The sequence below is a fragment of the Cetorhinus maximus genome, chromosome 19 (genome assembly GCF_964194155.1).
Source record: "Cetorhinus maximus chromosome 19, sCetMax3.hap1.1, whole genome shotgun sequence".
In the NCBI taxonomy this organism is placed as follows: domain Eukaryota; kingdom Metazoa; phylum Chordata; class Chondrichthyes; order Lamniformes; family Cetorhinidae; genus Cetorhinus; species Cetorhinus maximus.
In genome coordinates, this window is record NC_135897.1 from 12,819,537 (window position 1) to 12,963,715 (window position 144,179).

General features: G+C 43.7%; 2 protein-coding genes across 2 annotated transcripts in view; both read left to right on the forward strand.

Moving 5' to 3' along the window:
* The first annotated feature begins 28,369 nt into the window (after positions 1–28,369).
* LOC144693662 (lactosylceramide 4-alpha-galactosyltransferase-like) lies at positions 28,370–105,022 on the forward strand. The gene is made up of 3 exons (XM_078563527.1): positions 28,370–28,792; positions 85,486–85,928; positions 103,315–105,022. The coding sequence occupies exons 1-3, from the start codon at positions 28,771–28,773 to the stop codon at positions 103,897–103,899; spliced, it is 1,050 nt and encodes a 349-aa protein (XP_078419653.1). The 5' UTR covers positions 28,370–28,770; the 3' UTR covers positions 103,900–105,022.
* Positions 105,023–139,476: 34,454 nt separating this feature from the next.
* LOC144693663 (lactosylceramide 4-alpha-galactosyltransferase-like) overlaps positions 139,477–144,179 on the forward strand; it is a 278,016-nt gene continuing 273,313 nt past the window's right edge. Inside the window, exon 1 of the mRNA XM_078563528.1 lies at positions 139,477–139,555. The gene's annotated coding sequence lies outside the window, so the exon portion shown is untranslated. The remainder of the gene's footprint in view (positions 139,556–144,179) is intronic.

Consider the following 144,179-nt stretch of genomic DNA (forward strand, 5'->3'; position numbering starts at 1 on the left):
TCTCCATTGCACTGTCCCTGCACTCTCCATTGCTCTGAACATGCACTCTCTATCGCTCTGATGCTCCACACTCCATCGCTCTGACACTCCACTCTCCATCGCTCTGACACTGCACTCTCCATCGCTCCGATGCTCCACTCTCCATCGCTCTGACACTGCACTCTCCATCGCTCTAACACTCCACTCCCCATCGCTCTGACACTGCACTCTCCATTGCTCTGACACTGCACTCTCCATCGCTCTGACACTGCACTCTCCAACGCTCCGACACTCCACTCCCCATCGCTCTGACACTGCACTCTCCATTGCTCTGACACTCCACTCCCCATCGCTCTGACACTGCACTCTCCATTGCTCTGACACTCCACTCTCCATCACTCTGACACTGCACTCTCCATCATTCTGACACTGTACGCTCCATCGCTCTGACACTGCACTCTCCATCGCTCTGACACTGCACTCTCCATCGCTCTGACACTGCACTCTCCATTGCTCTGACACTCCAGTCTCCATCGCTCTGACACTCCCCTCCCCATAGCTCTGACACTCCACTCCCCATCGCTCTGACACTCCGCTCTCCATCGCTCCGACCCTGCACTCTCCATCGCTCCGACACTGCACTCTCCATCGCTCTGACACTCCACTCCCCATCGTTCTGACACTGAACTCCCTATCGCTCTGTCACTCCACTCTCCTTCGTTCTGACACTCCACTCTCCATCGCTCCGACCCTGCACTCTCCATCGCTCCGACACTGCACTCTCCATCGCTCTGACACTCCACTCTCCATCACTCTGACACTCCACTTTCCCTCGCTCTGAAACTGCACTCTCCATCGCACTGACACTCCACTCTCCATCGCTATGATTCTCCACTCCCAATTGCTCTGAAACCCCTCTCTCCATCACTCTGACGCTCCAGTCTCCATCGCACGGACACTCCACTGTCCATCGCTCTGACACTCCACTCTCCATCGCTCTGACACTCCGTTCTCCATCGCTCTGACACTCACTCTCCATCGCTCCCATACTCCACTCTCCATCGCTCTGACACGCCGCTCTGTCTCAGTCTGGCACTCCACTATGTGTCGCTGTGACGCTCCACTCAGTCTGGCTCTGACACTCCACTCTGTGTCGCTCTGACACTCCACTCTGTGTCGCTCTGACACTGCAGTCTGTGTCGCTCTGACACTCCACTCTGTGTCGCTCTCACACTCTACTCTGTGTCGCTCTGACACTCCACTCTGTGTCGCTCTGACACTCCACTCTTTGTCATTCTGAAACTATGCTCACTGTTGCTTCAATACCCTGCTCATATGACGTGGTCATTAAATATTCTAGTCATACCAGGGGCTCTCTCCATATATTATCCTCTTTTTCCCTAAGATCATAAGACATAGGAGCAGAAGTAGGCCATTTGGCCCATCGAGTTTTCTCCGCCATTCAATGAGATCATGGCTGATCTGATAATCCTCAACTCCACTTTCCTGCCTCTTCCCCATAACCCTTGATTACCTTACTGATTAAAAATCTGTCTATCTCAGCCTTGAATATACTTAACGACCCAGCCTCTACAGCCCTCTGCGGTAAAGAATTCCACAGATTCACTACCCTCAGAGAAGAAATTATTCCTCATCTCTGTTTTAAGTGGGCGACCCCTTACTCTGAGATTATGCCCTCTGATCCTAGACTGTCCCACAAGGAGAAACAACCTTTCAGCATCTACCCTGTCAAGCCCCCTAAGAATCTTATATGTTCCAATAAGGTCGCCTCTCATTCTTCTAAACTCCAATGAGTACAGGCCCAACTGACTCAACCTCTCCTCATATGAAAATCCCTCCATCCCTAGGATCAACCTAGTGACCTTCTCTAGGCTGCCTCCAATGCCAGTATATCTTTCCTTAGGTAAGGTGACCAAAATTATTCACAGTATTCTAGATGCGGTCTAAATAGTGCCTTGTATAGTTTTAGCAAGACTTCCCTATTTTTATACCCCATTCCCTTTGAAATAAAGGCCAACATTCCATTTGCCCTCCTTATTACCTGCTGTACTTGTATGTTAGCTTTTTGGGATTCATGCACAAGGACTCCCAAATCCCACTGTGCTGCAGCTTTCTGCAGTGTTTCTCCATTTAAATAATATTCAGCTCCTCTATTCTTCCTGCCAAAGTGCATAACCTCACATTTTTCCACATTATATTCCATCCGCCAAGTTTTTGCCCACTCACTTAACCTGTCTATATCCCTCTGTAGACTCTTTGTGTCATCCTCACCACTTGCCTTCCCACCTATTTTTGTGTCATCCGCAAACTTGGTGATAGTACATTCACTTCCCTCATCTAAGTCATTAATATATATTGTAAATAATTGTGGCCCCAGCACTGATCCCTGTGGTACTCCACTAGTTACAGATTGCCATCCTGTAAATGCCCCCCGTATCCCAACTCTGTCTTCCATTAGTTAGCCAGTCCTCTATCCATGCTAATATACTACCCCCATCACCATGGGCTCTTGTCTTATTAAGTAGCCTTATGTGCGGTACCTTATTGAATGCCTTTTGGAAATCAAAATATATTACACCTACTGGTTCCCCTTTACCTATCTTGTTTGTTACCTCCTCAAAGAATTCTAATAAATTTGTCAGGCATGATTTCCCCTTCATGAAGTCATGTTGACTCTGCTTGATTAGATTATGTATTTCTAAATGCTCTGCTATTACATCCTTTATAATAGACTCCAGCATTTTCCCGATGACAGACATTAAGCTAACTGGCCTATAATTGCCTGTTTTTTGTCTCCCTCTCTTTTTGAATAAGGGTGTTACATTGGCAGTTTTCCAATTCTCTAGGAATTTTCCAGAATCTAAGGACTTTTGGGAGATTGCTATCAGTGCACCCACTATCTCTGTAGCTATTTCCTTTAATATCCTCGGATGCAACCCATCAGGTCCAGGTGACTTATCGGCCTTTAGCCCCATTAGTTTCCCTAGTATTTTTTCTCTAGTGATAGTTATTGTATTTATTTCCTCCCCCGCTTTTGCCCCTTGGTTATTTAGTATTTTTGGTGTGCTGTTCGTGTCTTCCACTGTGAAGACTGATGCAAAGTATTTATTCAACTCCTTTGCCATTTCCTGGTTACGCATTATTATTTCCTCAGCCTCATTCTCTAAGGGGCCTATGTTGACTTTGGCCTCTCTCTTCCTTTTTATATATTTAAAGAAGCTCTTAATGTCCGTTTTTATATGACTTGCTAGTTTATACTCAAAGTTTATTTTCTCCCTCTTTATTATTTTTTTGGTCATCTTCTGTTGGTTTTTAAAACTTTCCCAATCCTTTGGCTTACTACTAATCTTTGCCACATTGTATGTCTTTTCTTTCACTTTGACACTATCCTTAACTTCCTTGGTTAACCATGGCTGGTTTATCCCCTTCCTACAATCCTTCTTCCTCACTGGGATATATCTTTGTTGTGAGTCATGAACTATTTTCTTAAACGTCTGCCATTGTTCATCAACCGTCTTTTCTGCTAAACTCCTTTCCCAGTCCACTCCAGCCAACTCTGCCCTCATTCCTTTGTAATTACCTTTATTTAAGTTTAGCACAGATGTTTCTGAACTAAGTTTCTCACTCTCAAACTGAATGCTAAATTCTACCATGTTATGGTCACTGTTTCTTAGGGGATCCTTTACTATAAGATCATTTATTAAACCTGTCTCATTACACATTACCAGATCCAAAATAGCCTGAACCCTGGTTGGATCCACAACATATTGTTCTCGGAAACTGTCCCGAATACACTCTACAAATTCTTGCTCATGGCTACCTCTGTCAATTTGATTTTCCCAATCTACATGGAGATTAAAATTACCCATGATTAATATACTGCCTTTTTCACATGCCTTCATTATTTCATGATTTATTCTCCGTCCAATAGCATAGTAACTGTTAGGGGGCCTATAGTCTACTTACACCAGTGTCTTCTTCCGCTTGTTATTTCTTAACTCCACCCATATGGATTCCACATCTTCCGATCCAAGAACATTTCTTGCTATCATACTTCTTCCATCCTGTCCTTCCTGCCTGTCCTTTCAAAAAGTCACATACCCCTGGATATTTAGTTCCCAGCTTTGATCTCCTTGTAACCGTCTCCATAATGGCTATAAAATTATACCCATTAATCTCTATTTGTGCAGTTAATTCATTTATCTTGTTCCGAGTACTACATGTATTTAAGTAAAGAGCCATTAATTTTACCTTTTTACCATTTTTTCCCCCTTTGAACCTATTTGCTGCTTTTTTTTATGTTTGTACACTCTGCCCCTTCCTGTCACACTCTGGGTATCATTACTTAAATAGCTGCCCTGCAAGGCCATCATATCCTTTTGCTTTGTAAGCCTACGTATCCCCTTTCCAGAACCCTCCCCCCCTCTATTTAGTTTGAAGCCCTCTATGCAGTCCTAGTTATTTGATTCGCCAGGACATTGGTCCCAGCACTGTTCAAGTGAAGACTGTCCCGCCAGAACAGTTCCCTTCTACCCCATTACTGATGCCAGTGCCCTGTTAACTGAAACCCATTCCTCCCACACCAATCTTTGAGCCACACATTTAACTCCTTGACTTTATTTACCCTATGCCAGTTTGCCCGTGGCTCAGGTAGTAATCCTGAGATTATTGCCTTGGAGATTCTGCTTTTTAATTGAGCTCCTAACTGTTCAAATTCTTTCAGCAGAATCTCCTTTCTAGTCCCATCAATATCATTGGTACCAACGTGGACGACGACAACGGGATCCCTCCCCTCCCACTCCAAGTTCCTCTCCAGCCCTGAGGAGATGTCCTTAACCCTGGCACTGGGCAGGCAACGCAGCCTTCAGGACTCACGTTCACGGCTGCAGGGAACACTATCTATCCTCCTAATTATACTGTTCTCCTCTGCAACTACTACGTTCCTATTTCCTCCCCCGACTTGAATGGCTCTCTGTACCACAGTGCTGTGGTCAGATCGTTCACCCTCTCTGCAGTCACCGCTCTTGTCCACACAGCTTGTAAGAACTTCATAACTCTTGGACAATTTTGGGGGCTGAGGCTCCTTGAACGCTACCCCCTGGGCCCCCACACCTGCCTCACCTGCAGTCACATCCTCCAACCCTGATCACAGACCAAATTTGAATTACCTAACCTGTGGGGTGTGACCGCCTCCTGGAGCAAAGTGTCCAGGTAACTTTCCCCCTCCCTGATGTGGCACAATGCCTGCAGCTCGGACTCCAGATCCTTAACTCGGATCTAAAGTTCCTCGAGCTGCAAACACTTACTACAGATGTGTTTGCTCTGGATCACCTTGGTATCCAGCAGCTCCCTCAGGCTCCAGCAGCAACACATCGCCCATCCTGCCATCGCTATCTTATTTTATTTAATTTATTAATTACTCTAGTATCCCTGCTCTTTACAATTCATTGAAATTAATTATTTACAGCCTATCGATCTTATACTTAACAAGCTATTTTTAAGAAAGAGAAAATCTAAACACTAACTACAGACCTTAATTTTAGTCTAAAGAGTAGAAATACTCACTAATCTAACTCACCAATCAGCTGCTCTCTGCACTCTTTTTAATTGAAGTCTGCCCGCTCTGCACTAAGTGCAATTCTGGCATGATCCCACCCATAGGCAAATTAGCAGAATGAGTAGACAAGTAGCAGATGAAATTTAATGCAGAGATGTTTGAAGTGCTTCATTTTGGTAGGAAGAATGTGGAGAGACAATGTAAACTAAATAAGACAATTCTAAAGGGTGTGCAGGAGCAGAAGGTCCTGGGTGTTTCTGTGCGTAAAATATTGAAGGTGGCAGGACAGGTTGAGAGACCAGTTAATAAAGTAGACAGGATCCTAGGCTTTGTTAATAGGGGCATAGAATACAAGAGCAAGGAGGTTACGTTAAACTTGTTTTAAATTAAGTCCACACGCTCACCCACTCTCTGTTTTATATAAAGTCCACACAATCACCCACTCTCTGTTTTAAATAGAGTCCACACACTCACCCACTCTCTGTTTTATATAAAGTCCACACTCACTCACTCTCTGTTTTAAATAAAGTCCACACTCATCCACTCTCTGTTTTATATAAAGTCCACACTCAGCCACTCTCTGTTTTAAATAAAGTCCACACTCACCCATTCTGTTTTATATAAAGTCCAGACTCACTCACTCTCTGTTTTAAAAAAAGTCCACACTCAGCCACTCTCTGTTTTGTATAAAGTCCACACACTCACCCACTCCCAGTTTTAAATAAAGTCCACACTCACCCACTCTCTGTTTTATATAAAGTCCACACACTCACCCACTCCCTGTTTTAAATAAAGTCCACACTCACCCACTCTCCGTTTTAAATAAAGTCCACACACTCACCCACTCTCTGTTTTATATAAAGTCCACACTCACCCACTCTCTGTTTTATAGAAAGTCCACACACTCACCCACTCTCTGTTTTATATAAAGTCCACACACTCACCCACTCTCTGTTTTAAATAAACTCCACACGCTCACCCACTCTCTGTTTTATATAAAGTCCACGCTCACCCACTCTCTGTTTTATATAAAGTCCACACTCACCCAATATCATTTTATATAAAGTCCACAAACTCACCCACTCTCTGTTTTATATAAAGTCCACACACTCACCCACTCTCTGTTTTAAATAAAGTCCACACTCACCCACTCTCTGTTTTAAAGTCCACACTCACCCACTCTCTGTTTTATATAAAGTCCACACACTCACCCACTCTCTGTTTTATATAAAGTCCACACACTCACCCACTCTCTGTTTTAAATAAACTCCACACTCACCCACTCTCTGTTTTGTATAAAGTCCACACTCACCCACTCTCTGTTTTATATAAAGTTCACCCACTCACCCACTCTCTGTTTTATATAAAGTTCACCCACTCACCCACTCTCTGTTTTATATAAAGTCCACACTCACCCACTCTCTGTTTTATATAAAGTCCACACTCACCCACTCTCTGTTTTATATAAAGTCCACACACTCACCCACTCTCTGTTTTATATAAAGTCCACACACTCACCCGCTCTCTGTTTTAAATAAAGTCCACACACTCACCCACTCTCTGTTTTAAATTAAGTCCACACTCACCCACTCTCTGTTTTAAATAAAGTCCACACTCACCCACTCTCTGTTTTATATAAAGTCCATACTCACCCACTCTCTGTTTTAAATTAAGCCCACACTCACCAACTCTCTGTTTTATATAAAGTCCTCACTCACCCACTCTCTGTTTTATATAAAGTCCACACACTCACCCACTCTCTGTTTTCTATAAAGTCCACACAATCACCCACTCTCTGTTTTATATAAAGTCCACACACTCACCCACTCTCTGTTTTAAATTAAGTCCACACTCACCCACTCTCTGTTTTATATAAAGTCCACACTCACCCACTCTCTGTTTTATATAAAGTCCACACTCACCCACTCTCTGCTTTACATAAAGTCCACACTCACCCACTCTCTGTTTTAAATAAAGTCCACACACTCACCCACTCTCTGTTTTATATAAAGTCCACACTCACCCACTCTCTGTTTTATATAAAGTCCACACACTCACCCACTCTCTGTTTTAAATAAAGTCCACACACTCACCCACTCTATGTTTTATATAAAGTCCACACTCACCCACTCTCTGTTTTATATAAAGTCCACACACTCACCCACTCTCTGTTTTAAATAAATTCCACACACTCACCCACTCTCTGTTTTACATAAAGTCCACACTCACCCACTCTCTGTTTTAAATAAAGTCCACACACTCACCCACTCTCTGTTTTATATAAAGTCCACACTCACCCACTCTCTGTTTTATATAAAGTCCACACACTCACCCACTCTCTGTTTTAAATAAAGTCCACACACTCACCCACTCTCTGTTTTATATAAAGTCCACACTCACCCACTCTCTGTTTTATATAAAGTCCACACACTCACCCACTCTCTGTTTTAAATAAATTCCACACACTCACCCACTCTCTGTTTTGTATAAAGTCCACACTCACCCACTCTCTGTTTTATATAAAGTCCACACTCACCCACTCTCTGTTTTATATAAAGTCCACAATCACCCACTCCCTGTTTTATATAAAGTCCACACTCACCCACTCTCTGTTTTATAGAAAGTCCACGCTCACCCACTCCCTGTTTTATATAAAGTCCACACTCACCCACTCTCTGTTTTATATAAAGTCCACACTCACCCACGCTCTGTTTTATATAAAGTCCACACTCACCCAGTCTCTGTTTGATATAAAGTCCACAGTCACCCACTCTCTGTTTTATATAAAGTCCACACTCACCCACTCTCTGTTTTAAATAAAGTCCACACACTCACCCACACTCTGTTTTATATAAAGTCCACACACTCACCCACTCTCTGTTTTATATAAAGTCCACACTCACCCACTCTCTGTTTTAAATTAAGCCCACACTCACCCACTCTCTGTTTTATATAAAGTCCACACTCACCCACTCTCTGTTTTATATAAAGTCCACACACTCACCCACTCTCTGTTTTATATAAAGTCCACACAATCACCCACTCTCTGTTTTATATAAAGTCCACACACTCACCCACTCTCTGTTTTAAATTAAGTCCACACTCACCCACTCTCTGTTTTTGATAAAGTCCACACTCACCCACTCTCTGTTTTATATAAAGTCCACACTCACCCACTCTGTGCTTTACATAAAGTCCACACTCACCCACTCTCTGTTTTAAATAAAGTCCACACACTCACCCACTCTCTGTTTTATATAAAGTCCACACTCACCCACTCTCTGTTTTATATAAAGTCCACACACTCACCCACTCTCTGTTTTAAATTAAGTCCACACTCACCCACTCTCTGTTTTATATAAAGTCCACACTCACCCACTCTCTGTTTTATATAAAGTCCACACACTCACCCACTCTCTGTTTTAAATAAATTCCACACACTCACCCACTCTCTGTTTTGTATAATGTCCACACTCACCCACTCTCTGTTTTATATAAAGTCCACACTCACCCACTCTCTGTTTTGTATAAAGTCCACACACTCACCCACTCTCTGTTTTATATAAAGTCCACACACTCACCCGCTCTCTGTTTTAAATAAAGTCCACACACTCACCCACTCTCTGTTTTAAATTAAGTCCACACTCACCCACTCTCTGTTTTAAATAAAGTCCACACTCACCCACTCTCTGTTTTATATAAAGTCCACACTCACCCACTCTCTGTTTTAAATTAAGCCCACACTCACCAACTCTCTGTTTTATATAAAGTCCTCACTCACCCACTCTCTGTTTTATATAAAGTCCACACACTCACCCACTCTCTGTTTTCTATAAAGTCCACACAATCACCCACTCTCTGTTTTATATAAAGTCCACACACTCACCCACTCTCTGTTTTAAATTAAGTCCACACTCACCCACTCTCTGTTTTATATAAAGTCCACACTCACCCACTCTCTGTTTTATATAAAGTCCACACTCACCCACTCTCTGCTTTACATAAAGTCCACACTCACCCACTCTCTGTTTTAAATAAAGTCCACACACTCACCCACTCTCTGTTTTATATAAAGTCCACACTCACCCACTCTCTGTTTTATATAAAGTCCACACACTCACCCACTCTCTGTTTTAAATAAAGTCCACACACTCACCCACTCTATGTTTTATATAAAGTCCACACTCACCCACTCTCTGTTTTATATAAAGTCCACACACTCACCCACTCTCTGTTTTAAATAAATTCCACACACTCACCCACTCTCTGTTTTGTATAAAGTCCACACTCACCCACTCTCTGTTTTATATAAAGTCCACACACTCACCCACTCTCTGTTTTAAATTAAGTCCACACTCACCCACTCTCTGTTTTATATAAAGTCCACACTCACCCACTCTCTGTTTTATATAAAGTCCACACACTCACCCACTCTCTGTTTTAAATAAAGTCCACACACTCACCCACTCTCTGTTTTATATAAAGTCCACACTCACCCACTCTCTGTTTTATATAAAGTCCACACACTCACCCACTCTCTGTTTTAAATAAAGTCCACACACTCACCCACTCTATGTTTTATATAAAGTCCACACTCACCCACTCTCTGTTTTATATAAAGTCCACACACTCACCCACTCTCTGTTTTAAATAAATTCCACACACTCACCCACTCTCTGTTTTGTATAAAGTCCACACTCACCCACTCTCTGTTTTATATAAAGTCCTCACTCACCCACTCTCTGTTTTATATAAAGTCCACACACTCACCCACTCTCTGTTTTATATAAAGTCCACACACTCACCCACTCTCTGTTTTATATAAAGTCCACACACTCACCCACTCTCTGTTTTAAATTAAGTCCACACTCACCCACTCTCTGTTTTATATAAAGTCCACACTCACCCACTCTCTGTTTTATATAAAGTCCACACTCACCCACTCTCTGTTTTACATAAAGTCCACACTCACCCACTCTCTGTTTTAAATAAAGTCCACACACTCACCCACTCTCTGTTTTATATAAAGTCCACACTCACCCACTCTCTGTTTTATATAAAGTCCACACACTCACCCACTCTCTGTTTTAAATAAAGTCCACACACTCACCCACTCTCTGTTTTATATAAAGTCCACACTCACCCACTCTCTGTTTTATATAAAGTCCACACACTCACCCACTCTCTGTTTTAAATAAATTCCACACACTCACCCACTCTCTGTTTTGTATAAAGTCCACACTCACCCACTCTCTGTTTTATATAAAGTCCACACTCACCCACTCTCTGTTTTATATAAAGTCCACAATCACCCACTCCCTGTTTTATATAAAGTCCACACTCACCCACTCTCTGTTTTATAGAAAGTCCACGCTCACCCACTCCCTTTTTTATATAAAGTCCACACTCACCCACTCTCTGTTTTATATAAAGTCCACACTCACCCACGCTCTGTTTTATATAAAGTCCACACTCACCCAGTCTCTGTTTGATATAAAGTCCACAGTCACCCACTCTCTGTTTTATATAAAGTCCACACTCACCCACTCTCTGTTTTAAATAAAGTCCACACACTCACCCACACTCTGTTTTATATAAAGTCCACACACTCACCCACTCTCTGTTTTATATAAAGTCCACACTCACCCACTCTCTGTTTTAAATTAAGCCCACACTCACCCACTCTCTGTTTTATATAAAGTCCACACTCACCCACTCTCTGTTTTATATAAAGTCCACACACTCACCCACTCTCTGTTTTATATAAAGTCCACACAATCACCCACTCTCTGTTTTATATAAAGTCCACACACTCACCCACTCTCTGTTTTAAATTAAGTCCACACTCACCCACTCTCTGTTTTTGATAAAGTCCACACTCACGCACTCTCTGTTTTATATAAAGTCCACACTCACCCACTCTGTGCTTTACATAAGGTCCACACTCACCCACTCTCTGTTTTAAATAAAGTCCACACACTCACCCACTCTCTGTTTTATATAAAGTCCACACTCACCCACTCTCTGTTTTATATAAAGTCCACACACTCACCCACTCTCTGTTTTAAATTAAGTCCACACTCACCCACTCTCTGTTTTATATAAAGTCCACACTCACCCACTCTCTGTTTTATATAAAGTCCACACACTCACCCACTCTCTGTTTTAAATAAATTCCACACACTCACCCACTCTCTGTTTTGTATAATGTCCACACTCACCCACTCTCTGTTTTATATAAAGTCCACACTCACCCACTCTCTGTTTTGTATTAAGTCCACACTCACCCACTCTCTGTTTTATATAAAGTCCTCACTCACCCACTCTCTGTTTTATATAAAGTCCACACACTCACCCACTCTCTGTTTTATATAAAGTCCACACAATCACCCACTCTCTGTTTTAAATTAAGTCCACACTCACCCACTCTCTGTTTTATATAAAGTCCACACTCACCCACTCTCTCTTTTAAATAAAGTCCACACTCACCCACTCTCTGTTTTATATAAAGTCCACACTCACCCACTCTCTGTTTTGTATAAAGTCCACACACTCACCCACTCTCTGTTTTATATAAAGTCCACACTCACCCACTTTCTGTTTTATTTAAACTCCACACTCACCCACTCTCTGCTTTATATAAAGTCCACACTCACCCACTCTCTGTTTTATATAAAGTCCACACACTCACCCACTCTCTGTTTTGTATAAAGTCCACACTCACCCACTCTCTGTTTTATATAAAGTCCACACTCACCCACTCTCTGTTTTGTATAAAGTCCACACTCACCCACTCTCTGTTTTATATAAAGTCCTCACTCACCCACTCTCTGTTTTATATAAAGTCCACACACTCACCCACTCTCTGTTTTATATAAAGTCCACACACTCACCCACTTCCTGTTTTAAATTAAGTCCACACTCACCCACTCTCTGTTTTATATAAAGTCCACACTCACCCACTCTCTGTTTTATATAAAGTCCACACTCACCCACTCTCTGTTTTACATAAAGTCCACACTCACCCACTCTCTGTTTTAAATAAAGTCCACACACTCACCCACTCTCTGTTTTATATAAAGTCCACACACTCTCCCACTCTCTGTTTTATATAAAGTCCACACACTCACCCACTCTCTGTTTTAAATTAAGCCCACGCTCACCCACTCTCTGTTTTATATAAAGTCCACACTCACCCACTCTCTGTTTTATATAAAGTCCACACACTCACCCACTCTCTGTTTTATATAAAGTCCACACACTCACCCACTCTCTGTTTTATATAAAGTCCACACAATCACCCACTCTCTGTTTTAAATTAAGTCCACACTCACCCACTCTCTGTTTTATATAAAGTCCACACTCACCCACTCTCTGTTTTAAATAAAGTCCACACTCACCCACTCTCTGTTTTATATAAAGTCCACACTCACCCACTCTCTGTTTTATATAAAGTCCACACACTCACCCACTCTATGTTTTATATAAAGTCCACACTCACCCACTTTCTGTTTTATTTAAACTCCACACTCACCCACTCTCTGCTTTATATAAAGTCCACACTCACCCACTCTCTGTTTTATATAATGTCCACACACTCACCCACTCTCTGTTTTATATAAAGTCCACACTCACCCACTCTCTATTTTATATAAAGTCCACACACTCACCCACTCTCTGTTTTAAATAAAGTCCACACACTCACCCACTCTCTGTCTTAAATTAAGTCCACACTCACCCACTCTCTGTTTTATATAAATTCCACACACTCACCCACTCTCTGTTTTATATAAAGTCCACGCTCACCCACTCTCTGTTTTATATAAATTCCACACTCTCACCCACTCTCTGTTTTATATAAAGTCCACACTCACCCACTCTCTGTTTTATATAAAGTCCACACACTCACCCACTCTCTGTTTTATATAAAGTCCACACTCACCCACTCTCTGTTTTATATAAAGTCCACACTCACCCACTCTCTGTTTTATATAAAGTCCACGCTCACCCACTCCCTGTTTTATATAAAGTCCACACGCTCATCCACTCTCTGTTTTATATACAGTCCACACACTCACCCACTCTCTGTTTTATATAAAGTCCACACTCACCCACTCACTGTTTTATATAAAGTCCACACTCACCCACTCCCTGTTTTATATAAAGTCCACACTCACCCACTCTCTGTTTTATATGAAGTCCACACTCACCCTCTCTCTGTTTTATATGAACTCCGCACACTCACCGACTCTCTGTTTTATATAAAGTCCACACACTCACCCACTCTCTGTTTTATATAAAGTCCACGCTCACCCACTCTCTGTTTTATATAAAGTCCACACTCTCACCCACTCTCTGTTTTATATAAAGTCCACACTCACCCACTCTCTGTTTTATAAAAAGTCCACACACTCACCCACTCTCTGTTTTATATAAAGTCCACACTCACCCACTCTCTGTTTTATATAAAGTCCACACACTCACCCACACTCTGTTTTATATAAAGTCCACACACTCACCCACTCTCTGTTTTATATAAAGTCCACTCTCACCCACTCTCTGTTTTAAATAATGTCCACACTCACCCACTCTCTGTTTTATATAAAGTCCACACTCACCCACTCTCTGTTTCATATAAAGTCCACACTCACCCACTCTCTGTTTTAAATAAACCCACTCTCTGTTTTAAATAAACCCACTCTATGTTTTAAATAAAGTCCACACGCTCACCGATATCCCAGTAACAATCACCAGCTCCTCTCCAGCTCAATTCCTCCCACTGATGGGACCCAGCTATGTTCTTACTACCCATTTACAATTTACATGCTTTTCAAAGACTTTTGGGTTCCCTTTTATGTTAACTGCCATTCTATTCCCATATTCTCTCTTTGCCAGTCTTATTTTTCCCTTCCCTTCCCCTCACAGCCTCTTGCATTTAGCTAGGTTTGAAGAATTTAGCTGACATCCATCACACACTTTCTTTTTGTTTCATCATTTTCTCTATCTCTGTCATCATCCAAGAAGCCCTGGCTTTAGTTCCCTTACTTTTCACATTTGTTGCACTGTACAGAGCCTGTACCTGAAACATACATTGATTACTATTACCCAAGATTTCCCCGATAGACAACTTGGTCCACTGGTCCCATCTAATTCCTCAGCACTGGATTAAGTAATGCCTCCTTCTTAGTTAGCTGAGAACATTTTGGTCAAGCAAGTTCTCCTGAACACAGTTCATCAATTCCTCCCCCTCTTTCTATTTACTTTAACATTAATTGTCCAAATACCAATTGGGGTAAAGTTCCTATATCACCACTCTATAGTTCTTGCACATCTTTGAGATTTCCCTGCAGATTTGCTCCTCTATCTCTCTCTTTTTCTGTCTCATTATTTGGAGGCCAGTTGAATACCCCCAATTGCCTGATCACAACCCTTGGAGTGAAGAATTTTCTCCTTATTTCAGTTCTCAATTCTTTTTATTCTTTATTGGGATGCGGGTGTCGGAGACAAGACCAGCATTTGTTGTCCATTCCTAACAGATCTTAAGAAGGTGGTGGTGAGCTGCCTTCTTGAACTGCTGCAGTCCATGTGGTTTGAGCACACCCACAGTGCTGTTAGGGAGGGAGTTCCAGGATTTTGACTTAGTGACAGTGAAGAAATGGTGATATATTTCCAAGTCAGGACAGTGTGTGACTTGAAGGAGGACCTGCAGGTGGTGGTGTTCCGATGTACCTGCTGCCCTTGTCCTTCTAGATGGTAGTGGTCACAGGTTTGGAAGGTGATGTAGTAAGAAGCTTGACGAATTATTGCAGTGCATCTTGTGTGCCAGTAGTGGAGGGAATGACTTTTAAGATGATGGGTGGGTTGCCGATCAAGCGGGCTGCTTTGTGCTGGATGGTGTTGGGCTTCTTGAGTGTTATGGGAGCTGCACTCATCCAGGCAAGCGGAGAGTATTCCATCACACTTGTGCCTTGTGCCTTCTACATGGTGGATGGGTTTGAGAAGTCAGGTGCTGAATTTCTTGCCTCCGGCCTGCTCTTGTAACCATAGTAATTTTATGTCTACCTCTTATCCTGATACTGTGCTCTTGAGTTCTAAATTCCTCAGCCAAGAGAAACAACCTTTCAGTGTCTACCTTGTCAAGCTCCTTCTAAATCTTGTACGTTTCAATGAGATCACCTCTCATTCTCCTAAACTCCAGAGAGTGTAGGCCCAGTTTACTCAGTCCCTTAACATAAGACCATTCTCTCATCCCATGAACCAATCTTGTGAACCTTTGCTGCACTCCCTCCAATGCAAGAGTATCCTTACTTAAAAATGGAGACCAAAACTGTGCATAGTATTCCAGATGTGATCTCACCAAAGCCCTACACAATTGTAGCAAGGATACTTCCTTATTCTTGTTGTTCAATCCCTTTGTAGTAAAGGCCAACATGCAATTTGCCCTGCTATTTGCTTGCTGTACCTGCACGCTAACTTTGTGTTCCTTGAATGAGCATACCCAAGTGTCTCTAAACATCAATATTTAAAATTTTCATGTCTTTTTTCTGCTTTTGTATTCTTACGACCACATTATACAAAATTTGCCACATTGTTGCCCACATACTTAACCTATCTATATCTCTTTGCAGTCACTTTGTGTCCTCCTAACAGCTTGCATTCCCACCTAGCTTTGTTTCATCAGCAAACCTAGATACATTGCTCTCTGTCTAATTCATTAATATAGATTGTAAATAGCTGAGGCTCTTTAAGGCACTCCACTAGATACAGCCTGCCAATTTGAAACTGAGTATTGCTGAAAAAAAGAGACATGTCAAAGTGTTTCGACTTGCACTTATCAGGACACTTCACAAGAATACCAATATAAGGGGAAAACAACAATTTATACTGTATGTGAAGAGGGTGCTGATTGATTGGCTAATTTGTAGAGGTGTTGCCATGGAGAATGCACCAGTGATGGTGACTGACAGTTAACTGCCGAGCATTGTTTGAAATTTTAACCGGGCAGTTTGACCCTGGTTGGTCAAGGCATTGCCCTGAGGAATGAGTCAGTGAATGGCTGTCACTTGTTTTGTTTGGCTGATACAGGTACAATGTATGTACACATGTACTGGAAGCTACATATATTAATACACAAGGCCCTGTTCTTTGTAAACAGAAAGAATCACAGAATTGTTATGGTGCAGGAGGAGGTAATTTGGCCCATTGTGTCTGCACCAGCTCTCCGAATGAAAATTATGACTTAGTGCCATTCTCCTGCTTTTTTCCCGTACCCTTACACATTGTTTCTATTCAAATTATCATCTAATGCCCTCTTGAATGCCTCGATTGAACCTGTCTCTACCACACTTCCACACTGTGCATTCCAACCCGAACCACTCATTGTGTGAAAAAGCTTTTTCCGTACATCACATTTGCTTCTTTTGCAAATCACTTTAAATCTGTGGCCTCTCGTTCTCGATCCTTTTATGAGCGGGAACAGCTTCTCCCTATCTACTCTGTCCAGCCCCTCATGATTTTGAACACCTTTATCAATCTCTTCTTAGCCGCCTTCCCTCCAAGGAGAACAATCCCAATCTCTCCAATCTATCTTCATAACTGAAGTTTCTCATCCCTAGAATCATTCTCGTAAACCTCTTCTGCACTCTTTCCAATGCGTTTACATCCTTCCTATAGTGTGGCACCCAGAACTGTACACAATACTCTAGCTGAAGTCTAACTAGTGTCATATATAAGCACAGCATAACCTCCCTGCTCTTGTATTCTATGCTCCTATTAATAAAGCCCAGGATACTATATGCTTTATTAGCTGCTCTCTCCAACTGTCTGGCCGCCTCCAATGATCTATGCACCCCCTTAAGATTTGTGTGCCTTACTTTATATTGCCTCTCCATGTTCTTCCTACCAAAATGCATCACCTCTTACTTCTCCGCATTGAACTTCAACTGCCACCTATCTTCCCACTCCAACTTGTTTATGTCCTTTTGAAGTTCTATACTGTCCCCCTCACAGTTTACAATGCTTCCATGTTTCGTATCATCCGCAAACTTTGAAATTGTTCCCTGCACACCGAGATCTAGATCATTAATATATATCAGGAAAAGCAAGGTTCCCAATACTGACCCATGGGGAACTCCACTACAAACCTTCCTTCAGCCTGAAAAATACCCATTGACCATTACCCCCAGTTTCCTATTACTCAGCCAATTTTGTATCTACGTTGCTACTGCCCCTTATATACCATGAGCTATAAATTTTCTCATAGGTACACACATTGCGCCTGTTTCAGCTAAACAAAACAAGGGACAGCCATTCGCTGACTCATTTCTCAGGGCAATGCCTCGACCAATCAAGCTGTCTGGTTTAAAGTTTAAACAATGCTTGACAGTTAACTGTCAGTCACCATCACCGTGCATTAACAACCCTCTGAGAGAAGACATTCCTCCTCATCTCCATCTTAAATGGGAGACCCCATTTTCTGAAACACTGCCTTCTAGTTCTAGATGTCCCCATGAAGGGAGCCATCCTCTCAGCATCCACCCTGTCAAACCCCCTTCGAATCTTATATGTTTCAATTGGGGGAAAAACAGTTCGGACCAGATCAAGCCTGAACTAGCATGAACTGGTTTTGGACAGGTCTCAGCTGGATTTTATTGGAAGTGACCAATGAACTGGTAATTCTACTGGGCTCATCCGAGTCATCAGTCGGCAGCAGTACTTCTCAGCTGACTTGCGCTAGAATCATTTGGTACCTGCTGCCAATTTTACTAAACCAAACACCAGTGAATCTCTCTCTCGCTCAACCCTCTCTGATTGCGTCATGATCTCAATCACTGACTTTGTTAAACATTTTAATTCCATTCGTCTTCAGGTCTAGCTTTACCCTTGCAGCCACCAGGCATTTTGCGTATATCTCTGGGGTTGTATAACTTGGCCATCCTAATTAACACATTTCTCGCCCGTGGTTATAAGTTTTAAATGGTAGCCCCCACAGTGCAGAGCAACTAGGCCTCAGTTCCCAAATGTTCAAATGAGCAAAGGTTTAGTTCAGAGCCATGTAGTTTAGAAAATATGCAAAATAGCATATAGTCACTGAACTCCATTTTAGCACAGGTGATCACTGTTTCTTCAGCCGCACTCCATTGAGGTTGAGCTGTTCCTTCACCCACCAATTGCATGCCTTGAAGGGGAAGCATGAACGAGTCCATGAGGGGCCCCACAACTGTATACTTTTTGGAAGACGTGTCAACAAGTGCACATTGAAGGTCATGGTGCCACCACCGCACAGAATTTACAACCTGCTGATAAATGGATACATCAATGCATCACATTGATTACCTCATCGAGGGAGAGAGCGATTTTTGTAACAGAAGGAGAGAAACCTGCATGAGCACAACCCAGTGATTTAAGTAAAAATCTGAAAGTATCTTGCTTAAACATGGCAGGCCATAGAACAATAGCCACATGTACCATTCAGAGGCCTTGCAGTATTTCCCTTCAGCTAATGTTCTCGGGGACCTTGCAACAAAACTTGGCGGCCTAATGGAATGCAGACACTCATCCAGCACAGCCACACCTTGTGGAGACCCATGACAAATTCCTCATTTGCTGGTGAGGAGAGTCGCAATTCAGTTAACTGTCTGGCAATTCCCAATAGAAACAGTGAATGAAGCCTGGGAGAAATCCTGAAGATAATGCAAAATGTGACAAGTTCACAAAATTGTCCATTCCTCTTCCAGTGTCCTTGACATGTCAAAGTATTTCATTATCCGTCCTGTCCTCATTCTCACAGACTACTGGGTATTTCATAACTGGCTCTACTGCCTTCCCAGGGTGGTAGCACAAGCCACATCCAATGATATCCATTAAATTTGACTGTATTTTATATTGCAGCACGTGCAAGAGAATCCACACAGCAGCAAAGTGGTAACAATCTGCTGGTTATCACATCCCCCCCTTTACTCCATTTGACTGCTTCTGATAGTCTCCTCGCTTCATTGACAACTTTATCCAGGAATAATTCCATTTTGGGTTTGCATTTTCCAAGCTAGAATAAGATTACTCATTCTGAGTTTTGGGGAAGCTCGTTGATCATTAAATATCCAGGCCTTAACGAGCATTTGGAAGAGCTAAATACTCAAGCCCATCTGACTTGATTAGGTATGAGAAGTTATTTCAATCACTAAGTGGTTGGCCTTCCTCAGACATGTTTCTGTAATACACTCCATCATATATGTCCTCAATATTTCCCTCTACCAAATTTCTACAGTTTTCTCTGTACATCAAATTTTCCCTTATTTCCTTTCTCTGGAAGAGTGCCTTCACTTGTGACTTGAGATCTGAAGTGGTGAAAATGTTGCCACTGGTTAGGTTTTTAATGACACATGGCTGTTCACAATAGGGGCATGGTACCTCTTCTTCAAGAGTTCTGAAAGAGCTGACATAACTATAGCAATGCAGGCAATAGATATAGAATTGACTTTGTGGACTTAAATATCAACCTCTCACATAACGTATTCACAAGTTCCAGGAGATACATCACCAAGCAGACAATAAACAGTGTCTCATCCGAATGTTAAGCAACCAACAACATTGGTTCTGCCTTCGTGCATTGACATCCTGGAAACAGCAGCTCATTGAATGATTCATAGAATAAATGCCCTGCCAGCCCCTCACTGCCCTCATCTTGTTGACTCTCTTCGGCTTCACGGTCGTGTGCATGTTCAGCATCTGCATAAGAAAAGAGTGACTGAAGGTGAAACAGCGGGGCTGGAGGAGATTTCATGAGTACAGGAAAGCGCTGCTGCCTTAGTTTCTCATAAAGGCTAATTGCCACCACATTTTGCAGTTCCAGTCCCTTTTAAAACTTTCTTGGAAGCTATGTCTAAGAAGAGGAATTTACCATTCAGAGAAACATGAAGCTTCAGGCTTCTCGATGCAGGATACATTCACAAATTCAGGAGCTTTAATGGAGATTTTGTTGCAGAAAGTTGGAAGATGGAATCTCTTGCACACTATTCCGGGCATATTTTAGCCACAATGTCATGAATGGTGAGATCAGGCGGTTTTGTCAACAGCATGCATCATTGCTAACAGTGGGGTTATGTTTAGACTTTAATTGCTCCCCACTTCTTGAGATTCAATTACATTAGAAGTCATATAGTTGTACCTGGATCCTCTGTGATTGATCCTTCAAAAGCCTTGTGGTTGTCAACAGCGTCTTTCTCTGGAATCCTATTCAAGAGAACAATTAGCATGGGACAGTGAAACAAAAGCAAAAATTGCTGGAAAAACTCAGCAGGTCTGATAGCATCTGTGGAGAGAAAGACAGAGTTAACATTTTGAGCCCGTATGACTCTTCTTCAGAGAGTCATACTGACTCTAAACATTAACTCTAACTTTCTCTCCACAGATGCTGTCAGACCTGCTGAGTTTTTCCAGCAATTTTTGTTTTTGAATCAGATTTCCAGCATCTGCAGTATTTTGCTTTTATCTTAGCATAGGATAGTGATGGATAACTTAGCTTCCAAGGTTAATATGTTGGTCATTCTTGGTGTCAGAGATTCAAACCTGACTACATCAATGGAGACTGTCTCTGAAGCTCCATGCACCCAGGCTGATGTATTGCCATCCAGAACCTTATCCTGCTGTCACTCTGATTATATCCCCATGGCTTTAGGAGAGGATATCACTGAGGCACAAGGCACGCTGTCTGATACATTGTCAAACAGAATCCCATCCCTCTCCTACTGCGATAGGATGTCCATCACTTTAGGTTCCTGCTGTGCCACATCATTTTGCTGTTCAGGCTGGACATGACCATCATTCACATTTGCAAGTGAATGCTCTTCTGTCAAGACTTTCTACCTGTAGAGATTCGATTCTGGAATTATGTGATTGTCACCTGGCTTGAGATAAAGTTTGTACTTCTCACTGGCTCCATGGATGGTCAAATTCAATCTTGCTGGAACTGGGGCATGGTGGGGGTGGGGGTGGGGGAGGGTGGTGGGTTTGAGGGAGAGACAGTGTAACGCTTCTGAGTTTGACAAACGTCTCCGGGTTCAGACATCAAAGTTTCTGTTGAGCGGATTCAGAGCCTGGCTGAAATTTCCTACTTACTTGATGGTGGCCTGCTCATGGCAGCATGGGGTGGGGGTCTTCGGAGCCAGAAGCTCCAGCTCATAAAGAGGGGCCCACCAACTCCTAATACTGCCACTTGATCAGCAGGACCTGCCTCCTTGGTCCCTCCAAACAATTAAATTTTTATATTGCCTCAAAGAACACCTCTGCCACAAACAGTGCCCACCTCACTCGGTGGGGCTGCTGATGCCCGGTGTCTAGAGGCACCAGCTAAGTCTCAGTGGCTTTGGGAGCCTGTCCGCTGTCCTTAGTTGGAGGTGCCCATTTGGGTGCCATCTCGTGGGAAAAAGCTGGATTGGCTTCCAGCAAGTGCAGGTTTTGGGGCCTCACTTTTGTTTCTGATGCTGATGTCTGTGTGGAAAGCCAGCCTTAATGCTTGTTTTCTGTGATAAACCCAAGTTAAAATACATGTCATAAAATACATATACAATGATGTAAGTTATTGTAATACTTTATAATTCATTGTACATCTATGTAAAATACATATACTCACTATAAGACATACAGAAACTTGAAGTGGGATAAGGAAAATTATGCACATCAGCATAATTTCCATTCCATTGTTAATCCACCTTTAATCTCACTGTAATGACAATTCCATTGTGGTGGCTCCCTGGAATGGAACCCCCGAGCACCGAGGTTGGTGGAATCAGCCAAGTGAGAAGCTGTGGTTGGCAGGGAAGCCCTCCGCTGCGTTCCCTGCTGGGGGACCCCTGTGTCAAGGAAGCTCCTGCTGCACTCTCCACTGGGGCATCCCCACGCCAGGCCTTGTCAGGAAGTGGGAACTCATGGGATGAAGTCAGGGAAAAAAGTTTAAATTTAAGTAAATTTAAAAAGTTTACATTTAATGAATGTCCTCAGTATCAACAGCAGTGCTAAATTTAATTGCAGCACGATGAAAGTTTTACTCGTGTTGAGCTCATGGATTTACAAAGATGAGTTCTAAGCCAGCACTGGTTGGTTAATTGCTTTTCTTGTTTGGCATGGATTTCAGGGTCTCCCATCATCCTGTCATGTGTAAAACAGAAGTTTTGCCCTACTCAGAAGCCGATTGGCTGGTAGCTGCCCCAGTGCCGCTCGCTGGGTGGTTACTGTGCATTTCTGTCACCAGGATTTAAAAATGAGGCTGCCAGCAAGGGTGATCACATTTGCAGTTACTCCCTTGTGCGCAAAGGTATGGAGTGGCACAGGTAAATGCATCTTGGTGCCAAAAACCAATCCAGGGGAGAGGAGGAGATGTTTTAAAAGGGTCACAAGGAAGGAAGGAGGTGGGGGGATGGTGGTGGAAGAGTGAATTTAACAATGACCTGGTTGTTGAATTTTCAACGTGGGGTGCAATTTTAAAAGCTGGGGGATGACTTGTGAGGGATGATGGTTGAGGGGAAATAGAGAGTGGGGATAATGGAGACGTGTTTTTTACAACTGGGGGAAAGAGAGTTGTTTTTTGATACTGATTCCTGAAATCAATCCAATCAGTTTCTCTAGAATCCGAAATGGCTGGTTTTGCAAAGTTTGCTTACGTCTGACTCCTGGATGACTAAACATTGGCAGGATTGTATTGGTTGCAGGAGATATTTAAAAATTTGATCCCCAGGCCCAGCGTAAGTCCAAGGTGTACAAGGTTTGGTGGCTCCAGGCAGGCGTAGGTGGCTCCATCGACTATGAGTTGAGGAAGGAGAACTGGAAAAAGTAGGGTGTATTTTTTAAAGCTGGTCTTTCAGGTCAGTTTCACAGAGTTGCTTACACTGCTATTCCTCAACTTTGGGCAGCTTCATGATTCCGTTGGTTTTTTTTTAAAAGTCCACCAGAAAAGTCAGCCACATTGCAAGCTTGACTGACCATCTTAAATTGGTTTTTGATGTAATTCCTAGCACAATCAAGATTGTTTAGCAGGTGTTGTCCCTTCAGCTGTTCGCAACAGGCAAAGTACTGACTGTACCCAACCAGCCTGTGCTTGCAAAACCAAAACATAGTGCCCAACATTAGATGTGATTCTGCGATTAAACAACACTTGCTAAACAATCCTGATTGTGCTAAGACTTACACTGAAAACCAATAAAAGATTGTCAGTTGGGCTTGGAGCATGGCTCACTTACACATGCTAGAAGCCACACACATTCACATACAGGGCCCTGTCCTTTGCAGACAGAAGGAACATGTGCAACATTTCACACTTTTCAACTAAACAAAAGCTTGGGGAACAGTAATTCTCCAGGGCAATGCCTCTACCAATGAGAGTCGACCTGCCCAGTTTGAACTTGAACAAAGCTGGGCAGTTATCTGCTCCATGCTACATTCTCATGGCAATGCCTCTACCAATTACAGTCCACTTGCCAACCAATCAGCACTCTCTTCTCATGCAGTATAAATTGTTTTCCCCCTTAACTATTTATAAATTTCTTGTGAGTTGTCATGATGAGTGCAAGACAAAAAGCCTTGATAGCATGTCCCTTTTTTCAGCAATACTAAAGCCTACACTACATCAGCCTAAGTGCTAAAAAATAAGTTTGTGTTGGATGCTGGAAGCAAAAAGCAATACAAGTTCATAGCTTTTCTTCAATTCGTTCATGGTATGTGTGCATCATTGGCAAGAATAGCATTTATTGACCATCCCTAATTTCCCTTGAGAATGACAAATTGGTAGTTTGATGGTCACCATTACCGATACTAGCGTTGTATTCCAGATTTATTTAACTGATTGAATTTAAATACGCCAGCTGCCATTTGATGTCAAGTTTCCAAATGATTAGTTTAAGCCCCTGGATTGTGCGTCCAGTCATATAACCACTATGCTACTATACCCTGCTAGATTGTTAGATTTATATTGTTAGAGTTAAATTGGGAAAAGTATAAAGCAGCATGAGTCTTTAGATGGAAAACATGAGGAATACTGAAACATATATCCACAGTTGGATGAGGCAAAGCATAGAGCAACAGACACGTCTAATTAGATGGGATGAAGCATACCAGAACGTGAATCCATATTTGAATGGAGAAGCATGCAGCAATATGCATCCAAAATTACAAACAGCAAATGCTGAAAATAGTCAGCAGGTTGGGCAGCATCCATACAGAGAAAAAGAGTTAACTTTCCAGGTCTGTCTCCGTTCATCATTTCTAACAGACTTGAGATGCTAACTCTGTTTCTTACTCCAGAGGTGCTGCCTCATCTGCTGATTATTTCCAGCATTTAGTTTTAATTTGAGATTTCCAGCATCTGCAGTATTTTGCCTTTGTAATATGCATCCAAATTTGGATGAAGTGAAGCATTCTGTAATCTGAGAGTCTAGTTGGATGCTGGAAGCATAAAGCAACATGAGCATATAGTTAGGCTGGGTAAAGCTTACAGCAGCATGAAGTTATGGTTGGAAATCATGAAGCATACTGCAATATGAATCCTTAGCAGGATGGCGTGTAGCATGCTGAAAAATAGACCCATATTTCAATGGGGAGAACCATATTACAACATGAGTTCCTCATTGGATGGGGTGAAGAATGAAGCAGCGTAATGAATGGTTGGATGTGGTGATTTGTACAGTAACATGAGTCACTAGTTGGACGGGTTGAAGAATACAGCAACATGAGAGTCTAAATGGTTGGTGGAACATAAAGCAACACAAGACTATAGTTGATTGGATGAAGCAAACAGCAACATGAGTCTATTGATGGAAGAGGTGAAGCAGGCTGTAATGTGAGTCCATAGTTGGATGAGGCAAAACGTACAACAACATGAGAGTGTGTTTTGATGGGTTAAAGCAAACTGCAAAATGGGTGCATAGTTGAATGTTGTATAGCACAAAGCGACATGTACCCCTAATTGGAAGATGTGGGGCAGAATTTTCTGTTTACGGGGCGGGCGGTCCCGACCCAATCTCCGGTGGGTGGGAAGCCAATCCCCGCAGGAGAAGCGGGCCCCGCCGCCATTTTACGTGGGCGGGCCAATTAAGGCCCGTCCAGCATGACGTCCGGCGGGAAGCGCTATGCACTTCCTGTGCGGGTGGGGGGGGAATTCCCCAAATGCGAGAGTGCGCTCTTTCACACATGCGCATGAAAGAGCATACATCTCCCTGGGGCTAAGTGCAGCCTCAGGGAGATTGCTGACAGTTGTATAAACATTAAAAATAGAAAAAAAAACCCTCAACATGTCCCCCTCATGTGACAATGTCACACGAGATGGGACGTGTTAATAAATTTCACTAAAACTTTATTCAACTTTTAAAATCCTAACATGAAACCTCATCCCGCTGGAGGATGAGGTTTCATGTTTTTTCGATTCCCCACCGGGGCTCCTGGCCTGTCTGCCAACCTTAAGGTTGGACGGGCAGGTCTTTAATTGTTTTAATGATCCTGTTAATGGCTTCAATTGGCCATTGACAGGTTGGCGGGCCCGCAGCTGATTTTGCTGCGGGCCCACCTTCCTGAAGATTTAAATGGGGCGGGATGATGTTGGGGGTTCCTCCTGACATCATCCTGCGTAATTTTGCATGTCGGCGAGTGAGCCCCGCCCCCTGCTCGCCGACGGCAAAATTCAGCCTGTGAATTATGTTACATTGGAAGTTCCACTAGCATGTTGTCATAAACAAAATCATGGAAAATGGGTCATCTTCAAGGACTAAGAACATTCTGGAAGAATTTGTGTTTTTTTTAAAGAAGCTATCCCGTAAAGGGTTAGTGCAAGGACTGGTTGCTGCTGTTCATGGAAAAGACAGCATTTTACAAGAAAAGGTAATTAAGCAGTCTTAAAGAAGCTGGAAACATCTTGACCCTGGTGGACTGTTTACAAAAGGGTCACATGGTGGTTTACGGCTTTGAAAAAACCCATGCCTGGGAAACGGTGTTTAAAAGCTGGCAGGCTGGTTTTTGCTTTGGGGAAGAAACAAGGAGGATCAACTGCTTAGGTAAAGAGGACAACAGCTCCTGAAGCTCCAGACCCAGTCCAAAGCAAAAAGTTAATGAAAGTTGCTCTCCATTCTGAAATTGACTGACTGCAAGTTTTCCCTGAAGTCCGTCTGAAACGTAGTGCAAGAGTCATTGGTTGTTTTGCAGACCAATGCTGAGAGACAAGCCATATAAGATGGACACCATTTCAAGGACTCCCTCATCTATCCTTCTCCCTTGAACCATTGACTTTTAACCTCTTGGCAGAATTCCTCTATTTTATATTTTGGAGGGTGTGTGTGTGCGTCTGTGTTAGGGTATTTAGAAAGAGGAATTATTATACTTTCAGATTTCATACTGTATGTTAATAAGCTTTGCCTTCTACTTGACAAGTCTGGTTTTATAATAAACTGATAATTTTGTTGTTTATTGAAGAAACCTGAGCATTGAGTGGTCATTCTGAGTTTCATTGGTAAAGCACATATTTTAGGCAGTATAGCTAGCTGGAAAAATCATTTAAATGTATATTGTGATCTGTGGAATAGCGGAACTAGAGACAGACAGTGCAGTCCTCCCATCCCGGTCATAGCAACGTGGTAATGTATAGTGTGAAGTTATTCCGTACCCATATGGAGTGAGGCGTGCTGCAGCACAAGCTGGATGGGGTGAAGCAGACTGCAACACATGTTCTTTGTTGAATGGAGTGATGTGTATTGCAGTATGATTCCCTAGCTAGATAGGTTGTACTGGAACATGAATCCATAGTTGTTACAGGCCAACTGGACTGCGAATTGAGTCCAAAAGCTGGAATGAGTGAAGCATATTGCATTGTGAGCAGCGAATACAGAATACTAACTTGAAAAAAAGTACAAATAAATAATGTTTCACCAAGGAGTGGTGTTTGGTGCCCTGAGAGTGGCAGGGAGGGGGTGAAAGGGCAAATGCTGCATCTCATGCACTTGCATGAGAGGTGTGTGGAAAAGGGAAGGGGGTGTTCTGACAGGCAGCATTGACGTGCTTTCCTGAGTCATTCTATATTCCAACAGATGGACCGGGACGTGAATCGACATCAAACTTGCCTCGGTAGTGAAAAGTTAAGCAACCAAATCAAGCTGTGACTAGAACTGTGCAGCAACACAACCAGTTTAGCAATGTGCCTTTGTCTTTTTAATCCTTCCCCCCATATCCGGAGCTTTCAGCTGTTATTAACCTTCGTTTATTTATTTGGTTCCAATACACCAGTGACTGAGATAAAAAAAATAAGCAAAATTAATTTGTTGGGTTCTCAAAATGCTGCACCGTGTGGTTAAGTGTGACTCTCAGTTACCGTGACCGCAATCAGGAGAAACAACATAAACTACATTAAATTCAGTCTTTAATCTTTATTGCAGGATTTTAAATCAGTAGCTGCAGCGTCTGACCAGTGTTCAACTTGTTCAGTTGCAGGTTCCTTAGTTAATCGGTGCAGTCAGCTTTAAACTGAGAATTATTGACCACTTTTCACAGTGCTAACTGGACTGGTCATCCGGTGCTTCTCATTTGGTTCTGAAAGATGCTAATACAGCTGTCTCTATGGTGAGTCATCTGCTGCTGGGATACAATGAGTTACAGCAAAATGCCTGGATACCTTTCGTGTAACACTAATAGGCAGCAGGAACTGTGAAAAGTGAATAGAGTGAAGGACTTACTACTCGGAGAGAGGATCAGAATGAAACAGTCCACAGCTACGAATAGAGACACAAGTTGAGATGTACAGGGAAAAGATAAAGATTAAAGAGTGAGTGATTCTGTAACAGACAAAACTCTTTGGGAAGCTTTCAGCCGGTTTCTGAATATAAGGGCCCTCAGTGGAAACCGAATTGTGCAGTTTTTCCAGCTATTTTCATTTTTGTTTTGGATTTCCAGCATCCGCAGTTTTTTTTTGCTTTTACCTCAGTGCGGCACCGAGTTCAGACTTGCACAATGCAGTTGGTGTCACCCACAGGCCAGCTCTTTCAGCGAGTGGGTTAATGGTGTCAAAGAGGAAACTGCAGTAACTAACGGCAGGGGGCTGTGTGGCGGAGAGAGGCTTAGTGACACCGCCCAGTGAATGAGAAAGCCGATGCCTCGCTTCTGACTAGAGGCTGTTAGCAAAACTGGACATTATATTGCTAACGGTGCAAGTACATACTCGTGTATCCCTAACGTCGGCAGCAACCATGGGTTCCGCTGGTCACAAAGGTAAGTGACTGATTTGAATCATGAATGTATCAGCCTTCCACTTGCTCTAACTTCCCCACCCCCCCATCTCTGTCTTTGTTTATTTCAAAGTTGGCGTTTGCGAAGTTTAAGACCCAAATGCGTTGTCTTTTTCTGTTGCCATTTTTCTCAACTTTAACCAACAAGAAATGCTCCGAGAGCCGGAGAAAGGTTTCCACTCCCGCGGCCAACATTGCTTTTCCCCACTTTCAGCGCGTTCGCCCAGCTGGCCGTGTGAATCCTGACTGAGAATCTCCTGCGAGACTCCGGAGCAGCGATCAGCTGCTGACTCAGGCTGCGTGTGTGTCTGTGTGTCTGTGTGTGTGAGGCTGGAGAAATGTCCCATTAAATCTCTCTTTTGTTTACTGAGTTTAGTTTCTATCTACAAATCGAAGCTGACGATTTTCTGATCCTTACGCAGACCCTCCAACACTTCCCTTTAATGCAGAAAAACATCCCAAAGTGCTTTGCAGACGAGATTTTTAGGTTCTCCAATTTTGGCCTTCCTCAGTCAGCGGAAACCGCGAATTGGAGCAATTGTCGTTGCCTAAGAAATAGAAGCAGAAGTAGGCCATTCAGCCCCTCGAGCCTGCTCTGCTACACAGTAAGATCCTGGCTTCAACTCTGCTCTCCTGCCTGGTCCCCATCGAGAGGGAGCAGAGAGGGAGGGAGGGAGGGAGGGAGGGGGAAGAGAGGGCAGGGGAACAAAGTGAAATCCTCCCGAGGTGGACTATTCTTTGGTTCTGAAGGGCTGAGAAATTGCTGTAGTGAACAAGGTCACCACTTCCACTGATGCAAACCCTGATCATCCAGTGGGGAATTTACACAAAAAATTGCTGGAGAACTGATGAGAATAGCCCAAAATTTTGCTGGGCTAGAGCCACCTTACACATTAATGTGTTGATTTCTGTTGAGGAAAATATTGCGTTCTGAGCTGTGAATCACTACAATACTTGCAAAAATGGCCACTTGTCTCCCCCCACTGAGTTTCAAGGCATGCTGCATTTCATGTTAAAGTCATCACAGAAAGTTAGGGCTGGTACTTGATGAGGTAAGGACCTTTTTAATACAGTAATTTCCTGTAATGTTACACAACCTCTCCAGGCCCTGAAATCAAATTACTGCACAGTCTCATTCCTGCAGGTAGTAAATTGTTTCCAGAGGATTTTTACATTTCAGATTTTTTTTTAACTTTTCTAATTCACCTGATTTCCTTCTCCATCATTCTTCTGACCCTTTCTCAATCTTTCAATCTCATTGATTAAGGAGATTGACTGCTGGTTCATTGGTCACTGAGGTCCTAGATAACACATTGTCCTTGATAAGGCCTCACCAACAGCTTGCAGCACTAAATGATCTTAGTCCTTCAGCTCAGGCACAATCTTACTCTCAGCTGGGATGCCCCCTCCAGTAAACTGTGGGTTAATTTATATCTCAGCAATTACAGCAGTGAGTCAGAAACTGGTCAGTGGTACGATGTTAATGGATTCATTGGTAAGGCCACTGCATGTCAAAGGAAGATGGTTAGATTCTCTCTTGTTGGCACTTGTATGGCACAAATGTTACTTGCCACTTACCAGCCCAAGCTTGCACATTGTCTAGCCCTCACAGCATGCAGGCACGGAATGCTTCAGTACCTGAGTTGTTGTGAGTGGAATTGAACACTCTCTACAATCATCAGCGAACATCCCCACTTCAGATCTCATGATGGAGGGGAGGTTATTGATGAAGCAGCTGAAGATGGTGGGGCCTAGGACACAACCCTGAGGAACCCCTGCAGTGATGCCCTGGAGCTGAGATGATTGACCTCCAATAACCACAGCCATCTTCCTTTGTGCAAGGTATGATTCCAACCAGTGGAAAGTTTTCCCCCTGCTTCCCATTGACTCCAGTTTTGCCAGGGCTCCTTGACGCCACACTCTGTCAAATGCTGCCTTGATATGAAGGGCAGTCACTCTGACTTCTCACACTACTTCATAATATTATTCATTCATTTTGGGAAACAGGTGGGAGGCTATTTAGCCCCAAGAGCCGTTTCCACCATTTAATGAGATCATAGCCAGGAGTATTACAGGTAAAACGGATGAGTTAAGGGTGAGGATTGACACATGGAATTGTGATATAGTAGCCATCACTGAGACATGGTTGAGGGAAGGGCAGGATTGGCAGCTCAACATTCTGGGATATAGAATCTTCAGGGGAGGGGGTAGAAGAGGAGGAGGCGTTGCATTATTAGTTAAGGAATCAGTTACTGCAGTAAGGAGAGATGATATCTTGGAGGGGGCATCGAATGAAGCTTTGTGGGTAGAGCTTAGGAATAAAAAAGGCGCAACCACATTATTAGGTGTTTATTATTGACTCCCAGATAGTCAGCGGGAAATTGAGGAGCAAATATGTGGAGGTGTGTAAAAACAATAACAATAGGGTAATTAAATTAGGTGATTTCAACTTTCCCAACATTAATTGGGATAGACATCGTGTTAAGGGCTTGGATGGAGTGGATTTCTTGAAATGTATACAGGAGAACTTTTTAGGTCAATATGTAGAGGGTCCAACAAGGGATGGTGCTTTGCTGGGGAATAAAGCCGGACAGGTGGCTGAGGTGGTGGTGGGGGAGCATTTTAGCGATAGCGACCACCACATGGCACAGTTTAAGTTTGTTATGGACAAAAAAATCGACAAGTTGCAAATAAATGTTTTGGATTAGGGGAGAGTGGATTTTAGTAAAATAAGGCAGGATCTGGCCAAGGTAGACTGGGAACAGTTACTTGTAGGGAAATCTACAGAGGAACAGTGGGGGGTGTTCAAAAAGGAAATGGGGAGGGTACAGACTCAACATGTTCCCTCTAGGGTGATAGGAAGCAGTAACAAGCCCAGAGAACCATGGATGACCAGAGATATTCAGGAGATGATGAGAAGGAAAAGAGAGGCTTTTAGCAGGTACAAGGGAAGCAAATCAGTGGAAGCATTAATGGAGTACAGACAGCGCAGGGTGGAGCTTGAGAAAGCAATTAGGAGAGCAAAGAGGGGATATGAGAAAGCTCTGGCTGGTAAAAGTAGGGAAAATCCCAAGATATTCTATAAGTATATCAATGGGAAGAGGATAACCAGGGAAAGAGTAGGGCCCATTAGGGACCAAGGGGGCAATCTATGGTTGGAGCCAGAGGACATTGCTAGAGTGTTGAATGAATACTTCACGTCCGTCTTCACCCAAGAGAATGAGGGTGAAGGTATCGAACTCAGGGAGAGAGACTGCAAGGTTCTAAGCACATTGAAATAGGGAGTGACAAGGTATTGGAGGTGTTGGCAGGTTTAAAAATGGACAAATCTCCAAGTCCAGATGATTTGTGTCCCAGACTGCTGACGGTGGCAAGGGAGGAGATCGCAGGGGCTCTGACCCGAATTTTCGCTTCCTCTCTGGCCACGGGGGAGGTGCCAGAGGACTGGAGAACAGCTAATGTGGTTCCGTTATTTAAGAAGGGTTGTAGAGATTAGCCAGGGAACTACAGGCCAGTGAGTCTCACGTCAGTGGTAGAGAAACTATTGGAGAAAGTTCTGAAGGAGAGTATCTATCTCCACTTGGAGAGGCAAGGTTTGATCAGGGATAGTCAGCATGGCTTTGTCAGAGGGAGGTGATGCTTAACAAATTTGATTGAATTTTTTGAGGAGGTGACCAGGTGTGTAGATGAGGGTAGTGTAGTTGATGTAGTTTATATGGATTTCAGTAAAGCCTTTGACAAGGTCCCACATGGGAGACTTATAAAGAAGGCAAACGCATATGGGATAGAGGGTAATTTGATAAGGTGGATTCAACATTGGCTTAGTTGTAGGAGGCAGAGGGTGATGACAGAAGGATGCTTTAGTGACTGGAAGCCAGTGTCCAGTGGCGTACCACAGGGATCTGTGCTGGGTCCCCTGTTATTTGTCATTTATATAAACGACATAGCTGACTATGTGGGGGGTAGGATTAGTAAGTTTGCGGATGACACAAAGATTGGCCAGGTGGTTAACAGTGAGGTTGAGTGTCTTGGGCTACAGGAAGATATAGACGGGATGGTCAAATGGGCAGATAAGTGGCAGATGGAATTTAACCCTGAAAAGTGTGAGGTGATACACTTTGGAAGGAGTAATTTGACAAGGAAGTATTCAATGAACGGCATGGCACTAGGAAGTTCTGAGGACCAAAGGGACCTTGGAGTGTGTGTCCATCGATCTCTGAAGGCAGAGGGGCATGTTAGTGGGGTGGTGAAAAAGGCATATGGCATATGCCTTTATCAATCGAGGCATAGATTACAAAAGTAGGGAGGTCATGTTGGAGTTGTATAGAACCTTGGTGAGACCACAGCTGGAGTACTGTGTGTAGTTCTGGCCGCCACATTATAGGAAGAATATGATTGCGTTGGAGGGGGTGCAGAGGAGATTCACCAGGATGTTGCCTGGGATGAAACATTTAAATTATGAAGAGAGTTTGGATAGACTTGGGTTGTTTTCGTTGGAGCAGAGAAGACTGAGGGGTGACCTGATTGAGGTATACAAGATTAGGAGAATGGGCAAAGAAGTGGCAGATGGAATACAACATGGGGAAGTGCGAGGTCATGCAATTTGGTAGGAAGAATAGAGGCATAGGCTATTTTTTAAATGGGGAGAGAATTCAGAAATCGGGAGTGCAAAGGGACTTGGGAGTCCTAGTCCGCTAGTCCAGGATTCTCTTAAGGTTAACTTGCAGGTTGAGTCGGTAGTTAGGAAGGCAAATGCAATGTTGGCATTTATTTCGAGAGGACTAGAATATAAAAGCAGGGATGTGCTGCTGAGGCTTTATAAGGCTCTGGTCAGACCACATTTAGAATATTGTGAGCAATTTTGGGCCCCGTATCTCAGGAAGGATGTTCTGGCCTTGAAGGGGGTCCAGAGGAGGTTAACGAGAACGATCCCAGGAATGAAAGGCTTAACGTATAAGGAACGTTTGAGGACTCTGGGTCTATACTCAATGGAGTTTAGAAGGATGAGGCGGGATCTGATTGAAACTTACAGAATACTGAAAGGCCTGGATAGAGTGGACGTGGGGAAGATGTTTCCATTAGTAGGAGAGACTGGGACCTGAGGGCACAGCCTCAGAGTAAAGGGAAGACCTTTTAGAACAGAGATGAGGAGAAACTTCTTTAGCCAGAGAGTGGTGAATCTATGGAATTCATTGCCACAGAAGGCTGTGGAGGCCCGGTCATTGATTGTATTTAAGACCAAGATAGATAGGTTCTTGATTGGTAAGGGGATCAAAGGTTGCGGGGAGAAGGCAGGAGAATGGGGTTGAGAAACTTATCAGCCATGATTGAATGGCGGAGCAGACTCGATGGGCCGAATGGCCTAATTTCTGCTCCTATGTGTTATGGTCTTATTATGAGGGGCATGGACAGGGTGGACAGGGAGCAGCTGTTCCCCTTATTTGATGGGTCAGTCACAAGGGGGCATAAGTTCAAGGTGAGGGGCAGGAGGTTTAGGGGGGATGTGAGGAAAAACTTTTTTACCCAGAGGGTGGTGACAGTCTGGAATGCACTGCCTGGGAGGGTGGTGGAGGCAGGTTGCCTCACATCCTTTAAAAAGTACTCGATGAGCACTTGGCACATCATAACATTCAAGGCTATGGGCCAAGCGCTGGTTAATGGGATTAGGTAAGTAGGTCAGGTGTTTCTCACGTGTCAGTGCAGACTCGATGGGCCGAAGGGCCTCTTCTGCACTGTGATTCTGTGATAGCCAACCTGTGACCTAACACTAAATACCCACCTTTGTCCCACATCTCTTACTATCTTTGGTTAACAAAAATCTAGCAATCTCAGATTGAAATAACAATTTACCTAGCATTAATTTCCACTTGTGCAGGAGAATTTCAAACTTCTATCACCCTCGCATGTAAATGTGTTTCCTAATTTCACCCCTGAAACTTTTAGGCTATGTTCCCTAGTCCTAAACTTCCCAGCTACCAGAAATAGTTTATTTCTACTTTATTGAGACAAATTGATATAGAACAAATGGTAACGAACACATTACAAAATATGCATCAGGCGGTGTGTTACTGTGAGAATTAGTAATTTCCCTCTCAATTGAAATTTTACGAGTGCTAGAAAAACACTTTAGCAATCTTGTCTTTTTAAAATTCATTTACAAGGTGTGGGCATTGCTGGCTAGACCGATATTTATTGCCCATCCCTAGTTGCCCTTGAGAAGGTGGTGGTGAGCTGCTGCCTTAAACTGCTGCAGTCCATGTGGTGTAGATATACCCACAGTGGTGTTGCGGAGGGGGTTTCAGGATTTTGACCCAGTACTGAGAAATAGTTTTAAGTTGATTATTCACAGTGACAAGAGCTAAAGTACTTTTCGTTTCTAAGACTGCAAATATTCAGTAATCAAGTAGTTTTCCATTTTCAATATCGTCCATTAATAGTGAGGTGATCACCTCCTCTATAAAATAGGTCCAGAGTGCTGATACTGAGATAGATATAGTGTAGAGGGCTCTGCCAAAGACATGGCCAATGAGGTGGTTGCTGGGATACTGGATGAGATAAAAATAGATAAATAGGAGAAACTAGAAAGGCTGACAGTACTGAAAGTGAATAAATCATCCAGTCGAGATGGAATGAATCCTAGGTTTCTGAGGGAGGGAATGATAAAAGATAAGAGCTTCTGGCCACAATCTTCCAGCCCTACCTAGATACAGGAGTGGTGCCAGAGAATTGTAAATGTTACACCACTTAATAAGCATTGATCAACACAGGCACACAGCCTGGATTTGTAAAGGGAAAATTGTTTTTTGATGAGGTAATGGGGAATGCGTCTGCGAGCACTAGAGTGCATGTGAATTTCCAAAAGGCATTTGATAAAGTACCACAGATTAAACTTGTTAGCAAAATTGAAGCTCATAGGATGAAAGCAGATATAAGCAACAATGGTTAAGGATAAATCACAGGCAAGTTGTGTTAAATGACTCTTTTTCAGAAAGGTGGGGTTGGGTTATACAGTGGAGTTCCCTAGGGTTCAGTAATAGGATCACTGCTATTTTTGATATATAATGATGAGTGTTGTAAAGATGGCTGCGTTGCTACTATTGATAATATAGTTGAATGGCAAACACTTCTTAGGTGAAAACATTATATTTATTTACAATTTGTTCAGCAGCTGCACATGTGTTTTCAACTGCAACTCTATCTTTGGACTGACTGTTGAGGTTGACCATGCTACTCTCCTATTGGTTACTGCACATCATGTGATCTTTCCTAACCAGCATTATTCTTAAAGGTACATTACACACAAAATAAAACCATAATTACTACATTCTGCCCCCTTTAACTCGGCTATACGTATTATATTTACAAGTACATATTTTTCAAAACAACAAAATATTTACATCGGGTAAGGAATTTACAAGTTTAGTCTTTCAGATGGTTTCCTGATACATGTGGAACATGTAAAGGGAAACTACTAACTGCATCTGTACTTGTGATTTGATTTCCAGATTGATGTACGAAAGTGTATTCGTATGCTGCCAGAATTAAAGTCTTATTAGTATTTCTGTACCTTCTTCCTACACGCCACCTTTTTTCTAGTACAGACTTAAATCTCGGCCTTCTTTTCGACTTCACCAATGGCCCGATTTCTCTCAGATGAAAGCTCAACTTGTCTGAGCTCAGTGGCTGCGTCTCTCAAAATTTCATCATCTGTCTGCTTCTTGGAAAATTTTGCTTCCAAAGCCTCTTTGGTTTCCTGTAGCTGGTTCTTCAGCTCTTCCGTCTCTTTTTTGTATTTGTTTGCTGCCTCCTGGAAAATTGGACATTGTTGTGTCTTCTCTGCCAACTCATTCTTCAGTTTGTTTCGAGAGGTGCTGAATTCTTTCTGTTTCTCTTCGGACTTTTCCAGATGTACAAACTTTGACCTGAGGGAATCTTGTAGTATGTGAAGGTCTTTCAGCAGGTTTTCTTTTTCCCTGCGAAGGTCGCTCACCTCATCTCCAACTCTGTCATCAAGCAGGTCTCTTTGAGTTTCTTCTGCTGTTCTTCCAGGTTTTGGCTTAAGACAGTCTGCATTTCTTCAGGTTGTTCAGTTCTTCCACACTCCTTGTTCAAAACAGGAATGCTTCCAGCTTCCTCTTGGAATCTCAGTGGCCAATCAAGGTTGATTTCCCTTAGCCAATTTCACCCTAGAAGGTTTGGTCTTCTGCCTCTCAATACTAACACTGGTAGCTTTGCCATTTGGCTTCCATAATGGACAGCTACTCTGCTTATGCCTTTTACTTGAATATCTTCACCCATGTATGTTTTTAATTGGGCAGTTGTTTCTTCTAAATTTAATTGATGTTCACCATTATTCAAATATCTGAAGGTATGTTCCCCAATTACTGTAGTGGAAGTTCCCGTGTCCACTTCCATTCTAACAGGTTTACCATTTACTTTCACTGTGACAAATATTGGTTCTGTCTTTCCAACTTTCAGATTAAACAACAAGTAAATGTCTAAATTTGTTGCTTCAGGCTCTTCTACATTGTAAACCAGCTTATATTTCACCTCTCTTCTATTTTTACTTAGTTCTGTTGAAGAGTCTTACGGACTTGAAACATTAACTGTGTTCCTCTCTGCAGATGCTGCCAGACCTGCTGAGTTTTTCCAGGTATTTTTATTTTTGTTTTAAATATCTGCTTGCCCTGTTGACTAATGTTCACCGTGAAAAAAAAGGTACACCTTACCTGATTTTAGAGTGCACTCTGCTGTAAACAACCATTTCTTCAACGAAACAATGAGTTTTTATTTCTTGTTACTGGCAGTGAGGTATGAAGGGTACAAGATGGGGTGAACTGAAAATCAGGAGGTCGAAATATTGAGTGAAATGTATTTGCAGATTATTGATCAATGTCCTGTGTGGTGTGACAGATTGTTAATCGTGCCTAGGTACCCTCAACACAAGTGGTTGCATGATTAAATGTGTTATGGGCATTAGTGCTTAGATACGCTCAGTGAGAAAATTCAGTCATCCTTGACCCCTTACAACTTGGTGCCGATTCCCCACCTGTTTCCTTTTGCGTGAGCCTGAAACACTTGGGCCTAGATTTTCACGGAGTAATGGAGATGCACACCACTGCTTCACATGCCTATAGTAAAGAGTTACAGACCTTCAGCTGTCTCTTTTGATCTTAGGGCTGCTCACTCTTCACTTCACTTAACAGGACCTTTTCCAGGTTCCTGTCCTTTTCCTTTGACTTAACTGTCCTCGTGGGACCTTTCCTGTTCCAGTCCCCTGGATTTGGGGACTTTCTTCTTTAGGTTCTGTAATCTGCTTCTGCAGTTTCCTCTCCTGCCCAGCTTTCCCTGGCAGCTGGTTTCAACTTCAGCTTGGGACCTGCTGTCTGTCCCTCTGCTGTCCAGCCAGTCTCACTGGCAGCTGCTTCCAACTGAACTCTGAACTCTGAACTCCAACTGGTTTTTTAAAGTTTTTTCTGCGTGTTGTGTGTGTGTCCTCCCTCTCTGGACCCTTGTTGCTCTGCAGCAGCATGTTTTTTTTACCCTTGTTTGTTTCAACTTCTCAAGAGTTGTAAAAATTTCATTAGAAATGCAGGCATCTTTTAAAGTGAAACTTAAACTCGACTTCTCCTTTGCTTAACAGACAAATTCAGAAATACAAATCAAACTTAAACACTAAAGATATACCTTATTCTTAACACACTCAAATACACATATAACTTACTTAAACTATCTCTATTTCCAAACACTGGTGCAATGGAGACTGAAAATGGGAGCACAAAAGGGAAATGCAGGTAGTTATTGGAAGACTTGTTTAAAAGAAAGAACTCGTATTTATATCGTGACTTTGACAACCGTCAACTGTGCTGTAATTTCCATGTTAAAAGCAGAGTGTGACTCAGAATTCTATCATACAGCGGGAGGGTATAGGGATAGACTTGACCAGACAACATATTCTGAAAAAGACAAAAAAAAAGTGTCCTGAGGGAATAGAGAAGAGAACAAAGCTGCTGCCAATATTGTTTGCTGTTTATAAACTTTGTCCATTTGTTTATTCTGCTCTCATGCTGGATGATTAATGACAAGTCTGCTTCAGCGACTCCCTCCGTTTTTAATAGACCAAGTGCCTCCAGTCTGATGGAACAGCAACATCCATGAACCACTCTTGAATTTGGAGAAATAATGAAGTTCCTAATTAGTCTTGGGTGGGGATAGGTCTGGAGGGTAGTTAGCAGGATGAAGCTTCTCCCTCTATCTTTCTATCTCTATGGTGAGCTATGTCCCAAGAGATCTGGATTTCTGCAGTGTTCACCCAGGTCATCGCTGATTAATCATTGAAATCTGGACATGGGTTAGACCTGTTCCTCAACTTTAAAAGTAGTTTGTGATTGAAACGCCAAGAACTATGTTAGCCCCTGCTGGCCACTATAGCTCAGAGATTTGTACCCTCCTATCCTCAATACCACTGCTCTCTGCAGTTACTTTGTTTCACACATGGGCTAACTTCTGTAAAGAGAAATAATCCTTAAGGCATAGACTGCAGCTTATGTGTGTATGTATATATCTTTTAATTGGGTATTATTTGAAAAAGAGGTATGTAAATATATGAGGAAAGAGCAAAGGAATGAAATTGACCTTATAGCTTCAACTGAACAGCTTAGTGCTTCTAAAATGGTTAAACGTGTCTTGTATTTAAAACTGATTTGCAAACCTCTCTAGTCTACCTTTAAACCTTATTCCCCTTTCTTTCTCAGTATTCATGGATCTATAATATACTCCCAAAGCGGTAACAGGACTCTTTTTAATTACGGTAATCAGGTTGACACCATCAATAAAACCTTTCTAGCCTCTGGTTTGTTAATAACATTAAGCCTTTCTCCTTTTCTCACCCTCTGCCTCCTGACAGATTTACAACTGGGAATATTTAGCTTCCATGTTTGTCCTGTGTGCTGCTAAGTTTCTGTTATGCATTAAGTATTGCATCCCATGTCTGCAGTTATTGCCTCTAAATGTTCCAGATTTATGTCTATCATTCCTTTTTCCATGTACTGCAGAGAAATGTTGCTGGCCTAAAATAAACTCCAGTTCATTTGTCGCCTTAAGTTTTACTATTTAATGACAAATAATAAAAGTATTGTATAAAAATGAGGACTGGATGTATGACTTCAAAAGGGGGGCTGCGTTTTTCTGCATGTCTGACCAGAATAAATGCAGTGAGCATTACTCCGAGTTGGAGTGATGCACCCAATGGTCTACCTATTGAAATAAAGACAAAATACTGGGATGCTGGAGATCTGCATGAAAAACAGAAAGTTCTGGTAAAACTCAGCAGATCTGGTTGCATCTGTGGCGAGAGGAACAGATTTAACCTTTTGAGTTCTTTGGAGCTGAAGAGAGGCAGCAACATGATGGGTTTTATGTTGTTGAGAAAGTGGGGAAGGTAAGGTGGAGCAAAAAGGGAAGGTCAGGGATAGGTTAGAGATCAGGGAAGATTAAATGTCAAAGATGTCATGGAATAAAAGGCAAAGAGAGTGGGAATGGTGGCCTACCTACTGATCTTGCCTCATGTAGTGTGTAGTGCAATTTCTTTGTTATGCAGGTAATTGAAGCACTGAATACAACAGCGATGTTACGTTACTGCCAAATGGTCGTGACTGCGATTCTTAAGTAAACTATGGCCCATAACTTTGGGCTCTGGGATGTTATAACTGGAGGACCCCAGGTAAGGATTGCACGGCAATTGCCCAGGAAGTTCAAACTTTCGTTGAGCAATTGCCCTGCACTGGGAACCATCCAATACTCTGATTTAAATTGCCAACTTTGGGTAGTTCTGACTGCAGGAATAGTTACCCAGGAAAAGTTAGAAGAATTAAAACCTCTTCTGACTTCTGGGTAACTATAGTACCGATTCACCTCCAGCCTGCTGACGGGACCCCTGATTGCCCTCCCCTCCCTCCGACTACACCATTCCCCAAGGGGCCACACTGACTGCCCTCCCTACCCCTGGCTACCCTCCCCACATCCCCTACTACCCTCCTCACACCCCCACTGACTAGCCACACCCCCCCCTCCCCCTCCACTGACCACCCAGACCCTGACCACCCTAACCATCCCCACTGGTTCCCCCACCCCCACACTCACCACCCAACCCCCCCTGACCACCCTAACTGCTCTGACTACCTGACCCACCCTCCCACCCTGCCAAATCCTGCCCAGTTATCTTACGCATTGACCTTCTCCCTGGCTCCTCAAAGTGGCTGGACCTTTAAACCTACCCTGCTTTGCCAGCAGCTAATGCCATTTTAAAAAAAAAAGGGAGCTGGTTGGTCTTCCCTCCGACCCAGTTGCCCTCGCCACAAGGCCTTAGGAACCCACTGTGCTGCACTGTTCTCACCCGAGTCTGAAGGTTGGATGAGAAAGGAGAAGCTTCATTTCCAGGTAAGTCATTAGGAGCGGAGTGGCAATTTGATCCTGACTGACCCACCACCCAGGTGATTCGGGCCAACGTCACTGTACATAAAATTGCAAATAAGTTCAGTTCATTGTCCTGCTGGGTGAGTGGACTTTTCCTGAATAGTGATAGGGTTGCTGCTCCTTCACCATTGCACGATTCCTGATGCCAGCATTAAAACTCCCTGGCGTATCAGTTACCATTTCCCCAAATTCAGATATTTTCCCAGATCTCTGCACCCAATAAAAATTTCCAGGCATAGGGGTTCCCATTCAACGTGAACAATCAGACATGCTAAAGGTTTCTCAAAAACCAACTCGCTAAGGACTCACTTTCATCACAGAGTTAAAGTTGAACCTGGCCATCAGCACTGGGAGCACATTTGATTGTATTTTACTGTTTGGTGAATTCGTGCAGCGCCTTAAACATTGTCAGATGTCCCAGGACGCTTTGCAGGAGCGATTATGGAACAAAATTTGACACCGAGCCACTTGATTAGGTCAGATGACCAAAAGCTTGGTAAAAGAGGTCGTTTTTAAGGAGAGTCTTAAAGGTGGGAAGCAAGGTAGAGAGGCAGAGTGGTGTATGGAAGGAATTCCAGAGATTAGGGCTCAGGCAGCTGAAGTCATGGCCACCAATGTTGGAGCGAACAAAATCAGGGATGCTCAATAGGCCACAATTAGAGTGCAGATACCTCAGAGGGTTTTAGAGCTGGAAGAGCTTACAGATTTGGGGAGGAGTGAGGCCATTGGGGGATTTGAAAGGTGGGCATTGGAATAGTTAAACCAAGGGGAAATGGATGCATGGATGAGGGTTTCAACAACTGATGATCTGAGGCAGAAGAAAAACCCAGCGACGTTATGGAGGTGGATATACACGGTCTTAGAGATGGAAATAATCTATGGCCAGAAGCTCATCTCGGTCACTCACGTTTATGACACCAAGTTTGTGCACAGTCAGCTTCAGTCTCTGGTAGTTGCCTAGGTGACTCGGGGTGGAGTTAGTAGCTCAGTAATGGATTGCTAGTATTAGGCACTGAAGACCCTGGCTTTGGTCTTCCAAGTACTTAGAGGAAATTTCTGCTCATCAAGTGCAGGAGGATGTCAGACAAGCAGTTTGATAACTTAGAGACAATGGAAGGGATTGAAAGAGATGGCGGTGAGATAGGGCTTAGTATTGACGGTGCACATATTGAATCTGAAGCTGTGTTCTAAGAAAATGTTGTCGAGGGTCAGCATGTAGATAGGAAATAGGAAGGGACCAAGGGTAGATCCTTGGGGGACACCAGAGGTAATGTTGCGGGAGTGAGAAGAGAAGCCATTGCAAGTGATTCTCTGACTCTGCTTAGATAATAATGGAACCGGGTGAGATCAATCTTTGTGATTTTGATAAGAGCTGAGTAGGGTTAGAAACTTGATTGGAGGGATTTGATCATGGGGTTGTAGGGAAAGATGGGCACAGATTTGGGAAGCAACAATGTATCCAAGGACTTTGGAGCAGAAAAGGAGGTTGGGGATGGGATTATGTGACAGAAGAGTTAAAGTTGAGAACTTTGAGGAGGGGCTGATAAGGCACAGGCATGATGGGCAGAATGGCCTTCAGTACTATTCAGTTATTTAATGACAGATTTGAAAGGGAAGGGGACAGCACTAGAAGAAAGGGAACTGTTAACAATATCAGTTAACATCAGAGCCAAGAAGGGAAGTTATGTGGTCAGCGGTTTATTGAAAATAGGGTAGAAGGAACTGGAGGTTGATCTCATGGGCAAGGTAAGCTTGGAAAGGGCATGAGGGGCTATGAGATACACTGGAGAAAGATGAGTTCAGGGCTAGGATGGGGGCAACTTTTGGGGAAATCTGGCAGGGGTGGGTTAGTGGAAGAGAGGGAAGCAGCAGATAGGAAGAAGATCATAAGCTCCTTGTACTTTTTGTTAAGAGGTCAGGGTGGAGGAGATGGGGGTGAAGGACTTAGAGCATTGTGAAGAGAAGCTGGGGTTTCTCTTTGTATTCCAGAAGGAAATTTGGCTCCAGGTTATGAAAGCAGTAAGATTTCAGAGGAGAGCGGGGTTATCTATTACACAGTCTGTAGATTCAGAGCCAGCATTCAGAAACAAACATTAAGGTGTGACATCACAGGGAAGCAGGTATGTGATTGGCTGGTGAGTATTTCCTATTCATCTTACCTAAACTAAGGAATTTCAATCCAGGGAGTGGAACATAATTTGAAATAATAAGTATATAAACACAGCAAATGTAGAGGCATTAATTAAAGATAATGGAAAAAAATAATAAAATGATAAAGATGGCAGTGCAAGTGATGCATTGCAGCTGCAGTATGTGTGAGCTGATGGACACCAGTGTGATCCACAGCAGCCATATCTGCAGTTAAGTGTCTATGGCTTAGAGTCAATGAGCTGGAGGCCAAGCTGCCGACTCTGTGATGCATCATGGAGAGGGTAGGTTAGCTGGACATATTTTTCCAGAAGGCAGTCACTCCCCTTAGGCTAGGATCTTCTGGATTGGTCCATGGCCAGGGATAGGAGGGTGTGACTGCAAGTAAGGCAGGCATGGGGATTGAGAAGGTAGAAGTGGAGGAGCCTCGGCCTTTGCAATTGTCCAACAGGTTTGTGGGTCTTGCAGATTGTATGGATGAGAGTGGGGGCTGCAGGATGGATAAGCAAACTGACCAAGAAGCCATTCCAACAGGGGGAGAATAGGAATGTCGTGGTAGTAGGATATTGGTGTCATGCCAGTACAGGCATGAAGATATTAAATTTTTTTAAAAAAACCTTTTCAAAAATAAGCTACACTGGTTACAGTCGGAAGGGAAAGGGAATTGGGGATTTTAGTTTATCTTTCCCTGCTCTGTAATGATGGTCGGGGCATAGACATAGTCGTGAGTGAGAGCCTAGATGATTGTGTTGCCTGCCCGGTGCTAGAGTTTGGGACATATGCTTGGGGCTGAAGAGGAACTTGCAGTGGGACTGGGAGGGTCTATTGGTTGGGGACTACATAGGTACTAATGACATAGACAGGACTAGGAAGGATGTTCTGCTTTGGGAGTATGAGCAGCTATGGGCTAAATTAAAATGCAGGGCCACAAAGGTAATAAATCTCTGGATTACTACTTCAGCCATGAGCAAGTTGGTGTAGAGTAAATAAGATTAGAAAGTTAAACACTTGGCTCAAAGATCAGTGTATGACGAGTGGATTTTGATTCATGGGGCACTGCCACCAGAATGGGGGAAAGAGGGAGCTGTTCTGTTGGGACGGTCTTCACCTGAACTGTGCTGGGACCAGTGTTCCAGCGAGTTGTATAACTAGGGAGGTAGAGAGGGCTTTAAACTAAATAGTGGGGGTGAGGGATCATGTGAGGGAAGATGTGATAAATTAAAGGGAAAGGACAAGGCTAGAGAGCAAAGTAGCAATAAAGGTAATGATGATCAGAGTGTGGCAGGAAGGGACAGAGCATATAAACTAAGGAGTGCTCCAGCCAATAAGACCAGAGTTTGCAAAAATAGTAAAAAGGCAGAACGAAAGGCTCAGTACATTAATGGCTGCAGCATTCATAACAAAATGGATGAATTGTCAGAGCAAATAAAAATAAATGGCCCAGAAGCTCCGATCTCCAGATGGCCACACCATGGAGGTACCCCCCAAGATACGCTAGGGGATCCCTCGGAAGTCCGGATGCACTGACTGTGCAGGGATTGCCCAGGAGGGCAATTTCCGTGTCTGGAATCCTCAAAATGTCTCTTCTGAGTTTGAGCTGGAGACTTCAGATGGCCATGACTCACTTACCTGGATAGTTACCCAGGAAATGTTAGACAGGAAAAAACAGTCCTATCTCCTGGGTGATTACTCAGCTGACGTCTTCAATCACTCACGCTGATCCCTGCTGCCCTGACCTGATTAACTACTCTGCCATCTGACCCACTCTGCACCTTACCCACTTATGTCACTCACACTCATTCACTAACACAGTAAAAAGCCTTTTAAATGTCTCAAAGCTTTTCTGTGTGTCAATGAATGAAGCCTTACCAAAATACGGCAGGCAGTGTTGTAAAAAGGAGGCGCGGCTGGGATACTCCCACTGACATTCCTGCACTACGAAGAAGGACTCTTGGAACAGTTACGCTCTGCATTTCTGAGATGCCTGATTCAGAAGTTCAGGCCAGAAATATAGAGCTCTGGTGCAATAAAAGGAAATGGGAGTGGAATGGCAATCTGACAGTGACTGCCACCTCTCAGAAGTTTCAGCCCAACATGTGTGATCTGACAGTCATGGCTACAAGATGACAAAGGCTGGGATCTGAACATTCAAGGGTACATGACGTTTCGGAAGGACAGGAAGCCAGCAAAAGGTGGAGGGGTAGCTCTGTTAATTAAGGATGACATTAGTGAGAGACGAACTTAGCTCGGAAGATCAGGATGTAGAATCAGAAAATACTGGAAAAACTCAGCAGCTCTGGCAGCATCTGTGGAGAGAGAAACATAGTTAATGTTTCGAGTCCATATAACTTCTTCAGAGCTCTGAAGAGAGGTAGAAATGTGATGGATTTTATACTATTGAAGAGGGGGTGGAGCACGTCGAGCAAAATAGAAGATCAGGGATCGGTGGGAATGCACGAGAGATGTGACAAAGATGTCATGTGCACAAGACAAAGGGAGTGTTAATTGTGGTGTTAAAGACTAAAGAAGGTGCTACATTTAATTGGAGGAAGAGGTGGAGCCATCTGCCTCAGATAAAGATGTAACCGAGGAGGATGAGGGAGACAATGGGATGATGAGAGGTGTGCCTTGGTACCTAGAACTGGCTCAGTTGATGATGCCATAGTCAATAGGAGGACCCAATATGAGCTGCTTCTACTAAGCCACATTGAGGATATAGATGCACCCTAGGAAACAAGTGGCTATCCAGCCATCACTAGATGAGTGTCTTTGATACTATTGCCACTTCAAGTCTTCTAGGAGATGCCCATTCTGTCACAAGAGATGAAATCTCAAAGTGCCCTTGAGATTCTTTGGCAGCACAATGGCTAAAGTCTTCACCTTCACAAGTCGGCATCCAGCCATCTGGAGGGACTGACCATGAGATCCCCTGTGACAGAGGGGTTGGTAAGTGTTTCTTGGAGGCTGTCAAGTAGACAGTGAAGAAGTCACCGAGTCACTCACCAAGGCCTGGCTCCTATGTCGAGAGTGCACCTGTGCAGTGTTATTTGCAAATCTGGACATGCAAATATCATAGAAGCACCAACAGAAATGCTGCACCTTGAAGCTTGGCAGCACAAAGTAACCTTATTGTCACACATGTGCCAGGCAATGACCATCTCTAACATGAGAGAATCTAAACATCTCCACTTGGCATTCAGTGCCATTACCATTGCTGAATCCTCCTCTATCAACTGGGGGCTGATGAGAAACAGAACTTGACCGACCATATAAATACTGTGGCTACAAGAGCAGGTCAGAGGCTGGGAATTCTGTGGCGAGTAACTTACCCCTTGACTCCCCAAAGCCTGTCCGCCGTCTGAGGATGTCAGGAGTTTAACGCAATACTCTCTCCACTTGCCTGGATGAGTGCAGCTCCATGTCAGGAAGATGCAATAAATTCCAATAACATTGTGAATTATTATAAAATAGTGGTGTCTGTGTGTGTGAGAGAAATTTAATTGGATTAAAGGCAGCTGGTCTGACGGCTTTGATGTAAACAGGGGGGAAGTTTAGAATGTAAGGTATGAAAGGACATTTACATTTTTAAATAAACGGTACTAGATTGTTTTCGAAGGAGGGGTGAAATGTATCCCTAGCCAGGTGAAGTTTAGCATCAGTATGTTTATTTTTTCCAAAGATTACTGGTAAAACTTAGTACTATGAGAGATTTTTATTATCAGAAAGGTAAAGTCCAAAGACATAGTGAAACAATGGAAATTTGCATTCAAAGGGGAAAATATGTATAAAGGAACGAAGGCTGCGTGTAAGGGTAGGTATTTTTAAGATCTAAAGTGTGAAAAGCCTTCAGCATCTATGTCTCAAGCTGCTGTTTTCAAAGAACTGAAGCTGAGAAAACTTGCTTTGAATTCGACTGGTTCAGGGTATTGTGTTTCTTTGCCTGGGTCTTTTAAAACCTGTGTTTTACTGTTGCCTTAACGGAGGTGTAACTGGGAGGTCAGATTAATTAAGGGAACTAGGAGTTATCATGGTAGTAATTTGTAGATCTATGTATGCGTTTTAAAATCATTTCTCTTATTAATAAATGTTTAATCTAGTTTTGTAAAACCCTATAAGACTTGGTGGTCTTATTACTACTGAATTCAAGGCATGCATCTCGAAATTTATACAAATTGCAAAACAAGCTCTGGCAGTTGTTTCAAGTTTCCCTTTTTTGGATTTGAACAACTCAGCATTTATTATTGGCTATGCCACAATACTCAAGAAGCTCAACACCATCCAGGACAAAGCAGCTTGCTTGATTGGCACTCCATTTTGCACCCTAAATATTCACTCTCTTCCCTACTGGCACACATTGGCAGCAGTGTGTACCATCTACAAGATGCACTGCAGAAACTCACCAGGGTTCCTTCAACAGCACCTTCCAAGCCTGTGGCCTCTACCACCTGGAAGGCCGTGGCAGCACGTGCATGGAGCACCAGAATTTTCAAGTTCCCCTCCAAGCCACTCACCATCCTGATCTGGAAATATATCACTGTTCTTTCACTGTCACTGGGTCAAAATCCTGGATCTCCCTCCCTAACAGCACTGTGGGTGTACCTACACCACATGGACTGCAGCGATTCAAGAAGGGGGCTCACCACCACCACCTTGGGGGTAAATAGGGGTGGACAATAAATGCTGACTGATCCATCGATGCCCACATCCCATGGTTGACTGCTATCAGCTGTGGATATCTCACTGAGCACCCAACTTGACTATGATGAACATGCATTGCTTCACTCTTCACAACTGCTAGGTGACTTGGGGATGGACTTCTGGCTGCAATCTTCAGTGCCACTGTTAAGATTGTGCATTTGTATGTTTACCTGGTTATTGTATGCACCACTAAGCAAGTATAGACCAATACACCCATCCTTTGATTTATGTAGTGTATTTATAGAAAATAGAAAAGTAATACTTAACAATGTGAGATATAACGCCCCATGTGAACCCATTAGTGATCGAAACGCTGGGGTGCCTTTCGAGCTCGAACACTCCTACATGATGCCTCGGAGGAGGGGGAGACAGTCTGTTCACCTCCCAGGGTGTAAGGCATTAAGAAATGTTGTGGCTGGCCTCTTTGTGCAGCTACCCATTGGGGACCTACCTAAGTCTGTGGGACCTGGAATTCTGCAGGGGGATCCGTGGTCACTATAGCATGTACCACAGATGAGTGCCCTAGCAAAGGTGCCAGGGAGCTGTGGAAGATCAGTGTGCAGAACTGTTCATAACAGACTCCTGCTCCTCTGCAACCTCCTCAGCCCTAAGTTGGCTTTCTGGAGGGTTGGATGTGGTGGGCTGCTGGGGCACAGCTGTCTTCCATTCCAGCATCTATTGTGTCACCAGCGAGAACATCCTGTTATGTGTACGCAGCTCTGTTGTGTTCTTATTAATGATACAAGTACTTAAGCTTGCTTATTGTCTAAGATACAAGGCACCAATCACTCATAAGGGATTGGTAAACACATTGTGAGTTAATTTGCTAAGACTAGGCACGTGAGAGCAGTCTTACATAGTTGAATAGCTTGGAGACGTTAGGAGCTGTGTGTGTGCTCTGCTCAAAGCAGAAACAAAACTAAGATTGGATCACATGAGGACTGTTACTTGTAATGATCTCTAGGCACACCAAAAACTGAAAATAACACTTAGAGTGTGCATGACAGTTGGGCTTGACATTTGTGCAATTGTTGAGTAACGGTGCACCTGGTAAAGTAGTTGATGATGACGATGAGTCAGCGCCATGAACATGAAAGAGGACGGATGCGATTTTAGACCAAGGATGGGTAGGAACTTCATGTGGAATCAATGGTTCTTTGTGCTGACTTAGCCTATGCTCTTGACATGCCTCTCACTTCTTGATGATGACTTCTGTGTCATTGTTCTACATTGGAAAGACCAAACACAGACTGAGTGACTGCTTTGCAGAACACCTTTGGTTTGTCCACAAGCATGACCCAGACCTTCCTGTCGTTTGCCATTTTAACACTCCACCCTGCTCTCATGCCCATATGTCCGTCCTTGGCCTGCTGCAATGTTCTACTGAAGCTCAACGCAAACTGGAGGAACAGCACCTCATCTTCCGACTAGGCACTTTACAGCCTTCCGGACTGAACATTGAGTTCAACAATTTTAGATCATGAACTCTCTCCTCCATCCCCAACGCCTTTCCAATCCCCTCTTTTTTTTCAATAATTTATATAGATTTTTCTTTTCCCACCTATTTCCATTATTTTTAAGTGTATTTCCATCCATTGTTTTATCTCTACCTTTTAGCCTTTTTCGATTCCTTCACCCCACCCCACCCCCACCAGGGCTATCTGTACCTCGCTCGTCCTGCTTTCTAACCTTAATTAGCACATTCCTTAGATAATATCACCACCTTCAACACCTCTTTGACCTTTTGTCTGTGACATATTTTGGTTATCTCCACCTATCACTGGCCCTCTATCCAGCTCTACTTGTCCCATCCACCCCCCTGCCCCACCCCTTAAACCAGCTTATATTTCACCTCTTTTCTATTTTTACTTAGTTCTGTTGAACTCGAAATATTAACTGTGTTCCACTCCGCAGATGTTGCCAGACCTGTGAGTTTTTCCAGGTGTTTTTATTTTTGTTTTATATTATTTGTTTGGAATGAGATTGTGGAACTCAGAGGGATGTGGGTATCCTTGTTCATGAATCACAAACATTGGTAAGCAGGTGCAGAAAATGTTTAGAAAGGCAAATGGAAAGTTGTTTTTATTGCAATAGGAATCAATTATAAGGGCAAGGAAGTTTTTTGCTGCAGTTGCACAGGGTATTGGTGAGACCACAATAGGATTACTCTGTCAGTTTTGGTCTCCTTACTTAAGAAAGGATAAAATTGTGTTAGAAGCAGTTCAGAGAATGTTCACTTGACTGATCCTTAGGATAAGGGGGTTATCTTATGAGGAAAGTTTGAGCAGGCTAGGCCTATATTCATTGAAGTTTAGAAGAATGAGAGGTGATCTTGTTGAAACACATAAGATCCTGAGGGGACTTGGCAGAGTAGATGCTGAAAGGATGTTTCCCTTTCCGGGGGAGTCTACAACCAAGGGACACAGTTTAAAAATTAACGGTTTCCATTTAAAATTGAGGGAAGGAAATGTTTTTTCTCTGAGTGGTGCTAGTCTATGGCTTCTCTTCCCCAGAATGAAGTGGAATCTGGGACACTGGATATGTTCAAAGCCAAGTTAGGTAGATTTTTGATCAAAAAGGGAGTCAAGGGCTATGGGGTGGGGGGGCAGACAGGAAAGTGGAGTTGAGGCCACAGTCAGATCAGCCGTGATCTTATTGAATGGGTGAGCAGGCTTGAAGGGCTGAATGTCCTACTCCTGCTCTTAGTTCTTGTGGTTCTAGGATAGTCAGCTGCTTTGGGAGAGGAGGACAGGACCCGATGGTACTTTGTGGTCCAGCCCCATGTGATGATAAATGGCGAAACTAGTTCGCTACCATAACATTTAAGTTTGCGTTCCTTAGGCTTGAAGGGAATGGAGGTGGGAGCTGCACCAGGAGCAATGACCAGATATGGAGAGAGTAACTGCTTAAAGTGGGGACCACAGCATCAGGAACTGAACTGGACTAGCTATATAAATACTGTGGCTACAAGAGCGGCTCAGAAGCTGGGAATACTGTAGCGAGTAACTCACCTCCTATTTCCCTAAAGCCTGTCCAGCATCTACAAGGCACAAGTCAGGAGTGTGATGGAATACTCTCCACTTGCCTGGATGAGTGCAGCTCCAATAACACTCGAGAAGCTCGACACCATCCAGAACAAAGCAGCCCGCTTGATTGGCACCACATCCACAAACATTCACTCCATCCACCATCGATGCACAGTAGCAACAGGAACTTGTCAAGGCTCATATAACAGCACCTTCCAAAACCGCAACCTCTGCCACCTAGAATAAGAAGGACAGCATGGCGCATGACAGGGTGCAACTGAGCACCAACACACCTGTCCCCTCAACTCCTCAACAACACCATCTCCCGAGAGGCAAAAAGCCTCAGAATAAAAATCAGGACATACCTCTCCAAGCCTCTCCAAGCCTGACTTGGCAATATGTTGCCATTCCTTTACAGTCACTGTGTCAAAATCCTGCAACTCCCGGCCTAATAGCATAGTGTATTGCAGCGGTTCTAGAAGGTAGCTCACCATTACCTTCTCGAGGAAAATAAGGGATGGGTAATAAATGCTGTCCTTGTCACATGAATGAATATAAAAAAAAATGGTAAGGGCAAGGGTGTGATTGAGCGGGAGAAATACAGGGGTGAAAGGAGCCCTGCTTTTCCAGTGCAGGTTCAGAAAGAAGTGGGTTTGGAAAGGGGTTATGAGGAATACATGGAAGAATATAAGAAAGTTGGAAAAGTTACATATTGAACCTACTCAACAGTTAAGTTTTGACGCCAGGATCAACTTGCTCATTAATAAACCAAGACTTGAAATTATTAATGAAGACAGAAGTAGAGAACGCCTGGGGTTGTAACATGCATCCTGTAGCTGCTCAGAAACAACCAGGAGCCATCGGCAAGTATGTTTAATGTGTTGTTTAGAAGCAGTTCTGCAAATGTATTCAAAAGCCAATCAATCACATCATTTCCAGGTCACCAGCCTCATTATGTTTCAATCCAAACTGCAGCTGAGCAAGCAGTGGCTCAAACGCAGGAAAATTGGGATCACATTGATTTTTACAGGAGGTGGAGCAGTGATAATTACCTTCTGGCTGTTTATATTGGAGACTGCAGGAGCAGAATAACAATCCTAGGAAAACATGGAGCATTAATGACTCCAGAATTTCCTCTTTCACGCCGTTTAAGGGTCCCTAAACTGTACTTGCACTATTACAACATTTAAGTTTGCGTTCCTTAGACTTGAAGGGAATGGAGGTGGGAGCTGCACCAGGAGCAATGACCAGATTTGGAGAGAGTAACTGCTTAAAGTGGGGACCACAGCATCAGGAACTGAACTGGACTAGCTATATAAATACTGTGGCTACAAGAGCGGCTCAGAAGCTGGGAATACTGTAGCGAGTAACTCACCTCCTATTTCCCTAAAGCCTGTCCAGCATCTACAAGGTAAAAGTTAGGAGTGTGATGGCATACTCCCACATGCCAGATGTGCGCAGTTCCAACAACACTCGAGAAGTTCAACACCATCCAGGACAAAGCATGAGAGTCCCTGTGGTCCCCTGGAGTTTGCTTTGGCTTGGAGAGGTATGTCCTGATTTTTATTCTGAGGCTTTTTGCCTCTCGGGAGATGGTGTTGTTGAGGAGTTGAGGGGACAGGTGTGTTGGTGCTCAGTTGCACCCTGTAAAAATGGAAAATGCTTGGCTAATGAGCTAATCTGTTCCTGATATTTTATCTGATTGTTTAAATCCTTGCCCACTTGCTCCTCACTGCCAGGACGTTGGGACTGGTTCAGTTGCGGTGAAGCCCATTATATCTAAAATTTATTTGCCCCCAGAACTCATCCCGGTGTCCGTGAATGTGGAAACCCTTCCAACTACATTTAGGATCAGCAAGCTCCAGGATTGTCCTGGAGTTTCTGGGAATTGATGGATTAATCCCCTGCACGTTGCTATGAGCCAAACAGGAGAAAAACCATAAGGCATTAAAAAATTGCGTTGGTGTTTGTTTTCTTTGAACACTTCATTTTATTTATACAAAAAATCATAGCCGGGGAAAGGCTGAATCCAATTGACTCACAAAAACATGACTCCTTTTCCAATTGGCGAGAGAAAGCAAGACACTGAGGGGTGGACCAATGATGGAAGAGTTGTCTTGGTAGATCATGTTATAAAACCTCCAGGATTACACTCAACCAGAGTTGGCAATCCCAGACATCACAGGTGTGCATATCCACTCTGCTTCCTTTACACTACTGCTCTTCAATTGCTGATTTTAAAAATATTTTTAAAGCTGACTCATGAAAGGATCGAGAGCGAGACGGCACAGTTTTAAAGTAAATGGCTAAAGTGATATGAGGGAAAACTTTTCCACGCAGTGAGCGATTAGGGCCTGGAATGCATTACCCAACGATGTAGAGCCTGGGTCAATCAAGGCATTCAAGAGGGAATGAAACTTTTTAAAAATTCATTCACAGGATGTGGGCTTCGCTGACTGGGCCAGCATTTATTGCCCATCCCTAGTTGCCCTTGAGAAGGTGGTGATGAGCTGCCTTCTTGAACCGCTGCAGCCCATGTGGTGTAGGTGTACACACAGTGATGTTAGGAAGGGAGTTCCAGGATTTGGACTCAGCGACAGTGAAGGAACGGCAATATATTTCCAAATCAGGATGGTGAGTGTTTGGAGGGGAACTTCCAGGTGGTGGTGTTCCTGTCTATCTGCTGCCCTTGTCCTTCTAGATGATAGTGATCGTGGGTTTGGAAGGTGCTGTCTAAGGAGCCTTGGTGAATTCCTGCATTGCATCTTGTAGATAGTACACACTGCTGCTACTGTGTGTCGGTGGTGGAGGGAGTGAATGTTTGTGGATGTGGTGCCAATCAAGCAGGCTGCTTTGTCCTGGACCGTGTCAAGATTCTTGAGTGTTGCACTCATCCAGGCAAGTTGGGAATATTCCATCACACTCCCGACTTGTACTTTGTAGAAGGTGGACAGACTCTGGGGAGTCGGGAGGTGGATTACACGTCGCACGATTCCTAGCCTCTGACCTGCTCTTGTAGCCACAGTATTTATATGGCTAGTCCTGTTCAGCTTCTGGTCAATGGTAACCCCCAGGATGTTGATAGTGGGGGATTCAGTGATGATAATGCCATTGATCATCAAGGGGCGATGGTTAGATTCTCTCTTGTTGGATATGGTCATTGCCTGACACTTGTGTGGTGCGAATGTTACTTGCCACTTGTCAGCCGAAGCCTAGATATTGTCCAGGTCTTGCTGTATTTGGACATAGACTGCTTCAGTATCTGAGGAGTCGTGAATGATGCTGAACACTGTGCAATCATCAACGAACATCTCCACTTCTGACCTTATGATGGAAGGAAGGTCATTGATGAAGCAGCTGAAGATGGTTGGGCCAAGAACACTACCTTGAGGAACTCCTGCAGTGATGTCCTGGAGCTGAGATGACTGACCTCCAACAACCACAGCCATCTTCCTTTGTGCTAGGTATGACTCCAACCAGTGGAGAGTTTTCCCCTGATTCCCATTGACTCCAGTTTTGCTAGGGTTCCTTGATGCCACATTGGGTCAAATGCAGCCTTGATGTCAAGGGCAGTCATCCTCACCTCACCTCAGGAGTTCAGCTCTTTTGTCCATGTTTGAACCAAGGCTGTAATGAGGTCAGGAGCTGAGTGGCCCTGGCAGAACCCAAACTTGGCATCAGTGAGCAGGTTATTTCTAAGCAAGTGCTCCTTGACAGCACTGTCGATGGCTCCTTCCATTACTTTACTGATGTTGGAGAGTAGACTGATGGGGTGGTAATTGGCCAGGTTGGATTTGTCTTGCTTTTTGTGTACAGGACATACCTGGGCAATTTTTCACAAAGCCGGGTAGATGCCAGTGTTGTAGCTGTACTGGAACAGTTTAGCTAGGGGCGCGGCAAGTTCTGGAGCACAAGTCTTCAGTACAATTCAGTACTATTCTGAAAAGGAAGAACATATAGTGTTATGGGGCGATGGCAGGGGAATGGCACTAGGTGAATTGCTCAAGCAGAGAGCCGGTGGAGACATAATGGGCAAAATGGCCTCCTTTTGTGCTGTAATGACTCTGTGATTCTGTGAACTCCTCAAGCCCCTTTTGCAAGACCTCCAACCTACACCTCCCTGTGGTCATAAACAGTTCATGCTGACAATTTTTCAAAATCTTCTACCTCTCCTCCTGCCTCTCACTCCCTCACTACCTGGGCGGTCACCAGCCACTTGGGCTTCCTCTTCAATTGGTGGTGGTTTAAATGGGCATGCTGGCTGGGGGCAGGAAAGGGAAGGGAATCGGTCTGGTCTCTGATTCTTGCCTACCATACATGTGTTGAGAATAGATGAGTCAGGCTGTGAGGTACCTCTTTTGGGTCCTGCTGAGGTTAACAGCAAGTAACACATATCAGCTGGAAATTTGTGGAGAATTGGAAAATATGGAGTACCTCTGTCACATATTGATGGATTATTTTGTGAATTAATAATGGCCAGAGCCATGAATTCGTTACAGTTCTCGCAATTCCTGGGCCAGTGTATCACCATTCCTTCTCCGTAATTTCTCTAAATCAAAGTGTGGAGTAGGGGACTGTATGGTATCTTTATTAGTGGCTTGTTAAAAGTCTTCGTGCCTCCTTCAGTCATGATGATAAGTGGAAGGAGCAGACTTCTGGTGCCCTGTTTACATTTGCACTGCTTCATAAACACTGATCACCAGTTTGAGACTCCATTCTTCTCAAGTTACTTCCTTATTTTTATTTTTAACCCTCTGTTGCCTGCACTGTTGCTTTAACAAGAACACAAGGACTGTCATTACTGACATACCAGAGACTCCGGAGTGAAGTAGGCAGATATTGGCCCACCTAGCAACATGTCGGGCCTGCCACGGCTCAATTGGTAGGACTGTTGTCTTTGACTCGAAGGGTTTGGGTCCCACTCGGGCTTGAGCCCATAACCCAGGCTGTCACTCCAGTGCAGTGCTGAGGAAATACTGTTTTTCAGATGAGAGGTTAAACCAAGGTCCTGTCTGCCCCCTCAGGTGGATATAAGGTCCCATGGCACCATTTGAGGAAGGATAGAAAGTTCTTCCATGTTCCGGCCACTGTTTTACCCCTTGCCCAACATTACTAAAAGAGATGTTCTAGTAATTTATCTCATTAGTATTTTTGGGAGCTTGCTGTGCGCAAATTGGTTGCCAAATCTCCCTAAATTACAACAGGGACTGCAAAAGTGCTGCATTGACAGTAAAGAGCTTTGAGACGTCCCGAGGCTATGAGAGGTGTTGTATAAATGCAGTTTCTTTTCTCCTTTTTCCTTCGTTTTGCAAACGAGAGAAGTGAGAATTGACCTGAGTTGAAACAAAGTGCTGTATGTGGAAGGGCTGTGGTTGCGTGGGAGTGGCCTGTTCCAGTATTGTGCACAGGGTGTCTTTCTACGGTTTACGCTGCACTTTGATCCTTTTGGAGGATTCGTGTCAAACAACTGTGGTACTGAGCCACTGAAACATGATACATAAAGGCAGGATCAGAAAGTGACACCTGCTCCTCTTTCTGTCAGCGATGATGTCTGAGATGCAGCAAATGTGGGTTAATGAGGTTTAGTCCTTGAATTTGTCTGGCTGGACATTCGTGAGGAGACCAGTATCAAAACCAAGTTATGTATTTATTTAAAATAAAAACAGAAAATGCTGGACAAACTCAGTAGGTCTGACAGCATCTGTGGAGTGAGAAACAGAGTTAATGTTTTGAGTCTGTATGACCCTTCTTCAGAGCTAAAGAGAAGTAGAAATGTGTTGAAATTTATAATGTTTAAGGGGGGATGGAGCAGGTGGAGCTGGCATTTAAGCTGTGTGTTTATTTGTTCATGGGATGTGCATGTCACTGGCTAGACCAGCATTTATTGCCCATCCCTAATTGCCCATGGGACTCTTGCTCAAAACAGGACATTAATTTTTTCCTCATCTCTGTCTTAAATGAGGGAGTCCTTGTTTATAAACAGCGACTCCTAGATCTAGATACTCCCACAAGATGAAGCATCCTCTCCGCATCCACCCTGTCAAGTCCCCTCAGGATTTTATATGTTTCAATCAAGTCGCCTCTTACTCTTCTAAACTCCAGCGGATACAAGCCTAACCTGTCCAGCCTCTCCTCATAAAACAGCCTGCCCATCCCTGGTATTAGCCTCATAAACCTTCTCTGAATTGCTTCCAACTTCCAATTTAATAAATGTTCACTGGGTTTTATGTTTTAATCCATGGATTTGAAAAGCAGAATGAGGGGTGATGTTAAACTCTGAGCAGTTAGATGGTGGTAGGTCTGCCAGTTGGTCAAGGGTCCTGTTTATCTAAGGGAAGAAAATGATCCAGAATTGCTGCAGTGCAAGTTGTGAAATGTATGAACAGCAGAAACATAATGGAGTAGAATTTGACTAGTTTACCCCATCTCAGTGCTGGAAAATGGAAACACGTGGTACAGTGGGATCACCAAAACACGTGTAATCATTCCGGCACCCCATGTACCAAAAGCCTAATTGGACTTCCTCCATCAGTGGACCTGTGTATATTTGACCCTGTTTCGTGTATTTACTGTATTCAATGTGTATGAAGTTGTGTGCATTCATTGCTCTTGTTTCCAGCTTGTTTCAAATCATTTGGGAGAAACTATTACAGGAAGAGAACATTTATAGTGAGAAGAAATTAATGACTTCTGATTCCATATATAAATAAATGGATATACAGAGTAGTGTAATAGCTCTGTCAGCCCCCTATACCATGCTTACTTAATCACTTCACCCAAGCGATTAATATATGATGTAAAGCTGAGGTGTCAGTACAGGCCCTTGGGGAATGCCACTTGCCACCTCCTGTTAATGAGAGAAAATTCCCTTTATCCTGTCTCCAAATTAATTACCAACCCATGTCCCAAGGTTAGCTCTAGTGCCATGCACTGTTATTTTTGTTAATAATCTCTTGTAGTGAACCTCATCTGTTCTGGAAGTCCAGAGAGGCATCATCATAGACACTACCCTATCCACCATGTAAATGACCTCAATGTGTAAATGATTTAGTCCAGCATGACCAACCCTTCACTAATCCATGCTGATTCTGGGTCAGTTTGACTCACTCAGAAACTCAGCTGCTCTGTTCCTGATGATAAATTGCAGTAATCTGTTTTTGCGTCGACGGCTGTCACTTGATTCAAGGATGACGTCTACGCAGAGTTACGAGTTTCTGCCATGGGTCTTCGTGTGACTGAACAGGCCGATTCTCGTCCCATAGATCTTTGGGGGCATGGGGCAGGATGTCCCGTGAGGTAGTGGGATCCGGAGCACAGGATTGGCTTCCTTTTCTTTCCTTCTCTGCCGCATCATTAAGATGTCGTGACTCAAAGCACGATACAGCTTGATGGACAAGTTGTCGCCATTTTGAACAGATGGCAGTGAGCTCCTCCCAGTCATTAATGTTAATGCTGCCTTGCTTCAAGGAGAGCTTCAGAGTGCCTGTGAAGCGTTTTCTTTGTCCTCGCCTGGAACTTTGGTCATTTGAAAGTTGAGAAAACAGGACCTGGCGGGGAGACGCTTTTCAGCCACCCAGAGCGTGTCCAGTCCATGTTAGCTGATTTTGCAGGAGTTTTGCCTGAATGCATGTGGAGCTGGCTTCAAGAGGGACACTAATGTTTATTCAAAGGTCCTCCCATTGAATCCGGAAGATGCGTTGGAGGTATTGAGAAATTCCATCAGCTAGTGCTCTTGTGTGCTGCTGATGCACATTCCTGGTCTCACTGCAGTACATAGGGCAACAACTGCTCTGTACACTAGGACTTTTGTTGACTTGCGGAGGTTTTGTTGTCAAAAACTCACTGCTGTAATTTGTAGAAGGCTGAGCTGGCGCAGCTGATCCGGTGTTGGATCCCCTTGTGAAAATGATGCTTGGCTGAGAGCCCAGACATCCATTACTCTGTGCCCCAGAGAAAACATTGCTTGATTGACTTCACAATGTTTATTTACACTAGGTTAAGTGGTTCAAGGGTTTGTGGTTTCTGTTATTGATACTTTAAAGGATGATATTTTTATTGCCTTGTACTTGATATTTTTCTTGACTTTTTAACATAATGGGAATAAATGACTTTTTTAAAAATGTTTTTTTTACACATCCTACTGTCACTATAGGGTTCATTGGTTCTCTACAGTGTATAGTGGGTCAATGAGCATGGAAGTGCCATAGATTGCATAGGGGGTATGAAGAGTCATGGGGATGGGTGGAGTACCATAGACTGGCATAGGGGGCATGAGGTGGCCTGGATAGGGCACGAGGAGTGTGTAAGGGGTGAGGGTTGGAGGGCCTTTGTGTTTTTATTTTAACTGTGATAAAGTCCCACAGCATTGAGGCTGGTCTTTTAAACAGCCCGCCTTCTTCCCTCCGAACTTCTTCCCCCTAATGTTCCCCCTAAACCTTTCCCCTTTCACCCTAAAGCCATGTCCTCTCGTGTTTATCTCTCCTAATCTAAGTGGAAAGAGCCTATTCGCATTTACTCTGTCTATACCCCTCATAATTTTGTAAATACATGTATAATGAAATTACTCTTATAATCTCTAACCATTGAATTACTACTATAATCTCTAACCATTGAAAATGCCTAATGTCTGTCACGTACTTTTTTGCTATAACTATGTGTGTACTCCAATGCTTCTCAGAGTGCCGGATCGCTCCATTGGATGCGACTGGGCTCTCCGTGATATCATGATTTAATAAAGACTTCCGAGACAAACCTCCTGGGTCCGAGTGTTCACTCCGTTTTCCGCGACATCCTAGGATGAAGTCCATCAGGACCTGGGAAGTTGTCAGCTTTTAACTCTAATAATTCTCTCCGTACCTTTTCCCTGGCGATTGTAATTGTTTTAAGCTCCTCCCTCCCTTTCACCTCCTGATTCACAATTATTCCCGGGATGTTCTTGCATCCTCTACAGTGAAGGCAGACTCAAAATATCTGTACAATTCATCCGCCACTTCCTTATTTGTCATTATTAATTCCCCATTCTCACTCTCTAGAGGACCAACACCCACTTTACTTACTCTTCTTTTTAAGTACCTGTAGAAACTCTTTGCGTTTTAGTATTTCAAGCCAATTCTCTCTCGTATTCTGATTTTCCCCCTCCATATTAATCTTTTGTTATTCTTTATATTCTGTCTAATGTTCTGACCTGCCTCTCATCTTTGCAAAATTGTACCTTTTTTCTTTTAGTTTGATACTATCTTGAACTTCCCTAGTTAGCCTCGGATGGTGTGTCCTTCCCTAAGAGTCTCTCTTTCTCACTGGAATGTATCTTTTCTGAGTATTCTGAAATATCTCATTAAAGGTTTGCCACTGCATCCCTACTGATCTATCCCTTAACATAATTTCCCAGTCCACTTTAGCCAGCTCTGTCTTCATGCCCTCATAATTGCCCTTATTTAAATTTAAAAGATGTCTTAGATCCACTCCTCTGCCCCTCAAACTGAATGTGAAATTCAATCATATTATGATCACTCTTTCACTATGATGTCATTAGTTAATCCTGTCTCATTGCACATTACCAGGTCTAGTATATTCTGCTCTCTGGTTGGTGCTAAAACATGCTGCTCTAAGGGTGGGATTTTACAGGCCCTCCTGCTGGCGGGGTTTTCCAGTCCAACCAAAGTCAATGGACTTTTGAACGCTCGCTGCATTTTACGGTGCCGCCCCCACTGCAACAGAGCCGGAAAATTCCACCCTAAGAAACAGTCCCGAAAACACTCTGAGCTCATCATCCAGGCGACCTTTGTCAATCCGATTCGTCCAATCTACATGCAGATAAAAATCACCCATGATTATTGCAATACTTTTCTCTCAAGCCCCCATTATTTCTTCCTGTATACCTTGCCCTACAGTGTGGTTACTATTGGGCCTTTAAACCACTCCCACATGTGACTTCTTACTGTTACCATTTCTCATCTCTACCAAAACTGATTCTACACCTTGATCTCCAGCACTAAGGTCTTCTCTCTCTATTGTATCAATGTCATCCTTAATTAACAGAGCTACCCCTCCACCTTTCCCTAGCTTCCTGTCCTTCCTAAATGTCATGTACCCTTGAATATTCATGTCCCAGTCTTTATCATCCTGCAGCTATGACTCTATAATGGCTATCAGATCACGTACTTGGCATCAGTTGATGCGTTTAATGTTTTGGTGTTGGCTAAAGGGGCCGGCGCAAATCTTCTGTCTCTGAATTGTCAGAAACCGGATCTATGACAGTACATCCACCTGTGGATGTCCTGATGCACAAACCCATGTGGGAATTGCCCCAGGAAGTTTAAATTTCAGCTGCCTGGGAATCCCCGGCAAACGTCACCGACTCTGAACTAGACCCGGATCCTTGGGAGAGATTCCTAGCACTTACCAGGATAGTTACTCAGGTAATTTTGGACAGGTTAAAACACAGTCTAATTCCTAGGTAACTCCACAACCAACCTGATCCCAATAACACACCCATGACCACCTGACTATCCCCTCCAACCTGACTCGAGGAGCCTCCCCAACCTGACTGCACACCTGACCTAATGAGCACCCACCCCTCCCCCTGACCTATGCACCCCATTCATTTCCTAACATTCATTAAAAGATTGTCTGTGAAATACTTATCAAAATAAGGCAGCTAGTGCCATAAAAATGGGGCATATCCTCTCCTCCTGACTGGAGCTTTGCTCCATTGAAGATCCCCAGGACATGCTGCCTCGTGCATTTCTCTGACAGCCAAGATCAGAAAATCCTGGGAGAAATGTACAGTAGTGTCAGGTCAGGAAAATCTTTGAGAGCATTGGCAATGCCCACTGCATTGTCACTGTTTGGAAGATTCAGGGCACCATTCTCTTGGTATCTAAGTTGGCACACTCTGAAAACATTTAACATATAAATATAACATACTATTGTAGTGGGGAGGCGGTGGCATTGTGGTAATGTCACTGGACTAGTAATCCAGAGGCCTGGTCTATTTTGGCATGGGTTCAAATCCTGCAGCTGGTGGAATTCTAATTCAATGAATAAATCTGGAATATAAATAGCTAGTCTCAGTTATGGTGACCATGAAACCATTATCGATTGTTGTAAAGACCCATCTGGTTCGCTAATGTCCTTTAGGGAGGGAAATCTACTGTCCTTACCTGATCTGGCCTACATGCGACTCCAGACCCTGTGGTTGACTCCTAAATAGCCTCTGAAGAAAGAAACAAGACAACTCAACAAAACAAAAACAAAAGAGGGACAAAAAAACACATAGAACAAAATGGAGACAGAGGTTATGATTTAAATGTTGAACTCGATATTGAGGCCTAAAGGCTGTAGAGTGCCGAGTCGAAAGATGAGGTGCTGTTCCTCGAGCTTGCGTTGAGCTTGACTGAAACACTGCAGCAGACCAAGGACAGGGAGGTCAGAGTGGGCGTGAGGTGGAGAATTAAAATGATAAGCAAACGTAAGTTCGGGGTTGTGCTTGCTGACTGAAGGAAGGCATTTCTCAAAGCGGTTACCCAGTCTGTGCTTGGTCTCCCTGATGTAGAGGAGACCACATCATGAACAGCGAATACAGTAAACTAAATTGAATGAAGTACAAGTAAATCGTGGCTTTACTTGGAAGGAGTGCTTGGATGGTGAGAAGCTGTGCCGTATTTGTTCTGATGGTGCCACATCAGCGCTTCCAACGTCTTCCATTTTTCTCAGTCGAGGATTCCCACCCAGCATAGCTGATGGGCCCCTCCACTGTGTCTGATCGATTTCACATACCCCTGCTCTCACTCCTTCCCCTCCCTCCCAGAACCATGACAGGGTTCCCCTTGCGCTCGCCTTCCACCCCACCAGCCTCCGTATTTAACAGATCATCCTCCGCCACCTCCAGTGTGATGCAACCTCCAAACACATCTTTCAACTGAAGTCCATCACCCCTGGTACCATTCCAGTAAATCTTTTCAGCCCCTCTCCAAAGCCTTGACACCCTGGAGAATTCAACATAATACTCCAACTGGAGGGTTGAAACAGTGATTTATTAAGGTTTAGCATATCTCCCGTGCTTTTGTACTTCACAGCCTGAATTTTCATCCTTGCAGCAGGGAGCGGGAGTCGGGAAAATTCCCGGCACGTCCCACCCATCTCGGGAGAAAATGCCTGCAAAGGTGGGATCTTCATTGTCAGGTGTGGGATGGGAGGGAGCTGGAGCCAGACTAGCCAATCCAGGAACAAGTTGGAAGGCACCCATAGGGCCTGCTGGGTACCAAGGCGGGCTGTTTAAAAGACCAGCCTCAATGCTGTGGGACTTTATCACAGTTAAAATAAAAACACAAAGGCCCTCCAACCCTCACCCCTTACACACTCCTCGTGCCCTATCCAGGCCACCTCATGCCCCCTATGCCAGTCTATGGTACTCCACCCATCCCCATGACTCTTCATACCCCCTATGCAATCTATGGCACTTCCATGCTCATTGACCCACTATACACTGTAGAGAACCAATGAACCCTATAGTGACAGTAGGATGTGTAAAAAAAACATTTTTAAAAAAGTCATTTATTCCCATTATGTTAAAAAGTCAAGAAAAATATCAAGTACAAGGCAATAAAAATATCATCCTTTAAAGTATCAATAACAGAAACCACAAACCCTTGAACCACTTAACCTAGTGTAAATAAACATTGTGAAGTCAATCAAGCAATGTTTTCTCTCGGGCACAGCTGTTTCAACAAGAGTAATGGATGTCTGGGCTCTCAGCCAAGCATCATTTTTACAAGGGGATCCAACACCGGATCAGCTGCGCCAGCTCAGCCTTCTACAAATTACAGCAGTGAGTTTTTGACAACAAAACCTCCGCAAGTCAACAGAAGTCCTAGTGTACAGAGCAGTTGTTGCCCTATGTACTGCAGTGAGACCAGGAATGTGCATCAGCAGCACACAAGAGCACTAGCTGATGGAATTTCTCAATACCTCCAACGCATCTTCCGGATTCAATGGGAGGACCTTTGAATAAACATTAGTGTCCTGCTTGAAGCCAGCTCCACATGCATTCAGGCAAAACTCCTGCAAAATCAGCTAACATGGACTGGACACGCTCTGGGTGGCTGAAAAGCGTCTCCCCGCCAGATCTTGTTTTCTCAACTTTCAACCTGTACTCGATCAGGTCCTATTTGCCGAGTTCCGGCCTTCAAGGTGAATCCCAGGTACTGGACTTGCAACTGGCAGAACTGTAGTTTAGATCTCGATACCCTGTGGCCTCTTGTAGCTAAGAATTGGAGCAAAGTCACTGAGTCCTCTACACAGTCCACCAGGGTAGGTGAGGCCACTAAAAGATCATCGGCATACTGTATTAATGTAGAGTTTCCGTTCAGACAGCATTCGTCCAGGTCATGTTTCACAGCGGCTGCATATACGGCCGGGCTCTCTGTGTAGCCTTGGGGAAGCCGCGTCCAGGTATACTGTCGTCCTTTATATGTAAAAGCAAACAAATACTGGCTATCGGGATGAAGGGGGATAGAGAAGAATGCAGAGCACAAATCAACCACAGTGTAGACCGCGGCATCAGACGGGATAGAGGAAAGGATCACATTTACATCCGGCACCACCAGGGCTATGGGAATGACAATGTTGTTTACAGCCCTTAAGTCCTGCACAAAGCGCCATTCGTTTGGCTGTTCGACCTTGGGTATAGGCAGTATTGGTGTGTTGCAGGGACTAACAGTAGGCTTAAGAACCCCTTGTTGGAGCAGGGAATCTATGACTGTGGCGATGCCCGCCTCAGCTTCAGGGGTCAGTCGGTACTGTCGAAAGTAAGGCAGCACAACGTCCTTTCGTAGTATGATACGGTGGAACAGGGCGGTAAGCACTCGGCCTACATGAGTCTTGTGCAGGGCCCACAAATCGCCATTGACTATTTCCAACACTAAAGGGCCAATAGAGTCGGGCTGCTCAGGTGGCTGTTGCCGCTGAAATTCAGCAAGAGGGTCGATTAATTGACAGGAAATCCCCGGGAGGTATATTCTACCCTCAGCAGGTCCAAACCACTCGACAGATCCAATGCATTCAGAGGTAGGAGCTGACTGTAACCGCTTAAGCATGGGACCTATTTGTTTGGTATGGAAGGGGGGGCCGAACAGCAAGGGTTAAGTGGGGCTCAGAGTCAAGGTCCATACAGAACAGGGGGCTGCTGTTCCGTGGTCAAGTGCACCAGTGCCTAGTGCCTAGGCCCGCTTCCCCGAAATAAAGGTAGGGGTCGAGGCAAATGGAGGTTAATTGCCCTGCAAGAGCATTGGCCCTTTGGCGATACTCAGGGTCATCTTTCATTGTAATCCACGCAGTACAGTGTAAGCGAGAGTAATATTGTATCACCTGTAACAGACTCTTCAGAGTCCGAACAGGAGTCAAAAATGGCAGCTTATTGATTTCCCACCACAAGCGGCCCATCTTTGCCGCATAAGGGTTACCCTCAAGTTGCCAGCAGTATAAGGTCGGTTCGGGCTTAGCTTCGGGGGTAAGGAGTAGGGATGCTAACTGATGGGTCTGGGGCGAGGGTACCTCCATATACATGCCCTGAGGGGTACAGTAGATAGTGGCTCCTAATTTGCACGGTGTCTGGCGTCCTAGCAGGGGTAAGGGAGTGGTTGCTGATATTATCAGTGTCTCCTCTATACGGTTGTCTTTCAATGACAGAGCAACCCGTTTCAATAGGGGCTCTGATAAGGGAACACCAGACACTCCCACAGTCACTACCCTGTTCTGGCTAAGGGGTAATCCCAGGGAGGGGGGTACAGAGGACAGGGTAGCACCAGTGTCCACCAAGGCTCGCAAATGAGTATCTCCTATTCTAAGGGTTACCATAGGTTGTGCTTCAGAGTCTTGGGAAAGTGATATAACCGCTCCCTGTACCATAACCTCCTCTGGGCCCCGCTAATCCTGCGGAAAAGGGTTATTATAAGTAAAGGAGGGAACCGCAGCTATCTGCTGCCCGTGTGACATATCAGGCTCCTTGGGGGGGAGTAGATTGGCAGTCCCTGGCCCAGTGCCCTTTCTTCCCGCACTTACGGCAAATGTCTTGGGAATTGTCCCGTCTCGGACCCTTTGCCTGTCCCTTATGTCTGCCCTGTTCCTGACGATAGAATTGGGTCTTTTGTTGTTTGGGGTCCTCCCGGGGGCTGACGAACAGTCCCTCACGGTCCATATTGACCAAAGTAGTGGTAATTTCTGACCAGCGCATAGTTTGCCAATTCAGATTTCGCATCTTAAAAGCCTGGGCTTGTTGGGGCAGCATACAGTTCAGCAGCGTCTGAATGGCCAAGGGCCCGTTGCCCTCCAAGGGAACACCTGCATACTCTTCCCAGGTATTACGGAATCTGGCTATAAAATCAGGGGTACCCTCATCTTTCCTCTGCAAACACCGAGTTACTTCCCCCAGGTCCCCATGTCCCTGTGCTGCCCCCATAATGGCAACCTGGCCTCTTCCTTGGAACCAATGTCCTAAACTTTCATTGCCAGTTTCCACTTGTTCATCATCTTCGCCAATCCCCATTTTCCCCAGGCGGCACCGGAATGGTATCCCTCAGTGTGGCCCAGGAGCTCCCATAAGCAAATTTTAACAAGGCTGGCAAGTCACCCGGAAGGGGTCGATAAATTGCACACATTTGCTCCAACCAATTGAGGAAGGCTGCGGGACGCTTAATGGGGTTGGGCGCCTCGGCTACCATGGCGTGAGCCTCAGCTGGGGTCCATGGTTTAAGTATGGCCGTTTCTCCAATCATTATTTTATGGGCCTGAAGTGCATGAGAGGTGGAGTCAGCTGCTACCTTTTTAGACTGACTTCGCGTGGTGGCTCCACTTTGCCGCGTCGCTTCCTTACTTCCACTATCAGATTCCGACTCCCTGGATCGGGAAGGGCGATCGCGCTGTCCGTCAGTCGGGACGGGATTTGATGGTCCCGGACCTGCTTCCGCCTCTGCTCCAGCTCCCGCACCTGGTCTTGCCACTCTATTAGACTGTCTCCAAGCCGCTACCATCTCTATTAGTTCGTCTGTCAGGGTATCAGGGAGGGGAGGCCGACAAGGGCTGCCAGAAGCGGGCGACATGAGTCTAGGGAACTGGGAATAAGGCCCCAGTAGACCGGGGTTAATGAGATAAGGCGGAAGGGCAGAGGGGTTTTCATTATCAGGAGCCAAACCCTCCCATTTATTCTTTTGTTTGGGGGGGTTGATGTCGCTTGGCCACCTCCATTCATTTTTCAAAACAACCCATCATATAATCAAAATCCCAAGTAGGATCTCCGGCCCCATTAGCCACTCCATCCCACCAGGCCTGGATGAGGGGTATTTTAAAACTGCCACCATATGGCCATTCCCCTTGCGTCCAGCCATATAAGTCACTGCTAAAAGGCACCGCATACCTGTCATCACCCGTCTCTTTTACAACAATGTCGGCTGGCGACCCTGGAGGGACCAGTGGGTCTCCTACCTTTTATCGAGCCCTGGTTACTATTTTCATACGTTTTTCCGTTTTCTTGCCCATCTTCAATGTTCCTGATTTGGGCTTTGGTTTTGATTTGTTTTTGGAACCCCGTGGAACCGGGGAGGCGGCAGATACCGCTCTGCTGCTACGACTTCCCATTATATCTAGAAAAGAAACACAATTAACAGCGCAGTGCATTTTCCTGCCCTATGCGCTCACCGGTGTTTAAGAGTTCCTTAACAAGTCCTCCGATTCTTTGGGTCTCTTAAGTCTCTTTGGTCGGTAGCTACCCTTTTACTCACAGTCTCCCTTTCAGCTGGGACGCTAATTCACTGCAATCCCCCTTTCAGCTAGGATGCAGTTCGTACTCTCCCTAATTTAGGAGAGTTGTTCCTCCCTTTCTCCGCAAGGGTTCTTTTTCGGGGATCCGACGGTCCAGGATTTCAGTCACCTCTCCAATTTAAGAGGCTACTGGACTTCAGTTGGATCCCACCTTCGTCGCCAATTTGTCGTGGAAAACGGAGTAAACACTTGGACCCAGGAGGTTTGTCTTGGAAGTCTTTATTAAATCGTGATATCACGGAGAGCCCAGTCGCATAAAATGGAGCGATCCGGCACTCTGAGAAGCATTAGAGTACACACATAGTTATGGCAAAATGGTATGTGACAGAGATTAGGCAGTTTCAAAGGTTAGAGATTAGGCAGTTTCAAAGGTTAGAGATTAGGCAGTTTCAACGCTTAGAGATTAGGCAGTTTCAATGCTTAGAGATTAGGCAGTTTCAAAGGTTAGAGATTAGGCAGTTTCAAAGGTTAGAGATTAGGCAGTTTCAAAGGTTAGAGATTAGGCAGTTTCAAAGGTTAGAGATTAGGCAGTTTCAATGGTTAGAGATTAGGCAGTTTCAATGGTTGCTTAACCCTCACTAATTATTAACATGGTATGGTGACATATCTTGGGCATGCACACAATAGTTCTTTCTTAGTTTACAACCATATCTGACATCTGGCGCCCATTAGTCTGGGAAAGTAGCTGATAGCGCGACTAGTCTATTAGTTTATGTGCTGGTTGCGTGACTGCTCAAGGATACTCTGTAGTAAGTTCATTATACATGTATTTTATTCTTCTACATAGGGTCTTAAAAGAAGTGCCTGCTGAAATAAGAGATGCATTGGTTGTAGTTCTCCAAAATTCTTCAGATTTTGGAAAAGTTCTATCAGATTGGAAAATAGCAAATGTGATTCCTCCATTCAAGAAACAGGGGAGGCAGAAGGCTGGAAAGTACAGGCCAGTTAGTTTAAGATTTGAATCTATTATTAAGGTAGTTAAAGCGGGGCACTTAGAAAACCTCAATGCAATCAGGCAGAGTCAACATGGTTTTGTGAAAGAGAAATCATGTTTGACTAATTTGTTGGTGTTCTTTGAAGAAGGGAACCTGTGGATGTGCTTTACTGTGATTTCCAGAAGGTGCCATATCAAAGGTTACAACACAAAATAAGAATTCGTGCTGTAGGGCGTAACATATTAGCAAGAACAGAGGATTGGCTAGCTAACAGGAAACAAAGTAGGCATAAATGGGTCAATTTCAGGTTGGCAAGATGTGACGAGTGGCTAGTCACGACACAGGGAACAGTGCTGAGGTCTCCACTTTTTACAAACTATATCAATGACCTGGATGGAGGGACCAAATATATGGTTGCTGAGTTTGCTGATGAGACAAAGATAGGTAGGGAAGTAAGTTGTGAAGAGGACATAAGGAGCCTGCAAAGGGATATGGATAGCTTAGTGAGTGGGCAAAAATTTGGCAGATGCAATATAATGTGAGAAAATGTGAACTTGTCCACTTTGGCAGGAAGAATAGAAAAGCAGCAAATTATTTAAATGAGGACAGATTGCAGAACTCTGAGGCACGGAGGGATCTGGGTGACTTGGTACATGAATCAGGAAAAGTTAGTATGCAGGTACAACAAATGAATAGGAAGGCAAATGGAATGTTATCATTTATTGCAAGGGGAATGGAATATAAAAATAGGGATGTTTTGCTCCAGTTGTACAGGGCATTGGTGAGACCACATCTGGAGTACTGTGTACAGTTTTAGTCTCCTTATTTAGTAATGGATATTAATGTGTTAGAAGCAGTTCAGAGAAGGTTCACTTGACTGATTCCTGGGATGAGGAGTTATCTTACGAGGAAAGGTTGGACAGACTGGGCCTGTACCCATTGGAGTTTAGAAGAAAGAGAAGTGATCTTTTTGAAACATATAAGATCCTGAGGTGACTTGACAAGGTGGATGCTGAAAGGATATTTTCCCTTGTGAGGGAGACTAGAACTAAGGGACACAGCTTTAAAGTAAGGGGCCTCCCATTTAAGACGGAAATGAGAAGAATTGTTTTCTCTCTGAGGCTTGTGAATCTTTGGAATTCTCTTCCCCGAAGAGTGGTGAAGGCAGGATCTTTGAGTATCTTAAGGCAGAGGCAGATTGATATTTGACTAACAAAAGAGTCCAAGCTTATCAGGGGGATAGACAGAGATGTGGTGTTGAGGCCACAATCAGATCAGTCATGATCTTATTGAATGGTGGAGCAGGCTTGATGGGCTGAATGGCTGCCTTCTACTCCTAATTGATATGTTTGTATTTAACCCTTGTAACCCTGGTATCCAGGCCAGGGAGAGAAATCATGGACCCCTGTGATTCTCCTTTTCCCAGGCATCTTATTCTCCCATTTATTCCCTTTCTGCTCAATCATGCAGGGTATATTTTTCCCCTATCAAGATTCACTAATAATTCACCAAACAATCGTAGAAAGGTCCTAGTAAAATGATAACTCCCATTGTTGGCACCTAGTTACAAATATTGGCCAGTATAAAGCAGCATAGATCATTAATATTAAGAGCAGCAATGATGTAATGCAGTGTTAGTTTGTGTGTGCCCTACAGGTGATCCGACTGCAACTTAAACAAACACAGAGAATACAAATTTTACTTTAACAAAAGTGCATGATGCTCTTAATTTGACAGGAAAATATCCTGATAAAAACAAAAAGCTAAAAGCTACTGCGGATGCTGGAAATCCAAAACAAAAACAGAATTACCTGGAAAAACTCAGCAGGTCTCAGCATCGGTGGAGAAGAAATCAGTCAATGTTTCGAGTCTTCATGACCCTTCGGCAGAACTGAAGCATAGTTAGGAGAAAGATGAAATATAAGCTGGTTTAAGGTGAGGGGGTGGGGGGAGAGAGAAATTGAGGGTGGGGTGGTTGTGGGGATAAGCAAGCAGTGATAGGAGCAGATAATCAAAAGATGTTACAGACAAAAGGATCAAAGAGGTGTTGAAGGTGGTGATATTGTCTAAGAAAGGTGCTAATTAAGAATGGAAGACAGGACACTCAAGGTACAGCTCTAGTGGGGGTGGGGTGGAAAGACTAACAAAGTTTTAGTTTTAGATTTAAAAATAATGGAAATAGGTGGGAAAAGAAGAATCTATATAAATTATTGGAAAAAAAAAGCCCAACGCAAACTGGAGGAACAGCACCTCATCTTCCGACTAGGCACTTTACAGCCTTCCGGGCTGAATATTGAATTATTGAATTCAACAACTTTAGATCTTAAACTCCACCCCCCCCCCCCATCCCCACCCCGTTTCTCCCCCCTCCCTTTATTTTTCCAATAATTTATATAGATTCTTCTTTTCCCACCTATTTCCATTATTTTTAAATCTAAAACTAAAACTTAGTTAGTCTTTCCACCCCACCCCCACTAGAGCTGTACCTTGAGTGTCCTGTCTTCCATTCTTAATTAGCACCTTTCTTAGACAATATCACCACCTTCAACACCTCTTTGATCCTTTTGTCTGTAACATCTTTTGATTATCTGCTCCTATCACTGCTTGCTTATCTCCACAATCACCACACCCTCAACTTCTCTCTCTCCCCCCGCCCCCCCACCTTAAACCAGCTTATATTTCATCTTTCTCCTAACTATGCTTCAGTTCTGCCGAAGGGTCATGAAGACTCGAAACGTTGACAGGAAAATACCCTGTTAGTTATTTATAACACTGCCGACGATAACACTGATTTTGGCGACTGTCTCAGCTCTCATTAACATGTTCTGCACATTGCACCATACGGACATGGTGACAGTAAATTCATATTTAGAGGAAAGATTCAATACTTGCAACCCAGGTGAACTGCACAAGATCTTTTCCATTCTGTAGAAATAGAAGAAGACTTTCTTCTGCCTGGGTGCATGATATTATTCAACATAATTATTTCATACAAGGGGATTCTATTTTATCCACAGGGTAGAGAGATCAAATTACCCCTGAGCCACAAAGTGAAGCGATTGAACAACATGGGTTAACACTGACCGTGAGAAGCATTAAGGAGGAGCCCTCGGGTGTCTCTGTGCCGCACAACTTTTAAGCGGCCAGAGGACAAAGGACAATTGTATTTGTGTTTTCTTGATCAGCAAGTCTAAAGACTGCTGCTTCTCGCTACAATATATTTTCAATTTCTACTATGCAATACAACTTTATCATGATATTTCAATACCTCAAAAGGCACCAAGAGAGAGTGGGATAATAGGTTAGACAAAGGAGAAGACTGAAGTCAATGGCAAAGATTCTTGAGAATCATGCAGTAACCAGTAAAACAGGTTACTGATTCACAATGAGCCTGTTATCTGTCTTGGCGATTTCACCCCAAAAAGTCTACTTACAGTAAACTTCCATTAGCAACAAAATAAACAGGACCCCAGCTATGATTCCATACTCCGTTCACAAAATAATTATAGATGACAAAGGCCATCTAGTCCAGTTCATCTCATCCATCCCAAATAGCTTTTAGAACAGGAGCCTGCTACGCCATTTGATAACATTGCCTCTATTATACCAGTGACTACAACTCAAAAGTATTTCATTGTCTGTAAAGTGATTTGGGACATTGTGAAAAGTGCTGTATAAATGTAGGTTTTGTCTTTCTTTCATTATATCTTCTTGCAGTAGGCAGAGTGACTGTAACAATGGTGAAATTGGAGGCCCAATGCTGATTCTGTAAGGATAATTAATCACACAGCAATCAGCTGATGTCAGGAAAGTGGCAACACAGAAATCACCACATTTCCAAAACAATTCAGCTCTGTAGCTAATCTCCACTCCTCCAACTAGCCCATCCAACTCCTCCCCACCGCAAACTCCCTCCATCCACCCAAACCCTAACCATCTGCAACCTCCCCCACAACCCCCCATCCAACCACACCCCAACCCCCCCATCCAACCACACCCTGACCACCCCCTCCAACCACACCCCGACCCCGCCATCCAACCACACCCCGACCCCGCAATCCAACCACACCCCGACCCCGCCATCCAACCACACCCCGACCACACCATCCAACCACACGCCAACCCCGCCATCCAACCACACCCCAACCCCACCATCCAACCACACAATGACTGCCCCATCCAACCACACCCCAAAACCCCTATTCAACCACACCCCGACCCACCCCTCCAACCACAACCCGACCCCCACATCCAACCACACCGCGATCCACCCCTCCAACCACACCCCGACCCCCCCATCCAACCATACCCCGACCCACCCCTGCAACCACACCACGAACCCCCATCCAACCACAACCCGACCCCCCCATCCAACCGCACCCCGACCCCCCCATCCAACCACACCCTGACCACCACCTCCAACCACACCCCGACCCCCCCCCATCCAACCACTCCTCGACCCCCCCATCCAACCTCCCCCACAACCCCCCATCCAACCACACCCCGACCCCCCCATCCAATCACAACCCGACCCCCCCATCCAGCCACAACCCGATCCCCCCATCCAGCCACAACCCGATCCCCCCATCCAACCACACCCCGACCGCCCCATCCAACCACACCCCGACCGCCCCATCCAACCACACCCCGACACCGCCATCCGACCACACGCCAACCCCACATCCAACCACACCACGACCCTGCCATCCAACCACACCCCGACCCCGCCATCCAACCATACCCCGACCGTGCCATCCAACCACACCCCGACCCTGCCATCCAACCACACCCCGGCCCTCCATCCAACCACACCCCGACCCCGCCATCCAACCATACCCCGACCGTGCCATCCAACCACACCCCGACCCTGCCATCCAACCACACCCCGACCCGCCATCCAACCACACCCCGACCCCGCCATCCAACTACACCCCGACCCCCCCATCCAACCACACCCCGACCCCCCCATCCAACTACACCCCGACCCCCCCATCCAACTACACCCCGACCCCCCCCATCCAACTACACCATGACCCCCCCATCCAACTACACCATGACCCCCCCATCCAACCACAGCCCGACCCCGCCATCCAACCACAGCCCGACCCCGCCATCCAACCACAGCCCGACCCCGCCATCCAACCACACCCTGACCCCCCGATCCAACCACACCCCTACCCCCCCATCCAACCACACCCCTACCCCCCCATCCAACCACACCCCGACCCCCCCCTCAACCACACCCTGACCCCCCGATCCAAACTCCCCCACAACCCCCGCCTCAACCACACCCCGACCCCCCTTCCAACCACACCCTGACCCCCCGATCCAACCTCCCCCACAACCCCCCATCCAATCACACCCCTACCCCCCCCATCCAACCACATCCCTACCCCCCCCATCCAACCACACCCCGACCCCCCCCATCCAATCACACCCCGAACCCCCCCCCCCCCATCCAACCACACCCCGGCCCCCCGATCCAACCTCCCCCACAACCCCCCATCCAATCACACCCCGACCCCCCCCCATCCAACCACACCCCGACCCCCCCCATCTAACCACACCCCAAGCCCCCCCATCCAGCCAACCCCGGCCCCCCCATCCAACCACATCCCGACCCCCTCCCATCCAACCACACCCTGACCCCCCCATCCAACCACACCCCAACTCCCCATCCAACCTCCCCCCCAACCTACCACACCCCAACTCTCCCTCCTAACACATCCTAAACCCCCCTCCAACCACACTCCAACCCCTCTAACCTCCCACCACCCGCCAACCCCCTACAATCTCCCCCTCCAGCTTCACCCGAACACCCCCAACCCCCTATAAATTCCGCCATCCAACCTTCCTCCAATGCCCCGCTAAACCAGCTAACCTCCACCAACCTCCCCCAACCCCCTTCCAACTCCCTCAACACCCCCTGCAATCCCCCTCTAACCGCCCTCTAATCCATCAACCCCCCTTCAAACCCCTCTAACCTCCTCCTAACCTGCCCTCCGACTCCCTCCCAACCACCCCATTAACCCCCCCTTCCAACCTCCCCCTAAGCCCCCCATTAAACTTCCCCAACTCCCTGTCTAATCTTTCCCCAGCCTCCCCTAACCTCCTCCAAACCCATTAATATATATGGTTTTATGATCCCATAGACACTGATTACCTTACACACACACACCTCTCTCTCCCTTACTCTCACTCTCACTCGCTCGCTCACTTACTCGCACACTTTCTCTCTCTCACAGACACGTACACTCTCATACTCACGCACACACTCATGCTCCCTCTCACTCACGTACACACTCACTGTCACTCTCTCACACTCTCACATTCTCGCGTGCTCACTCATACGCGCACACTCTCTCTCTTTCACACACACACTCACTCTCTCTCTCTCTCTCACACACACTCTCTCTCTCTCTCTCACACACACATGCCCTCTCGCGCTCTCTCTCTCCATGTGCGCTATCTCTCTCCCTCTCTCCGCGCATGTGCGCTCTCACTCTCCGCGCTCGCTCACTCTCTTTCTCTGCGTGCGCATGTCTGACAGTCTGCATAGTGGCCCGTGGGCCGCTTGTGGGACAAGTCTGCTCTACAGCACTTTTTCTCATCTGCATCTACTATCGTAACCATCTATTCCCTTCTCCCTCATGTACTTGGCTGGATTCCCCTTAAACACATCTATGCTATTATAAAAGCAAAAAACTGCAGATGCTGGAAATCCAAAACAAAAACAAAAATACTTGGAAAAACTCAGCAGGTCTGGCAGCATCTGCGGAGAGGAACACAGTTAACATTTCGAGACTGAATGACCCTTCAACAGAACTAAGTAAAAATAGAAAAGAGGTGAAATATAAGCTGGTTTAAGGTGGGGTGGGACAAGTAGATCTAGATAAAGGGCCAGTGATAGGTGGAGATAACCAAAAGATGTCACAGACAAATGGACAAAGAGGTGTTGAAGGTGGTGATATTATCTAAGGAATGTGCTAAGTAAGGGTAGAAAGCAGGACGAGCAAGGTACAGATAGCACTAGTGGGGGTGGGGTGAAGGAATCGAAAAAGGCTAAAAGGTAGAGATAAAACAATGGATGGAAATACATTTAAAAATAATGGAAATAGGTGGGAAAAGAAAAATCTATATAAATCATTGGAAAAAAAAGGGGGAGGGGGGAAATCGGAAAGGGGGTGGGGATGGAGGAGAGAGTTCATGATCTAAAATTGTTGAACTCTATTCAGTCCGGAAGGCTATAAAATGCCTAGTTGGAAGATGAGGTACTGTTCCTCCAGTTTGTGTTGAGCTTCACTGGAACAATGCAGCAAGCCAAGGACGGACATGTGGGCATGAGAGCAGGGTGGAGTGTTGAAATGGCAAGCGACAGGGAGGTCTGGGTAATACTTGCGGACAGACCGAAGGTGTTCTGCAAAGCGGTCACCCAGTCTGCGTTTGGTGTCTCCAATGTAGAGGAAACCGCATTGGGAGCAACGAATGCAGTAGACTAAATTGAGGGAAATGCAAGTGAAATGCTGCTTCACTTGAAAGGAGTGTTTGGGCCCTTGGACGGTATGGCGAGGGGAAGTAAAGGGGCAGGTGTTGCACCTTCTGCGGTTGCATGGGAAGGTGCCGTGGGAGGGGGTTGAGGTGTAGGGGGTGATGGAGGAGTGGACCAGGGTGTCCCAGAGGGTACGATCCCTGCAGAATGCCGCCAGGGCGGGTGGTGAAGGGAAGATGTGTTTGGTGGTGGCATCATGCTGGAGTAGGCGGAAATGGCAGAGGATGATCCTTTGAATGCGGAGGCTGGTGGGGTGATAAGTGAGGACAAGGGGGACCCTATCATGTTTCTGGGAGGGAGGAGAAGGTGTGAGGGCGGACGCGCGGGAGATGTGCCGGACACGGTTAAGGGCCTTGTCAACCACCGTGGGTGGAAAACCTCGGTTAAGGAAGAAGGAGGACATGTCAGAGGAACTGTTTTTGAAAGTGGCATCATCACATCTATGCTATTCACCTGTCAATCCTTTCCTGATATGTATACCCATGCATTTCTTGTATCATCCTTGTAAACCTTCACTGCACCCTCTCCAGTGCCTCGATATCCTTTTTATAATACGGTGACTAGAATTGTGCACAGTATTTTAAAATGGCTTGACACATGTTTAGCATAACTTCTCTACTTCTTAACTCTGTCTCTCTAGAAATAAAGCCTAGTGCTTGGTATGCTTTATTTGTGACCTTATTAACTTGTGTAATGTTTAGTGTATTTGCACTCGGAGATTCCTTTGTTCCTCTGCCACATCTAGACCTTCACCTTTCAATTAACAAGTGACCTCCTACTCTTCCTATCAAAATGTACTACCTCTCATTTATCTGTGTTGAACTTATTTGCCAAATATTTACCAATTCTGTAAGTTTATTAATATCCCCCTGTAATTTGCAGTCCTCCTCACCATTGACTATCCACCTAAAGTCCAAATTGTTAACATAAATTGTGAACGTCAGTGGCCACAATACTGATCCATGTGGAACAACACTCCCCACCTTCTAACACTCTGAATAACCACCCTTACTCCACTCTCTGCTCTCTGTCTTGAAGGCAGCTAGCAATACATTCTTTAGGAAGTGTTCATTATTCGTTGAACAAAGTTTGATCCCCAAATGGAATGCTTCATCCTGATAAAAGCAAAAAACTGCGGATGCTTGAAATCCAAAACAAAAACAAAAATACCTGGAAAAACTCAGCAGGTCTGGCAGCATCTGCGGAGAGGAACACAGTTAACGTTTCGAGCCCGAATGACCCTTCAACAGAACTAAGTAAAAATAGAAGAGGGGTGAAATCTAAGCTGGTTTAAGGTGGGGGGGGGGTGGGACAAGTAGATCTAGATAAAGGGCCAGTGATAGGTGGAGATAACCAAAAGATGTCACAGACAAATGGACAAAGAGGTGTTGAAGGTGGTGATATTATCTAAGGAATGTGCTAATTAAGGGTAGAAAGCAGGACGAGCAAGGTACAGATAGCCCTAATGGGGGTGGAGTGGGGTGAAGGAATCGAAAAAGGCCAAAAGGTAGAGATAAAACAATGGATGGAAATACATTTAAAAATAATGGAAATAGGTGGGAAAAGAAAAATCTATATAAATCATTGGAAAAAAAAGGTGGGGGTGAAATTGGAAAGGAAATCGGAAATCCCTGATGTGGGTCAACTTTTAGTTGGGTCCATGGGTAAATATTGGTGTCATTTTTGGCAGTGTGACATTTCAATACTCTCATCAGTTTCTTGGGTCTCACAAGAAATTGGGGCAGGAGTAGACCACATGACCTGTTGACCCAGTTCCACCATTCAATATGATCATGGTCGATCTTCGGTTTCAATTCCACTTTCCCGTGCATTCCCCATGTCCCTTGATTCCTTGAGAGACCAAAAATCTGTCCATCTCAACCTTAAATGTGTTCAACAATGGAGCATCTACAACCCTCTGGGGTAGTGAATTCCAAAGATTCACAACCCTTGTAGTGAAGTAATTTCTCCTCATCTCAGTCCTAAATGACCGGCCCCTTATCTTGGGACTGTGTCCCTGTGTTTTAGACTCCCCGACCAATAGAAACAATCTCTCAGCGTCCACCCTTTCAAGCCCCCTCAGAATTTTGTAGGTTTCAATGAGATTGCCTCTCATTCTTCTAAACTCTAGAGGATATAAACCCAATTTACTCAGCCTATCATCATAGGACAACCCCCTCATCCCAGGGACCAATCCAGTGAACCTTCGCTGTACTACCTCCAATGCAAGTAAATTCTTCCTTAAATATGGAGATCAAAACTGCACAAAGGATTCCAGATGTGGTCTCACCAAAGTCCCATTCATTTGTAGCAAGACTTCTTCCTGTATTCCAATCCCCTTGCATTAAAGGTCAACATGCCATTTGCTTTCCTAGTTGCTTGCTGTGTCTGCATGCTAACTTTCTGTGTTCCTTGTACGAACGCACCCAAGTCTCTTTGAACATTGATATAAGGACCGTGACCTAATGGATAAGGCACTGGTCTCCTCAGCCAGGGATTGTGGGTTCAAGTCCCATTTTGGGAGAGGCAAAGTTTTGTCCAGAAACAAATTTCAAAGCATCTTCTATAGACTTTGTCATGTTCTGTGACAGGTAATTTTCTGTTTATTGAAGTAAATAAATATGATCTGATAGCCATTGCAGAGATGTAGCTGCAGGATGAGACTGATTGGGTCCTGAATATTGAGGGGTATATGACATTCAAGAAGAATAGGAAGCTAAATAAAGGTGGAGGGGTTGCACTGTTGATCAAGCTTGGCATGGGTGCAATAGTTAGAAATGACCTTGGTTCAGGAGATCAAGATGTAGAATCGGTTTGGGTGGAGATGAGAAATAGGGGAAAGAAGTCCATAGTGGGAGTGGTCTAAAGGCCTCCTAACAGTAGCCACAGTGTAGAACAAAGTATACAAGAAGAATTATTGGGTGCTTTTGATCGAGAGATGGCAATAATCATGGGTGATTTTAATCTACACACAAACTGGAAAAATCAGATTGGCAGTAGTAGCCTGGATGAGGAATTCTTAGAATGCTTTCGAGATAGTTTCTTAGAGCAGCACGTTCTGGAACCAACCAAAGAGCAGGTTATATTAGTCTTGGCACTGTGTAACGTGACAGGATTAATTAATGACCTCCAGAGTAAAGGCACCCCTAGGTAGCAGCGACTACAATACGATTGAATTTTACATCCAGTTTGAAAGATCAAAGTGTGGGTCTAAGACTAGTATTTTAAACTTAAATAAAGGCAACTATGAAGCATGAATGCTGAACTAGCTGAAGTGAACTGGGAAACTAGGCTAGAGGATAGATCAATAGAGGAGCAGTGGCAGACATTTACAGGGATATTTTAGAATACTCAGAATAAGTATATTCCTACTATAAAGAAACATTCTAAGGGGAGGAGCCACCATCTGTGGCTAACTAAAGAAATTAAGGAAAGCATCAAACTTGAGGAAAAAGCATATAACTGCACAAAGATGAGTAGCAGGTCAGATGATTGGTCAGAATATAAAGAACAGGAGAGAATGACTAAAAGGTTAACTAGGAGAAAGAAATTAGAGTATGAGAGGAAGCTAGCTAGAAATGTAAAAATAGATAGCAAGAATTTCTACAGGTATTTAAAAAGGAAAAGTTTAAGTAGAGTGAGTGTTGGTCCTCTAGAAGGAGTGACAGTGGGGAGTTAATAGTCGATAATAAGGAAATGGTGGATGAAATGAAATATTTTGCTTTTGTCTTCACTATAGAAGATACAAAAACATTCCAGTAAAAGCTATAAATCAGGAGGTGGAAGGGAGAGAGGAACTTGGTGAAATTACAATCACTAGGGAAGCAGTACTGAGCAAGCTGATGGAGCTGTGGGCTGACAAGTCTCCGGGTCCTGATGGACATCATCCTAGGGTCTTAAAAGAGGTGGCTAATGAGGTCGTAGACGCTTGATATTAATTTTCCAAAAATCTTTAGATTCTGGAAAGGTTCCATTAGACTGGAAAGTAGCTATTCAAGAAGGGAAGGTGGCAGAAAACTTTAGGCCAGTTAGCTTGATGTCTGTCGTAGGGAAGGTGTTAGAATTGACCATTAAGGAGGTTATAGCTTGGCACTTAGAAAAACTCAAGGTGATTGGGAAGAATCAGCATGGTTTTGTGAATGGGAAATCATGTTTAACCAATTTATTGGAGTTTTTTGAAGGAGTAACTTGCACCGTGGATAAAGGGGAACTTGTAGACGTGCTGTACTTGGATTTCCAGAAGTCATTTGATAAGGTGCCATGGAAAATTAAAGCTCATGGTGTAGGGGGTAACATATTAGCATGGATAGAAGATTAGCTGGCTGGGAGAAAACAGAGTATGAATAAATGGGTCATTTTCTTATTGGCAGGATGTGACGAGTGGAGTCCTGCAGGGGTCTGTGCTGGGGCCTCAACTTTTTACAATTTACATCAATGACTTAGATGAGGGCAATGAAGGCATGGTAGCTAAATTTTCAGATGACACAAAGATAGGTAGGAAAGTATGTTATGAAGAGGACATAAGGAGGTTGCAGACGGATGTAGATAGGTTGAATGAGTGGGCAAAAATCTGGCAGATGGAGTACAATGTGGGAAAATATGAAGTTGTTCAATTTGTCAGGAAGAATAAAAAAAGCAGAGTATTGCTTAAATGGAGAATGGCTGCAGAATTCCAAGGTGCAGAGAGATCTAGGTATTCTTGTACATGAGTCACAAAAGGTTTGTCTGCAGGATGTCATGCTTCAGTTATACAGGGCTTTGGTGAGACCACACCTCGAATGCTGTGTGCAGTTTTGGTCTCCTTATTTAACAAAGGTTGTTGATGCATTGCAGGTGGTTCAGAGGAGGTTTACTAGATTGCTACCTAGAATGAACAGTTGTCTAACAAGGAAAGGGTAGACAGACTGGGCTTGTTTCCATTGGAGTTTAGAAGAGTGAGGGGGTCACTCGATTGGAGTATATAAGATTCTAAACAGTGTTGACAAGGTGGACGCAGAAATTATGTTTCCTTTTGTGGGTGCGTCCAGAACTAGGGGGTACTGTTTTAAAATTAGGGGTCACCCTTACTTGAAGGGTGTAGTTACATTGGGAGGCGGTTCAGAGGGTGTTCACTAGATTGATTCCAGAGATGCGGGGCTTGTCTTATCAAGAGAGATTGAGCAGTTTAGGCCTATACTCGCTAGAGTTTAGAAGGATGAGAGTAGATCTAATTGAGGTATATAAGATGCTAAAGGGGGTATACAAAGTAGACGTGGAGCGGATGTTTCCCCTTGTAGGGCATTCTAGAATGAGAGGCCATAGTTTTAGGCTAAGGGGTGGTAGATTTAAATCAGAGATGAGGAGGAATTACTTTTCTCAAAGGGTCGTGAATCTATGGAATTCACTACCTCAGAGTGCAGTGGATGCTGGGACGCTGAATAAATTTAAGGAGGAGACAGACAGATTTTTAATTAGTAACGGGTTGAAAGGTTATGGGGAGAGGGCGTGAAATTAGAGTTGAGGCCAAAATGAGATCAGCAAAGATCGTATTGAATGGCGGGGCAGGCTTGAGGGGCTGAATTGCCTACTCCTGCTCCTAGTTCATATGTTCTTCAAGGACTGAGATAAGGAGAAATTTTTTCTGAGGGTTGTGCGACTTTGGAACTCTCTGCTTCAGAAGTGGAGGCGTAGGTCATTGAATATCTTTAAGGCAGAGGTAGATAGACTCTTGTTAGGCAAGGGAATGAAAGGTTATTGGGGGTAAATGGGAATGTGGAATTAGTAATACAAACAGATCAGCCATGATCTTATCGAATGGTGGAACAGGCTTGACGGGCCGAATGGTCTACTTCTCATATGTTCGTACAAGTTTCACAGCCTCTTAAAAACATTCTGCTTTTCTATTCTAACCACCAAAGGGAATAACTTGCCACTTCTCCACATTACACTCCATCAGCTGTCTTGTTGCCCATTCACTTAACCTGTCTTTATCTCTTTGCAGCATCTCTGTGTCCTCCCCACAGCTTACTTTCCCACCTAGCTTTGTATCATCAGCAACTTAGATACATTCCTCTCTGTTTCTTCATCTAACTCATTAATATAGATTTTAAATAGCCGAGACCGCAGCACTGATCCTTGTGGCACCCCATTAGTCACAGCCTGCCAACTTGAAAATGCCCCTTTATGCCCACTCTCTGTTTCCTATCCATTACCCAATCCACTATCCATGCTGATGTATTACACCACCCCCGCTACCCCTCGCCCCACTCCATGAACCCTTGTCATGCCCATAAACCTTTTTGTGTGGCACTTTGTAGAACGCCTTTTAGAAATCCAGGTACACTACATCTACTGATTCCTCTTTATCTATCTGGGCAGTTACGTCCTCAAAACACTTGTCAAGCAAGATTTCCCTTTTATAAAACCATGCCTACTTGTTTTAATCATACTATACTTTTCTAAGTGCATTGTTAAGACTTCCTTATTAATAGATTCATTTTCCCAATGACTGATGTTAGGCTAACTGGTCTGTAGTTCACTGTTTTCTCTCCCTCCCTTTTTGAAAAGCAATGTTACTCATGCCAAACTCTAATCTTTCCTGAATCTAAGAGGTTTTGGGAAATCATACTCAGTACATCCACCATCTCTGCTGCTATCTCTTTTTGAACCCTAGGGTGTAGGCCATCAAATTCTGGGGATTTGTCAGATTTTAGTCCCTTAGGTTTCTCCAATTCTGCTGACAATTTCCTTAATTTCCTCATTTTCTTGGCACCTAGGTTACCCTCTATTTCTGGGGTGGAACTTGTGTCTTCTACTGTGAAGACAGACGCAAAATATTGGTTCAATTCCTTTGCCATTTCCTCATTTCCCATGATAATTTCTCCTGTCTCTACTTCTAAGGGACCAATGTTTAATTTAGCTACTCTCTTCCTTTTTCCATATACTTACAATACCTCTTACATTCTCTTTTCTGGTTTTATATTCCTAGGTAGTTTACACTCATATTCTACTTTTACTCCTTCTTCAATTTTTGGTGGCCTTTTTCTTGTTTCTAAAACATTCCCAGTCTTCAGACTTTCTTCTGTTCTTTGCAACATTATAAGGCTGTTTTTTAAAATCTAATACTATCCTTAACTTCATGAGTGAGTCACGGATGTGTTTTTCTTGCTGAGTTTTTTTTCATTGGAATGTATTTTTGTTGAACATTTTCAATTGTTTATCTTTGTGTTTGCGATTGTCCATTTGTCACCATGCCTTTTACTCTATTCACCTAATCAACCTTAGCCAATTCTCCCTTCATACCTATGTAATTGGTTTTGTCTATGTTTAAAATTCTTGTCTGTGATTGGAGTATGTAACTTTCAATTTTAAAATGGAATTCAGTGGTATTATGATCACTATTTCCCAGTAGATCCTTTACTATTAGATTAGAATTAACCCTGCCTCAATGCACATTGCTACATCTAACATAACATTATCCTTAGTTGATTCCAAGGGATATTGCTCCTGTTACAAACGCATTCTATAAACTCACCTTCGAGACAACTCTTGATTGTCCCAGTCCATGTGAAGGCCCCCACAATTATTATATTGCCTTCATTACAAGTCAGAAGCAATGTGGGCCTCTTGCTGGCTCTCCAGCTGACAGCCTGATGACTCCGCAAGATTCCACCCATTGTGTACCCTGGAATATTTATTTCACAACCTTAGTCACCTTGCCACCATGTTTCTATAATTGTGATTAAATCTAAACCATTTATTTCTGTTTGTGCCACCATGTTTCTATAATTGTGATTAAATCTAAACCATTTATTTCTGTTTGTGCCACTAGTTCATTATTTCAGATACTTTGTGCATTCAGATAAAAGAACTTTTACTTTCATGCTTCTGCTTCTATTCCCTGCAGTTACCTTATTCACTGATGCACGATTTCTGTTAAACTCTCTGCTCCTGCCTGCCCACTCTTCCTGTCAATCCAATTTGTTATACTGCTCTGTTGCTTCAAACATTGTCTTTGGATTGCTAAACCTCTTTTTACCCGAGCCCCCCTCCAACCCCACTGCCTCCTCTCCCCTCCCCTCCCCTCCCCTCCCCTCCCCATTAGCTTAAAGCCCTGTCCACAGCCCTAGTTACGTGATTGGCAAGGACATGGCCCCAGTCCAGTTTGAATGGAGCTCATCCAAATGGATTAGCTCCCTCTTCCCTCTGTACTGGTGAGTTCCCACATGAATCGAAACCCCCTTCTTCCCACATCACTCTCTTTGAGCCACACCGTTATTTCTCTAATCTGCTTGACCTTTTGCCAATTGGTGGATGGCTCAAGTAACAATGCAGAGATCATTACCTTTGATGCCTTGCTTGATTACATTGCTACCTTCTCCAGGCCTTAAGTGAAAATCTGCCTTGAGATCAGAGTCTTAATAGAACAAAGAAAGTCCAGTTGCTTGAGTGTCCTGGGTGCGAATTTGAGGCAAGGCTCAATGCCCATAGTCATTTGTCACTTTTTAAATGGAGATAATTCATGTTTGCTTGAGGAGGATGAGCTCCTTTCAAAGAATGAGGGAGGTTCTACTTGCTGTTGTTAGTCTGCCATTTTCACAATTTTAATTGCACTGCCTCTGAACTTAAACTCTGTTATGGAAATGCTGGATGAGAATTTCATTCACTTCTTGTTGTCAGAAATGATGCACTGATTCGATCTGGGAAATTATGAATGATTTATGAAAAGTTCACCCTATAACTCATAAGTGATGATAAAATCAAAAAGTGCTGGAGATACACAGCGGGTCAGGCAGCATCAGTGGAGAGAGAAACAGTTAACATTTCAGGTCGATGATCTTTCATTAGAACTGAAAGGTTAACACAGTTTCTCTCTCCACAGATGTTGCCTTACTTGCTGAGTATTTCCAGCTTCTTCTGTTTTTATTTCTATTCCCACCATCTGCAGTATTTTGATTTTGAGATCATAAATGATGTTTGTCAAGGGTGTGACTGTATAAAACCACAATTAGGCAGTTTTATTTCCTTCTTAAACCTTTCTTTCTGTTCACAGAAATCACTGAAGAACGATCTCCAATTATGAAAAACTGTTACCAAGCATTATTACTTGCCCTAGTGGTAATATTATTCATCTTCTACTATATGGTCTCCAACAATAACAATAAATTGCCTACCTTCGCCAAAGACTTTTCAAGCCGTTTAATCAGTTTGAAACCTCCACACCCATCCAGAGAACCCGGCATTATGTTTGTGCAGACCTCCGATGAACTAAACCCTTCGTCATTGGCTATTTGTGCTGTCGAATCAGCTGCTAGAAGAAACCCAAATAAAACTGTTTATTACTTCATGAAAGGATTCAATGGGAACATATCAGCCTATAAAAAACCTGAATTCAGTGCCATCCCTCTGCTTTCTTCAATCCTGAATGTTGTCATCTTGCCCTTGAATCTTGATGAATTGTTCAGCAGCACTCGCTTGGCTGACTGGTATAAAGAGGTAAGGAATTGGACAGTGCTGGCTGCTTGATTTGTGCTTAGCAAAAGCTGCTTTTGGTCATCAGTATGAAAATTAAAATAGCAAGCTTTACACTGACAAACCACACACCAGTTTCTATATGTAAGATGATGCATAATTGCTGAATTAGAATTCCTTATGCATTTTGGATTTAAGTTCAGTTTCTCAGAAGCAAAATTTCAGGTCCAGAGAAATCATTTACAGAATCAGAAAGATGATCAGGGTCATTTTCTTTTTGAAAGTCAGTGTTTATCTCAATTATTCAGACTGCACGTTGTTCATTACTGTTATGGGGACTATTAAGAAACTCCCTGGCCTGCAGAATGTTCATTCAATCCTTGTCTAGTAAACATTACACAAAACTTTTTAATTTGTTTTTTCTTTTCTCAGCCTGAGACAATAAGAACATAAGAAATAGCAGGAGAAAGTCATTTGGCCCCTTGAGCCTGCTCTTCAATTCATGGCTGATCTGATTGTAGCTTTAACTCCGCTTTCCTGCCTGTCCCCCATAACAATTGACTGTATTACGGATTGTTATGGACGGAAAGAGATGTGGGGTAATTTCTCCCTTTTCTCATCTTTCGGCTGACCGCAACATGATGTTGTTCTTTGAGAAGTAATGTTTTAACCTCTTGAGTGCTGTGACTTGAAAGGTTAGGAAACCAAACTTTCTTGTAAGGTTAAATCAGAAGAAAAAGATAAACATATATTTCTCACAACATGCAAAATGTACTCAACAATCACCTCTTCATTCACACATGAAAGGATGATTTCTAAAGATGTAACTTGCACTGAGATATTTAAAATTCTCGAGAGTCAAGATTACTCTATTTTTCCAAGTAGTTTGTCAAAAGTGTTGCAGACCGGGAAATTCTCTTTTGGTTCACTGAAGAAGAAAAAATGGAGGTCAGAAGTTTCTAGTAATGAACTCTCTGTACTCCAACCAATGGCAGGTTTCTGGCTTTCCAGCCTAGTTGTGGTTGAGCCTCTAAAATGAAGAAATATGTCTAGCAGATAAAACAAATAATCCCTAATTCTTTGACTAAGATGGCTTTTGAGGCAGGGTCCTCCCTTGTGCTAGGCAAGAGATGGCTTCCCTTTAGTCTTCGCATCCCAGATTGACTTACTGGGCTGCCCTTGTGGATTAATAAACTATTTCTTGCCACAAGTCAGTTTCAGTCATATGCTGACGGTGTCGATGTATTCCATTGCCCCCACAATGGGTAGAGGGCAGTGTAATTGAAACACAATAGGAGAATGTTTGATATCCCATCAACATTCCAGCTATGATTATCCTACTGAATATCTTTATTTGAAATTCCACCTTCATGGAGCCAGTAAGTCTAGCAAACATCGTCATTTTAAATCTCTTCCATTGAAGTGGTGAAGGGGAGTCATTCAGCACTGGGGAAAGCCATATCCCGGAGGTTTGTTCAGACATGTCTGTACAGAAATGACAAAAGAAGTCACCTGACTCCCTGGAGTCCATTTTGTGAAGGTACAGTGTCCATATTCCATCTTGCTTTTTACAAGTTGTGTCCATCTTCCAATAAGCTTTACAGGCATGTAGCGTGACCATAACAAGATCAAAAATCTATCTAACTCAGCCTTGAAAATATCCAATGACTCTGCCTCCATTGCTCGCTGTGGAAGAGAATTCCAAAGTCTAATGACCCTCTGAGAGAAGAAATTTTTCCTCATCTCTGTCTTAAATGGGAGATCTCTTATTTTGAAACTGTATCCCCTAGTTCTAGATTCCCCCAGGAGAGGAAACATCCTCTCAGCATCTACCCTGTCAAGCCCCCTCAAAATCCTATATGCAACATTATGATTACCTCTCATTCTTCCAAACTCCAAGGAATATCGGCCAAACCTGCTCAACCTTTTCATCCCAGGAATCAACTTAGTGAATCTTCTCTGAACTGCATCTGATGAAAATACATCCATCCTTAAATAAGAGATCAAAACTGTACACAAGTGTGCAATGGGGATTGTCTCGATATTCTAGTTAATTCCATATGTATACAATGTTGAAATGACTTCATTCACCTAAGCACCGAGGGTGTGGCTTAACTGAGTAGACTGTGGGTGTCAGAGGAACCATTCCCTGGAGGTTGGTAGCTATTTTGATTGGCAACTCAACTAGTTAATCCCTGATACTGAGCTGGGGGAGAGTCAGGTTCAAATCTTTTTGTTCGTCAGTTAAACAGGAAGTCAGAATCTGCAGGAGTTCAAAATATAAGTTGGTTAGTGAGGTAGAGAAGACAATAGAGTCAGTCAGTTCAATGAGTACAGATTGGGAAGAAGCAAAGCATTTAGACTCCCAGAGGAAAGGTTGTCTATCCCACAAATAGAATCCTTTTAACCCAATCACCACAATACAGTTTTCCATCTGCTTGTGCCAACAGTGCCGTGACTTTGTTGGTGCAAAGGAAATATCATCAGATTGCAGAAATGTTTAAAGATTTTGTACGTGAAGGGAAAGTCTTTCCATGTGTACAGGGTGGAACATGCAAAGATATTAGTCAGCCCTTAATGTTATGGGATAGTGCTACTTGTTGCCCAGAGAGGATATTGCAGGAATGAGTAGTGGTAAGTGGAATTCATGGAGATGCTAAACATGTTCCATTGTGGAAGGTAAATTTAAAAAGTAAGTTGAAAACAGGAGAGGTGATTGTTGGGGTAGTGGAAAAATTGCCCATTGCAGGGGTTCAATTTATCCTAGGTAATAATATAGCTGGGTCACAGATGTTGGTGATGTCTACTGTAGTCGAGCAGCTTGTGAAGACACATTTAACAGAGATGTTGCACAAAGAGCACCCTGGATTGTTTCCAGGTTGTGTAGTAACGAGATCACAAACTCTCAGGCTTAAACAGGAAGAAGAGGGATCTAAAAGACAGGGGAAGGCTGCTCACATCCAATTAGGATCTGCCTTTGAGGAGAGGAGGAGAAGTTGAAGAGAGTGAGGCTGAAGTAGTTAGCTCAGTGAAATTGGTAGAATTACAGCAAAAATATTCACGAATAAAGCAGTTTCATCACTCAGCTTATTCAGAAACAGAGGCAGAATGTATTCCAGTGTGTTATTACCTTAAAAATAAAGTGTTACTGAAGAAATGGAGACTGTCTCATATTCCAGCAGATGAGAAGTGGGCAGTAGTACATCAAATAATAACCCCATCTGGATATGGAAATGAAATATTGAGAGTGGCTCATGAAGTTTCAATAGGGGGACATTTAGGAATTAGAAAAACTCAGGTGAAAATACAAAAATATTTCTATTGGCTTGGACTGCCTAAAGATATAGTCAAATTCTGTAGAACATGTCACACATGTCGGGTGACAGGAAAACCTCAAGCAGTGATTAAGCCTGTGCCTTTAATTCCGATTCCAGCATTTGAGGAACCTTTTACCAGAGTCCTGATTGATTGTAGGTCTGACAGCATCTGCGGAGAGGAATACAGTTAACGTTTCGAGTCCGTATGACTCTCATCAGAACTAAAGAAAAATAGAAATGAGGTGAAATATAAGCTGTTAGAAGGGGGTAGAGGGCCAGCTCCACCTGTCCCGTCCCCCTCTAACAGCTTATATTTCACCTCATTTCTATTTTTCTTTAGTTCTGATGAAGAGTCATACGGACTCGAAACGTTAACTGTATTCCTCTCCGCAGATGCTATCAGACCTGCTGAGTTTTCCCAGCTATTTTTGTTTTTGTTTCAAGATTTCCAGCATCCACAATATTTTGCTTTTATCCTGGTTGATTGTGTAGGCCCCTCCCTAAGACTAAGAGTGAAAATCAGTACTTGCTGACAATCATGGATGTGTTCACCAGATTTCTGGAAGCGATACCTTTATGAAATATTACAGCAAAGAGGATTGTAGAGGAGTTGACCAAATCCTTTACAAGATAGGGGTTACCAAAAGAAATACAGGGTTTGAATTTCATGTCACAGCTGTTTAAGGAAGTGATGAACAGCCTGGGGATAAAGCAGTTTAAGTCATCAGCTTATGACCCTGAACCAATGTGCTTTAGAGAGATGGCATCAAACTTTAAAAACTATGAGAGCTTATAGTCAAGACTACCCACAGGACTGGGATTGAGGGATCCGTTCTTGTCGTTCACTATTAGGGATGTCCCTAATGAAGCAATAGGGTTTAGCCCTTTTGAATTAGTCTATGGTCATGAGGTAAGGGGACCACTTAAGTTGATTCAGGAGAAACTAGTGGCTCAGAGTTCGGAAGCTACTCTCTTGGATTATGTGACAAAATTCAGAGAAAGATTGAACAGAGCATGTGAGTTAGCTAAGGAACATTGAAAGATCACAGCAGGTGATGAAGACGTGAGCAGATAAGAGGACAAAAGCTCGTAGTTTTGTTGCTGGAGAGAAGGTGTTAGTGTTGTTACCAGTGTTGGGCGAACCATTAAAGTTGAGGTTTAGTGGTTCTTACAGGATTGAAAAGGGACTGAGTGAAGTATATTATTTAATAAATACACCAGATAGAAGAAAGAAGTAGATGGTGTGTCATGTAAATATGCTTTAATAGTACTTTGACAGGGAAGATAACCAGAAGGAATTATTAGTAGTGGTAGATAAGGAAAAGGAGGTAGAAATTAAGGATTCTGAAATTGACTTTCTTCTAATTAAATTGGACAAAGAGGGGCTACTTAAAAATTAAATGCAATATTGAGTTACGTTCCAGACAAGTGTTAGTGATTTGCAAAAGCTATTGCAGCCACACAAAGCTATTTGTGGGAATAAGCTGGGGGAAAAAATTAACATTGCATGATGTAGATGTGGGAGATTCAGTTTCAACAAAACAACATCCTTATAGATTAAATCCAGTAAAATTGGCTCAAGTGCAAAAAGAAATAGAATTCATGCTTCAAAATGACAACATTGAGTCTAGTTGCAGTAACTGGAGTTTGCCTAAGGTGATGGTGCCAAAACTGGATGGAACACACGGACTGTGTGTGGATTATCAAAAAGTAAACACAGTGACAAAAGCCAATTCATATCCTATTCCACAGTTGGAAGATTGCATTGAGAAAGTGGGATAATCACAGTTTATCACGAAGATTGATTTGCTGAGAGGATATTGGCAAGTACCGTTATCAGAGAGAGCAAAAGAAATATCGCCTTTTGTAATGCCAGATGGACTAAATCAGTTTAAAGTTATGCCGTTTGGTATGAAGAATGTACCAGCAAGATTTCAAAGAATGACAAACAAAGTAATTGCAGGACTGAACAATTCTGCTGTTTAATATTATGACTTGGTAGCTTTCAGTCAAACATGGGAGGAGCATTTACAACATCTGAAAGAACTGTTGATTGACTGCAAGAAGCTAATTTGGTGGTGAACTTGGCTAACAGTGAATTTCCAAAAGTGCAAGTTACATATTTAGGCAGTACTGTTGGACATGGCCAGGTGGCCCCATGAGATGTGAAAGTAAAAGCCATCCTGAATTTCCCAGTGGCTACAACAAAGCTGGAAGTTTTAAGGCTTCTAGGCATGAGTGGAGTTTATCGTAAGTTTGTGCCAAATTTTAGCAGTGTGATTGCTCTATTGACTGAACTACTGAAAAAGAACAAGAAATTTCAATGGACACAGGAGTATCAGAATGCATTTGACAGTTTAAAAATTGTGTAGTTTACTACACCAATTTTGACAGCACCAAGATATGCCAAGCAGTTTAAGTTGGTGATTGATGCAAGTGATTTGGGTATTGATGCTGTGTTATTACAGGAAGATGAAACAAGAATTGAAAAGCCTGTAGGATATTTTTCACAGAAGCTGAATGTACATCTGGGTCTGGTGTTAGCGTTGCAGCATTTCAAGGTTTATGTTGCAAAAAATTCTTCAGAAACAATTGTTTATACAGACCACAATCCTTTAAAATTTCTGGACAAATTTTGAAGTGCAAGACTACCATTTAATTTGCAGATTGTATATGTGGCTGGACAAGAAAACTTAATTGCAGATGCAATTAAAGTTCAAAGGAAATTGGACATTTAAAACATTGGACTGAGATGACCTCTGTTGATACAAAGGCTTTGTATATATTGTCATGTTAATGAATATACTTGGTAATAACTTGTGCATATAGATAAATATAGTAAATGCAAAATAAGTTGAGAAAATGAAAGCATCTTTTAGAATTATGCCAGTTCATTTTTTCCATAAGAATGGAGGTGTAAAGGAAATATCTCTTTTTTTTAATAGTACTGTGGGATACTAAAGCAGGCTTATGGGAACTGAGTGTCTGTATGTTTGTGTGTGTGTGTCTAGTTTAAATAAACTGCAGACAGTCAGACTGCAAGGTTTGAATCATCAAAAGGACTAGGTGTAAAACAAGCTTTTGAAATGGAGATGGGTAAGCTAGGATGAAGTCTTAGCATATTGTGTGAATGGAATTTCCATTTTTATATAAGTTGAGAGGTTGTTTGATTTTCAAAGGGAAGTGATAAGATGTTTACAACTGGCAAGATAAATAAAACAAAGTTATTAAGTTTATTTTTCCCGAAAGTGCTGGCCATGATGACAACATGAAAGATTTTAATATTCTGGGATAAGTAACTTCCAAAGAAAGGTTGAAACAATGGGATTTACAGATCAAAAGGGAGAAAATATATTTAAAGAAAGGTGCAAAGCTGTATGGGAGTGGTCGTGTGAAATCTTGGAAGTTGCGCTGTGAAAAAGACCTGTGGAAAAGCACTAGCCACCCTGGAGAAGGTTGCTGTTCCAGTAACCAAGGTTTTGTTAAAAGCTTTTGGAGTTCCATTGTGGAGTGAGAGGGAGAGAGAAGCTGTTAAATACCTCCCTTATGGCAATCGTGGGTGCTGCTGGTAATATTGCTGGGTGGTTTATAGATTAAGAATCTATTTGGACTGTTGTCTGAAAGGGGTGTGTAGTTGGGAGTTAAGTAGAAATCTTGTGAGAACTTTATAAAACTAAATGTAACTGTGTAAATGTAGTCTTGTGTGTTTTAAGTTTTTTTTTCTTTTGTCAATAAATGTCTTAATTTAATCTTTAAAATCTCTAATGGTGGTAGTCAACTCATTACTTCTGACTTCAGTGCAAAAGCCTTCTCGTAATAAATATAAATTGCAAAAGCGTTGTGATAATGTGGTCAAGTTTCCCTTTTGGATTTGGTCAGCCTAGCATAACACATGCCATATTATAACACCAGTGGTTTTCCTTGCTGGAGTTGTCTTAGCCACCTGTATCATCGATATCTGTTAGGTCTTCTAGTATCCAACAGTTCGTAATATTCACATTTTTAGACTCAAAATGCGGCAGTTCCACTGAGTGTATTTCTTATGCCCATGTGGCTTGTGGATTGATATACATTGTTGCTTGGCACCTGACTGCAGCACAATAGTAAATGTAGCCCCCTGGATGTACATCCACATAACAGTTTGTTTCTAACTCTTTATGAATAGTATAATAATACAATATCCCTCTTTTTTAAAAATAGTATAATGCCTTTTATATCAATACACCTGTTATAATTATTAACTAGACTGAAGAAGATTAACAATCACCTTTCATAATTAAACTGAATACATTAAGATTCTGTTATACCTTGTTTACTTTTTGCAAAACATTATTCACAGTATCACTTAGATGGTAGAATGTTGTGCTTCCATCTTGTAGATTTGGCATTCATCACTCTCCATAATGAGTTAACATGCTGCACAAGCAGTGTTGTGTGTGCATTTCTCCTGGTGTTGTAGGAGTCATGCTTGATGTCACTATTACTGGTGATGATGCCTCACTGGTTTAGTGATGTTGATGAAGACCTTTTCTGCTTTTCCAGCTCAGATGTGGGTCGATTATGGACTTGGTCCCTTCTCATTTGCTACCGGCTTCAGTCTCGATGATGGATGACCTTGGAGTCTCAGCTTCACCAACAACATTTGCTGGTTCTAGGTTTTCATGATTAGATCTTGTACGTGTACAGTTTGACCTTTCAACAACTCAGAGGGATGCTTGTTGAATTATTGACTTCCTTCTACCTGTGCATCAGCGAGTTGTTGTCTTACTTCCTCCTGATCATTTGGAGGATGTATCTTACTGGCAGAGTTGGCTTAAAACTTCCTTCCATTCAACAGCTCTGCAGGCGATTTCATGTCAGCCTTGAGAGGTGTAGATCGGAGTGACAATAAGACAAGGTTTAGATTTTCCTTTGTTACTCAGCATTTTGTGAAAGTTCTCTTGACTGTCTGGACAGGTCTTTCTATAAACATTTCTGATATCTTGGGAAGCTCTTGTATTGCCTCCTTCCCATTCCTTCCCTTTTCTCTGGTTTATCTCTCTGCCTCACTATTCCTCCCTGGTAACAGAATGACCATGTCCTGCACGATGCTCTCTAATACCTCCTCCTCCTCCTCTTCTTCTTCCCATGTAATATGGAGTGCCTCCAACTGTTTCTGAAGCCTGGGTGCTTTTAACCTATTGTGTCAATCTTTGACCTGGAATCAGTACAGTGAGGAAAAGTTGTAATTTTTTAAAATGTCTCTGGAATCTGTAATAGTTTAAAATGTTTGGAAAGGACTTCTAAGAGCTTGTATCAATTGTAAAGGGACCAGTTGTAATTTTCTTGAATGGTAAGAAAATCTGGCCCATATGACCTGACAACCCTTGACCTGGAAGCAATACCAACAGGAAGGAAGTTAGTATACAAAAATCTGAGTGCCCAGACATAGAGAACATAGACAAAGAAGCTATTGGTATAAGGAACAAAGGAGAGTTACAGGTAGAAGATGATTCGTACCCAGATACAGCGATGAAGAGAAAGCAGACAAAGATAGAAAGAGGAACACACCAAATTCTTGTGAGGAGAAGAAGCAAATCTGTCTCAGGAAGAGTCAGTTTTTCTGTTTGGCAGAAAAGGAGACAGGAGCTCTTGGAGGGAATGTGTGAGCTGGTTCAAAAAGGTCTAAAACCTGGAAAGATATGTGAATAGCTCAGAGATGCTAAACATAATGTTGTTTTTTGAGAAGTGGCCAAACCGTGAATTGGGGTGGTATTGGTTGGCTGCAAAGGAACTCTGGAAAGCTACCTGATCAGGACTGCCAGGACCTGAGGGAGAGATGGTTTGTAAAAGTGTGCCTTGCTGATGATTATCATAGCTGTGAAACTAGAGTTGAAAGCGTTTATTGGATAGGACTCCTGACCTACACTGCATGAGCAAAGAGCAACATATTGTGGAGCTATGTGGCTACATAATGCCACATGTGTGTGGGGAGTGATGTGGGTGTTTGTGTTTGTGTAAGATGTTGCATGGTCTATTTAAAGTGAAAATTATCTTTTTATTTGAAATATCGTTTTCCCGTTAATTCATGTTTAATTTACGTTGGTTCTGATTTGTGTCAAAGTCACAAAAAGGGGAAATTTTGTTAATTTCTTCCATTGGGGGTTGTTTGGTAATTTAGGTTTATGGTTTCCCCCATGGGGATTGTAACACTGTGAGTTCGTCTGGAGATAATCCTTCCATCTGTGGTGATTCTGGTCACACCATCGTTTCCAGATTCTCCCACGTTTTGTAAATCTGGCACAGCTCCGGTTTCCGCTCCCCTGACAGAATAAATGATGGACTTGGAAATTCAGTGAGAGCGATTTCAAACCAGCTACAATTCATTGCTCACCTCCAGTGTCGTAATCTTAAAACCACTCAAAACAATATGGATGCTGTAAACAGCCAGCTGTACAAATATGGGTAGCTCTTTTAAAGTGGGTCAGTTAGAAAATATACCGTCTCCAGCACTTTCACACCTCAGTTCACAATACCAACTTATCAATCAAACCAGTCCAGTCACAACTGATAATTTTGTGCTTAACCACTCATTTCAGTTCAAGCCAACTCATTTCACTCATTTGTATTCTTACACTGCTGGTCACATAACATTTGCATGCTGCAATTAAATTGCAAAATGTTAACAATTGTTCTAGTTTTATTTTCATTTTATAAACTCCATAGCGTTGGTTCTCAACACTTGGGAACATAGACAGGAAACCATTGTTATATTGAATTGTGATCTTTTAATCATACTATAGACTGGAGGCCAGTGTTTCGCCATTTCTCCCTCCAAGAAACCTTCCGCTTGCGTTTTTTTAAAACCATGCACGGTGATTTCTTGCTGGCTGCTTGTGAAAAAGGAAGAAGAGTTTGGTGTCTTTGCCAGCAAAAGTGTAGTATTTCCGGATTCAAATTATACAAATTGGAAGATTCAAGCCAGATGCTTGACTAGTCTTGGGCTCAAATGCATTGATTAAGGTTCAGTTTGGTTTTCCAGTCAGTGAACTGTCTCAGATAATCTGTCAGAGTAATAACTTGGATATCTACAATTTTTTGTTCATGATAACTCTGTTTATAGAGTGTTTCAATGGTGAATTCATTCTGTCTAATATGTGTCTTCTTAGAACTCAACAGTGCATAAACTCCAAATTTAATAAGTTGGTTACATCTGAGTGTGTCTGCTGTAAGCTGTCTCTTTTACCTACCTTGCTGAAGGATCCAGTACATGAGAGCGAGATGAGCAATTCAGTATGTTGTCTTTGATCATTCAGTGACACAATCTTGTGACATCTAACATTTCAAACAGCCTATAGTATTATTAAAATATCACAATTCAATATAACAATGGTTCTTGTCTATGTTCCTAAGTGTTGAAAACAAATGCTATAGTGTATATAATGAAAGTAAAACTAGAACAATTGTGAACATTTTGCAATTTATTTGCAGCATGCAAATGTTATGTTGGGTTCAAACAAAACACCTATTTGTGTATTACACAAGCAATATTTCAGCATGAGCCATGGAACACAGCAATAATATGGTCAGAAATTCTCATTTCAGTATAGTTTCTTCTGAAGCCTGAGGTGGTGTTTTTGTATATTTTTAATTAGATTTTTAATTGATAAGCACTGTGACATGTCTCAGAAGACATTGGCTCTTGTGACATCTCCTCCATCTTCCCATCAAGTTGAAAATTGTTATCACACAGTAGTTGCTAAAGCTGAGTTATTTTAAAAATCTCAGAAGGATACATTAAACAACTGTTGTAACCTATATTTTTAAGTGGTATGTTTGAAATGTAGCTCTAAATTCTAGAATTAGACCACCAGTTCTCAAGAGGTTTTTATATCAAACTACATGAGACATTTATTAATTTACAAGTTAAATATAAACATCTGGCTACAAATTACTATGATCATAACTTTTAGCAAATTCCCAAACTAATCCCATTATGGCAACAACAACCTATAGACTTTAAGCAGACACCAGGCAAAGCATTTTTGCTTTACAAATTCAAAATGAGGTTCCTTGCACTTTGGTTCCTTTGCAGACACAGTTGTAGGCTTACAGGCTTTGACCTTACATTGCCTCTGCCCTGCGCACACAAAACTGCTATCTGTTATACCTAGCATGACTCATTGAATGTCAATTCTCATTGTATCACCAGCACCCTTGGACTCCACCTCTTCTAACAATAAAACCCCTTTCATAGTACCAATTTTATCAGTAATATAAACATTGCTTGGTCTCTGCTAGCTAGGTGCCAGATTTCATTCCCCTTCTTGAGTGCTCTATTCAACAAAATGCCAATGCACTCTACCTCTCTTACATCTCAAAACCTAGTATACATCAAAGCACCCAGCCTGGCTGGCTTTAATCCGATTAAGACACACCTACAGACTAAACCTCTATTTTAAAAGAAAATTAATTCCCAATAATATACATTAATAGCTTCATGACACCCCCTCCCTACTCTCATAATTCTAAAATATGGCTTCATTTTTTAAAATAACCCATTTCTCACTATCTCCTATACTTATTATACTATTACATTACCAGATGCATGCATTAACATAACAATATATATAAATATATAAACAAGTCCTTGGTATTAACAGAAACCACTCCAGTTCAGTGTCTAGGTTTTTTTCCAAAAATGTCCCATTTTCCTTCAAGCTTCAAACTCTTGATAATGCATCTGCGAACAGATTTTCTCTTCCAGCAATATGTATAATATGTAGATTAAATGGTTGTAATAATAGACTCCATCTGAAAAGCCTTGTACTTTTGTATCAAAATTTGTCCAAAAACTACAAAGGATTATGGTCTGTATAAACAATTGTTTCTGTTGAATTGTTTGTAACATAAATTTCAAAATGCTACAATTCTAACACCAAACCCAAAGTCTCTTTTTTTGATCATTGAATATATTCTCTGTTGTACATTCAGCTTCCATGAAAAATACCCTATCAGTTTTCCAATTCCAGTGTCATCATCTTGTAACAGTACAGCCCCAATGCCTATATCGCTTGCATCAACAGCCAACTTGAATTGCTTGGCTACTGCCAAAACTGGTGTTGTAGTTAATAACAGTTTTCAAATTATCGAATGACTTCTGACACTCCTGTGTCCATTGAAACTTCTTGTTCTTTTTTAATAGTTCAGTCAGTGGAGCAACCACTTGGCTAAAATTTGGTACAAATTTCCGGTAAAACCCACTCATGCCCAGAAATCTCAGAACTTCTCATTTTGAGGTAAGCACTGGGAAATCCACGATAGCCTTGACTTTCGCACCTCTCGGAGCCACCTTACCATGTCCAACAGTATGGCCTAGATATGTAACTTGCACTTTTGCAAATTCACTTTTAGACAAGCTCATCACCAAATTAGCTTCTTGTAGTTGAGTAAATAATTCTTCCAGATGCTGTAAATGCTCCTCCCACATCTGACTGAAAACAATTAGATTATCAATATAAACAGCATAATTGCTTAGACCCGCAATTACTTTGTCAGTCTTTGAAATGTTGCAGGTGCATTCTTCATACCAAATGGCATTCCTTTAAACTGATATAGTCCACTTGGCATTACAAAAGCTGATATCTCCTTTGCTCTCTCCGACAACAGTACCTGCCAATATCCTTTTAGCAAGTCAATCTTTGTGATAATTCTTTATTGTCCCACTTTCTCAATGCAATCTTCCAACTATGGTATGGGATATGAATCCATTTTTGTCACCGTATTCACCTTTCGATAGTCCACACACAGTCTTTGTGTTCCATCTGGTTTCGGCACAGTACAATAGGCGAACTCCATTTACTGCAATTAGACTCAATGATATCATTTTGAAACATGAAATCAATTTCTTTTTGTACTTGTGATAACTTTGCTGAGTTTAATAAGGTTTTTGCCTTATTGAAGATGAAACCTGTACAGACACATCATATATAGTTAAATCTGTCTTTCCCAGCTTATTCCCACAAATAGGTTTGTGTGACAGTAATAGGTTTTGCAAATCGCTTTGACACTTGTTTGGAAGGTAACTCAATATTTCATTTAAATTTTCAAGCACCACCTCATTATCCAATTTGTTTAGAGGAAAATCAATTTCAGAGTCCTGCACTTCTGCCTCTTTCTCATCATCCACCATCACTAATAACCTTTTTTGTTCCTCTTCCCTTTTTAAGCATATTTATATGACACACCCTCTGCTTTTTCTATCTGGAGTATTTATTAAATAATTTACTTCACTCAATTTCTTTTCAATCCTGTAAGGCCCACTAAATCTTGCATTTAATGAATCACCTAGTACTGGTAACAGAACTAATACTTCCTCTCCAGAAACAAAACTGTGAGTTTTAGCTTTCTTATCTGTCTTCACTTTCATCACTTGCTGTGATATCTTTAAATATCCCCTGGCCAATTCATATGCTCTGTTCAATCTTTCCCTGAAATTTGATGCGTAATCCAGAAGAGTTTCTAAATTTTGATCCACCAGTTTCTCATGAATCAAATTCAGTGGTCCCCATACCTCATTACCACAAACTAGTTCAAAAAGGCTAAAACCAGTTGATGCATTAGGAGCATCTCTAATAACAAATAACAAAAATGGAATTCCTGTACCCCAATCCTGCGCATATTCCTGACAACAAAAACAGAAAATGCTGGAAAAACTCAGCAGGTCTAACAGCATCTGTGGAGAGAAAAAAAAAACAGAGCTAACATTTTGAGTCTGTATTACTCTTCTTCAGAGCTGTTTTTCCAGCATTTTCTGATTTTGTTTCAGATTTCCAGCATCCGCAGTATTTTGCTTTTATCTTAGTGTTTAATTCACTGCCAATCCTGACAGTATGCTCTCATCATAGTTTTTAAAGTTTGATGCCATCTTTCCAAAGTTCTTTGTGACCCTGGATGATAAGCTGTTGACTTAAACTGTTTTACCCCCAAACTGTTCATTATTTCCTTAAACAGCTGTGACATAAAATTTGACCCCTGATCTGATTGTATTTCTTTAGGTAAACCATATTGTATGAAAAATGTAATTAATTCCTCCACAATCTTCTTAGTTGTAATGTTTCTTAAAAGTATAGCTCCAGGAAGCCGAGTAGACACATCCATTGTTGTCAATAAATACTGATTTCCACTTTTAATGTTAGGGAGAGGTCCTACACAATCAATCATGACCCTGGTAAAGGTTCTTCAAATGTTGGTATTGGGATTAAAGGTGCCAGCTTACTCACTGTTTATGGTTTTCTTGTTATTTGACATGTATGACAGGTTCTACAGAATTTGACTACATCCCTATGCAATCCTGGCCAAAAAAAAACCTCTATCTTTTCCTGTGTTTTCCTAATTCCTAAATGACCCTCTTTGGAATTTCATGAGCAATCCTCAGAATCTCATTTCTATACCCTAATGGGATAACAATCTGATGCACCTGTGAACACATTCCCACTTCTTCACCTATGACTGATTCTCCCTGTTTCACCTGTACACAAACCACTTGTTTCTCCTGTGCCTGAACCTCAGAACCCACTGTACTTTTACTTCCAGAGCTTTCCTGTACCCCAACAATTCCAACAGATTTTTCCTGCAATCTCCAACACATTGACTTTGTGTGCCCCACTTTATTACAATGAAAACACCTCAATTTTTGATTGTCACTTCTATCTTCAGCAACTTCCTTTTTATTCTGAGAAAAAACTTCCTGGGAAAATCCCAGCTACTCCTCTTCCTTGACTACCTACCTTCCTTTCACCCTCCCACTTTTTATCCTTTTCCAATTTGAACTAACTCATAATCATCAGCTTTCACTGCTGTTTGTCTTACAGAATCAGCCCTCTGTTCCTCCACGTGAGTTCTCACTACCAAAGGGATTGAATCTTTAAATTCTTCCAAAGCAATTACTTCCCTAAGGGCTGCATACATTGTGTCTATTTTTAACACCTGTATCCACCGGTCAAAATTACTTTGTTTTACTCTTTCAAACTCAATATAAGTTTGCCCCGGCTCTTTTCTCATATTCCTAAATTTCTGCCTGTAGGCTTCAGAAACTAACTCATATGCACTCAAAATAGCTTCCTTCACCGACATTTATTCTGAAAGTGAAGCATATACCTCGTGCCCTACCTAACAACTTAGACTGTAATAAAAACTTCCAGTTTTCCTGTGGCCATTTCATCTGTTTAGCTAGCTTCTCAAATTAAATAAAGAATGCTTCAATATCTTTTCCCTCAAACTTTGGAAGAAATTGTACGAATTTAAACATATCCCCACTGGGTTCTACTCTAGAGATAAATCCTTACCCACTGGTATCTCTTTTCGAACTGCCAACATTTTCAGTTAGAATTCTCTCTCTCTCTCTCTTTCCTCCTTCTCCATCTTCACAAATTTTAATTCCTTTGCTTCTAGTCCAAACTTTTTCATTTGCAACTGAAATCTCATTACCTCCAGCTGTGACTCACTAGTGTCAGGTTTCACTTCCAACTGTAGATGTTGTGCTATACTTTTAACTATATCAGATTTCCTAACCCCTGCAGGTAACCCCAATTTTAACTTATCTGCCAGCTCTGTTAACATATTTTTGGTTAGTTTCTCCAACCCAATCAGAGTTATCTCTTTTACTCCCAGACAAGTCTTGGCAGTTGCCAAAGCCATCTTGCAGTCTCACCACTTCTAAAATACCTCACCAACTCTGAATTAAAAGTGCCTCTCGTACTCATAAGCTTAAGATTCACCAATTTCAAGCCAATCAAGGAATTAGAAATATAATTTATCCCAGACGAGCCCCCAATTGTAATGACCGATGCAGTTGGTAAAGCTGAGTTATTTAAAAATGCCAGAGGGAAACATTAAACAACTGTCATAACCTATAATTTTAAGTGTTATGTTTGAGATACGACTCTACATTCAGGAATCAGAGCATCAGTTCTCGAAGTTTTACATTACACTAAATGAAACATTTTATTAATTTACCCAGGTTAAAATATGTATACACATGGCTACAAATTACTACTATCACAACTTTTAACAAATTCCTGGATAAGCCCCCAATTGTTATGACACAACAGTTGGTAAAGCTGAGTTATTTAAAAAATACCAGAGGGAATTTTAAACAGCTGTCATATCCAATATTTTCAAGTGGCATATTTGAGATACAGCTCTAAATTCAGGAATAAGGCCACCAGTTCTCGAGAGGTTTTTATATCAAACTACATGAGACATTTATTAATTTACACAGGTTGAATATAAACATGCAGCTACAAATTACTACTATCATAACTTTTGACAAATTCCCAAACTAATGTCCATTATGGCAACAACAACTTATGGACTTTAAGCAGACACCAGGCAAAGCATTTTCATCTTACAAATTCAGAATGAGGTTCCTTTCACTTTGGTTCCTTTCCAGGCACAGTGGTAGGCTTACAGACTTTGATCTTACATTGCCTCTGCCCTGCGCACACAAAACTGTTATACCCAGCACATGTCATTGAATGTAAATTCTCATTGGATCACCAGCCCCTTTTGAACTCCACCCCTTCTAACAATAAAACCCCTTTCATGGTGCCAATTTTATTAGTAATATAACCATTGCTTGTTCTTTGCTAGCTAGCTGTCAGATTTCAATCCCCTTCTTGAATGCTCTATTCAACAAAATGCCAATGCACTCTACCTCTCTTACATCTCAAAACTAGTACACATCAAAGCACCCAGCCTGGCTGGCTTTAATCCGATTAAGACATACCCACAGACTAAACCTCTATTTTAAAAGAAAAATAATTTCCAATAATATACATTAATAGCTTCATGACAAAATGTAGACTTTGCCGGATGCAATAGGGAAAGAGGCTTCAGTTTCTGTCCATCGAAAGACCAGGCAAGTTTAAGGCTAAACCAGCCCAGGTTCTCCTATCCATGTGTAGCAACTTGCAGGCTGTTACAAAGTACTCTCAGTAATTGGTCCTCAACCAGGGAGCATTGTGTGCAGGGAGGGGACAGCATTTGACAGAAAGGACCATTTTAATATCAAAACTTGCAAATGATGATTCTGCTATTCTGTTATTATACAGGTAGATCCTGACATGGAAAAATACTGGGTTCATGTGCTGTCCGATGCCTGTCGGATAGCGCTGCTGTGGAAGTATGGAGGAATCTACCTGGACACGGATGTCATTTCACTCAAGCCCTTGAAGTTCCAAAACTTCATCTGTGCACAATCAAAAAATTATGCTAATGGTGCAGCTTTGGGATTTACCCGCAGTCATTCTTTTACAGAGATGTGCTTAACGGATTATGTTGAGAATTATGATGGAGAAGCCTGGGGCCATCAGGGTCCAGACCTGATGACTCGAATGTTGAAGAAATGGTGTGAAACTGATAATCTCGATGACTTCGTTAACAAAGAATGCAAAGGGATTTTGTACTTGTCCAGCAACTGGTTCTACCCAATTCCGTACACTAACTGGGAAAAATACTTTGAAAGAGATGGATGGAACGAGAATGATATTGAAAATGAATTCTCAAAGACTAGTGGGGCACATATCTGGAATTTTCTAAGTGGTCATTCTGAAGCTCAAATCAAAGGAAGTCAGTCATTAATGGAATACTTCTTTAGTAAATACTGTCCGAGCACATATAAATCTCTCCCAAAATGATGTCTGATTTTTATGTTGATTTGCATATTTGCATTGAATGTCAATTACTACAGAATCACTGCTAACCAAACCAATCATGATGGCTTATACCTTTGAGCCCCAATTGCCCTCATCACATTATTCCTTCACCTGTATCTTTCTACTGTCTGTGCAGCTGCTGGCTAATGGTAAGAAATGGGAAAAGTGGTCTCCTGCCTCTTGTTTTACCTTCTACCCTCCCCCTGTCCCCCTCCTGCACAAACGTCAGTGGCTGCACCAAGATTGGTTGATAGCTCATTTTTTTTTGTTACTAGCCCCTTCCTAAGGTCCCTATCTTCACTTTAATCTATGCATCTTAATTTAAAATTGTTCAATTCAGATTACATGTTGACTTTTTTTAGCACTAATATCATGTGTTTTTGACATTGCCTAATTCAAATGATTGGATAATTCATTTTCTCCAATGCAAAAACTGACAAGAGCAAAACCTGTTATTGGGACTAGACTGTACACAATATGAAGAATGGCAGTGAGTTTAACATTGGGAGGTGCCCCTGATCAACACCGCCTTCACACTGAGCCTGTAATGTACTAAGAAGCGCACATTCTGGGTTATGGTGCAACTACTACAAATCGTCTAGGCTGCGGTTTTTATTCATCAGTAACTTGCCGTAAGTATTTGCAGTCCCTTGGTCAAACATCTCTTGATAAAGTAGAACCAAAGCCTCTGATAGCATGGCTGTTAGTGCAATATTGTGTATGACTAACCTCTAATGTATTGCTCTTTACTATTGAAAGATCCCTTATGTGCATAAGATTACTTTTTTTACATGAATAGAGTACAATACACTCCTAAATCTCTAAGATATTTAGTTATGTCATTGACATTATCTTTTGAGTGAATCACTGCCTCTTGCCTTTACTGAGATTGTATTCGATATACACTGGATGCAAATATTGATTTTTATATTTGATAATTGATTTTGATTTTGACTATTTTGTATATTACAGATTTCTGTTTAAGATCTTCAATTTTCAGTGAAATGAGGGAAAACTTTGCACTATTGTTGCCTATTTATTAATTGGATGATGTTTTTGAATGAGTCTATTTGCTCAATTAAATGGCCTTGCAGATTCAAACTTTTTCATTGAACTGAATGGGACCGTCGCTTTGTGAAATTGTGCTTGTAGTCCAGCTGTGGTTACAATTGAAAGAGAAAGATCTCACAAGTTTGACAGATCTGCTCAACTCTTAACAAACAACTTTCCCCCCGCCCCCGCAACTAACGGTCTGGAGCCTGTATCTGAGTGAGACACAGAACTGCCGCTCAGAGACATTGTGTCAACTTGCTGCACATCACTGAGATTCCTTGTGTGGGACCTCTGGCTGTCATTATTGTGATTAGAGCACAGTCAGAACAAGTTCTTGTTATTAATGTTGAAATGTTAGCTTGTAAATTTGCCAGACATAGAGGTCTGTTTATTACAATGCACTGGAGTTATACTGCACCTACTGCAAACTTACTATTGAGACCCAAGGATGGGGTTTTGCGTTTGGCTTTAATCGGGAAGGGGTGGAGGGGGTTGCAAAAAACATGATGGGAATTGTTAAACATTCAATTGGGAGAGGTACCAAGTGTGCTGCCCAGTCACTATCACTACACTTGCTATGGGGAGTGAAAAATACCCTCAGCATGTGATTTCCTCATACAATGAGGATTATAAAGGCTGCTTGTTCTCAATTTTCACCCCTTGTGCCCTGAAGGCCTTCATTCCCTCGATGGAGTGTGGAAACCATCCCTCACCTTCTGAAGCTCTTATTTCCCTTGATGCTGCAGGGATACAAATCCTAACGTTAATAGGATTGGGTGAGAGGCACTGGTTAGAGTGTTGTGTTCATGTCTTTTCATTTTAAGAATGTGCCACATTCTAGTTGGGAGCCAGCTGTGGGCATGTGTGAAACTTGTGATCGAAGTTGAGCTTTTCCACCTGTCCTTAGAGTCCACTCAAAGAAAGGGACACTCTTTGAGACTAAAATGAACTGTCCGCCTTTCCCACAACCATAAACACAAATATTTTGGACCTCTCTCCACTTTAAAACAATTACCTATTCCAATCTTTGGACTGGCCCGTGCTGAATGACATTCAGCAGCTGAGAGGATGGGTAGCTACAATCTCCCTGGCTTCTGTCACTGTAATCTTGATCCATGTGGTGAGAGAATTGTGATGAGTGAAGTTTAAATGAATGAAATTTTCTTCGTTAACCGAGATTTTCCACCCACAGTGGTTGACAGGGCCCTCAACCGCATCCGGCCCATCTCCCGTGTATCTGCCCTCACATCTTCCTCTCCCTCCCAGAACCATGATAGGGTCCCCCTTGTCCTCACTTATCATCCCACCAGCCTCTGCATTCAAAGGATCATCCTCCGCCATTTCCGCCAACTCCAGCATGATGCCACCACCAAACACATCTTCCCTTCACCCCCCCTGGTGGCATTCCGCAGGGATCGTTCCCTCCGGGACACCCTGGTCCACTCCTCCATCACCCCCTACACCTCAACTCCCTCCCACAGCACCTTCCCATGCAACCGCAGAAAGTGCAACACCTGCCCCTTTACTTACCCTTTCCTCACCGTCCAAGGGCCCAAACACTCCTTTCAAGTGAAGCTGCATTTCACTTGCACTTCCCTCAATTTAGCCTACTGTATTCGTTGCTCCCAATGCGGTTTCCTCTACATTGGAGAGACCAAACGCAGACTGGGTGATTGCTTTGCGGAACACCTTCGGTCTGTCTGTAAGCATGACCCAGACTTCCCTGTCGCTTGCCATTTCAACACTCCACCCTGCTATCATGCCCACATGTCCGTCCTTGGCTTGCTGCATTGTTCCAGTGAAGCTCAACGCACGCTGGAGGAACAGCACCTCATCTTCCGACTAGGCACTTTACAGCCTTCCGGACTGAATATTGAGTTCAACAATTTTAGATCATGAACTCTCTCCTCCATCCCCACCCCCTTTTTTTCCCCAATAATTTATATAGATTTTTCTTTTCCCACCTATTTCCATTATTTTTAAATGTATTTCCATCTACTGTTTTACCTTTTAGCCTATTTCGATCCCTTCTCTTCACCCCACCCCCACTAGGACTATCTCTACCTTGCTTGTCCTGCTTTCTACCCTTAATTAGCACATTCCTTAGATAATATCACCACCTTCAACACCTCTTTGCCCTTTTGTCTATGACATCATTTGGCTATCTCCACCTATCACTGGCCCTCTCTCCAGCTCTACTTGTCTCACCCCCCCTTAACCAGCTTATATTTCACCTCTCTTCTATTTTTACTTAGTTCTGTTGAAGAGTCATACAGACTCAAAACGTTAACTGTGTTCCTCTCCGCAGGTGCTGCCAGACCTGCTGAGTTTTTCCGGGCATTTTTATTTTTGTTTTGGATTTCCAGCATCTGCAGTTTTTTGCTTTTATCTTAGTGAAGTTTAAATGTTTTTCCCCTTAGTCATTATGAGCTGATCAAAGAGATGAGCTTTGAACCTGGAGACTGAGGAATGGAGAAAGGGGGTTCTGTGTGGCTGCTTGGAGTAACTTTTCCCCAACAGTTCTGTTTAGTAATGTATTTGTAACTGGGCGGGTGTTTCTGACCCAGTGAAGATTAAACTCTTGTCACCTTTCCTCTTCTAATGAGATTGTCCTAATGTTATAATTGAGAAGTGTGTTGGAGTCATGATGGCAGAGGCAGTCACAGGAGCCGCACATTGCAACAACCAGTACTAAAATAACACTGTCTAATTGAAATGTTTCAGTCTGAAATTGTTTGAACTATTCAGTTCAATTATTTTTGTTCCTATTCTCTCACGCCCTTTATATTTTGTCTGCTGACGTAAACATCACTGTACTGAAGTGCGAAGGGCAGACAAACATCAAGTCACTGTAGAAAAACAACAGATTTTTTTCACACTTTTCAAATCATGGTCTTAATAGTGGGAGCTGTGAGAGGTCCATGGGGCTCAAACATGCTGTCAATTGACATCTGTTCCCACAGGCACAGCATCTAGTCAGCTGATGATCCCTCGCTGAAGTGATGGAGAGTGAGACCATGGTGTGTGGGAAGTTTCAGTTAGAGCAGCAGCGTTAATACCAACCCCTCTTAGGTGCACTGATCTTTGACCTTCGTGAGCCCACAAGTACAGGAAAACAAAGCTCAGGTCAGGAAATTGTATATATCTTGCCATTATATGATTGAATGTTGACTCCCTGTGAATAATTGATTTATGACTTTCCATCGAAGTCATTTTTTTTGGTTCTGGCCTGTGCATCGGCTCTAACCCTGAGGCCTGGCAGAGGCCTCCAACCAGACCCCAGGCAGCTCCGATTCGGAGAGTCTCGGAGTCTCATGGGTCAGGGTCATTGTTTGCCATTCTGTGCACTTCTCCACTGTGCCTAGAATTTCTTGAAAGTTTACAGTTTCAATAAATCTATTCTTGTTGTGATTGTAGTAAAGGAATTCTAATATGTTGTGCAGAATTAAATTTGGTTTAATTGTAACTGCTGAAGTGAAGCTTTTTTTCTCCAAACTACAGTACAGGAGTGGTCATTTTTATTAATTTGAGGATGTTTAATGGCTGATGCAGCGTTTATTACACAGGTGACTAATGTTCATCCAAACATATGAATTAGGAGCAGGAGTAGGACATTCGGCCCCTGGAGCCTGTTCCACCATTCAATAAGACCATGGCTGATCTGACTGTGGCCTGAACTCCACATTGCACCTACCACCTTCATCCACTCACTGTCCCCCAAAGCAGACCCGTCTCGCTGTAGCCCAAAACAGACCCGTCTCGCTGTAGCCCAAAACAGACCCGTCTCGCTGTAGCCCAAAACAGACCCGTCTCGCTGTAGCCCAAAACAGACCCGTCTCACTGTAGCCCAAAGCGGACCTGTCTCGCTGTACCCCAAAGCGGACCCGTCTCGCTGTACCCCAAAGCAGACCCGTCTCGCTGTAGCCCAAAACAGACCTGTCTCGCTGTAGCCCAAAACAGACCCGTCTCGCTGTAGCCCAAAACAGACCCGTCTCGCTGTCCCCCAAAACAGACCCGTCTCACTGTAGCCCAAAACAGACCCGTCTCGCTGTACCCCAAAACAGACCCGTCTCGCTGTACCCCAAAACAGACCCGTCTCGCTGTACCCCAAAACAGACCCGTCTCGCTGTAGCCCAAAGCAGACCCGTCTCGCTGTAGCCCAAAACAGACCCGTCTCGCTGTAGCCCAAAACGGACCCGTCTCGCTGTACCCCAAAACGGACCCGTCTCACTACACCTCAACACGGACCTGTCCTTCTGTAATAATCGCAAGGCTGCATTTTTCTGACTCTGTACTCCTAATACAGCCACTTCATTAAACATTGAGAAATTCTATTTCCTGATGCACACTAATTGGCCGATGTGAGACTTGGATTCAGAGCTCCGAGTTTGGAACAATGGTCCCATTGTGACATCATCTTTATTCCCAACCTATATTGCTTTGGAATTATTCTGTGGAATTTTAATGATGTGCTTGGGTATCTTTGTGTGTGGATGCCCATCATTGTGGTCGACGTGCTGGTGATTCATGGGCGGCATTTGGGGCCCAGTGAAAGGCCACATAGGGATGATTTGATGTGTTGATAAGCAGACTGGATTTAGGGTGTTGGTGAATGAGGAAGTTACTGTGGGTGCACTTGATAAAGTACCTAAGAGTCCAGCTGCCTTGGCCTCAGTGTTTTCACTTCGCCCAGATGTCTTGGTATGTCCGCATGTGAGTGTGCATTTGTAAAGTTTATTTCTCTGTAAACAACCTCCTTGTCTGCTGAAACACCATGTTACCATATCACAATATCAGTTACAGGATGTGGTGACAATGCTTGCCTCACTCTACCATCTGCCTGTTAGTTCATGATTTTATAGACGATTATATGAAGGAAATCTTAGTGAGTTTCAGTTTTGGTTTTACTTTCTGAGTCTTCCCTAATATCAAACAGCCTTTTCTTTCCAACCTCCAAAATTTCAAGAGCTAATTAAGAAAAGTGTTGAATGATAGTTTGTCTTTTTTAATGTCCCTATGGTTTTCCCCTAGGTTGCTCATATCAGTGTCTAGGATTATTTCCAGCAGTTTCTGCTTTCGTTTCAGCATTCCAGAATCCGTGGCTTTTTGTTTTGTGTTAACCCCCAGATATTTGCACATTGGTGATTGGCCAGTTGGCCAGTGTGAGTTTGGACCTCATCAGGTAGAAGAGACCAAAGTTACTCAGGAACAGCACAAGTTGCCTTAAAGATGAAGCTTGTGTCCCCACCCATTTCACTAAAATTATTTAGACTGAGTCTGTTTATCACTTAGCGACTCAATTCAAGCTTTGATATTTTAATGAAAGATGGTTTTAATGTTTCTTTTCCTTGCTCACTGGTTTTGACCTATTTCTGTGTGGTAGGCCACAGGTGTCATAATCAAAACGCAGTTTACTGGCTTTGGGAGCGCCTGAGGTAAGATGCAGGAATGTTAGGAGATTGTCTGTCCTTCCAACAGTAACACTTTGCTGCAGTATTTGCACATTTTCCAAGGAATCTCGTACAAGTTGATGAACTGACAGGTGACCCTGAGGGTGACGCTTGGAGAGTAAATAATGCAGAGCCAGTGGGAACAAGCAGTTGTAAAGATATCTTAAACTCAACAAGCTATTGCTGCACTCAAATGTAGCAAGTGTTTGAAACACTATTCCTGGCTTTTTAGAAAGCTCTGTGTCTCGCTTTCTCTATGTCAGTTCCTGCCCATCACGTTCCATTGTCTTTAGCAATTCCTACAGGAGTCTTGGTGCACTGGAAATGGGAATCCAATCCTCTGTTGCTATAACCCCGTCTCTTATTCTTCTCTTGAATAATGCGTCATGTTTCATTCTGCTCGATTGGATGAGGTTCAATCCTCCATCATCCTGCCCTAAGACCCCACTGATTTTTTTTCAGGAATCCTATCTCTTGGCATAATTCCTACAGTTGTTTTGGTCCCGTTTGCTTCCTCTCTGGTTACTGACTGTGTCGAGGATTTATGAAGTGGTGTGTTTTCATTTTGACGATGCTGCCTCTATGGGCATTCATTTTATATCTGGCAACTGAAAAAGAAAATAGAATCTGAAAGTCACTTTGATCTGAAAACTTTTGTAAGATGCTCTTTTAAAAGTATATTTGAAGGATAGATATATTTCTATGCTTTTATTTATTAAGAAAAATCAGGCTATTTCTGACTCCTAGCGGAGGATGAAATGTTTTCCTTTAAACTAATGTAACAGTTTTTGATTTAACTCTGTTAGCCACATAATAAATGGATTTGAAGGGAATTTTTTTAATGACTGCAATTTTTCTGTATTCTTGATTGTGTATATATATACATAAATACATATATATAAAAATACATATAAATCCTTGATTATTTTGACACAATAAATAGGATCTGAAATGGGTTGAGGTTTGCTGTTGATTTTATTCGTCCTCGTGTTGGATTGAGTTGGCAGTACATATTCCCTGCATGACTTTTAAAGGATTGTTTTCTAATCCAGCGATTGCTGGGAGTTTCCCAGTTACTAGACTTTGTTTCCTGCCTCCACCTTCAACAATCACACAATCCGGAAGAATGAGACTTAACACAAGCTGCTCATACAGAGGTCATGGAGGGGTCACGGTCTGACCAATGTAACCTCCACTCTGATATGTTGCACACTGAACTTTAAGTGATGGAAAATGTCCGACCTAAAACTGGACAACAACAACTTGCATTTATTTAGCGACTTTAATGTAGTAGGAACTCCACAAGTCGTTTCACAGGGGCTTTATCAAACAAAATTTGACAAGTCACATAATGGGATTTTAGTACAGGTACCAAAAGAGAGATTTTAAGGAGTGTCGTAAAGGGGGAGAGAAAGGTAAAGAGGAGAATTTTAGTGAAGGAATTCCATAGCAGCTGATGGCATGGACACCAAATGGTTAACATGCAAAACGTGATCAAGATGTCGAATAGTGCAATCAAATCAGCTGGACCAATTATAAACAGGAGAAAGACAAGTAAAGGCAGATGGTTACTTTGGAGTTTTTTTTTTAAGAAAGGCCAAAGATAAACTACATTTATTACAATGCCAAGAGTGTGAAAAGTAAACTGGATAAAGCAGAATGAATTATTTTATATTAAGAGCTCGAGTTCATAACAGAAACCTGACACCAAACTGGTCAAGAATGGAAAAGAAACAAGCTGGGATAGAATTTAAATGGAGGGATAGAGACGAGACAAAAGGTGGCGAAATGGCAATATTGGTAAAAGCACGAATACTTCTTGTAGAGAGGGTGATACAATCAGACAGCACATTGCAGCTTAAAGATAAAATGGGCGTTGTTACATCCGTTACAGTGTATTCCAGACATTGAATCTGTAAGAATGAAATGGAAGAGAGAATCTGCAAAATTAGAGAGGAGTAGGACTAATAAGTTTGTTCTGGGAGATTTTAATTGTTCACTTAGTGATTGGTTCAGAGAATGGAATTCCTAAAACATGTACAAGGTTCCTTCCGCAAGCAATGTGTTAGTGGGGAAGCAAGCTCGATCTAATTATGACAAAGCTGCCAACTCTCACACATTGATCCTGAAAGAGACCGTTTCTCAGTGAAACTCAGCCTCTCTTGTGACCTTGCGGGAGAAGTCTGAAAACACCAGATTTTTAATCTCTTGTCTCCACATTCACCCTTGTGTTTAAACAGTGCAGAGTTAACTGGAGAGAACTGGAATTGGGGCCTTCGATCACCTTGTTTTCCTAGGCCTGGAGCCTGAAGCGTTGAGGCACAATGAGGTACTTGGAGCTATGTGCTGCCGTTATGTCTGAGCTACAGGCGGATGAAGTGTGTGGTCCCAAATATTGTGCTGGAGATGGGGAGAAAGGATCTTTTGATGGATTCAGATGCCTTGGTTTCTCTGGACGGAGCTGGTCAAAGGCTCTGAGGAAGAGGGCGGACTTGGAGCCCCAGGTAAAACCGGGGAAACCCTGGTACTGAGCAGCCAGGCGCCGCTCCCGGAGGCTTGGGATTCGCGGGGTGTCGGAATATTTTTAAAAACTGTTAAGTGTTGATGTTCATAGAGACTTGGGTGTGCTTGCACAAGGAACACAGAAAGTTAGCGTGCAGGTGCAACAAACAATTAGGAAGGCAAATGGCGTATGGGACTTTATTGCAGGGGGATTGGAGTACAAGAATAAAGAAGCTGTGCTACAGTTGTACAGAGTTTTGGTGAGACCGTATCTGGAATACTGTGTGAAGTTTTGGTCTCCACATTTAAGGAAGGATATGCTTGTATTGGAGGTGGTACAGTGAAGGTTCACTAGATTGGTTCCTGGGATGAGGGGGTTGTCCTATGATGATAGGCTGAGTAAATTGGGCTTATAGTCCCTAGAGTTTAGAAGAATGAGAGGCGATCTCATTGAAACCTACAAAATTTTGAAAGGGCTTGAAAGGGTGGATGCTTAGAGATTGTTCCTACTGATTGGGGAGTCTAAAACACAGTCTCACAATAAGGGGCCGATCATTTAGGACTCAGATGAGGAGAAATTTCTTCACTCAAAGGGTAATGAATCTTTGCAATTCTCTACCCCAGAGGGTCGTGGATGCTCCATTGTTGAATACATTTAAGGCTGGGATAGACAGATTTTTAATCTTGTAGGGAATTTAGGGATATAGGGAGTGGGTGGAAAAATGGTGTTGAAGCCCATGATCATACTGAATAGCACAGCAGGCTCGATGGGCCGGGTGGTCTGTTCCTGTTCCTATATCTTGTGTTCTTACATGTTGCTGGTGGAGTTAGAGAGACCTCCCTCTGGATGGGGTTGGGGGGTGGTGGGGGGGGGTGGGGGGAACTTCTGAGCCTCCCAAGAGAGACCTCCCATAGAATCTTACTGGTGGGGGACCCCAATGAAAGGAAGAGACTGAGCCTTCCAACGGAGACCTCCTATTGGTGGGAGCAGGCCTCAAGCCTGAGCATCCTCGTTGCCTGAGAAATCTTAAATGAGGAATTAGGCCCCTCATTAGTCTATGCAAAGGGCCAAATGGCCATCTTGGCAGCAGCTCCAGATGCCTGAAAATGTTCTGACTCTATCTCGGGTCAGACATTCTTGAGACATCCTTAGGACACAGGACATTAGTCCCTGAAATTAGACCTCATATCACCCAAACAGGGAGTAATTTGGTTTTTTAAAGAGTTCTGATCTCTAGGAGAATAAGCCACAAATGAGGTGTATAAACCAACTAACAACCTATATTGGTTTATTGTTGAAAAACATATCAACACATTTTTGTATCAAATCTCTGGATTTTTAAGAATTTGTCTCCTGATTTATGAGACAGTGATGTTGGTGGTACTCTTATGAGCATATAACTAGATCAGGTACATCAGTGCATGTCCACAGGTCCTTGAAGGTGGCAGGACAGATGGGCAAAGCAGTCAAGAAAGCATATGCTTTCCTTTACTGGATGAGGTATTGAATACAAAAGCAGGGATGTACTGTATAAAATGCTGGTTGGACCACAGCTGGAATCGTGTGCACAGCTCTGCTCACCACGTTACAGGACGGACGTGGAGAGAACGCTCTGGAGAGAGTACAGAGGAGATTTACAAGAATGTTGCCAGGGCTTGAAATTGCAGTTATGAGAGAGATTAGATAGGCTAGGGTTATTTTCCTTAGAACAGAGGAGGCTGAGGGGTGACCTAATTGAGGTGCACAAAATTATGAGGGGCCTAGATAGGGTAAACAGGAAAGACTTGCTTCCTCTAGCTGAGGGGTTAATTACCAGGGGACATAGATTTAAGGTGATTGGTAGAAGGGTTAGAGGAGACATGAAGAAATACTTTTTCACCCAAAGGGTGGTAGGCATCTGGAATTCACTGCCTAAGTTGGTGGTTGAGGCTGAAACTCATTTAAAAGCGACTTGGATCTGCATCAGAAGTGCTGTAACCTGCAAGGCTATGGACCGGGTGCTGGAAAGTGGGATTAAAATGAGAGGCTCGTTTCTTTTTTCCCTTTTTTGGCCGGCGCAGACACGATGGCCTCCTTCTGCATTGTAACTTCTTTATGGTTCTATGAGCTAATTCTAGATTAAGGAGGAGAACTTTCATGGTAGTGATCTCTGGGTTGCTCCTAATGCCTCCTACTAGACTCAGCAGGAGAGACAGATTCGGATTGTCCCTATGTGGCTGGAAGGATGGTGTAGAAGGGAAGATTTCAGGGTCCTGCGATGATGGAAGGGATGATGTTCCCTTAAATTGTAAAGGCACTTTGTCCTTGCAGGGTGGGTAAGTATGGCAGTCAGCAAAGATGTAATGGAGAGTGGGAAGGGGAAAATCTGCATTGTAAGCCAAAATGTTTGAGAAATAAATACTTGGATATGTGGGTTAAGGCTGAACAACTACACAGACAGGAGTTGTGTACACAATTGCACATAACAGCAAGAAAACAAATAAATTAGAAGCACAAATTCAACTGAACAACAATGGTTTAAATAGCATATTTAAATCAAACATCCTGAAGTGCTTCACAAGAGTATTTTAAAACTAAATTTAACACCAAGTCACATAAGAAAGTATTAGGCCAGGTGACCAAAATCTTGGTCAAAAAGGGAAGTGAATTGTAAAGGCTGAGTGGTTTAGAGAAGTATTTCACTCGCTGGTGAAAGAGGAAACTGGCGACACCTATGGGCTGGCCGGCACCACGATGACCAGTGGCGACAGCAGCTTGGCACCAGATGCCAACACCAAAAAAATCCTCACCACGCCACTTGACAGCTTCATGTGGCAAGAGATGCCTCTCGGAGATTGGCCTTCACAGTCATCAGCAAAGGTACAGCAAATGGAGACCTTTCACCCCTCCAACCCACCTAAATGCTGCATTTTTGCTGCATGTCCATCATTTCCCTCAGATGGAAGGATGCTAACCCGAACATAGTCACACTTTAAATTAAAACGTATGAAGGAGCTTGTCCTGTCCAATCAGATATTTTTGCAAAAGAGGGTGTGTAGAGCCACAAATGAGCTGATCTATCAGCCTTTCATCTGGTTCCTTGAATTTAAACTTGTTGATTATATTTTCAAATCTCAATAAGAAATTTTCAACTGACTCATATGATTCCTGCCTTAAGCTATGAAATTCATATCAGTGGATCTGATGGTTGGGCTTTGGCTGGAGGTGTGTACTGAACTCGCAAAAATTGTCTGGTTTTTTACTTTCGTCCTCACTCAACTCCCAGCTATTAAACAAATTTAACCCTTTCTCTCCTGTCCACAAAAGGATGTAGCTGATCCTTTCCTCTTCATTAGTGCTTTTTAGAAGCTACTAAATGCCAATCTGCACATTTGCCTAAACTTCTCAAATGCCTCCACGACATCATCAGCGTCCAATTTCATCCTGGGCTGGAGCTGTGCCCTTGTTGCTGAGGCGGCAGCCATTTCCCTTTTGCACAAACCACTCAGTTTCTCTCTCTCTCTGGCACTAATTTGGGTTGATATTTTCTCAATCTAATACCTTGTTCCAGGACCACAGTTTTCTTGATACTTATAGCCAGGGAGAACAGGTCACAGGCATGGGAGAGAAAGTCCATGAATCTTTGTAGCTGAGCGTCTGTGAAGGTGACCAGTGCAGTTTTGTCAGCATAGAAGAGTTCCCTGATCATACGCAATGCATTTTTGCCCTCGCTTTCAGTCTTGATGGATTGTAGAGCTTGCCGTCTGACTTAGTGTGCAAGTAGACTCCCTCCATATCTGCAGGGAAGGCTAAGGTCAGGAGCATGGAAGATGGAAAACAGCATGGGTGCTAGGACACAACATCTGTTTCACATCATTCTTCATTCTCAAACTGTCAGAAGTGGAGCCAGTGCAGTGCATGTTGTCTTGGAAGGACTGGATGAGACTGAGCAACTTTGGTAGACAGCCAATTTTCCCCAAAATCTTGCAGAGTCCTGCTCTGATGACATTGTCCAAACATCCCTACTGAAGTGTGGTGTCAATATTGCCGCTCTACAAGAAACCAGATTAGCCAACACAGGCTCTATTCAAGAGGCCAATTACACCATTTACTGGCATGGAAAGGGCACTGAACGCTGCCTGGAGCATGGTGAAGGCTCCCTAGATAAAAGAAATTCACACAACCATTCAGAATCAGCAAGAGGGTGAAAAATAAGGCCACAGTCATAAATCTGAAGCTGAAGCTTGATACCACAACACAGGGTAACGTTAACCAGTTCAAACTATACCAGAAGACCTTTCCTGAAAATTTGAAAGAAAATGGATGCCTAGAAAAGATGCTTTGAAACTGCAGAATGTCATGCTAACGGCATATGTTGGAACTGAGAATCGACAGCTTAAGAATGACCCAAATCAGAGGGACATACAAAGGAAAATATGTTAACTGTATGTTCTAGGTCACTGAAATTGACACTCTTGCTAACCTACTGTTGAGTAGTTGCAAAGAGCTGCAGTTCATCCATTGAAAAGGCCATTTGATCAGAATTGAGAAAGATCTGGTACAAATGCACCCAGAGTGTTTTGATGAGACAGTTGGATGCTTTGAAGATTTGAAGTATCACATCAGGATTGATCCGGTGAAGCGCAGTGATTCACCCCCACATAAATTACCAAAAAGGAAACCTTGAAGGAGAGCCCCAAGAGATGAAAGAAAAGGTGATTGTCAGAGTCACAGAGCCTACAGATTGGGTAAATTCCATTGTGGTGAGAGAGAAGTCAAATAGATGGCTGAGAACTTGCCTGGATCCCAAATATTTTTATTAAACGATGAAGAGGGATCACTACCCCATTCCAACACTGCAAGAGATCACACCAGCACTGGCAGGGCAAACATTTTCAGTAAACATGATGCTAGAAATGGGCTACTGTAGTGTGAAACTTGACAAGGAATCTCTGCTGTTGGCAACATTCAGCATGTCCTTTGGCCAGTATAAATTCCTGTTACTACCTTTTGGCCTTAAAGAGAGCCAGGTTGTGTTCCAGCAGAAAGCAGGCGAGACATACAGAGGATGTTAAAAGCAGTCAGCATAGCTGATGATATCCAGATCTATGGCGTAGATGGAAAAGACCAAGACCACACTCTACATGAATCCATGGAGAGAACCAGGAAAGCTGGGATCAAGCTAAACGGAGACAAATGCATTGTGACGGTGACAGAATGCCAGTTCTTTGGAATGGTGGACACACCTAACAGAGTCAAGCTGAGTCCTGCAAAGATCATAGCCATCTCTGAGATGGAAGCTCCAAGGGACAAAAAGAGCTAAGATGTTTCCTTGGTTTGATCCAGTACATTAATTCTTTCATTCCTCACATATCAGAACACACAGCAAACTTACACGAGCTGATGAAAGAAGATGTTGAGTACAAGCGGTCAGAGTCACGTGAGAGAGTTTCAACAAACTCAAAGAAATAGCATGCAAGGAAGTAAGTCTGTGATATGACAACAGGAACCTGTTACTCTGCAAGAAGGTGCTTCTACAAAAGGACTGAGAGATGGCCTGGTTCAAAGAGAAAAAACCAATAGCATTCACATCCAAAGCTCTAACATCAGTTGAGACCAGATATACCAACATAGCAAGAGAGCTTTTGGCAGCTGTGAATGGATGTGAGAAATTCCATACATATCTCAATGGGAGAAAGTTCATAGTGGAGAGAGATCATTGTCCGCTGGAGCAGATCTACAAGAAGAATCTGTGTAAAGCACCAACAAGACTACAGAGGTTACTCTTGAGGTTTCACAGTTATAATTTCACTCTGAATTACAAGCCAGGAAGAGAAATGGTGCTGGCAGATACCATATCTGGGTTGTCACACAGGAGAGACATGAGAGAAATGATCTAGGTGTAAAGATCAATCACCCAGTGAATAACAGAGTCACAGTGCAGAAGAGGCCCTTCGGTCCATCAAGTCTGCACCAACACGTGAGAAACACCTGACCTACCTACCTAATCCCATTTACCAGCACTTGGCCCATAGCCTTGAATGTTATGATGTGCCAAGTGCTCATCCAGGTACTTTTTAAAGGATGTGAGGCAACCCGCCTCCACCACCCTCCCAGGCAGCGCATTCCAGACTGTCACCACCCTCTGGGTAAAAACGTTTTTCCTCACACCCCCTCTAAACTTCCTGCCCCTCACCTTGAAGTTATGTCCCCTCGTGACTGACCCTTCAACTAAGGGGAACAGCTGCTCCCTATCCACCCAGTCCATGCCCCTCATAATCTTGTACACCTCGATCAGGTCGCCCCTAAGTCTTCTCTGCTGCAACAAAAACAATCCAAGTCTATCCAACCTCTCTTCATAACTTAAATGTTTCATCCCAGGCAACACCCTGGTGAATCTCCTCTGCACCCTCTCCATTGCAATCATGTCCTTCCTACAATGTGGTGACCAGAACTGCACACAGTACTCCAGCTGTGGCCTCACCAAGGTTCCATACAACTCCAACATGACCTCCCTACTTTTGTAATCTATGCCTCGATTGATAAAGGCAAGTGTCCCATATGCCTTTTTCACCACCCCACTAACATGCCCCTCCGCCTTCAGAGATCTATGGACACACACGCCAAGGTCCCTTTGTTCCTCAGAACTTCCTAGTGCCATGCCGTTCATTGAATATTTCCTTGTCAAATTACTCCTTCCAAAGTGTATCACCTCACACTTTTCAGGGTTAAATTCTATCTGCCACTTATCTGCCCATTTGACCATCCCGTCTATATCTTCCTGTAGCCCAAGACACTCAAGCTCACTGTTAACCACCCGGCCAATCTTTGTGTCATCCGCAAACTTACTAATCCTACACCCCATATAGTCATCTATGTCGTTTATATAAATGACGAATAATAGGGGACCCAGCACAGATCCCTGTGGTACGCCACTGGACACTGGCTTCCAGTCACTAAAGCATCCTTCTGTCATCACCCTCTGCCTCCTACAACTAATTTAATTTTGAATCCACCTTATCAAATTACCTTGTATCCCATGTGCATTTGCCTTCTTTATAAGTCTCCCATGTGGGATCTTGTCAAAGGCTTTGCTGAAATCCATATAAACTACATCAACTGCATTACCCTCATTTACACACCTGGTCACCTCCTCAAAAAATTCAATCAAATTTGTTAGACATGACCTCCCTCTGACAAAGCCATGCTGATTATCCCTGATCAAACCTCGCCTCTCCAAGTGGAGATAGATTCTCTCCTTCAGAATTTTCTCCAATAGTTTCCTCACCACTGACATGTGACTCACTGGTCTATAGTTCCCTGGCTTATCTCTACAACCCTTCTTAAATAGCGGAACCACATTAGCTGTTCTCCAGTCCTCTGGCACCTCCCCCGTGGCCAGAGAGGAATTAAAAATTTGGGTCAGAGCCCCTGCGATCTCCTCCCTTGCCTCCCTCAGCAGCCTGGGACACAAATCATCCGGGCCTGGAGATCTGTCCACTTTTAAGCCTGCCAACACCTCCAATACCTTGTCACTTCCTATATGAATTTGCTTAAGAACCTCACAGTCTCTCTCCCTGAGTTTGATACCTTCATCCTCATTCTCTTGGGTGAAGATGGATGTGAAGTATCTGTTCAACACTCTACCGATGTCCTTTGGCTCCACCCATAGATTGCCCCCTTGGTCCCTAATGGGCCCTACTCTTTCCCTGGTTATCCTCTTCCCACTGATATACTTTTAGAATATCTTGGGGTTTTCCCTACTTTTAACAGCCAGAGCTTTCTCATATCCCCTCTTTGCTCTCCTAATTGCTCTCCTTAAGCTCCACCCTGCACTGTCTGTACTCCACTAATGCCTCTGCTGATTTGCTCCCCTTGTACCTGCTAAACAACAAGAATGATATTCAATTATCCCAAACCTGGGCTTTAATCATATATTTAAGGGTTGATGATATGTCTCTAAAACCCATTAGGATTTTATTCCTTAAGTACACATGATCTACTGAAACATATGTGACATGAAATTAGACCCCTTGACTGGCTGAATTTCTTTTGGCAATCCATATCTAATTAAAAAAACTTTACTAAAACCTCAATCACGACTTTTGCTCTGATTTGTCTCAAAGATACTGCCTCTGGAAACAAGTGGACAAATTCATATTAAGAGTTACTTATTGTCATGACCACATATCCTATCCCTGAATTATTTATGGGCATACTGCGCTTTTAAGTAAGACATGTGTTTTTTTAAAAAAAGCAAAACAGCAAATGCTGGCTGAGACTGTAAGGTAACCACTTGCTGGAAATTCCTATGTGAATTACTTGACCAACTAGTTCAGAGAGAATGGAATGTTGCACCTAAAAGGTGTGACACGGCCTCCTTCAGACAGAGGCACTTCAAAGGAAAAGATACAATGCAAACTCAACTGTAATCTTCTGTGGCTGCAGAGATAATGGAAAATGTTTACCGTTCTCAGCCAAAATCACTTCCTGTTGAGTTATATCCCAAACTGTGAACATGAATGGAGTTGAAAAGAAAACAGATCTGGGCGAAAGATGTGTTTGTTTTTACCCTTCCAAGGATACACAAGGAAAAGAGTTTAAAAAAGCCAACTGCAACCCTAATTGTGTGAACTAATCTGGTGTTCTGTTCTGGGGTACGTGCGTGCGTGCATGTGTTGTGAAAGTCACAGCTGAAGAGCACCAACTGGGCATCCCTGCGCTTGCAGGTAAAATGTCCTCTCTCTCTGTTTGCTGGAAGCAAGTCACAAGTCAGCAAAGCCACAGTTGAAAAGGAAACAGGACAACTCCTTTCAGCTAACCTGCAGAACCAAGAATCTCCAAACCAACTGCTCAACTACCAAAGTCAGCTCTACCGGAATCACCCAAGTTAACGGCTGCAACATTTCATCATCTGCTCCTCACGGAAAAGCAAAAGGGCTAATTCGTATATCTTTTTTACTTTTATTTTTGGACTCAATTCCTCATTTCTAATCTGTGTGTATGCGTGTTGCGTTTTTAATATTTTTTTCTCATGTTCAGTAACAAATAAACTCACTCTTTATTTGACTCAATACAGCCTGGTTAAATTGGCTTCTTTTAAAATGCAAATACATTTGGACTGGGAAAAGGTATCCATGAGGGAAGGGATCCTTTTTAAATTAACCTTGTTGTGACCGACCGAGAGGGTTGAATAAAGAAAGGGAGCCAGTTCATCCCTCCTCACCCAGGAGCATAACAAATTGGGGTACCTTGTCTGGGATCATCATAAATTGGGGGTATCTTGCCTGGGGACTGGTCGTAACAAATTGGGGACTTGGTGCCAGAATTGTTCCCGCAGACGAAACAAACAAGTTAGAGTGGGCAAAGTAAATTATTCCTTTGAAACCAATTTTAAAAACAGCAAAAAGGCTTTCTTGAGCCTGCACTACTAAAGTGTAAAAATGACTACGTGTGACGCCAATGCATTTCTAGGAGAATCAGGGGAAGTTACTTTTGAGGATATAAAAGTTCTGACCCTCGAACAGTTAAAAGAGTTAGCGGGGCATGTAGGGTTAAAATTTTGCCCAAAAGCCATAAAATCCAAAATTTTAAAAGGGGTGGCCAACAGTCTATGGATTGAAGTTGGGGATCATTAAACGGATAGGGTAGTGGTCAAGAGATTAAAATTGGAGCAGCGTAAATCAGAATTTCAGAAAAGAGGAAAGGAAAGGGAAAGAGGAAAGACAGGAAAGGGCACAGAGTGAAGAGAGAATTTCAGGACAGGAGAAAGGGAGATTAAACTAAAACAGCTCGAGATGAGGGGCAGGGGTCCTTCTGTGTCCCTTGGAGACACCACTAGCTCAGACTTAAGGTCTGAGGCAATCCAGTTTGCTCCTTAATCCCTAAGTTTGATGGAGCCGAGGTGGAAGCCTTCTTTATTTTTTTGGCGTGGTTAGCACAACAGTTAAAGTGACCAGTCCAACACTGGTCCCTATTACCGCAGAGTAAACATTCAGGGAAAGCTCACGAGGTTTTACTCCCTCTTGCCTAAGGAAAGTGCCACTGACTATCAGGCAGGAAAAAGGGGTATTTTAATTGCATTCCAGTCAGTGCCGGAGGCGTGCCTTCAGAAATGTCACCTGCCACTGATTTGACACTTTTTTCTTCTAATAGCTGTTTCCAGTCCACTCTCGCTAGCTCACCCCTGAACTTCGTAACATTTGTCTTCCCCCAATTTGGAATTTTTACTCCTGTTCTGTCTTTGTCCTTTTCCATAATGATGCTAAATCTAACTGTATTATGGTCACTATCTCCAAAATGGTCACCCACTGCTACTTCATCCACTTGCCAAGTTTCATTTCCAAAGACTAAACCTAGAATTGTGCCCCCTCTCATTGGGCTTGTTATGTGCTGGCTAAAAAAGTTCTCTTGAATACAGTTCAATAATTTTGTGCCCTCTGTGCCCTACACACTGTTCATATCCCAGTTGATATTAGGGTAGTTGAAGTCCCCAACAATTACTGCCCTATTGTTTTTGCACTCAGAAATCTGTCTACATATTTGCTCTTCTAACTCTCTTCCACTATTTGGGGCTCTATAGTACACTCCTAGTAGTATGGCTGCCCCTTTTTTATTCCTGAGCTCAACCCATATGGCCTCATTTGATGCCTCATTCAGTATATCATCCCTCCTCACATCTGTAATTGAGTCTGTAACCAATAATGCTACACCCCCACCTTTTTTAACCCCCTCCCTATCCTGTCAGAAAACTCCATATCCAGGGATGTTGTGCTGCCATTTTTGCCCCTCCTTAAGCCAAGTTTCTGTTATAGCAATGATATCATGCTGCCATGTGTCTATCTGTGCCCTCAGCTCATCTGCTTTATTTGCTATACTCCTTGCATTTACATATGTGCCTTTTAACACTGCCAAATTCCAGTGCTGTACACTCTTTAACCTGTGTTTCTGTCTTTCAGAGCCACTCACTAATTCTCCATCTCCTGTTCCCTGCTGATTTTGCCGTCAGGTTCCCACCCCCTGCCAATCTAGTTTAAATCCCACCCGCCCACCCCGCGCTCCCCAACACCAACAGAACTAGCAAATCTCCCTACGAGGATTTTCGTCCCAGTCCTGTTCAGGTGTAGACTGTCCAACTTATTCAGGTCCCACCTTCTCCAGAACCAGTCCCGATGCCCCAGAAATCTGATGCCCTCTCTCCTACACCAGCTTTCCAGCCGCATGTTTAATTGCTCAATTCTCCTATTTCTATACTCACTTGCACGTAGGACTGGGAGTAATCCTGAGATTACTGCTTTAGAGGTCCTGTTTTTCAATCTCCTTCTTAGCTCCCTAAAGTCTGCTTTCAGGACCTCATCCCCTTTCCTACCCAAGTCATTGGTACCAATGTGGACCACGACCTCTGGCTGATCACCGTCTCCCAAAAGAATGTCCTACAGCCGCTCCATGACATCCTTGACCCTGGCATCAGGGTGGCAAGATACCATCCTGGAGTCATGTCTATGGCCACAGAAACATCTGTCTGTTCCTCTAGCTAATGAATCCCCTATCACTATAGCTCTTCCTTTCTTCTTCCTCCCCTCCAATACAGCTGAGCTGCTTGTGGTACCATAAACCTGGCTCTGACTGCACTCCTCTGAGGAGCCAGTGCCCTCACCAGCTTCCAAAACAGAAAATTGATTTGTGAGTGGGACCCCAGGGGACTCCTGCACTACCTGCCTAGTCTTCTTGCACTGCCTGGTGGTCACCCATTCCCTTTCTACCTCCAGCTGCAGTGTGACCACCCCTCTGAACATGCTATCCACATAGCCCCCAGCCTCGTGGATGCGCCACAGTGACTCCAGCCACTGCTCGAGCTCTGAAACCCAGAGCTCAAGGTTCTGCAGCTGGTGAAACTTCCTGTACATGTGGCCGTCTAGGACATTGGGAGCATCCATGACTTACTACATATTACAGGACACGCATTCCACATGACTGAGCTGTCCTGTCATGGCTTCAATTTACTTCTTCTACGTTTTTTCATTTTACTTTGTTTACTTCTATTAACTTTATATTACTTAGCCCTACTTAATAAGCCTTAAGAAAAGTACGGTTCCCACACTATTTTAAACCTTAGGAATAGAATAAGCTTTAAATACTTACTAGCTACTCACCAAACAGCTAGCTTCTTCTCAACTTAATCAAATTGCTTCTTTCCTGTGATGTCACAATTTGATTTTTATTCACTCTGCTTGGGAGGGTTGTAGCAGCTGACAGGCCTGCATCTCCAGCTGCTCTTCCTGAAGATGAGTGATCAATCAGGTACTTCTCCAATGAACTAAACAAGTGTCAGAAATGCTACTCTACAATAGAGAAGGAAACCCTCGGTTTGTTACTGGCTCTAAAACTCTTTGAGATATATCTCTGACATGGATACAGAGAGACCGCAGTCTATACTGACCATAGCTCATTAACCCTTGTGGAAAGATTTAAGACACAGAAAGCCAGATTATTCCGTTGGAGTTTGTTTCTTCAACCGTAGCACCTGAAAAACACCCACATTGCTGAGAAATCAAATGTGATTGCAGACGCCCTGTCCAGAACTTAAAGAGACCTGGTTAGAACTGAAGAGATAATATTGACCAAGGTGTGAATTTCACGCTTGGCGTGCACGCCAGTCAGCGGGAGCAGAGGCCGATGTGGAATCCGCTCCCAGCCACGGTCGTGTGGCAAACGTGATTTCAAGCTGGGTGGCCAATTAAGGTCTGCTCAGCATGAAACGTGTCTTCTGAATGGTTGGGAAGGGCTGGGCAAGGGCGGGAGGTGGGAGCCTGTTGGGCGCCTGGTCCATTAGCGCCCAGGTGGACATTTTACAACTGGCAGAGGCAATTCCCTGAAGGCTGCAAGGGGAGAATGTTTAGAGTCGGTCCGAGACTGGAACAATGGCCTCATCAGCGGCCAAATGTCAGGCGGGAGGGTAAGTCAGGTGGGCACTTGGACTCCCGTTTCTTGGACTAGTGCCTGGCGGTCCTCATGGAGGAGGTTGGTGTCAGGCGGGACATTCTCGTATCCAGGGATGGCTGGAGGAGGCCACTGTACCTGACCAAAAAAGCCTAGGAGGAGGCGGCAGCTGAGGTCAGCGGCCACGATGTTGTGTGGTGCACGTGTGTACAGTGCCGCAATAGGCCCTGGCTGCTTGGACTGAGTGCCTTGCGGCTCGAGGGGCACGACTCAGATGTGCCCTGTGAGGTGTTCCTCAGGTGAGGTTGGCCAGGCTGCAATGGCGCTACAGGTAGAGAGTGGACTAACCAATGCTCCTCTGTTCTTTCAGGAGAAGAGGAGCCATAACACCAATGAAAGGCCAAGGACAGGTGGAAGCCCCCCAAACCTCTTAATTTTGACAAGGTACGTAATGGATGCCTTGCAGCTGGAGTGCCATCACCCAGCTCGGTCATCCAGTCATGGAGAGACAGAGATTTCTGATGAGGGTAAGAGTGCAGTGCACAGAGGTGAGGATGTGGGATTGTTCGACATCCCTGTGGAGTCTCGTCATTAATGGGAGCCTCAAACCTGGAGTCCCCATTGATCATTGAAAGATAATGGCACCATGATGCAGATCTTCATTGTCTCACCAAGGCACTTGGCATGTACAGTGACAGTGGGATTACTTAAACTAATTGCATGTTGTTGTTCTCCCTTCGATTCTCCAGCTCGCACTCGAACACAGGGCCCCAAAGAGCCACCCCTGATGCCGGAAGATCACTGGGCTTTAGATGACCCTGAGTTACACTGCCTCTCTGAACCAGGCGCAGATACCAGCACCTCAGTGGGCATTCGATTGTCGGCTAGGATGTCAGAGCACAGTGGTGAGGGCACTTCACACTTGCTTGAGGAGCAGGCAGAGGCAGAGTGCCCAGGGCGCTGGCAGTCGGAGGACTGCTGGAGACCAGGACCATGCTGAACCAAGTGATGAGCCTCTGGAGGCGTCCATTAGGCAGAAGATGCTGGATGTCCAGCATGATGTGTGGGAGGATCTGGTGGAGATTCCTGAGGGTCTGCGTGGAGGGTCTCTGTCATGGAGTCCCTGTGAAGCGTGAGCACGACGGTGACCCTCATGATCGAACGCACAGTCTCTTCCATTGAGAGAGTGGCGACTCTCATGGAGAAGCAGCTCCAGGGACAGATTCAGGGCTTCCCGGGCTTGCGCTTGGACCTGCAAGCCCTCACACAGGCAATGACCTCAGGTGGTCAGTGTCAGTGGGGGTTATGGATGATGCAGCCAGTATCCCAGCTAGGTGCCCGTCCATCAATGGTGAGCAACGAGATCCAGAGCAACCTCACATTGGTGCACGACCAGCTTGTTGTCTCTGTGGGCTCCTCTCAGGGTGCTCTGGATGACGGCAGCAGCTCCTCCTCCCCTCTGCCAGTGACCATGGCATCTGATGAGGCTGCGATGACTGGGGAGATGCCAGCTGTAGCACTGGCCACTCCCTCCCAGGTGTGACCATTGACACCAGATATTGTTCTGTTCATTTGATGTGAGTGACAATATGCTATAAATTTTGCTTTTGTCTTATTGGCCTGAGTATGCTTCACTTGTTCTGCAGGTGCAGGGTGTGCCAGTATCTCATGCTGGACGTGAGTGGCTCTAAACTTTATTGCACAGGCACAGTGGACTTTGGGTTCAATGGAAAGGGTCATTTCAGACATCCGGGATGGAGGCGGCAGCCCTGGCAAGAGGTGGAAGCAGTGCTTTGGCAGCCTAGCTGAAGGAGCATTGGACCAAGGAGCCCCTGGTGTCCCTGCCTCACTGAAGGATCCAGAGGTCTGCCTCCACGCTCTCAATGTGTTCCTCACCGTGCTCCTCTTCTGATCCACCACTGGATTTAAAACATTTTTAAAAATTCATTCACGGGTTTTGGGCTTCGTCGGCTGGGCCAGCATTTATTGCCCATTCATAACTGCCCTTGAGAAGGTGGTGGTGAGCTGCCTTCTTGAACCGCTGCAGTCCATGTGGTGTAGGTACACTAGGTACACCCACAGTGCTGTTAGGAAGGGAGTTCCAGGATTTTGACCCAGTGACAGTGAAGGAACGGTGATATATTTCCAAGTCGGGATGGTGAGTGGCTTGGAGGGGAACTTCCAGGTGGTGGTGTTCCCATCTATCTGCTGCCCTTTTCCTTCTAGATGGTAGTGGTCGTGGGTTTGGAAGGTGCTGTTGAAGGAACCTTGGTGAATTCCTGCAGTGCACCTTGTAGATGGTACACACTGCTGCTACTGTGCGTCGGTGGTGGAGGGAGTGAGTGTTTGTGGATGTGGTCCAATCAAGTGGGCTGCTTTGTCCTGGATGGTGTCAAGCTTCTTGAGTGTTGTTGGAGCTGCACTCATCCAGGCAAATGGGGAGTATTCCATCACACTCCTGACTTGTGCCTTGAAGATGGTGGACAGGCTTTGGGGAGTCAGGAGGTGGGTTACTCGTTGCAGGATTCTTAGCCTCTGATCTGTAATGCAATTGAACATCAAGGGGTGATGGTTAGATTCTCTCTTGTTGGAGATGGTCATTGCCTGATACTTGTGTGGCATGAATGTTACTTGTCACTTGTCAGCCCAAGCCTGGATATTGTCCAGATCTTGCTGAATTTGGACATGGACTGCTTCAGTATCTGAGGAGTCGCGAATGGTGCTGAACATTGTGCAATCATCAGCGAACACCCCCCCCTTCTGACCTTATGATAGAAGGAAGGTCATTGCTGAAGGTGGTTGGGCCGAGGACACTATCCTGAGGAACTCCTACAGTGATGCCCTAGAGCTGAGATGACTGACCTCCAACAACCACAACCATCTTCCTTTGTGCTAGGTATGACTCCAACCAGTGCAGAGTTTTGCCCCTGATTCCCATTGACTCCAATTTTGCTAGGCCACACTCGGACAAATGCTACTTTGATATCAAGGGTAGTCACTTTCGCTTCACCTTGTGGGTTCAGCCCTTTTGTCTAAGTTTGAACCAAGGCTGTAATGAGGTGAGGAGCTGAGTAAACGACCTTTTGGAACATCCCACTGAGAAGAGATTAAAAATGCAACATATCGCTCCTGTGGATTTAATGGATTCTGTTGTTCAAATACCTACAGAAACTGATGCACAAAGACCTCACAGACTTAATGGCTGCAGAATGAAATTCCACAGAATGGGAATGAAATAATTCCAACTTACAAATGGATGAAATTCAAACCCCCATTGTGTGTCAATGCTCATGTCATCAGGAATCATTTGTGAGGACAATGGGAACACTGATACTGTGGTCACCTGACAGAAACCAGCTTGTGACAAGAAACATGTATTAAGACATTTGTGAGAGCAGCCTCAGGCTAGCCAGTCTAGGAGACAAGGAAGCCATATAGGGGAGAGATCCTGCAAGCAAAGGAAGAACCCTGCCTAGAATCTGCTAACAGGCAGAAAGATGGATCTAGCCATTTACCTACCGATTCAAAGAACCAAGCCAGGTCTTCACTACAGGGGCTTAACTTCACCTAAACTGGTGCAAAGCCAGAAACCTGCTGTTGCAAGGAGTAAACCGCCCTGAATTTGTTGCCAAAAACTTCCAATCTTCATTTCCTCAGTGAACCAAAAGAGAATCATCAGGTCTGCGATGTTTCCAGCTTTTGTCTCGAAAGACACAAAATAACAATGACTTCTTGGACTTCTTGAGAAACCTCAGAGCATGCTACCTTTTTGTAATTACCTTCTGAAGGTGCGTTAGAAGCAGTTCAGAGAAGGTTCACTTGACTGATACCTGGGGTGAGGAAGGGGTTATCTTATGAGGAAAGGTTGGACAGGCTGAGCCTGTATCCACTGGAGTTTAGAAGAATGAGAGATGATCCAGAGGGGACTTGACAGGGTGAATTCTTAAAGGATGTTTCCTCTTGTGGGAGAGGCTAGAACTAGGGGATGTTGTTTGAAAATAAAGAGTCTCCCATTGAAGACTGAGATGAGAAGAAATTTATTCTCTCAGAGGGTCGTGAATTTTTGGAATTCTCTTCCCCAGAGAGCGGTGGAGGCAGGGTCATTGGGTATTTTAAGGCATAGGTAGATAGATTCTTGACTAACAAGGGAGTCAAAGGTCATGTGGGGTAGGCGGAATGTGGAGTTGAGGCCACAATCAGCTCAGCCCTGATCTTATAGAATGGTGGAGCAGGCTCGAGGGGCCAAATAGCCTACTGCTCCTAGTTCATTTTTCTTGTGTGTTTGTTGCAATTACATTCGGGTGTTGAGAAATAAACATTATTCTTTTTGCTAAACTTACGAGAAAACCTGTCTTGTGTCTGTTCTTGAGAGTCAGGGGGTTAAAACACTTCTTTGTTAAAATACATGCTGTTGCAGTGAGTTGAGAGGTGGGCAAAAGGGTGGACCATCCTACTAGTCTGTACACACACCAATGAACTGTTCTATTTACAGAAGTTGCATTCAGTTCCTATATCTCTGTGTCTGAAAACTGAAAATAAATCAGGGTAAAGTTGCTGCACTTGGGGATACAAAGATTGATTCTGTATGATTAGAGCCAGCTACTTGGTTTATGTCTCCCTATTCAAATGTTCTCTGGTTGGTCTTTGTCACCCATGAGCAAATCATTATGAAGTGCTCCCACATCAGATTACATGAGTTCCTTATTGTCCGATCCAATAAGATTCTGAGGATTTCCTTGAGACAAGGAATACAGCTGCCATGGCTGCTGTTCCACATCATTGTTGAATGTTATCGATGATGCTCCAAATGGTGTCAATAGTTCAAGCAATTCTGCAACTTATGCTGTCGCTGGGTAAAACTAGAGATGGTAAAACAGTTTGTGAGTTTGTCGAAATTGGGTCTTTGCCCTGTTTACACAGACCATCACAGACGTGCAGCCTCTGGACGGTTTCTTAGCAAATTGGAGGAAGGCCACACCATGTATCTCAATATCAGCTATCCCCAAAGAAAAATGTTGCTCCTGGGCGGTGAATTCCTCAGGGCTGTTCTCACTCCTGCACTGTCAATTTGACAGGAGTTCAGTGATGATCTCTCTGCTGCATCTTTTTCAGGGAAGGGTAAGCCTGGAGGTTCCACTCAGTTACCCCCTTTACGTTTACTGCAGTTCTCCCACAATCAGCCAACCCATAAATGACCAGAGGAATTTAAAGTGCACATTACATCCAGGGGCACTGTATTTGAATTGTAAAGTTGAGGCATTGCTGGACTGGGAGCCAATGTAGATCAGTGAACACAGGGATCATGAGACTTGGTGTGAGTGGGAAGACTGGCAGCAGAGTTTTGGATGAATTGAAATTTAGTGAGGACACAAGGTGTGAGCATTGAAATAGTTGAGCCTGGAGGTAACTAAAGCAGGGGTAAGAGATTCAGCAGCAGATGGGTGGGGATGGGGAGACAGGTGATATTATGGAAATACACAGTTTTGGTGCTGGAGAGGATATGGGATCAGAAGCTCAGTTTTACATCAAAAAGGGCACCAAGGCTACTAATGTCTGTAGCACACTCAGAGAATCATCATGGAGTGGCATGGAATCAATGGCCAGGGAAAATGTTGGTGGCAGGGACTGGAGCGTAAGGAAGCCCGTAGAGTTTGTGGGGGTGGGTGGGGGAGCCTATATCTTATCTTGGGTGATGGTCCCTTTAAGAACTAGGTTTCTATGGGCTCTGATTCTTTGGTATAGCACCTGGCTTCCAGTAACTGTTCATGTGACCAGGTTGCCTGGGAGATAAACAATAGAGTGAAAAAAAGAGGTTATCAAGTTACTTAAATGATGAGTTGATTGTGAGTGTGGTCCTGTTTTAAGCAGCTATTTAGTTGTGAGTTTTGAGTTTTAGAATAAGCCAGCAGCAGGAGAGAAAACATCTCTCTCAAATGGAGTTAAGTTGAGATAGAGAGGGAAGGAGAGAGAGAGAGAGAGAGAGAGAAAGAAAGAAAGAAAGAGACAGAGATAGATACAAAGATGAAAAGATGGATGGATAGATAGATAGATAGATACGTACATACATATCATGACATAAATCAGCCTTCTGGACATGTGACTGCAGGTGCTCTGGCACCCCCTCTGGTTGAGTGTGGTCCTGTTTCAAGCAGCTATTCAGTTGTGAGTTTTGAGTTTTAGAATAAGCCAGCAGCAGGAGAGAAAACATCTCTCTCAAATGGAGTTAAGTTGAGATAGAGAGGGAAGGAGAGAGAGAGAGAGAGAGAAAGAAAGAAAGAGACAGAGATAGATACAAAGATGAAAAGATGGATGGATAGATAGATAGATAGATACGTACATACATATCATGACATAAATCAGCCTTCTGGACATGTGATTGCAGGTGCTCTGGTACCCCCTCTGGTTTCAAGACATCTTCACCATGTCCTCCAGCGCAGCATCTGAAAATCTTGGTGTACACTCTCTCACATGGCCAGCCATTGTTAGTTCTTCCATAGCATAATATTCAGAATGATCTGGGCACCTCCAACACTCACAATACACCTCCCCTTTCAGAGATTCAGGCTGGCTTTAAGCAGTTCTAGTCACTCATGGTATTGGGTCCTCCGCTGATGTGTGCAGTGAATGAACAGCACAGGAAATGGTGGCTGCATGCTGTAATCATTGAAATGAACAGGCAGTACACAGTTAGCACCTGCCTGCATTGTAATCCATGGGTGTGGGTTCATCCCGCTTTTCCGTACATGAGGCTGTTTTTTGATGTTATACAATTTAATACCCAATGGCTTCGGTCTTCCCAATATCTAATTGAAGGGAATTTTCACTCATCCAACACTGGATGTTGGGACATGCTGCATGATATCAAAGGCCTGGGAGGTTGGTTGGGATCATGGGGCATGATAAACAGGTGAGAACCACCTCTAAATCGTAAGTGCCCCATGTCCCAGGCTCTTTCTATCTAAGTGTGACCTTCTGGTTGTTGATTAACATTGGGATCAGTTGTTCAGTGATATGCAGTCTGGGTCCTTTCTCCCAGTTTCACGTGGAGCCATTTACCATACGGGATTGTTATCCCCTCTTGATTCTAACATTCCTTCTCCCAGTTCATCCTGGGCTCTTAGTGCCAGTCACTACTGACAGATCTCACCCCCACTTCATGCTGGGTGCTTCCCTCCAGTTAACATCGGGTTGAGTCTCCCTCCAGTTTACAGCAGCTCTCCATCTCCCCTATCTTATTCCGACTGCTTTGCCATGTGGCAATTTCCTCCTATGGGAAGTTAAGCTTCTCTAAAACCCATCCATTGTAATCTCACTCCTGGAGCTCCCAGCGGGTGTGCAGTGAATGGCCAGTGGTTGGTTCTGCAGTCTTTTGGTTCCCTCCCATGAGGAACCTCCTGCTGTGGCTGCCCACCTCTGAGATTTCCTAGACCCTGGGGGTTTTATTTCCGAGAGGCAGGTAGCACTTGAATCCACATGTGCTCTACCTTTCCTAATGAAATTTAATCGATAGCTCGGCCATGAGACAAAGTGGTGTTCCCAGGGTGGGTAATAGGATCATTGTTCTTCTTGAAATACATGAGTGACCTGGGTATACAGGGCATAATTTCAAAGTTTGCAGGTGACAGGACATAAGAACAAAAAACGCTGGAGAAACTCAGCAGGTCAGGCAGAGAAACAGAGTTAACATTTCAGGTGGCGATGACCTTTCACCAGAATTGAAGAAAGATAGAAATGTAAGACTTTTTAAACCTATGGAAGGAGGGAGGGGGCAGGAAGAACAAAAGGGAAGCTTTGTGATAGGGTGGAGGCTGGGAAGATTAAATAACGAAAGATTTCATGATGCAACAGTCAAAGAGAGTGGTAATGGATATAGTAAAGAAACAAAGGTTGTATCCAAATGAGGCATGAATTGCTACATAAAAACCACCTGAGTGCAACATGAAGGGATAAAGAATGAAACAAGACATGACCAGCCCAGTAAAGCAAAAAGACAAAAAACACATGGAACAAGCTGGAGACATAGAGTATGATCTAAAATTGTTGAACTCAAATGTTGAGTGCAGAAGGCTGTAGAGTGCTGAGTCGAAAGATGAGGTGCTGTTCCTTGGGTTTGCGTTGAGCTTCACTGGAACACTGCGCAGACCAAGGGCAGAAAGATCAGAGTGGGAGCAAGGTAGAGAATTAAAATGACAAGCGACAGGAAGCTCAGGAACTGAACAGAGGTGTCCCGCAAAGCAGTCACCCAGTCTGTGTTTGGTCTCCCCATTGTGGAGGAGACTGCATCGTGAGCAGTGAACATAGCATAATAAATTGAAGGAAGTACAAGTAAATTGCTGTTTCACTTGGAATGGATGTTTGGGGCCACAGTGAGAAGGGAACAGGTGAAAGGGCAAGTGTTGCATCTCCTATGCTTGCATAGGAAGGTGCTACAGGGAAAGGAGGACATAGGCAGACTGGTGAAATGGACAGCCACATAGCGGTCAATACTTAATGCGGAGAAGTCTGAGGTGATACTTTTGGTAGAAAGAATGGGACAAGATGATGTAAACTAATTGGTACAATTTTAAATGGGGCGCAGAAACAGAGAGACCTGGAGGTGTGTGTACACAAATCTGGCAGCCGGAGTTGAGAAGGCTGCTAAGTAAGCAAAAACAGAATTACCTGGAAAAACTCAGCAGGTCTGGCAGCATCGGTGGCGAAGAAATCAGTTAACGTTTCGGGTCTTCGTGACCCTTCGGCAGAAGTAAGCACATTGGGTTCTTTGCTTTGTTATTCAAGGCAGAGAGGACAAAGGCAAAGAAAGTTATGCTAAATATTCATTGTCTGTATTTGCAGAAGGATCTGTAACTAGAGGACACATATATAAGAGACTGACCAAGATCCAGAGACAACATGAGGAAACATGTATTTTTGCAGTGACTTGCTGTGATCTGGAATGTCCTGAAACGCTGATGGAATCAGATTCAATAAGAATTTTCAAAGGACCATTTGATAAATAAGTGAAAAGAAGCAATTACAGGGCTGTGGCTAAAAAGCAGGGGGGTGGGACGAGTTGGATAGATTCCTCAAAGACTCAGCATAGGCACAAGGGGCCGAATGGCATACTTGTGTGCTACAAGGTTCAATAATTCTTTGATCTCACCCTTGTCCCTTATTTTGTGCTCTTCATTTTTTATTGCTTCATTGGATGTGGGTGTCGCTGGCTACACAAGCATTTATTGCCTATCCCCAAACGCCCTTGAGAAGAAAGTGGTTCTTCCTGAACTGCTGCAATCCATTTGGTGTCAGTGCACCAACAGGAGTATTGGTGAGGGACCGCCAGGATTTTAAACCAGCGACAGTGAAGGAATGGCAATATAATTCCAAGGGCAGAATTTTCAGGGTGATGTGCGGGTGGCGGGCGCCGCACGTCAGCACGTAAAATGACGCCTGGTGACATCAGGCGATCGTCCCAACATCACCGTGCGCCATTGTGATATTTCACTGGGCGGGTGCATGATGAAGTGCGACCCGCGCCCGCCATTAATTAACGGGCTAGTTAAGGCCCTTAACTCGGCAATCGATGCCCATTTTCAGGTGCCCGTGCGATCTTCATCGTATCCATACATGGCACTTAAGTGCTACATCTGCCAGGTCATCAGCTGCAACTAAGGGCTTTGGACATAAACCTCAATGTCCACTCAAACACTCATGACATGTATGTAAAACATACAAATGCAGAACAAAGGAGCCACCCTCAGCCATGGTAACACATCTGGATTTTATTTTGATCCATCATATGGTCCAACAAAATGAATCCAAAATGTGTTTACAACAGCATAAAATGATAATTCCCTAATATAGGGCCAACACAAAAGCACCAGTGAGAAACCCGTGGCGTGCCTAAGGTGCCTTATGCTTACGTTTCCGGGTGCTACGTCTTGGTGCCACCCCATCGCTTGGAGTGGCTTGTGAGACAGCCTGCTGACTCTGCTGTCCTGGCAGCCTCGATGACCTTGGCAGACGTCCTCTGGCCCATGGAGCCTGTGCTGGCCCCACCTGGGAGGGATCTGCCAGGTCTACAGCTGGCATCTCGCCAGTTGTCACAGCCTCAACGGATGCAATGGTCACTGGCAGAGGAGCAGAGGAGCTGCTGCCCTCATCCGGAGTGCCCTGAGAGGAGCCCGCAGAGATGACAGGCAGCTGCTGCACTGACGTGAGGTCGCTTCGGACCTCCCTGCTCACTGTAGATGGATGAGCACCGAGCTGGGATACTTGGTGCCCAGACCAGCTCCCACATTGGCACTGACCAGCTGTAGCCACTGACACTGTGAGGGCTTGCAGGTCCGAGAGTATCCCCAGGAGAAGCTGCTTGTTCTCCTGGAAGCCCCTCTCCAGTAGAGTTGCCACTCTCTCCATGGAGGAAGCATGATGCTCTGACATGAGGCTCATGGCATCACTCGTGCTCCGTGTGGACTCCACCACGGACACCAAGTGAAGCGTGGTCTCATGCAACACTCCCAAATGCTCCCACACACCCGGCCTCATTCCCTGCAGCTGCTGCATCGCGGACAACTCCACAGGCACATCATCACGCCCTGACTCAGCATGTGCCTGGTCCCCTGCAGTCCTCCGGCTGCTGGCGCATTGGCACTCTCTGTCTCTGCCAGCTTCTCCAGCAATTGTGAAGTGCCCTCTTCACCGTGCCCCGGGACACTAGCCGATGTTACAATGCCCACCGATGTGCTAGCATCTGCGCTGGTGCCTGCCTGGCATAAATGGTGTAACGCAGGTGACAGTTCCGGGCCCTCAGGTGTGAGAGGGGGCATCTGTAATGGAGTCTGGTCACCAGCCTCTGATGATGCTGAAAATAACAACAAGGACAGTGGATCAGTTAGCATCCACACAGTGACACACTTCATCCCTTTCCCCCTGGATCATTATGTGCTCAACCTTCCAGAACCTATGGAGGCGAACATTGGTGGGGTGGCAAATAGTCAGGAAGAGGCCCAAACATTACAGGCGGATACAGACGGGCTGGTCAGATGGCCTAAGGAATGCCAAATGGAATGTTCTGTGGATAAGTGTGAGGTGATGCACTTGGGCAGGACAAACAAGGTACGGGAATACACGAGGAATGGTAGGACCGTGGAAAGGAAGGACAATTAGAGGGACCTTGTTGGGCATGTCGACAGGCCTGTTAAGGTAGCGGGACAGGTACATAAGGTGTTTAAGAAGGTAAATGCCATACTTGCCTTTATTAGCCGAGGAATAGAATGTAGGAACAGGGAGGTCATGTTGCAAGTGCAGAAAATGCTGCCTAGGCCACAGCTATCGTTCTGCAAGAAGTTGTGATCAGCGCTTCATGGGAGGGATGTGATTGGATTGGAGAGAGTGCAGAGGTCGCTGATGGCTGGGCTGGAGAGTTGGAATGATGAGGTCACATCGCATAAACTGGGGATATTTCCCCTGGAGCACAGGAGATTGAGGGGTGACATTATTGAGCTTCATAACATTATGAGGGGCATAGGTAGGATGGACAGATTGCAACTTTTCCCCTTGGCAGAGGGATGACTAACCTGGTGGCATTGATTTAAGGTAAGGGGCATGAGGTTGGCAGGTGAGGTGATGAGGAACTCTTGCACACACTAATGTGGAACGCACTGGCTAAAAGGGTGGTGGACGCAGAAACCCTCCTAACATGTAATAAGGATTTGGATGTGCAGTTGCGATGCCATGGCACACAAGGCCATGGGGATAGAGGTGGGAAATGGGATAAGGCAACTTTGGAAGGTGCTGGACACGCGCATCTCGAAGGGCCGAGGGACCTTTGCCTATGACCCACACGTCTGACTCTATCAGTCTGTGAATGAGCAATGTTGCTGCACTAGCGATTCCAACAATCACCAGTGCTTTGGATGGTGGGAAGACAGAGCGGATGTGGCTGTGGACCTCAAATACCTGACTGCTCCACCCCAGCCTCGCCGACACCTGTGGACCTGGGTGCATGGCGGGTTTCCAACTCCAGGGCCTCCTGCTCAAATCGGCTCAATATCACCAACTGGGCCTGGCTACCTCCAGTGTGCAAACTCTCATAAGCATTGTGCGCATTTTTCTCCTGCAAAACAGAGAAGACCATTCATTGGGGCCAATTGCACATGTACTCTGCACGCACACGCCACACCTTAAACACAGCGACTCATCTCAGGCCTCCAGTGCCTTCTCTCCACGCTACTGCTGATCAGTCACAAAAATATAGTACGGCTGCTCCCAACCCCCACCCCCACCTTGGACACATTCTGCGTCCATCACTTTCAGAAACACACGGGTCTTAGCTCCCATAACAAGGAGGCGCAGCTAGGTGCAGCGTCGAGGGCACCAGATGGCTCTTGGCCACAAGACCTTGAGGCTCCCCTTCCACAATCTCATCACCGTGAATAGGACATGTGCTGGAATTCTGAGTATGCGCCGAGCTGCATCTCCTGCAGGTTACTCCCAGACTAGTCATGTGCTACTAAGACCAACACATGGTGCGGGGGAGAACTCAACTCCTCATGAACCACTCAGGCTGATGTAAGCATGGGCACCCTCTGCTTGCCCACCAAGCATGCAACAAATGCCCAACATGATTCAATGCAGTCACGACAGTAAGGCTTGTGGGGGGAGGGGCCCTCAAAGGCTAAGGCTACCTGCTGGGTTAAATGCCCAATGCCAACATGGTACTCACCCTTCCAGAGCGCAACAAATTGTTGAAGCGCTTATGGCACTGGACTCAGGTGCGCTGCACCACGTCGCGGGAGCTCACCACCTCCGCCACCTCCTCCCAGGCACGTTTCGTCATGTGGGCGGGGGGGGGGGGGCCTCCTCCTCTCATCCTGGGGAAACAGCACCTCCTGACCTGCTGTCACCTCCTCAAGCAGGACAGCAAGGCAGTCATCAGAAAAGCGGGGGGCACATTGGTCCTGCTCCTGGGCCACACCCTGCAGCCTGCCCCCCTCCTCTGGTTTTCCCTCACCATTGATCTGCTGTGCAGACCCCCTGCGGTGCCACCTGCAGCTGGAGGCTGCCAGGCCTTTTTTTAAACAGACTGCTCCGTCGCCATTGGATCCGGTGGTCTGTACACACCTGCCACAAAGTTCACATCCCCGCTCTCCACGGGAGTCGGAAATGCGCTGGGCGGGCCTTTATTGGCCCGCATGCGCAAAATGGCGGCGTGGCCCAGATCGTGGGTGGCGATTGGGTCCACGGCCGCCCGCGTCAGCACCTGCTCCGCCCGACAAACCGAAAATTTTGGCCCAAGTCAGGAAAGTGTGTGGCTTGGAGGGGAACTTGCAGGTGGTGGTGTTCCCATGTATCTGCTGCCCTTGTCCATCTAGGTGGAAGAGGTTGCGGGTTTGGAAGGTGCTGTTAAAGGAGCCTTGGTGAATTGCCAATCGTGTATATAGTACATACTGCTGCCACTCTGCGTTGGTGGTAGAGGGTATCTGAGGTTACTAGTAACCAGAAATACTGTTGAAGGCTTTTAATTACCCTACCCTTTAAATCTTTGAAAAAATACCTGGAGTGTTAAAAAAAATCATGGGGAGCGGATGCTTTTTATTTATTCCTCTTATTTATTTCTCTCCAATGGTACAAAATTAAAAGAAAACAATTCTTCAGTCTGAGCAGAAGGCTGCTGAAGAGGAACTCAGTACAAATAAAACAGAACAGTTGCTCATAAGGTTGTCTTAGAAGAGTAAGTTAAGTGAATGTTTCTGTCTCTTCATTATGCCAGTCGTGTCATGTTCAGATTTATCTAAACTGTGCTACGTTCCCAATGATTGTGAAATTCCCAGAGCTATCTATGTTTCCCTGGTTGTTATTCTTGGCTATGTTAATATTCCAATTCAGACTGGTTGAAACTTGTGGCATAGCAGAATGTTTCACAGCCCCTGAAGGTCTTTGTAGAAGATTTCAAAAGGGATACATCTATCTCTATCAACTGGCAGCTCACCTTTCGCTACAGAGTCTGATCAGTCTTCAGCATAGCTTGGGTTTACACTTGAGTGCTATACAGAAGATTCTTGGACAACCAAAAGGAAGACACTGGCCTCTAGGTTCTGAAATACTGATTTTTTCCCCAAAAATATACTTTATTCATAAATTTTATGAAAGTACATTACAAAACATTTCAACTTGAAAATTACAGAAATTGCTATAAAGTTTAACTTGCCTCCATACAGCATGTTCCTCTCTGACCTGCCTCAATACAATTGTAATACCCTACAGCTGGGTCAGGGGGTTATACACAGTGTCTAGTCCCTCACTATCCTATAGCTCAAAGGCCTTAGACAGAGACCTTTCCCAATTGCGCCTTTGCAGTGCCTGCCCCAAGCTATAGTGCATCCCTCAGCACTTAGCCCTGGACCTTGGAATGTGCAAGCCTGCAACACTTGATTGAGGACAACTCTTTGCACTAGAAGAGCAGCAAGTTAATCATCTCAGTCCCAGGACATTGCTGCAGGATTATCTCAATATAGTGTCCTTGGCCCAATCATCCCCAGCTGCTTCATCAATGACCTTTCCTCCATCATAAGGCCAGGGATGGATATGTTTGCTGATGATTCGTGATGACTCAGAAACTGAAGCAGTTCGTGTCCACATGCAGCAAGACCTGGACAATATCCAGGCTTAGGCTGACAAGTGGCAAGGAACATTCCTGCCACACAAGTGTCAGGCATGACCACCTCCAACAAAAGAGAATCTAACTATCTCACCGTGATATTCAATGGCATTACCATCGCTGAATTCCCCACTATAAACATTCTCGGGGTTGCCATTGAGCAGAAACTGAACTGGACCAGCCATATAAATACCATGGTTACAAGAGCAGGTCAGAGGCTGAGAATCCTGTGGTGAGTAACTCACCTCCTGACTCCCCAGAGCTGGTCCACCATCTACAAAGCACAAGCCAGGAGTGTGATGGAATACTCCCCACTTGTCTGGATGAGCGCAGCTCCAATAACACCCAAGAAGCTCGACACCATCCAGGACAAAGCAGCCACTGGACTGGTACCCCTTCCACAAACATTCACTCCCTCCACCACTGACGCACAATAGCAGCAGTATGTGTACCAAGTACAAGATGCACTGCAGCAACTCACCAAGCCTCCTTCGACAGCACCTTCTAAACCCATGACCACTACCACCTAGAAGGGAAAGGGCAGGAGATGCATGGGAACACCACCACCTGGAAGTACCCCTACAAGTCACACACCATCCTAACTTGAAAATATATCACCGTTCCTTCACTGTCACTGGGTCAAAATCCTGCAACTCCCTCCCTAACAGCACTGTGGGTGTACATACACCACATAGACTGCAGCGGTTCAAGAAGGCAGCTCACCACCATCTTCTCAAAGGCAATTAGAAATGGGCAATGTTTCACCGTGTTTTTGGGGTCTAAAGTGGGGTTTTTTGCGGTTTGTCTATTTGCCTTGAGTACGCTAATCAACACTGTTTATAAGAACTATTATTACTTTTTTCCAGCTCTATGTACACCTTAGGAATTCTGCACGAGGTTGGACTTCACCTTTGGACTCCATCTTTGTTGCTTAGTCATGTGTCATTACATCACAGTTACATCAGCATCCTGTGCTTCTGATGTTAACCCTTTACACCACCCCACCTCTAAGTCTTTATCCCAATTATATACATCCTCTTACATCTCCCCCAAAATTCTCAAACTTCACAGGGTTAGTCTCTGAGGTGCCTTGGCCAGTCTCCCTGATCTTGCTCTGATGTCTTTCTGAGGTCGAGGACATTCTGAACTCTCTTTTCGTTCGATATGAGTGTCCTTTTCCTGTGTGGCTGTAGTGCTTTGTCTTGTTTCTTGTTCTTTATCTTCATCAGGATCTGAGTAGTAAGCCCAAATTTCTATCGGTTTTCTTTCCCTGGATATTAAGGCACTGTGGTTTCTCCTTATAGTTCTCTGGTCTGTCTCAACCCAGTAAGACTTCAGTTGGGGAGCTCTTTCTATTATTATGTCATCTTTCTGTTGGTCTATTCATACTCCCTCTCTGGGCTGCAGCACTGAGAAACCTTGTGCTCGGTTCCTGAAGTTGAAGTTACGAGATTGTTTGTGTCCATGTTGCTCCTCATGCTTTTTAACACTCTTTTGACATACAAGGTGATATCTGGTTCTTGTTTCTGTTGCAGAGCTGGTAGCTGTGCTTTCTGTCACCTTCCCAATAACAACTCTGATGGTGAGAACCCATGTTGTAGTGGTGAGGTACGATAACTAAGAAGAGCTAAGTTCAGATCTTTGTTCTTCTTCATCAAGTCGTTGATGGTTCGGACACCTCTCTCAGCTTTTCCATTCACTTGAGGATACCAACATGAGCTGGTTACGTGAATGAGTCCATATTCCTTCACAACATTATGGAATGATTCATTAGCAAATTGTGGACGTTTGTCTGACACCACAATGTCTGCAGCGCCATGTGTAGTGTAGATTCTCTTCAGTAATTGAATGGCTGCTTCCACTGTGTGGAGGAATAAAAAACATGTATAATGAAATTACTACAGAGTGTCCTTGAGCAGTCACGCAGGCTGCACATAAACTAATATACGAGTCGTGCTATCAGCTACCTTCCCAGGCTAATGGGTACCAGATGTCAGATATGGTCGTAAACTAAGTAAGAGCCATTGTATGCATGTCAAAGATATCCTGTTTTACCCTGATTATAATTAATTGGGTTAAGCAACTATTGAAACTGCCTAATCTCTAGCCATTGAAACTGCCTAACCTCGTTACATACTTTTGCTATAACTATGTGTGTATCCCAATGCTTCTCAGAGTGCTGGATCGCTCCATTGGATGTGACTGGGCTCTCCGTGATATCACGATTTAATAAAGACTTCCAAGACAAACCTCCTGGGTCCGAGTGTTCACTCCGTTTTCCGCGACACACTGTGATGCTGTGCAATCCATTCACTTCAATCCATGTGGAGTAGTAATCAATGACAATAAGAAATTCTTTGCCTTTAAAATCAAATAAATCTACTCCTGGGCACTCCCATGGCCTTAATGGAAATGTAAGGCAATTCAAAATGACTTCTTTTATAGAATAAGTAATGCCTGGCTACCAGGCTGATTGCTGAGCTCCTGCTCAACATGTTCCTATCCCTAAATGACCTTGATGATTCTTTTTTTTTGGAGAATGTCAAGCCAAAGTGTTCTCAGAACAACTATTCATTCAGAACTATGAGGTCATCAATGATTGTGATTTTGAGGTGTTTTCTCTGCCATAGTACTGGGTTGTTAGGAGTATAGCCTGGCCATCCTTCCAAACAGTACTTTCTTTATCTGGTCACATTCATCATCTTGTTGTTGTGCTTCTTCTATCTCCTGCAGCTTCCTTGCAGCAGCTGGCAGATGTTTGGTAATGAGTGATATATATAGTTGCACCTCCTCGATGAAATTCAAATCTTCCATTTTGGTTCCTTCAACTGGTATTCTTGATAATGCATCTGCTGTCACCTGGTACTTCCTTTGAATGTACTCAGTTACTGAATCGTATCTCATTAGTCTCAGTCTGAAGTGTTGAATTCTAGGTGACATGTTCGCAATCTCCTTCATGCTTAGAAGTATGACTAATGGCTTGTGGTTGGTTTCAACTTTAAACTGTAATCACATCATGTAGTCAGGAAACTTCACAAATGCTGCTAATGCTTCCTTCTCAAATGTAGCATATCTCTTCTCTGTCTCTGTGAGTGATCTTGAGACATAATAAACTGGTCGATGGTTACCATCTCTTTGTACCTCGAATAAAACTGCACCTAGACCTGTAGATGATCCATCAACTACTACGATGGTCAGCATTTCTGGATCGTAGTGTGATAACATTTCAGGTGAAATTAGAAGATTTTTGATCTTGTCAAAAGCATTTTTCTGGAACATATTCCAGCAATACTCTTGACTTGTCTCAAAGCTGTCCCTGAAGCTCGTGGGTTTCTGTTAAATTTTCTAGGAACTTGCTTACTTGGTTGACCATCCCTAGGAATCTCTGTAGTTCTGTGATGTTCCTGGGTTGTGGAAGCTCTCTAATCACCTTTGTTTTCTGTGGGTCAGCTGTCATTCCTGTGGCTTGCACGGTATGCCCTAAAAATTTAATCATAGGTTTTGCAAATTCGCATTTCTCATTCAATGTCAAGCCTGCATTCTATAAAACGTTCAGGACTGCTCTCACTCTACAGCCATGCTCTTCTCTTGTGGAGGCATGTACAAGTATGTCATCCATATAACATATTACTTCTTCCATGCCTTCTAGGGTCTGAGACATTATTCTCTGGAATATTTCTGGAGCAGACACAATTCC

Coding starts and splice junctions, on each gene's coding strand:
- LOC144693662 (XM_078563527.1), top strand. CDS start 28,771: ATGGGTTCCGCTGGTCACAAAG. Junction 28,793..85,485: donor GGGTTCCGCTGGTCACAAAG/GTAAGTGACTGA, acceptor TTCTGTTCACAG/AAATCACTGAAGAACGATCT. Junction 85,929..103,314: donor TGGCTGACTGGTATAAAGAG/GTAAGGAATTGG, acceptor GTTATTATACAG/GTAGATCCTGACATGGAAAA.